The sequence below is a fragment of the Cryptomeria japonica genome, chromosome 6, assembly GCF_030272615.1.
Source record: "Cryptomeria japonica chromosome 6, Sugi_1.0, whole genome shotgun sequence".
Classification (NCBI taxonomy): Eukaryota; Viridiplantae; Streptophyta; class Pinopsida; order Cupressales; family Cupressaceae; genus Cryptomeria; species Cryptomeria japonica.
The window spans coordinates 518,610,517-518,754,695 of record NC_081410.1 but is presented as its reverse complement, the minus strand read 5'-3'; the positions used below and the strand labels follow the sequence as shown (position 1 = coordinate 518,754,695).

Below are 144,179 nucleotides of genomic sequence, written 5' to 3'. Positions count from 1 at the left end.
ATAACCAGTGATATAATGTCTAAATTTGTTTATACCATACACAATAGCTAAAAATTCCTTCTCCATTGTTGTATAATTCCTCTCAATTGGACTCAATTTTTACTGATATTGTAAATGGCATGCATTGATCCATTTTCATCCTTCTGTCCTAAAACTACTCCAATGGCGAAATTGGATGCATCGGTATGTATATGAAATGGTTCTCCCCATATAGGTCCCTTGATTATTGGAGAGATAGTCAAAGCATGTTTTATAGTTTCAAATGACTTTTGACAGTCATTTGTCCATAAAAATTTTGAGTCCTTTAGTAAACTGAAAAATGGTTTGGTAATTTTACCAAATCCTTCTATGAATCTTTTGTAATAACCTGGATGACCAAGGAAGCTTCTAACATCAATCTGAATTCTGGGAGCTTCTATTTGTTGGATGACTTCAACTTTCTCTGGATCAACCTTAATGGCTTCCTTAGAGATATGATGTCTTAAAACAATTCCTCCTGTCATCATGAGTGAGCATTTCTCATGGTTGAGTGACAATCTATGATCTTTGTAACACTTTGTCCAAACTTTCTAATGCTTCTTCATATGTTTTTCCATGAACCGAAAAATCATCCATATAAACTTCTACACATGAAGTAGTTAAATCGGCAAAAATGGCCAAAACAACTCTTTGAAAAGTGGCAGGCGCATTACAGAGTCCAAATGGTAAAACTCTATATGCAAAAGTTCCCCAAGGACATGTGAATGTTGTTTTATCCTGATCTTCAGGGACTACTTGTATTTGATTATAACCACTAAACCCATCTAGGAAAGAGAAGTAGTTACTACCAGCTAAATTATCGAGAACTTGATCAATGAAGAGTAATGGAAAATAATCCTTCTTAGTGGCCTTGTTCAATTCCTTGTAGTCAACACAAACACGCCACTTCCCATTCTTTTTAGGCACAATGACTAAAGGTGACACCCACTGACTATCAAAGATTGGTTAAATAAATCCCACTTTCAATAGCTTCTCTATTTCAGTTTTATAAAAATCCCTCAAAGCTGGATTGATATGTCTTTGTCCTTGTTTTACTGGTTTTACATCCTCTGTATAAATGTGATGTGTGCAAATTGAAGGGTGAATTCCTCTCATATCTTTATATTCCCAAGCAAATGCCTATGTATTTTTTTTCAGAGTAAGTTTTAACTCCTTTTCTTGTTCAATAGGCAAAGATGAATTAATAAAGAGTGACTTATTTGATGAGAGTAAAATTTACTTTGTATGTTTTTCCCCTTAAACTGGATCTTTGATAAGAGTATTTAAAGGACAAGTATATTGGTCATGATGACTTAAAATTTTCCCCTAGTTCTCATTTTCTTCTTTCTTTTGTGAACAATTTCCTTCAATTTCTTTACTAAGTTTCTCAATGTTATCCTGTTTTTCTCCTTTATCAACATAGTCTTCATACTCTTCAATATGTTCTATTAGTGTGATTATGGCTAATTCAACAACTCCATCCCCTTCTGAGTCTATATCCTCATTAACCCATTGTTGAGTATCTGAATGGATTGTTGGTTTTGCTGGAGGATAAAGTGTTAATTCTTTTTGTTTATGACCATTAGAAATGGTCATACTACCTAATCTGCAATCTATGAGTGTTGCAGCAGTTGCTAACCAAGGCCTCCCTAAAATGATTGGGTATCCTGACACTTTTTTCCTAGCCTTAAGTACCAAAAAATCCACTAGATAATCCCATTTGTTAATAGTTACTATGACATTTTCTATAACACCTTCAAGTTTAGTAGTAGATTGATCTGCTAACTGAAGGACAGTTGTACTTGAGTCATTTTCAACATTTATGTCGTATCTGCAATGATAATGTTTATGGTTGCTCCTATATCGATCAACACATTTGGTATTTCAATTCCTCATATGCTTGAGGTAATCACTAGACTCCCAGGGTCACTGTATTTCTAAGGAAGCAATCTTCCTAACAGAATATCAGTAAGTTTTGTTCCTAACTGTATTGTGGGTGGAAATTTATGCTTCCTACTAGGTGTCTTAACATAGAGTGACTTAATAAGTTGATTTATCTCTGGTATATCCTTGATAGCTTGCAGCAAAGGGATTTCAATGTTAATATTTTTCAACTCCCGGAGAAGTGGTGAATCTACCAAATTTGAAGCAATCGTCAGTGAGGAGGGACCTCAAGGAGATCAGTCCAAACCGGTCAGCAAGAGTAAACACAATGAAAACACACAAATATGATGGAGGCAATGCAGAACAGATAGCTTTATTGCATGAAATTTGATTACATCCAACCAATAACAACTAGGTTACAACATACTAACACACACGTCTGGTAGAATAGGTCACACCAGGACCTTGAATCGAAAGATCTATCTTCTAGGCACAGTCTATCTCTAATTGATCTAATTGATCTTATATTGAATACACTCTAAAGCATGATTACAAATATATATATATATATCCAGTCGACCCAAAAGGGATCAAAACCTGAAGAACAAGACCTAACGTGCAAAACGAACAAGGTTGGCCTCCGCCAAGAGATTCCTCCAAAAAATCCAAAGGATGAAACATAGAAGGTCGGCCACATGCCAAGAAACATTGATATCAATGTCCAAGACTCTGCAAGCTTCAGAATGGGGTCTGGTAGATCGCCAGAATAAGTCTCAAGCAACCGGTAACAAAGGAACAAGAAACTGTCATGAAAACTGGTAGCGATATCGTGTCAGAAAGTGATCCAAAAGAGATATGATTTGAAAGAAAGAAAGATGATCAAGTCTTCAAGTAGAATCCAACTCCACAGGATCCAGTGAGCCAAAACTGAGACACACAGAAAGGAAAATTGAAACTGCAAATAGAAAAGAAAATGTTTTTGGTTGATGCAAGATTGTTGTGAACCGGGGAAGCTCCTGCATCAAACATCCGAAGTTAATAAAAAAGTGAGCCTCTCACTTTGCTAGGGTCAAAGGGAAACCAAGGAAGTCTAACTCTACCTGAGAAATTCAAGTTGAATCTTCAACTGGTCTTCTCTTCCACTTCACAAGATATTGTTTGTACTAACTGTTCTAGGTAATACGCCCAATCCTACTGTCCAAAATTTCTTCAATCTGATCTGGTTCATGTTGGAAATTGACACTCAATTGGTTGGTTTCACTATGTTTTCATTCATGGAAACATGGTATGGTATTTCGGCTTCATGTTCTGGTTCAGTTGTGTACGGGCAGGCACTTCACAGACACTATACCGACACTGGCAGGACAAAAGGATTTCTTTGGTTACCAACAATGCAGGCCGACATGGTTTAGAATATGGTTATCAGTATTAGAGGCCGACATCTTTTGGATCTGGCATCAGCAATTGTTTTTTATGCATTTATGTTATCTAGCCGACATGTAATTTGATATTGTATATATCTTTATAAGCTGACATAAGGCATGATAAATTGTATAGGGTATATAGGTCAATTCTGAGATCATTTTAATTTAAGAGAATATCATCAATCAACATGCAAATATGTAATTAGAAGGAGATGCGAAATATATCAGAGAGATTGTGTATGTGAGGATATTTATGTAAGGGTTATTCCGGTAAAGGGTTCAAGGTTTGAGACTGGAACAGACAGAGCTTAAATCGGAACTGTATTCTGGCATAAAAGATGCTATCTTAGCAGTTCAAGACTTCTCCGGATTGTAGTCTAGATTTTTATGTAGTTAGTGAGGCTCATTTTGTGATTGAGCAGTGTGCTCTAGGCTGTAAGCCTTCCTGGAAGTGCAAGCCCCCTCATATTTTGGAATATCTTTTCATATGGCCAGTGGATTGATATTGTGGGTCACAAATCTCACCATGGTTTTTTCTCTTCGAGGTTTTCCACGTATAATTATGTGTGTTATGATTCTCATTTATGTGAGTGGCTTATTGGTTGCTTTACTTCTTTCAATTATGTATGTACTGGTATACCGGTTGGTATATGCATGTTTTAATAAGGATTAAATTGATCATTCTGGTATAACATTGATTCACCTCCCTCCCCTCTCAGTGTTATTGGATTCCAACAATTGGTATCAGAGCCTTGTGCCTCAGAGGGAGTTTAACAGATTGAGGAAGATCCTGAATCCGGAAACCATGGATATGGCTTTGGAGAAGCAACTTGAGATGGCACTTGAAGATTATGATGTTGAAAGGTTGAAGAACTTAAAGCTACAAGATGAATTCAATTTTGCTAAGGAATTCATTCTTGTCCTACAAGAGAGGTTATCATCTGTTCAAGCTAGGAGGAAGGAACTTTTGCAAAGTGGGGATTATGAAGAGAAAGATGCACTTAAGGAACAATGTCAGAAATTGAGTCGGGAGTACATGGTTATGAAAAATGAAATGCAAGTTATAACTATGAGGGTGTCTAAGGAGATTGAGGATTGAAAGAAAAAGGAAGAAAATCTTATTGTATCCCTGAAGAACAAATTTGAAGAATGTGGTAGGTTGGTTCGTGAGAATGATATGTTGAGAACTGATTTAGTACAATCCTAGAGTAATGAACAAGAGCTTGAGAGACAAATGATCATTCTAAAAGAAGATTTAACTACTGCAAGTGAGTGCAAAGAAAAATTCAAGATTAGCTCAGCACAGCTAGATGAGTTATTGAAGAGACAAAGGCAAATTGGAGATTCCAGTGGACTTGGATTTGAGCAAGGACAAAGTTCTGGTACTACTAATGAAGATCAAAATCATAAGGCACCGGTAAGGCAATTTAATACTTATAAATTTAATAGTAGATGTTTTGTTTGCAATAGATTTGGTCATATGGCTAAACAATGTAGAAATAGAGCAAATTAGAACCCTGTTTCTGCTCCTGGTAAATGTTCTAAATGCAATAAGTATGGCCATAAGACAACAGATTGTAGAATGAATGTTAAATGTTATGCATGTGGAAAGTTTGGACATATGGCTAATCAGTGCAGATCAAGCAATTTCATCGGTTTTAGAAAAACAATTAAAAGGAACAATGTTACATGTTATGCATGTAATGACGTTGGACATATTGCTAAATTCTGTAGAAGAAGAAATCCACCGGTTGGTAATGGAGGATCAAATGAGAAAGGGAAAGAGAAGGTTAGTGAAATCTAGAAAGATCATACTCAAAGATGGGTTAGGAAGACTGAAGAACAATCATCAGATGGAAATGCACCACTTACTTATCTGGCAGATGAGGTTGCTCCTACACCGGCAGGTAGCTCATTCGATAACTGAGGCAGATGCCTTAGGGGTAGGCAAAATTCATGAAGATGCTGCATATGCCCTGAGAAGATATTCTAGAAGATGTTCCAGACATTGGAGATGATTATATGTTCTGTTCAAGATCCGGTATCTTCACTGACACTCATTTATGTCAATGAAAGATTAGAGTTTTTCTCGGAGGTTAAAAGGTTGAATTCACTTCATTATTGATCACCTTGCATTCAGAGCGATTTCAGAGCGACTAAGAGTGATCAAGGCATTTTAGAGCAATCAAATTTCTTCTTGAGCGACTTCACCGGCGATTGGAAGAATTTGTTAAGGGTTTTCACCGAGAGCAATCAAAAGGTATTTATCTTTAAACATGGAAGCGGGATCATCATCTATTCTTATCTTTGTTGCAAACCTAATAGTAGTAGAGGTCAAGGACCACCCCAGGCCAATTTTCAAGCGATATCCACATGTGGCTACCCTAGAAGATTCAGTTGCAACATTTTCTCGTGTTCCAGAGGGAGTTGTCTATGTTGAAGATGTTAGAACATACATACACTGTCACATTGAGGACTTGGGAACATCAGAAATAAAGGGCTTGTATATGAGCGAGTTGATGGGAGAATCTGGAAAGATCAAACCAGCATACAAGCACATTGAAGACTTAGGGTTTACCGACATTCTAGACATTCCGGAATTCGAAGATGAGATAATTAGGTATGTTTTGAGCAGAGTACATGGGGATTTTATATGGTTAGATAGACCCTACAAGATCACCAAGGAAGTCATCTGGGAAATCACTGGTTTACCATCGGTTGGGCGACATCCAGATAAGAAGGTTTCGAATGATTTCATGAACAAAATCACAGGTGTGACATTTGATGGGAGATCTATGAGAATAAGCACTATTACTGACACGGACATCAGATTTGGTAGCATGATCATTGGGTATAAGGTAACTCAGTCAAACTGACTGAATTTTGTTTCTAGTTCCTGCATTTTAGTTGCATACAAAATGATGAGAGAGAATGTGAAATTGGATCTATGTGGTTGGATGTTAGATGAGTTATTAATAAACTTAGGAAAGATTAAGGGAGAAAAGAAGGGAACCTTTTGGTATGGCAACTTGATAGTCTTCTTAATGTTATTTTTCATGAATGATACACCCAGTTTTGGTAAAAGGCAATGGGCATTTGACATCCTGGTAGGGAGACAATTGAAACAGTCAATTGTTGCTTTAGGAAGTCAGAGAGATGATAAGGTATGGGGATATTTCAAAGCATTCCAAAAATATATGAAGCCTAGGGAAAGGGTTCCTAAGCATATTGTAGAAATATATTCAACTGACATATGCTTCATGGTGAAGAAGGATGAAACATTTATGGAAGTGGTTAAGCCCCGGAAGACTTGGATTAAGGAAATGGGCTATGAAGTGGATGCGCATATCCTTGATGCTTATGCAAAAATGTTAATTGATGCACCTATTGATGAGGCAGAGAAGCCCTGTGGTACTGCACAACATAAAACACATGAGGTTGAAACAGAGTTCAATCGGAAGAAGAGAGAGAAGCAGGAAGGAAAGGCTAGCAAATTTGTTGAGAAGGTCTCACAGAACATCAAAGCATTAATTGATGTTGTCCCAGAGAAAGGAAGAAAGAGGAAGAATCCAGAAGTACACATTGAACCTATTACAACAGAGTCTGAATATGAGGATGACACGCCATTGGCATTCAAGAGGGTTGTAAGGAAGAAAACAGAGGAAACAAAGGTTGAAGCTAAAAAGCAATCGGTTAGGAAGGTTACATTCAAAATACCGGCACAGAAGCAAGCACCAAAAGTAACCACTTCAGTTGCATCTAGTACTGCAAAGAGGAAGAAGAAGAGTGACATCAATTTGGCAATTCAATTTGGTAATGTGACTATCATTCCACCTAAAAATTGTGCAGAGTTAGTAGATGAAATCACTAAGCATGGCATGTTAAAGAATGCACAGTTCTATTATGAACACTTAGAGGCTGATGAACAAAGAGAGGTAGAGGAAGCAGTCTTACTATATTTGGATATTTATAAGAAAGCCTTAATAGAAATTGAAAATCAAATATCGGTAGAATTGTATACTATGTTAGATGCTAGAAGATTGTCAGCTGTAGACATCTAAAAATGGTCAACGCTTGCGGAGTCATACTTTAACATCTGCGCATTGCCTTATTTTAGGGTTTTTTTGCATTGCATTAACATTTCATCTATGTTGCGCACTTGGTCTTTATCATTTGCGAGCATCAAGTCCTTCTGCATTCCTCATTTTTTATCGCTTTCGAATTAGGTCTTGTCGATAACAATCTTCAATCATGATTTTGGTTGATCTTATCTTGTCGCATCATGGTGCGTGCTCATTTATCATCATTTTGGACATCGTCAATCCTAATCGATGATAGAATTAGGGTTTTGTCCTCTTGTCATTTTTGTCATTTTACGATTGATTCATCATCGATCCTCGTTCTTGTCAATCTTGTCATTTTGCGATCGATTCATCATCGATCCTCATTCTTGTCAATCTTGTCATTTTGCGATCGATTCGTCATCCATCCTCGTTCTTGTCAATCTTGTCATTTTGCGATCGATTCGTCATCCATCCTCGTTCTTGTCAATCTTGTCATTTTGCAATCGATTCGTCATCGATCCTCGTTCTTGTCAATCTTTTCATTTTGCAATCGATTCGTCATCGATCCTCGTTCTTATCAATCTTGTCATTTTGCGATCGATTCATCATCGATCTTTGTCCTTGTCAATCTTGTCATTTTGCGATCGATTCGTCATCGATCCTTGTCCTCTTGTCAATCTTGTCATTTTGCGATCGATTTGTCATCGATCCTCGAATTATGTCAATCTCGTCATTTTGCAATCGATTCGTCATTGATCCTCGTCCTTGTCAATCTCATCATTTTGCGATCGATTCGTCATCGATCCTTGTCCTGATCAATCTTGTCATTTTTGCGATCGATTTGTCATTGATCATTGTCCTTTTCAATCATGTCAATTTGGATCAATTAGTCATTGTTCCTCGTCAATTGGTGCCTATCAATTTGATCTCTTTATCAATCTTGGTCAATTTGTCAATCAATCTCAATCATTTATCAACATTGGTCCTTTTGCCAATCAGAATCATGATCGAATCAACATTAATTTCTTATTGTCTTGACCTAATTCCTTGTCCTCTTATTTCTAGGGTTTTATGATTTGATCATTAAATCCTTTTCTTCTTCTTGGTGGGTTAAATAAATCTATTTATTTAGTCCTAGGTCTTTTCATGAATTAATTAATGGATGAAAACCTATTAATTAATTCACCTAATTTCTATTTCATATTTTTCCTCAATTTTTTAATTTACTAATTTCTCCTAATCCCTTATTTCTATTTCTCCTATTTTTCCCCTAATTTTCTCCTATGTTTATGCTTCCATTTGTTGCAATCATGGAGGCTATTTTCTCTCTTCCCTTTTGTCATGGGAATGACATTTTAATCTTGTCATAATTTGTCATAATTTTGTCAATCAATCAATCTTGCATAGAAAATGTCAATTTTGTCATAATTTGTCATATTTGTCATTCTTGATTTGAAATTTCCTTTCAAATCTCTTCATGCTAATCTTGTCATCTCTCCAATTTGTCTATAAATTGGATGATTTTCAAACAATTCAAGAGAGAAAACCACGCTTCTAGTATCCTTACGCTGCCATTTCATCTTGTCAATCTTGCTTTCATACTATACTTTTGCACTTGTAGGTGAGATCCACAAACAAAGTAATTTGAAGGAGAAAGAAGGACAATGGAGAATTATGGAGGAGATATTCACATTTGTAAAGGTTTGCATTTGGTTTGATTATCTTGTCTTCATATCTCTATTGAGTGTAATTAGGATTTCTTATCATTGCAATCTAGTTTTTGTGGTTGAGCTAGTCTAATATTTATTGCTTTGATGAATTCCATGTTCCTATCTACATCAGCTATGCAAGAAGATAAGCATATTAAAATTCAAGAGTTATTATCTATTTGTGTTACTATTGCTCCAGAGGAAATGGAAAGGACACTTGAGGTGGCAGATAAAAAAGTCTCTAATAGCAAACATAGAATAACCAATCTGATGCTAGGAAGGTTAAATGAAATAATAAAAGAAACTCAAAATGGATGGTTTAAATTCTATGGAGAGAACAGAGGTTTATTTACTTCACCGGAATCCAAGATAGATGCTTTTGACACCCCGGTTAAAGGAAAAGGAAAGGGGATTATGCGTACTTCACCCTCAGTTTTGAAAAATATTAAGATAGTGGAAATTAAGCCCCCGGTTCATACAAATGTATAGACAAATATTGAGATATCAGTTCATACAGAAAGTGAACAAGTTAATGATGAGGATAACAGTCCTATGGATGCAAATGTACAAATTAAGGTTACCGTTCCTTCAGACGAACTGACAGTTACAGAGACTACACCAAGTGGCGAAGCCACCAGTGCAAGTGAGGAAGTCATAAAGGATAAATCATCAGAGGAGAAGAAAGGGGAATCCAACAGGGAACCAGTAGTTGGTCAATCATTGTTGTCAATTGACACCTCACAGGTTGAAAATAAGAACATAACAAAGATGAGTCCTACTGAACTCATGGTGATGGAAGCACAAAAACTAATGAAGGAGGGATCTATAGATAAAGGGATTATTGATCAGGCAATCACTATTTTACACAGACTAGTCCCGGAGTGCAAGATTGAACATGAAGCGAGCCCATCCGGCAAGATTAAGATAATTATTGAGCATATTTCATAGGATTTTCAATCCTTAAAGCAGATTTCAAATTAAGAACTAGAGAGGTTCACTTAGGCTAAGAGAGTTGCATTTGATCAAGTGATTGAATCAGAGAAGAAAAAGATTGATGAGAAGCTTAAACTGATAGATAATTCTTTGAAGCAATGTACAAATATTTATAGGGTATGTTGTAACACTGATATACTTATAGCTAATGTGGATAAGAAGATAAAAGAACTTCAAGAGAAAATTGCAAATATAGCTAATTCTTTTGATGGATTGACTTCATTGACTATCTCCATTGATGGTCAAATTTTGATTTTGGAAAACCAAATTTATGTTCTTGAGAAGGAAAGAGACAAAATTATAAGAAGAGCCAAAAGTCTGAGAGGCTTGGTGAGTCCCCGGTTGGATTCACTCAGTGTACATAAGAAAGAATGTATGGATATGGTGGGAAAGCCCACACCGACAGAGGTAAATGAGAAAGAACCATTTGCACATATATTAAATGGACTTGTATCCATTTCCAACACTTTCAAAACTAGTTGGGATACTTATCTTGAGCTATTGGAGAAGGCTTATCTGGAAATTTTGAATTTTGTTAAGCTCCAGTAAGATATTTTTGGGATATTCATTGTACGGTTTTTTTTGGATCTTTGACAATCTTCTTAGAATTTTTTATGGCATTGATATCAAAGGGGGAGTGATATAGATGTGAAAAAGAATAGAAGGAGTTGTATACATTAGGGGGAGTCAAAGATATGGAGATATGGGATTGTGAAGTATTTGAATATTTAGCTCAGGGGGAGCAGTCAGGATGAAATCGACAAATGAAACCTTGACCATTTTTCACATGAGTGTTGCCATCAATGCCAAAGAGGGAGATTGATGGCAATTGGCACTCAATTGGTTGGTTTCACTATGTTGTCATTGATGGAAACATGGTATGGTATCATGGCTTCATGTTTTGGTTCAGTTGTGTACCGACAAGCAGTTCACATACACTATACCGGCATCGGCAGGACAAAAGGATTTCTTTGGTTACTGGAAATGCAGGCCAACATGGTTTAGAATATGGTTATTGGTATTGGAGGCGGACATCTTTTGGATCCGGCATCAACAATTGTTTTTTATGTATTTATGTTATCTAGATGACATGTAATTTGATATTGTATATATCTTTGTAAGCCGACATAAGGCAAGATAAATTGTATAGGGTATATAGGTCAATTTTGATAGATCATTTTGATATAAAAGAATATCATCGATCATCATGTGAATATATAATTGGAAGGAGATGTGAAATATATCAAAGAGATTATGTATGTGAGGATATTTATGTAAGGGTTATTCCATTAAAGGGTTTAGGGTTTGAGACCGGAACAGACAGAGCTTAAATCAGAACTGTATTCTGGCATAAAAGATGATATCTTAGCAGTTCAACACTTCTCTGGATTGTAGTCTGGATTTTTATGTAGTCAGCAAGGCTCCTTTTATGATTGAGCAGTGTGCTCTAGGTTATAAGTCTTCCTGCAAGTGCAGTCCCCCTCATATTTTGGAATATCTCTTCATATGGCCTGTGGATTGATATTGTGGGTCACAAATCCCATCGTGGTTTTTCCTCATTGAGGTTTTCCATGTATAATTTTGTGTGTTATGATTCTCATTTATGTGATTGGATTATTGGTTGCTTTACTTCTTTCAATTCTGTATGTACTGATATACCGGTTGGTGTATGAATGTTTAAATAAGGATAAAATTGATCATTCTGGTATAACACTGATTCACCCCTCCCCCCTCTCAGTGTTATTGGATTCCATCAGTTCCTTCTTGGGCAATTGTTTTTCAAGGTCTGCAACACTATCCTCATTGAATTCTAGTTCATGTTACTCATGAAGATCTGCAATGTTGAATATAGGTGAAATACTTAGACTATCTGGTAGCCCTACATCATATGCATTTCCAGAACTGAACTTCCTCAAAATATTATAGGTTCCAAACTTCTTCATCTGCAACTTATTATAAGTTCCAACCGGGAATCTCTCTTTTCTCAAATATATCATCACTTCATCGCCAACTTCAAATTCCTTATGTCTCCTCTTCTCATCTGCCTTCTCCTTATATTTGCTATTCATGTCTTTCAAATGTTGTTTAACCTAAATATGCAATGTTGCTATGTGATCTGCAAAATCTTATGCTTTTGAACTCTTTCAGCTTCACTGCTAATGTCTCTCAATTCTTCTATTCCTCTAGGATGTACTCCGATAACAATCTCAAAAGGTGTTTTTCAGGTACTTCTATTCACTGAATTGTTATAGGCAAACTCTGCTTGTGCAAGGATCAAATCCCAACTTCCAGTTTTATCTCCCACTAAACATCTCAACAAGTTTCCCAAACTTCGGCTAACTACTTCGGTCTGTCCATCAGTCTGTGGATGAAAAGTAGAACTGAACTTCAAATTTGTCTTCATGTTCTTCCAAAGTGTTCTCCAAAAATATCCAACAAACTTAGTATCTATGTCTGAAACTATTCTCTTAGGTAATCCATGCAATCACACCACTTCCTTGAAAAATAGGTCTGCTACATGCAATGCATCTGATGTCTTCTTACAAGGTATGAAATGAGTCATCTTTGAAAATTTGTCCACTACAATAAATATAGAATCATTCCCTCTTGGTGTCTTAGGCAATCCAAGTACAAAATCCATGCTTATATCCTCCCAAGGTCTTACCGGTACTATCAAAGGTTTATACAATCCCACATTCTGACTACTACCTTTTGCAACTTGACAAACTCTACAACTTTGCACATATCTCTTAACATCCTTATGAATCTGGGGCCAAAAGTACTTCTCACTCACCAATACAACTATTTTATGAATGCCAAAATGTCCAGCTAAACCTCCACTATGCTTCTCTTTTATCAGGTTCTCTCTTATGCAAATCTTAGGTATGCATAACTGAACTCCCTTGAATAACATCCCATCCTGAATTAAATAATCCAACCATTTGCTTCTATCAACCATAACCAGTTCTCTACATGCTTTCCAAGGTTCTGCAAAATCCGGGTCTTCATCATGAAAGGTCTTCAAATCTTCAAAACCTAATAATATCACTCTCATCTCTGCCACCAAATCCTTATCCTACTCAATGCATCAGCAACTTTGTTAGATTTCCCAATTCTATGTTTCAACACAAAGGTGTAACTCTGCAAGAATTCTACTCATCTCACATGTCTTTGATTCAACTTACTCTAACTATTCAAATATTAAAAAGCTTGATGATCTGTATACAACACAAACTCCTTAGGCAACAAGTAATGTCTCCATTTCTTCAAGGCTTGAATTATGGCATAAAATTCTTGATCATACACTGAATATATCTTCCGAGCATCATTCAATTTCTCATTGAAATATGCTACTGCTCTCCCTTCTTGACTCAAAACTGCTCCTATTGTTGTTCAACTTGCATCACAATCCACTTGAAATATCTTATTGAAATCGGGTAAAGCCAACATAGACTACTCAGTCACTTTCTACTTCAACAATTCAAAACTTTTGTTGGCTCTAGTGGTCCACTTGAGTTCCTTCTGATCTCCTCTCATGGTCTCAAACATAGGGTTACAAACCGAACTGAAATTTCTAATAAACTTCTGGTAAAAACTAGCCAATCCATGAAATGATCTTACCTCTCCAATGTTTTCCGGTGTAGGCCACTCAACAATGGCTTTCACTTTCTCAGGGTCCATCTTCAAACCATCCTTCATGAAAGTACACTTCTTGATATTGATCAGCAACTTCTCTTCTCTCAACCTCTACAAAACTTGTCTTAACTACAACAAATGTTCCTCTTTTATCTTACGGAAAAATACAATGTCATCCAAATACACATTAACAAACTTACCCAATATTTTCTTCACTACCTCTTTCATCAACCTCACGAAAGTACTCAGTGCATTAGTCAATCCAAAAGGCATCACCAACCATTCATATAGTCCTTCATTTGTCTTAAATGTTGTCTTCCACTCATCACCTTCTCTAATCCTAATCTGATGATATCCACTCTTTAAATCTATGTTTGTAAAGTATTTTGCTCCACTCAAACAGTCCATTATGTCATCCATCATAGGCAAAGGAAACTGGTATTTCATTGTGATCTTGTTTATTGCTCTTGAATCGGTACACATCCTCCATTCTCCATTCTTCTTATGTGCTAATATTACTAGTACTGCACAAGGGCTCAAATTGTCCCTGATCAAACCTTTCTTCAATAGCTCCTACACTTGTCTATTCAGTTCTTCATTCTATGTCAATGTCAATAGGTTTGCAACTTTGTTAGGCAAACTAGCTCTAGGAACCAAGTCTATGCAAGGACTAATACTTCTAACAGGTGGCAATCCATCAGGTACATTATTTGAAATGATGTCATCATATTTTGTCAGCAAATCTCTTATCTATGTTGGTGTTCTCCTTCTGGTTCCGATCTCTCAGTCTTCTTAGGAATTAAGGCAAAACACGCATTCTCATGTCACAGACCTTCCATGAATTTCCTTCCATCTACCAAACAAATTTTGGTATTTGTACAAACTTCACTCTTCAAAGGTTCCTCCAAAGGTAACAAGGTTTGCTTCATCCCATTGGCCACAATAGTGTATGTATTATTCCTCTCATCATGTATTTCCTATCTATCAGACTACCAAGGTCTTCCCAACAAAAGATGACAAATATCAATAGGCATAATATCACACAAAACTTCATCATGATAATTCCCAATTTTCAATTTTACTAAACACTATTCACTTACTAACAACTTATGTTCATCCTGAATCCATGCTATCTGATAAGGCTTAGGGTGTTTCAATCTCTCCAATTTCAACTTATTCACCATCTCTTCTGAAACAAGGTTATCTGAACTACCACTATCAATAACAACTTTACAACACTTACTGGATACCTTACATCTGGTCTTGAACAGATTCTTCCTCTGCAAGGGTTCTTCATCTCCTCCGGTATGACACAAAGCTCTCCTCATCATCAATAGTTCTCCATCTTCTGGTTTATTGTCTGATCTGGTGGGGTTTTCTTCCACCACTGCTGCTCTTCCGGTAGCCTCTATCTTCTTACATTCAAATGCACGGTGTCCTTCTCCTCCACATTTAAAGTAGGTTCCTCTAAATGTTCTCTTGTTTTGTCTTCCAAAGTTCTCATTCTGGTAACCATCTTGTTCTCTCCTCCGATAGAAATTTCTATCATCCTTTCGGTATGAATTACCTTCTTTTCTCACTTCCTTATCCTTGTTCTAATCTATACTTGTTCCTCTTCCTCTTATATATCCTCTTCCTCCTTGAAATCTTCCTCCCGTAAACCCTCCATCTCTACCTCTCTGCCTCTGCTCATGTCTTTTGTTCAATTTCTCTTCAGCCTTTAGTGCATACTGGTAAGCCTCTTCAACACTCTCCAATTTGATCATACTGAGTTCATATTGTATAGACATCCGCAATCCGTTCAAATATCTTGCAATTTGTTCAGCTTCATCATCAACATGTCCGGATCTGATGTTCAACTTGTAAAATGCTTCAGTGTACTCCTTCACACTAGATTCTTTCTGTCTCAAATTCTACAACTTCCGAAACAAATCCACTTGATAATTTGTCGAGACAAACTTTTATTTCAACTTAGAAATCATCTTATCCTATGTCTTAATCTTTTCTTTACCTCTTCTTTGCCTATCAACTTGCAAGTGCTCCCACCAAAGAGATGCATGACCTTTCAACCGGGTACAGACATACTTCACCTTCCTCTCTTTTGTAGTGTTTTCAAAATCATAATACTTCTCCATCTCCGAGACCAAATCCATCAATTCATCTAAATCTAACTTCTCATCATATTTTGGTGGGGTAAAATGAGGTTTAGTGTTCGCCCTACTCAAAACCCTTAAAAACCTTTCTTCATTCAGATCAACTGCCAGTAGGTTCACTTGTTATGTCGAGGCTTCTTCTCCTTCATCTTCGCTCACATCCTCAATATGTCGGCCTCTTCTCTAGGCTGTCTCCACGGCTTCTAACCAGGTTGATATTCCTTGCGACATCTCCATCACAATAGGGTCTACATTCCCATGTGCTCCACCATTCCTTGTTCCTCTTCACATCATTGATTCACGCTAGTCCTCTGCAATTGCAAGCTGGATGCGCAATCCACCACCCTACAACAAAAATTCAAGACATGCAACCTCCGGAACGAAACTTCACTCTGATACCACTTGAAGCAATCGCTGGTAAGGAGGGACCTCAAGGAGATCAGTCCAAACCGGTTAGCAAGAGTAAACACAACCGAAACACACAGATATGATGGAGGAAATGCAGAACAGATAGTTTTATTGCATGAAATTTGATTACATCCAACCGGTAACAACCGGGTTACAACATACCAGCACACAAGCCTAGTAGAATAGGTCACATCGGGACCTTGAATCGAAAAATCTATCTTCTAGGCACAGTCTATCTCTGATTGATCTAACTGATCTTCTATTGAATACATTCTAAAGCATGATTACAAATATATATATCGATCCAAAGGATCCAGTTGGCCCAAAAGGGATCAAAACCCGAAGAACAAGACCTAATGTGCAAAATGAACAAGGTTGTCCTCTGCCAAGAGATTCATCCAGAAAATCCAATGGATGAAACGTAGAAAGTCGGCCACATGCCAAGAAACATCGAGATCAACGTCCAAGACTCCACAAGCTTTAGAATGGGTTCTGGTAGATCACCAAAATAGGTCACAAGCAACCGGTAACAAAGGAACAACTGGTAACAAGAAACTTTCATGGAAACCGGTAGCGATATCTTGTCGAAAAGTGATCCAAAAGAGATGTGGTTTGAAAGAAAGAAATATGATCAAGCCTTCAAGTAGAATCCAACTCCACAGGATCCAGTGAGCCAAAACCGGGACACACAGAAAGGAAAACTGAAACTACAAACAAAAAACAAAACAGAAAAGAAAATGTTTTTGGTTGATGCAAGATTGTTGTGAACCAGGGATGCTCCTACATCAAAATTGGTATGGTCTAGTCGGGAGGAATCAGGAGCTTTATGTGGTATATCCAATCATTCTGGATATGGAGCTTTATTAGTTGCTTCTTTTTCTTTGTCTGAAACATGTTCCTCTTCCTTCATTTCCTTAGCATCTCCTTTCTCCTTGGTATTATTTTTAAAAGGAATATTGCAATTCCTTAATTGAATATCATTTACTTCAATTACATCTAAACCAGGAGGATTGATGTCAGTGTTAAATTCTTGTTAAGGATATTCGGGACTGGTTGTGCTGGAATTTGCGGTTAGTTGATCTATTCATTGGCAGTATTTGGACCAGTGATAAGAGGTGGAGGTTGTCCCCAAGGTCGCTTTGGGCCTTGATTTTGCCATGTTTGAAACTGAGGTTGGTTTTGTTGCCATGGTTGCTAATTTTGTTGCCACTGGGGATTCCACTATGGTTGATTCCATTGATTCTATTGTGGACTAACCCACTCAAGAGTTCCCCAAGATGTAGGAGGTGGTTTCTGGTAACAGATTGCAAGAACTAGTAACATGAATTTTCTCCTAAATCTCACAAAGATCTACTCGGTTCATTAGACACTCCCTTAAGAGATGTTTCCCCCTACACTTCGAACAATAGATGGCTAGAGGCTCAGTATTTTTCTTATCTACCTGAGTATAGAGATGGAGGAGTATATCAGTTTTTGAATTTTCCAACTTTTCCATAACTTGAGATACATCTGGTCCTAAAGCTTTGTTTGTCTTGGATCCCCTAGTTCCAATTCTTGTCCTGGAGTAGTTTCTATAGATGTCAATAATCTCCTCCAAAGGAATCTTATTAATGTCTCCCTTTCCCATTAAGTTTAAAGCCTCTTTTGATTCATCATCAACTCCCCATAGGAAAATTGTTCAACTAATGTCATCGTTTAGACCTTCAGCATATCTTTTATACACAAACATGAATCTATCAGCGTAATCCTTTAAGCTCTCTTCTTCCAATTAAATCATTCGAAACAATTCCTCTTTCCTATCTTTTACTCGACAATAATCCTGATATTTATCCAGGAAAACCATTTCCATTTCTGGCCAAGTAGAGATTGAACCAGCTCGTAAATCCATAAACCATCTTAATGTCGATTCCTTCAAAGTAGAGGGAAATAACTTCAACTTCTGATTATCAAATGTATAGTCATATGTCTGACACAAGACTTTGAATTAAAAAAGAAACTGATCAGGATCTTCAAAAGTTTTTCCTCTAAAAGTTGGTAATATCGACGGTGAAATGTTTTTTTATAGGAGGTTCATTATCTCTTATATTCAAATTAATAGGATATGAAAATGTCCTATTTGGTGCAGAACCTTCAACTTCCACTCTATCACCCATTTCGTTATGTTGTTGTTGTTGTTCAAATTGTTCAACTTGTTCTTCTAACTCATTTTGTTGTTCTTCTTGCAATTGTTTGAGGTTATAATGCCTTGGAAGGAATCTTCCAAATCGATCTCTAGATCTTCTCATCAACTGCTTGAATCTTCCTTATCAACACCAAGATTCTAACTTAAATAGCTAGATCTTTTTAGTTCCCTGGCAACGACACCAAAAATGGTGGGCAAGGTTGTTGATGTCACAACTTGCACCATTTAAATTTGTACCATTATTGACTCGGGGTGTGTCTGAAAGTTGTCTACGATAAGGATAATCTCAATTAGGGTTTTTTGCACCAAAAAACAATGACTGGGGTTGGATCATGCTCCGTCAAGAGCTATCAAGATCTATTCGGAACCACTCCTATGGTTGTTGTTTAAGACTAAGGAGAAGACACTTTTCTATTTTAAATCACGAACATCGACTATTTTAAAAAGAATTCAAATCTGATACCAAGAATATGAACATAACAAAGTTTAAGATATAAATCATGGAATTGACTAATCACAAATTTAAACAACTTTTATCTTCCTATGAAATGAAATCTATCATTAAATGCTGAAAATGAACCTATTTTATGCTTGCTAGAAGTGAAATCTGATTTAAGTTTGCAAGAAATAAATCTAAATTATAATTGCAAAAATGAAATCTACTTAAATTGGAAAACAACTAAATTCCATGAGTTAACCCAACAATGCTTTTGTTCTTTTCTCAGTCCCAAATTCTTCATCTTACTAAAATGAAAAACTAAACTTCATTTACTGTAATGGAACTAAATGACAACGGAAAACTAAAACTTCTTAACATGCATTCATTGAAGCAATATCTAACAGAGATTAAACGACTACATCTTTTAAAATTTAACACCTAATCTAGTCAATCATGCATTAACAAAGAATTTGAACAATGTGAGATAAACTTCAATGCAAATAACTAAACATGAAAAAGAAATAGCACAAGGATCACCTCCCTTTGGTTGATCGGGCCCTTCTCTTCCGCTGGATGTATCCTAAGTACAAGAATTCTTAGATCAACTTTTGGTTTTCATTGAAATGAATTTCCAACAAGAAGTAAAAACAGACTTGTTGATTACAAATTATGGAGCTCTATTGTTGGCTAACTTACTCACTAATTTTCCTATTACATTCTACAGATCTTAACAAGATATTTATAGATATCCATCTTTATTCAAATTCAAACTATTGTTACCTGCTTAGAGAAGAGTAACGACTACAACCAAACTGGAGAAAACTTAATATAAACTCTGGAAGGAAGTTAAAGTTTCAAGACAACCAATGAAATGGACACAGAGAAGATCAATATTATCTTCAATCTAGAATACTTCAGGATCTGTCATCATACAGGTGGCCACTGAACTGGAGTTCTCTGCCTAAATTTGCTTGCTCTCGTTAAAATATATTTAAAAAAATATTTATGAAGATCAAACAGAACAAAGCAACATATTTCTGGTTATAATGGCATTCATACATTCAAATTAATCAAAGAAGTAAAACATTTAACCATAAGATATCATTACTAATATTACTTCCAATATGCAGAATATAGTAGCAAAAATGAATAAACATGCAAGTTATAAAGATGTAGCTAGGCTTATTGTTCATAGATAATTAAAAATTATAAACCATAAAGTGTAATTAATAGTGCAAAGATGAGCCCCTCGTCATTCAAGAATTCTAACATGGTATCAAAGCTCCAGATCTGAAGCTTCTTGTTCACTTTTTTGGAAATTATTTGTATTTTGAAGCGGTCATCAGTGAGGAGGGACCTCAAAGAGATCAATCAGGACAGGTTAGCAAGAGTAACACAATGGAAACACACATATATGATAGAGGCAATGCAGAATAGATAGTTTTATTACATGAAACCTTATTACATCCAATCGGTCACAACTGGGTTACAACATACTGGCTCACAGGCCTAGTAGAATAAGTCACAACTGGGACCTTGAATCGAAAGATCTATCTTCTATGCACGGTCTAGCTACTTGATTCTCTTCTTCATTACATTCTAAAGCATAATTACAAATATATGCATCGATCCAAAGGATCCAGTCGGCCCAAAAGAGATCAAAACACGAAGAACAAGACCTAACATGAAAATAACAAGGTCGGCCTCCACCAATAAATTCCTCTGGAAAATCCAAAGGATGAAATGTAGATCGCGGGAAAAGGTCGGTCACATGCCAAGGAACATCGAAATCAATGCCCAAGGCTCTTCAAGCTTTGGAATGGGCTCTAGAAGATCACCAGAATAGGTCTCGGTAACCGGTAACAAAGAACTGTCAATCTGGTAACAAAATACTATCATGGAAACCGGTAGCGATATCTTGTCCGAAAGTAATCCAAATACGATGCGGTCTGAAAGCAAGAAAGATGATCAAGTCTTCAATTAGAATCCAACTCCAAAGGATTCGGTGAACCAAAACCGGGACACACAGAAAGGAAAATTGAAACTTCAAACATAAAACAAAACAGAAAGGAAAATGTTTTTTTAGTTGATGCAAGATTGTTGTGAACCGGGGATGATCCTGCATCAAACATCTAGGGTTAATGAAAAAGTGAGCCTCACACTTTTTTGGGGTCAGAGGGAAACCAAGGCGGTCTATCTCTCCCTAAGAAATCCAAGATGAATCTTCAACTAGTTTGTACTTCCACTTCACAAGATACTCCTTATACTCATTGTTTTGGGTACTACGCCCAATCCTACTATCCAAAATCTCTTCAATCTAATCTGGGGAAATTGTTTCTCCAAGTATGCAACACTATCCTCACTGAATTCTGGTTCATGGTACTCATGAAGATCTGCAATGTTGAATATAGGTGAAATACTTAGACTATCCGGTAATTCCACTTCATATGCATTTCCAGAACTAAACTTCCTCAAAATCCTACAAGGTCCAAACTTCTTCATGTGCAACTTATTATAAGTTCCAACCGAGAATCTCTATTTTCTCAAATATACCATCACTTCAACACCAACTTCAAATTCCTTATGTCTCCTCTTCTCATTTGTCTTCTCCTTATACTTGATGCTCATGTCTTCCAAATGTTGCTTAACTTGAATATGCAATGTTGCCATGTGATCTGCAAAGTCTTTTGCTTTTGAACTCCTCCAATCTCCACTGCTAATGTCTCTCAATTATGATATTCATCTAGGATGCACTCCGGTAACAATCTCAAAAGGTTTTTTTCTAGTACTTCTATTCACCAAATTGTTGTAGGCAAACTCTGCTTGTGCAAGGATCAAATCCCAACTTCCAGTTTTATCTCCCACTAAACATCTCAACAAATTTCCCAAACTTTGGTTAACAACTTTTGTCTGTCCATTAGTCTGTGGATGAAAAGTAGAACTAAACTTCAAATCTGTCTTCATCTTCTTCCAAAGTGTTCTCCAAAACTACCCAACAAACTTAGTGTCTTTGTCTGAAACTATGCTCTTAGGTAATCCATGCAATCTCATAACTTTCTTGAAAAATAGGTCTGCTACATGCAATTCATCTGATGTCTTCTTACAAGATATGAAATGAGTCATCTTAAAGAATCTATCCACTACCACAAATATAGAATCATTCCCTCTCGGTGTCTTAGGCAATCCAAGTACAAAATTCATGCTTATATCCTCCCAAGGTCTTACCAGTACTGTCAAAGGTTTATACAATCCCACATTCTGACTACTAGCTTTTGCAACTTGACAAACTCTACAACTCTACACATATCTCTTAACATCCTTATGAATTTGGGGCCAAAAGTACTGCTCACTCACCAATGCAATTGTTTTGTCAATGTCAAAATGTTCGGCTAAACCTCCATTGTGTTTCTCTTTTATCAACTTCTCTCTCATGGAACTCTTAGGTATGCACAACTGAACTCCCCTGTATAACATCTCATCCTGAATGAAATAATCCAACCATTTGCTCCTATCAACCATAACTGGTTCTCTACATGCTTTCCAAGGTTCTACAAAATCCGGATCTTCATCCTACAAGGTCTTCAAATCTTCAAATCCTAATACTGTCACACTCATCTCTGTCAGCAAATTCCTTCTCCTACTCAATGCATCAACAACTTTGTTAGATTTTCCACTTATATTCTTTAACACAAAGGTGTAACTCTGCAAGAATTCTACCCATCTCATATGTCTTTGATTCAACTTACTTTGACTGTTCAAATACTGCAAAGCTTGATGATCGGTATACAACACAAACTTCTTAGGCAACAAGTAGTGTCTCTATTTCTTCAAGGCTTGAACTATGGCATAAAATTCTTGATCATACACTGGATATCTCTTCCAAGCATCATTCAATGTCTCACTGAAATAGGCTACTGCTCTCCCTTCTTGACTCAAGACTGCTCCTATTGTTGTTTCACTTGCATCACAATCCACTTGAAATACTTTATTGAAATCCGGTAAAGTTAACACAGGCTGCTCAGTCACTTTCTACTTCAACAATTCAAAACTTTTGTTTGCAACGATGGTCCACTTGAATTCCTTTCGATCTCCTCTCATGATCTCAGTCATAGGGTTACAAACTGAACTTAAATTTATGATAAACTTCCAGTAAAAACTAGCAATTCCATGAAATGATCTTACCTCCCCAATGCTTTCTAGTGTAGGCCACTCAACAATAGCTTTCACTTTCTCAGGGTCCATCTTCAAACCATCCTCAGATATCACAAATCCTAAATAGACTAACTCATCCTTCATGAAAGTACACTTCTTGATATTGATCAACAACTTTTCTTCTCTCAACCTCTGCAAAACTTGTCTTAAATGCAACAAATGCTCCTCTTTTGTCTTACTAAAAATCAGAATGTCATCCAAATACACAATAACAAACTTACCCGAGATTTTCTTCAATACCTCATTCATCAACCTCATTAAGTACTCGTTGCATTAGTCAATCCAAAAGGCATCACCAACCATTCATATAGTCCTTCATTTGTCTTAAATGTTGTCTTCCACTCATCACCTTCTCTGATCCTGATCTGATGATATCCACTCTTCAAATCTATGTTTGTAAAGTATTTTGCTCCACTCAAATAGTCCATTATGTCATCCATCCTAGGCAAAGGAAACCAGTATTTCACAATGATCTTGTTTATTGCTCTTGAATCGGTACACATCCTCCATTCTCCATTTTTCTTAGGTGCTAATACTATTGGTACTTCACACGGGCTCAGACTCTCCCTGATCAAACCTTTCTTCAATAGCTCCTACACTTGTCTATTCAGTTCTTCATTCTCTGTCGGTGTCAACCAGTGTGCAACTTTGTTAGGCAAACTAGCTCCGGGAACCAAGTCCATGCAATGACTAATACTTCTTACAGGTGGCAATCCATCAGGTACATTATCTGAAATGATGTCCTCATATTCTATCAGCAAATATTTTATCTCTTTCGAGTGTTCTCCTTCTGGTTCCGGTCTCTCAGTCTTCTTAGGAATTAAGGCAAAACACACATTCTCATGTCTCAGTCCATCCATGAATTTCCTTCTATCTACTGAACAGATTCTGGCATTCGTACATACTTCATTCTTCAAAGGTTCCTCTAAAGGTAACAAGGTTTGCTTCATCCCATTGGCCACAATAGTGTATGTATTCTTCCTCCCATCATGTATTGCCTGTCTATCAAACTGCCAAGGTCTACCCAACAAGATGACAAATATCCATAGGCATAATATCACACAGAACTTCATCGTGATAATTCCCAATTTTCAATTTCACCAAACATTGTTCACTTACTAACAACTTATGTTCATCCTGAATCCATGCTATCTGATAAGGCTTAGGGTGTTTCAATCTCAGCAATTTCAACTTATTCACGATCTCTTCTGAAACAAGATTATTTGAACTACCACTATCAATAACCACTTTACAACACTTACTCGATACGTTAGATCTAGTCTTGAATAGATTCTCCCTCTGCAAGGGGTCTTCATCTCCTCCGATATGACACAAAGCTATCCTCATCATCAATAGTTCTCCATCTTCTGATTTATTGTCTGATCCGATGGGGTTTTCTTCCACAACTCTTGTCCTTTCGGTAGCCTCTGTCTTCTTACAATCGAATGCATGGTGTCCTTCTCCTCCACACTCAAAGCAAGTTCCTCTAAATGTCCTCTTGTCATGTCTTCCAAAGTTAACATTCTGCTAACCATCTGGTTCTCTCCTCCGATAGAAATTTCTATCATCCTTTCTATATGAATTACCTTCTATTCTCACTTCCTCGTCCTTGCTCTGATCTATATTGGTTCCTCTTCCTCCGGTATATCCTCTTCCTCCTTGAAATCTTCCTCCGGTAAACCTTCCACCTCTACCTCTCTGTCTTTGCTCATGTCTTTTGTTCAATTTCTCTTCAGCCTTTAGGGCATATTGGTAAGCCTCTTCAACACTGTCCAATTTGATCATACTGAGTTCATCTTGTATAGACATCTACAATCCATTCAAATATATTGCAACTTGTTCAACTTCATCATCAACATGTCTGGATCTGATGTTCAACTTGTAAAATGCTTCGTTGTACTCCTTCACACTAGATTCCTTCTGCCTCAAATTCTACAACTTCCGGAATAGATCCACTTGATAATTCGTCGGCACAAACTTCGATTTCAACTTAGCAATCATCTGATCCCATGTCTAAATGTTTTATTTACCTCTTCTTTGTCTATCAACTTGCAAATGCTCCCACCAAAGAGATGCATGACCTTTCAACCGGGTACAGGCATATTTCACCTTCCTCTCTTCTGTAGTGTTTTCAAAATCGAAATACTTCTCCATCTCCAAGATCCAATCTGTCAATTCATTTGAATCTAGATTCCCATCATATTCTAGTGGGGTAAAATGAGGTTTAGTATTTGCCCTACTCAAAACCCTCAAAAACCTTTCCTCGTCTGGATCAACCGCTAGTAGGTTTACTTGTTTTGTCAGTGCTTCTTCTCCTTCATCTTCAATGTGTCGGCCTCTTCTCTGTGTTGTCTCCACGGCTTCTAACCGGGGTGCTATTCCTCACAACATCTCCATTACAGCAGGGTCTGCATTCTCACGCGCTCCACCATTCCTAGTTCCTCTTCGTGCCATCGTTCACGCTAGTCTGCAGTTGCAAGTCAGATCTGCAATCCGCCACCCTACAACAAAATCTCAGGTTGCGAAGTTTAGTTTCGCAACCTCCAGAACTAAACTTCGCTCTGATACCACTTGAATCAGTCACCTGTGAGGAGGGACCTCAAGGAGATCAATTCGGACTGGTCAGCAAGAGTAACACAGCGGAAGCACACAGAAATGATGGAGGCAATGTTGAACATGTAGTTTTATTGCATGAAATCTGATTACATCCAACCAGTCACAACCAGGTTACAACATACCGGCTCGCAGGCTTGGTAGAATAGGTCACAACCAGGACCTCGAATCGAAAGATCTATCTTCTATGCACAGTCTAGCTACTTGATTCTCGTCTTCGTTACATTCTAAAGCATAATTACAAATATATATATCGATCCAAAGGATCCAGTCATCCCAAAAGTGATCAAAACCCGAAGAACAAGACCTAACATGAAAATAACAAGGTCGGCCTCCGCCAAGAGATTCCTCCAAAAAATCCAAAGGATGAAATGTAGATCGTGGTAAAAGGTTGGCCACACGCCAAGGAACATTGAAATCAATGCCCAAGGCTCTGCAAGCTTTGGAATGGGTTCTGGAAGATCACCAAAATAGGTCCAAGCAATCGGTAACAAAGAACTGTCAATCCGGTAACAAGAAATTGTCATGGAAACCGGTAGTGATGTCTTGTTGGAAAGTGATCCAAATGCAGTGTGGTATGAAAACAAGAAAGATGATCAAGTCTTAAAGTAGAATCCAACCCCACAGGATCTCGTGAGCCAAAACCGGGACACAAAGAAAGGAAAATTGAAACTGCAAATAGAAAACAAAACAAAAAGGAAAATGTTTTTTTGGTTGAAGCAAGATTGTTGTGAATCGGGGATGCTCCTGCATCACATTTACACAACAAATTGTTCATAATGGGTTAATTTGGAGCTCACCATCAATTCTAGAAGACTCGAGAAAGTCAGGATCGCCTTTTGTTTTGCTGAAATCGTATACACGACGTCCATTTTGCAAGGGTTTGAAGTTCGAGGGTTTTTCTCTGATCCAAAGGGCACCTAAAAATTCGGAGCTTTTTGGGACCAAAAGGACCTCACAGTTGGATTCTGAAGTCCGATTCCATGAATTTTTATATATAATTCAACCTATTTGGACATCAGGGGCATCTGGGGCACAAATTTTGTCTCTTCCAGGTCGTACAGGTACAAAATCTTTTAAAATTTCGTCAATTTTTTTTTTTTAGAAATAATCTTTTTGGCGTTTAAACGCCAACGATTATCAACTATCGGCGGTCTCTTCACCACCACCAGAGGCGGTCTGTAAACTACTCGGTAGTGGCCTTCAAAACCGCCAACAACTTTCTAGCCGTCGACCCGTAGAGGTCAACCACAAACCTCTAGTGGCCAGCGGCAAACCGCTAGCGGCGTCCAATGGAAACCACTGCCCGCCAACTCCACTCCACCGCATCACGTCGCTCGTGCTCCATCGTGCCACCACCATCCTCCACCGTTCTGTCGCCTCCGCTCAGCCAGGGAGCCACCAAGGGGTGGCAAATTTTATTTCTCTAAGGCTTTTTAACAAGGGTATGGTTTTTTCACTCTAACTTGAGCAAACAGAGGCGATTTTTGACAAACCATATATCGTCGGAAAGCTCTTTCTGAGATGGATTCATTTATACAGGTATTTTTTTCTTATTTTTTCATTTATCAGGCTTTCTTGCCAGTTGAAGTCAAAAGTTGTTGTTTGCACTCCCAAGGGCATATCTTGTGCATCCCGACTCCATTTTTCGCAAACGAAATATCGTCGGAAAGCTAATTCAGAGCTCTATCCAAATCTCAGGTTCTAATTTGCAGGTTTTTTACCAGATTTTTGTCTCTTCTTTCTGAAGTCAACAATGCATGTTTTGGTCCTATTCTGCCTACCTGTGATTCGAGCTTCACCAATTCTTGTTCTCAAAGGTTTTTTGTTCAGATTTTTGGGCTCTATTACTGCATTTTTCTTGTATCATTTATGTAATTTTTCTAGCATCATGGATAAAATCAACGTGCCTCTTCTTACCACTTCCAATTTTCTCGAGTGGAAGTCTCAACTGAGATCACTCTTGAGAATTTGGGGTTGTATCGAGTCACCAAGGGTACAAAACTCGAACCTACATGTGTTGTAGAAAAGAGGAAATGGTTCAATAGATGTGATGAGGCTTTTGGCACTCTTTGCATGATTATCTCTCCTGGTCTCTTGTTTCATGTTGAGTCTTGCAATACACCGCAGGAAGTTTGGGCACAACTTGAGCTTCTATTTGGTAAGCAAGACACACTTCAGAGTTATCAATTAGAGAATGAGTTAATATGTCATAATCCTTCAGATTTTGACACGATCCAAGACCTCTTCACAAAGCTTAAGTCCTTGAAGCTTTAGCTAAAGTAGTCAGGTATTGAGAAGAAAGATGATCAGTTGATCCTTTCTATTCTTGCAAAGCTTGGTCCGAATTATTTTGTCTGTGTTTTTGCCTTCTATGCTAGAAAGGATGTTATGGGCTCCAAGTACACTATGCCTTCTCTTGATGAGTTTTTCATTCAACTCATGCAAGAACAGTCCAAGTTGATTCAAATGGGTACATTGAAGCCTTCAAAAGCTTCAACACTTCTTAGAACACCTCAGACGAACACGAAGGATTCATCTAGCAAAGGAAAGAAAGAGAATCCAAAGACCACAGGGCAAGGAAAGGATTTCAGTTCACAGAACACCTCTGGTTCACCTTCTCCTAAGGGAGAATCATCAAAGAGAGAAAGAGCCATTTGTACTTATTTTAAAATGCAAGGGCATAATGAGTCATATTGTCATCAGAAGAAGTTTGATGGATATGAGAAACATATTTCAGATTTGGCAACTCTTCTTGCAAAGAGCAATATTCCTTCTTCTTCTTCTAATAGGTCTTCTTCTCCTTCATTCCAGATAGATGGACAGTCCAATGGAAAGGGTCATGCATTATGTGCAACCACTAGTTCACCCTATTCTCGATGGCTACTGGATTCAGGTGCTTCACACCATATGTCATCTTCTCAGGATATTTTCTCATCTTTTCAGGCTTCTCCTACACCACACATCTTGATGGGCAACAACACCGTTATGACAGTATGTGGGAAGGGTTCTATCGACATTGATGATGGTACTTTCAATGATGTACTTTGTGTACCATCTTTGTCTTCTATCCTTCTCTCTATTTACTAGATTGCTCACAGTGGGACAAGGAAGACAATTGAGTTCACATGAGATTCAGTGCACATCAAAGATAGCGAGACTGGAGACATTGTTGCCACAGGGACAGTTGATCATTCTTACCGCTTGTACTCCTTTTCTCATTTTGGTCCACCTTCTCCATTGTCTGAGAATCACTCTCTTTTTTCAAGAGAGCATGTTGAGGTGAAGTCAAGTCACTTGAACTTATGTGTTGTTCCTGAGACCAGTGTTATGACTTCTACACCTCCACCTCCTATTGAGTTAGCATCTGTTCAACAAGATTCCTCTTCAACACCATCCTACATTGTAGATCCATGCATTGAGCCCAATATTGTTGTTGTTGAGGACATATCAGAGGATGTTCATTCCCTCTCAGATGACAGATCCAGCACATCTGTTATCTCACCATCATTGGAGCTTCCTTTTCAGTATCATCATGCATTCTCCTTTAATCAACATCCAGGCCTTTCAGTTTTGCCTTACATACAAGTTTTTCCTCTTCTTTGTTCGTTGACTTTGTTTCCTCCACATTGGAGCCACATCAGTTTGATCATCAGCACAGGGGTTCTATCATTTTGGAGGGGCTTTGGAGCCTCGATCCTCTCTCATGGGGGGGTTGGTTGTACATATGTTCTTGAGAGAGTCTCTTGAGACATTGGTTTTGTACTTTCTTTTTTGTTTCTCTTTTGGAGAGGAGCTTTGTTCCCACTGGGTTTTCTCCTTTGCTCTGTTTTTGAGAAACTTGCATGTTTGTTCATGGGTACCTCATCAGGCTTTATGTCGGGACCCATCTTGCATTCATCTTTGCATATTTTTTTCCTACATCTTTTTTGCCTCTCCCCAATTGTGCATTCAAGGGGGTGTTGGAATAAATAATTTATATATTAATTATTCATTTAATTGCATTAATTCACTAAATAGTTTATTATTTAGTTAATTAATTAATTAATATTTATCTCCATGCACAATGCAAACTAGGAAAAAACTTTGTTTAGATTTCAAGAGTTTCATGCATTAATTAGTCTATTATGATTTTTGTGCATACATGATTGATTCATGCATTGTGTTTCAAACTCTCAGTCTATCTTGTAGACTCCACCATTTAGGGTTTCTATCTTTAGAGATAGATTTCTTTATGAGGATGTCATATCCTTTATTGTAACTCAAGCAATACAAGCAATTCAATCAATTGCATTGTTATTGTCCTCAATTATTTTGTTGTTCAATTCTCTCTTTATGTGTGACAAGTATTCTTGCAGAAGATTACTGGGCTTGTGGGATTTGCATTTCATGAATTCTAACATTTGCATTTTATAGAGTATTTTTTCAATGATTTTTTTTTTTTTTTTCGACTAGGTGAAGTATATGCGCATGTTACATGTAACATAATACAATTTATTTGGCAGCAACATCCACTTATTTAGTTAGGCTTCTGTAATAATCTAGAGAAGTTTATTATGAGGGGTTGTAATGTAATTAGGGGAAGCATACTAGTAGCCATTATAGCTTACTTCGCGTGCCCATAGATTCTAAATGGTACATCGGATTTTGATGATTTTTTTTTGTCTCCGAATGCAACTTAATTGCGTATAGCTATTGAGAAGTAATGATGCACAATGTGGGATCAATTATGCGCGCAAGGGTCAAAAAGTACACATTTCAAAGTGTCGCTCGATACCTCCTTAAAGATGCCCCAATAAATGTGCACTTAATATCTTCATTGCTTATGCACAAATGCCCCAATAGTTTTGCACTATGCGTTCCATTAAAGGTGCACAAATGGGCCAATTATGGTCCAAAAAAGCTAAAAAATAAGCAACTATTGGTACATTTGAAATTTATTAATGGGCTTTTAATTATTGGTTTTTTGTTTCTTTTTAAAATTAGTAATTGGAGGGTTGGGTGTGCAAGGAGTGAATAGTTTTTGGAACATGAACGATAATTGGTGCTCTTCCCCTACTTCAATTCTCATAATATGCTTTGCTTTAGACGAGTGGTGGTCGCTCCTTACAAAACGAAATACATGTGAGAATTAACGAATCTATAATTGGCATATGATTTAGTTTCTTCTCTTTACATGAGATAACATTTAAGAGGTTGAGCATTCCATGGTGGTTCAAAAATTTCGGTGTAAGGAATATAACGATAGTTGGAATTAGAAAGTTAATTTAAACGAAAAAAAATCCTATAATTTTGTCTAGAAAAGTGTTTTATCATGGTGGATCATATTTAAAAAGTAAAAAATGTCTCTCTATATATATTATAAAAAAAATTATTTTATAATAAAATAGAAAAAATACTAGATTGTAATTGATTTAAATAAAAAATTTTAATAAATAAGTAAATATGAACATGAAAATTTATTACTAGAATGGCAAAATATTAATAACAATTTAACAAAAAAAAAAAAAAATGATTCCAAAATGTTGACATTGCAACGTCTTATTGTTTCATATGTAATTGGTTGGATGTGATCTTGTGGTGCATTATGGTGGTTACTGCAGTTGGGATTAGGCAATAAATAGTTTTTTTCAGTTTGTTCCAATTCTGAGCACGGTTCGTTATTCAATTTCACGTTTCCCATTTTTTGGTTTAATTTTTCATCTAGTTATTGGAATTTTAGTTGAATATTTTATTCTATCATGTCCTATCAGAAACCTCAACATTTTTTTCTCGATTTTTTTTTAAATGTCTTTTGTAATCTCTACGAGTTTATGATGGCAATTATGTTTGAATCAAGCTGGTCGCGCATGGTTTTTTAACATAAGCTTAAAAGCCCTGTTCCTGAGTTTTATGCTGACTTGCGCCTGGTGGTGCTGCTTTTTGACTTAAAAAGTTAAGAAACTTTGTGGCACAGGCAAACTCTCTTGGAAAATTCCCCTCATGTCGCCAAAATTTAACTTTGCGGCACAATAGTTTCCTTCTCACGGTACTGACTCAATTTCAACCACCTCTTGCAGAGCACACGGTGATTCAGATAAGAAAAAATGAGCCCCATGAGGTAAATGTTATGCTTTACATAGGGCATTGTGAACAAATTGAATATGATGAATTACTTTTCAGAAAGAGTCTCTTTTCAGTAATTCAAAAGGAACGTTATGTTGATTTTGATTGAAAAGGATAAAATTCAATTACTATCACCTAGGTATTAATTAAATTACTCTCAAAGTCCAAAGAATACATTGAAACAATTGGTGACGAAATTGTGGGAAACAGCCGCTTAAGGAGACTATTAATGGTGCATGAAATCCCACAACATGAACCTGCCTTCTTGTGAATAACTTGAAAAATATTTAACATTACATGGATAAAAACCATAAGCTAGAACGCACCTAAAAGGCTTAGCGATGAAACTGCGAAAGGTACTGGTACGGAAGAGAATGTGAACGCTATTTAGCAATCTGTTAAAACTGCAACCTTAGTGGGTTGTCTAGCAGCTAAGGCAGCCTGACTGCTGAACCAAAGCAGGACCCACATTTCAAATATGTTTGTAAAAAAGGAAAAACACAAATTTAATTTGTAAAATGTCTAATTCAAACAACAATAGAACATTATTAGTTGAGATGCTAAAAAGTTCTACTTCGTGAAATAATTTAAAACACTGGTACTTCGAATCATTATTTGTTTTTTAAACGGACTATAAGTTCACATTTTTTTATGATTTGAAGAATGCTTCCAGTATTCTAAATTAGAATACTGAATACAAGGAGAAAGGCTTCAAGCCAAACACTTATGCGCTTTGCCATGGCAGCAGATGACCCAGAAGGGGATTGTACCTGACTTGGGGATGGACTTGGCTGTGAGACATTAGAGGGTCCACTAGAGAGGCTCTCTTTCTTGCATACATAATTACAATCACTAGGATGTACCACTCTGTAAACCCCATTGCTGGCTAGCACATATACATCCTTCCTGTTGTCCTCTCCAAATGAAAATATGTAGTTCAAAGTGGGATATTTAGTTTGAGCTGCATAGAGACATGGAATTGGGGATTTAGCAGAGCAGTTGAAGTTTACTGCTGTACTACTAAAGTTGCCACTGCCAATGGGATTTTCTATACCAGCCCACATATTTGCAGCATAGAGATCAGCATACAAATACCTGCAATTCCATAAAATTGAAAATGAACAAATGATTTTACTATTATCATTTAAGAAAGTGCAACCACCAGAGGAAAGAACACCGATATCCACAATGGAAGAATTTATTATTGTTCCCTATAAATTGGCTTCTTCAGAATAACATTATAAGGTGTTAGTTTTCTGGATTCTTTGGCATGACAGTATTTAGTTCCAATTTTTAAATTGAGAGCATTCACCTTCACCCATTATCAGAGAGAAAATTGATCTGTTAAGTCAACTACCAAGAGTATACATGTTTATTAAGATGTGAAAAGTTTAAAACAAATAGTGTGATATCTTTTTGAAGCATATTGATTGTAAAATGCTACATAGTTGCATACCTTCCATATAAGCATGCATCTTGGTTGGATCTAGAAAGATAGCCACCGGTTATAGAGGCAGATCCTTCCTGCCGATTGACACTATTGTGATCATAACCCAATACAGGCAAAATAGGCTGTATAGAATTTGCACTTGTGTTTCCTCCTGGGGATGAAGGAGGAATGTAGAGATTAAATCCTTCATAGACACGCCAACCATAGTTCCCACCTTTTGTTACCAAATCCACCTCCTCATAGACTTCCTGCAAATTAATGTCACGCTTGATGTTAGAATCAAAGATATTAAGGTCCTAAGATTACAAAACCTCTCAGTAACGAACATATTATTTATTAACATCCATTCACTCATCCTAAAAGAAATATGTAATTAACCAATGCATACGCACAAGTTTGCCAATCTAAATTTTCATTGAACTTTTATGAGTGTTTTGAATAATTTCTATACAGTTTTAGAACAATCTTATTGAGGCATTCGTCAAATTCATTACACATCCCCTAAAGCTTATTATTTAAGACTTCAGTTATCCTCTGATCCTCTCTTTGCTGTAATTTCTTAATATATAATTTATGCATGGCAAAATATGATCAAGCAACGAATGTTATGGCATTCACACTATACATATGGCAGGCTGTGTTTCTCCATAAATGTCCAGGAATTTCTCCATGGTATAGAGACAAGTTACTATTCCCAAAAACCATACCACACTATGAAAAACTTGCCCACAACATAACTAGGCTATGAAATTCTTGCCCATAACATTCCCCAGAATTTGAAAATTTGGATCACAACCAGCTAGCAGGTCTACTTTCTGGCTTCATTTTTTTCCCAAATAAACATTAAACCAAGTTTTCTCCCACACTTCCCCATTTACCCACTTCCCATAGATGTTTTCTCATTTGTAGCCTGAAATGTAAATATATATGGTCCCATTTCATGGGTTTTCTTGTATCCAATGTTTGGTTCAAGTTTTCAATTATGTATCCTTCTTATAGTAAGCTTACACAATTAGTTTTTTCTTCTGCTCACTCACAATTCCATATGAAATGAGAATCAAAAAACATTTTGCTCCTACAATTTTATATGATGCAATTTTGCTTGTGTGACAAGTAGGGCAATGATAGCGTCCTGAGACAGAATCTTGGAATTTCTTTAACAGAGTTTGAAATGCATTTGAAAACATCATATGGCAATTAGGTTTATGAAACCCTGAGAGTACTGTCTGCATTTATGGCACCCAGATTTTATTCAATCAAGGCACTGAACAATATTCTAGGAACAGCATGATGCTCTTATATCTGTCTCTTGCACATTACTCTTTTAGTGTTTCACGGTGACATTGCTTTGTGCCATTTTCATTTGCCCGGTATGAACAATTCAATTTTGCATTCTGGAGCTGGTTACTTATATTTTTCCACACTATAGACCTAGCTTTTTATGCATTATTTACATGAATGTCTCGGATAGCATACAGTTGAGTGGTTGCATTTAATTTTATCCACAGGAAATATTGTAAACCTCTTGAGTTGAGACAACAAGCATGCACTGATTGAAAATGTTCATTACCTGCCAACGGTGTCTGAAAGGTAAAGTCATTTATTTTAAATCAACAAACCAATTCTTCACAGTAACAAAAGCTGTCAAATAAATATTCAAGAGAATTTTCATTATAGATTGTTTCCAGTAGACTCCTATATTTTCCTTGAATTGGAATTATTAAACACATAGGTACAAATCATAACAATTACAAAAGGCAAAGATAAGTTTACAGCACCTGACCAACGTCTGCGCAGAAAAAATAGGTTGGATTCAATAAATCAAAGCTGCAACGCCAAGGATTTCTCAAACCTAAGGCCCAAATCTCTGGCTGCCAGTTATCATCTTGAACATATGGGTTGTCAGAAGGGATAGAATAATTCCCCCAAAGGTTAGTTGCGCGTATTTTTTCTGCACCTTTAAGTTCAAAGGATCAATAGCAAAATAGATGAAATTAGGTACACACATGCATCAGAGACTTGAAAAGAAAAATGTTCACTCACATATTCCACATGGAGATCAAGCTCTCTTTTTCCTAGCAATTTCATTTTTAGTTTCATAGCCTTGAACAAGACAAATAATGTTAAATTTTTCAATTGAAAATATTCTCCACATCTCAAACTTTTTCAATTTCTGAGCAATATTTTTTTTTGAGAAGCAATTTTAGGGCCAGCATGCACTAGTTACGAACTTAGAGACGAGACTGCAAATCAAGCAGAACAATTTATGATATGCGTATGTAAGCACTTACACATTTCACATACACCCATGCATAAGGTGCAACAGTTTCAAATAAATGAACACAGAAATCCTTAATAGAAGTTGCTATAAAAGGTAAAAATGCCTTTTCAAAATTTACTCAGTTTGACATATTCAAAAGTTAAAACCATTACCAACGGATAAAGTGGTGCTTATGAGGAGGTATAATTTTTTTGTCAACTATCTATCATGGATACTGAGGTTCCAAACAACAATTCATTTTATATATGGTATCCTATAACCAAAAAGGAGACTAATCTCTAATCTATTGAAGTCACCAATTGCATCACCGATAATGACATTTATGCATTGGCGTGGCCTAACAAAGAATTTTCAACTACTATTCACATGTTATGTTGTCTCTATTTCTTTATTATTAGGCACTAGCAAAGAATATAAATTAAAACTAGCAAAGTATTGCCTTCAGTAACATAGATGCAAGTAAACCTTTTCATAGAGATTTGATGTTTTCATTTCAGTATAGAAGGATGAGGTTTATTTGCAACAAAGAATCTCCACATTAATAAGGTCCAGCTCCTGGTAGAATTTCTTAAACTTAAAACACAGCTACAAAATCCTGGAACTCAGACAAGGCAATAAACAAGAATTCATAAGCAGGAAATAATATTAGTACTTGAAGAAATGTTGGAAATACAAGGTTGACTTTATAATTAATTTAACATACAAAAAGAATAAAAATAAAGTTTAAAACATAAAAGAGTATAATTAGATATAATTAAAATAAATGAATGGTCAAAAGGCATGAAAATGATAAGTTGTGACTCCCCCAAATATGAGTTATAAAAGGGAGAAGAGAATTCATTTGAAGGGGAGATAATTTGGTAATCAGAAGTGCTGAAAGGTTGTGTCCCTTTCATAGGGGCAGAAACAATGAAGAGTTGCACTCTTTCAAGGGTGCTAATGGTGGAAGGGTGTGTCTCTTGCCAAAGGGCAAACATGATGAAGAGGTGTGACCTCTCCCTCACATTGAGAGATATAAAGGAAAGGAATCAAAATCATCCAATGGGAACAGCATCAATCATATCAGATCAGAACTGTTAGTAAGTTATAGGCAGTAACATCCTTGTTAGCGGCAGCCTCCAACTGGGAATTCGAACATAATCCAGGAGGAAAACAATCAGACCAAGGCAAGTAATTGCTGGAACATAAATCCAAGAACAGAATGAACAGATCAAGGAAACACACAATAGAAATATCAAATAATCTTGGAAAAGGGGAAATTCTGGAAAAGAGAAGAATAAGAACACTGAAAACAGTTCGAACCACTAAAAGATCTCAGTTCCGATCATAGCAGAAAGCAGAAAGCAATCTACAGCAGATCGAAGGCATCACTTATGCCAGCAACCAAGCATCAGCACAAATCGTATCAGTCAAGTCTGCGGAAGCAATGACTAAGGTGCGAACTGACCTCATGTTACAAGGCTTTCAATACAAATCTGCAAATAAATATATAACTGGATATGCTTGTAAACACAGTAGCAATATTTATATAAGAGTATTCCATGCAAGATATATGCACTTGAAGAAGTGATCCAATCTGTTTGTTGCATCTTGTGGGAAGAGGGTAGAGGTGTAATCCGGTGGTGGTGAGGGGCTCACAAGTGGTCATAAGAACTCTTGGAGTCAAGGAACCAGATACACTCTCTATGCCAGACTCACAAGATAATGTGTGTATAGGTAATAAGCTTGGAGGGATGGCAACATGGGCCGCCAAGTCTAGCAAGGAGATTAGAAGCAACCATTCCTTGGGTTTGGTAGACAATGGACCCAAGCATCCCTTTCATGTGTGTGTATAGGCAATGGGCTTGGAGGGACAGCAACATGGGCCGCCAAGTCTAGCAAGGAGATTAGAAGCAACCATTCCTTGGACTTGGTAGACAACGGACCCAAGCAACCCTTTCATGTCTCGTATACCCACTCTTCCTATTGTTACCTTGGAATAGATTATGACTGATTAAGAATGGATATGCTTGTAGGTGTTTGCCTTTCCTTGTGGGTGCAAGTTATCTTTATAAGTCTCCACTCCTCTAATACAAGGTAAGTCTCAAGCCCTATTTCTGATTTATAAATTTATGAATTCTTGATTGCAGTAGGATATTAGGTTGAAGGATAATTACATTGAGTACTTTGATAAATATCTGTTTCAGATATACTGTTAGCAAGTTAAGAATGGAAATTGTCTCCTAATCAAGAAAATTAATTTAAGTCATAAGTGTACTGAAATCAGGTAATTGTTGTTAAAAAGGCCTATATCAAGTAGGGGACATTACACTTCAGTAACATAGATGCAAGTAAACCTTTTCATAGAGATTTGATGTTTTCATTTCAGTATAGAAGGATGAGGTTTATTTGCAACAAAGAATCTCCACATTCATAAGGTCCAGCTCCTGGTAGAATTTCTTAACTTAAAACACAGCTACAAAATCCTGGAACTCAGACAAGGGAAGAAACAAGAATTTATAAGCAGGAAAGAATATTAGTACTTGAAGAAATGTTGGAAATACAAGGTTGACTTTATAAATTAGATTTTGAAGTTTAAGAAATGCAATACTGCACAACCTGCCATTTCAATATAGAAACTGTTTACAAGGTGAAGGTGCAAGAGTCCTCAAATGTGGCAAAGTTTATAGTGGGAATTGTAAAACATGCATTTAATGTAACAAAGAAGACTGATAATTTCATCTTTGTACATGGATATTTGGTTAGCCAAGTTCATGGTAATAGAAATGAATCAGCATTCAAAACCAAGGCTGCATGGGTACTCGTACCCAGCCCCTGGGTACTCGTACCGGAGACTCGGACGCGTATCCCGCACCGGAAACTTGGTTGGAAACGTCTCCATAGAGAGGAGACTTCCCACTAACGTATCCGCCCGTCTCCCACCATCTCCAAGCCAAACAAAAAAAAATGAAACCTTAAAATGTTAAAAAACAAACAAACACAGGCAACAAAATAATCAAAATGTAGTACAAACGGAAGAAAAACAATGCTCAAAACAAATGCAGGTCACAAGGATTTCTTAAAACGTTGCAACAACCATTACTAAATTATTATATTATATTTAATGTTCAATGTCATTATATTTTTAGAATTTCTATAAATTATTAAATTATATTTAAAAGAAATTGGCGTCTCCAAGTACCCACGTCTCCTATTTTGAAAAAATAGCCGTACCAGTACCAACACCAGTCTCCAAAGTCTCCAAGTACCCCCGTACCCGTGCAACCTCGAGAAACTGTTTACAAGGTGAAGGTGCAAGAGTCTTCAAATGTGGCAAAGTTTATAGTGGGAATTGTAAAACATTTTAATGTAACAAAGAAGACTGATAATTTCATCTTTGTACATGGATATTTGGTTAGCCAAGTTCATGGTAATAGAAATGAATCAGCATTCAAAAGTTAAAACCTTGAATGAAGCTTGAATGCTTCCTTAACAAACAAGAAGAAATCAGATGCTGTTGCAGGATGCTCAATAAATGGTTTTCCAAAATGATATTATTGATTAGAGTAGTTGAGGGTTCTCTTTCTAGTTGAATGGTATAGCATATGATCCTATCCATTCACAAAGATTCATTCCACAAGGCTGCCCATTAGATCCCTTTCTCTTTGGTACAGAGGAATTCATTCCTGAATGTCCATTTTGCAGATGATTCAGCATTAACATCTGAACCTACTTAACAATATATGTAGGAGAAACTTATTTGTCTGGACACATTTTCTTATAATGCAGGGGCAGCAAGTAAGGAAAAGAAATAAATTCAAGTTCAATGAAAATGGGTGCTCATTGAACCTTTAAAGACCATCCATTATTTGGGTATTTCCTGTTGGAATTCAAATTTTTATAACAGATCAAAGGCAGCATATACTATCTGATCAATGGGAGCATTTATTATCTGCAAATTTGTCTGCAGAGGCATCTTTCAAGCACAAAGTTTAGGAGTTTTTGGTGATTCTTCGAGGATTAGCTGAGAGAGCAAATCTGAGCAAGATGATCATTATAGACTCTTCTTGCAGATTATGTGGGAGAGAGGAGACAAACACATATTTTGGAGTTGATTTGTGAACAGGTCTTTTGGAGGTCTCTTTTTCTACAGTTTTTTACATTTTTTTAGAATCCCATTTTTTCAAAAAATCTTATACTTTTGGTTGCCGTTTTTTCTCCCAAACAATTTTTGCTGCTATGCTTTGGAGTTCTCCCGAGCACACCCAGAGGCTTATGAAGTTATGAGAAAACTCAAAAACTGGCAAAAATGCTAATGAAACAAAATTGCATAAAAATGGGGACATTACTCATAGTGACGTATCTTTCTTTGAAGGGATTCTTTGATTGTCTTCATGCTTTGTGTGGATCGACTTTCCCAAACACACACCTACATTCTTTTCATTTCAGCCATTCTTGAGGACCTATTCAAAATACCTTGTAGTATCACCTCCTTCCCATCCTTCTTGAATTTGAATTATATTTTTTGGTAGTTTGGGGTAACTTCCTCAAATTGAGTGCAACCTTTGCGCGCCTAAGACTACATTCGTATCACCCAAACCCACAACATTTTAAATCGATGCCTTCCCAAAGTTAAGTTGGGTCCTTGTATTCTCCCCCTATAGGGAATAATATGGCCGTCTGTAAGCATAACCTTGAACCCCTCAATCTTCTCTACACCCAAACCTTTCCTACAAACCAGCTCTTGTATTCTCCCCCTATAGGGAATAATATGGCCGTCTGTAAGCATAACCTTGAACCCCTCAATCTTCTCTGCATCCAAACCTTTCCTACAAACCAGATCTGCATCTATAACATTGTGAGTGGCCCCACTATCAATCGACAATGTTAATTTGTGACCTTGCAAAACCTCCAGTACTTTCAAAGCATGGTAATTGGCTGCAGCGGAAAGAGTAGCATAAGTGCCTCCTAGGGTCTCTTCTTTGCTCTTAGACTCTATCATCACCTTAGGCTCGACATCTTTTGTCTCAATCCTCCTCGAGAAGAACCTCTATATAGTGTATTTGTCCCTTTCCCAAGCATCTACATCCCAACACCCATGGCGCTCTACATGAAAAGAACAACTTTTTCTTTCAAAGTTCATTGTTTCTTTCTTCAATCTTGCTTGATTTTGGTGGTAATGCCATTGATCCTAAGCTAAGTTGTCAGTTCAAGTTCAGGTTCAGGTTCGAGGATCCATTTCACTGGTTCGGCTATATTTTTTGGGGGGTTTAGGTTCATTAGTGCAAAAAACATATAAAAATCACACACACACACATATATATATGCAACTAGTATGTTTATTTGCTCTAATAAATGCTGATCAATGTGAATTATAAATTTGTTATACCAAGGCCAGATATATGAACAAATCTAAACTAACAAAATCATTCATCTGCAGCCATAAATAGATGTTATTTACTTTCATTATGATGTATGTCTATTGCTTGCTGTTTGATGCCTAAATTTCACTCATAGTTCATTTTAGTCTAGCCATGACATTTTTTTAAAGTTTTAAGTCATCTTTCTCAAGCCTGTCGGAGTTTTAAGTCGGTTCTAAAAGTCATGTAGGAGTCAGAAAAGCTAACTGGAACTAAATCTGTGTCATTCTTTCTTTGAGAATCTTTAAGTTAGCTGGTCTAGGGCCAAGTTGAACTTCCAGTGTTGCTTCCCGACATTGTCTTTGGAATTTTGTTAAGTCTTTGTTCTACTTTTTTATTCTTGTCAGCTTTGTGAAAGAGATCCATCTCAAGCGTCGCACTCCGACAATCCATTCAGAACTAACTGTTTAGTGTTTCCTTTGTCGGTCTTTTGAGTCCGAAGTTGAACTTGGTATTTTGTTTTATTTTCCAATGTTCAAAGATGTTGTTCCAAATCATTTTGCGGGCCTCGACACTAGTTCTTGAATTGTTGCCAAAGTTCAATCTCTCAAGTGGCACTTCAGGCAAAGAAAAAGAAGGTTCAAGCTTTTTGAAGAGCTAAGTTCTAAAGTTCGAGAGGAAACCCGACAACTTTGAAGAAGGCGTTTTATGAAGTGTGTGGGGCCAAATTTTGAGTTCAAGAACCAAGGGCGGACTTCAATGTAGTAAAATGAACTTTCATTTATGAAGCTCAAAACAAAGATAGGAGAAGAAAGTGATGGTGCCAAGAAGAGCTTGTTCTAGAACTAAAGTCAGAGACCGATATCATCAAGTGAACTTGTCAACCAAAGGATTAAAACAAGAGAAAAAAGGCAAAAGCGCTAGATGAAGTTTGTTCCTAAACCAAGAGCGGAACCTAACAAAGGAACTTGAAGCAATTCAAAAAAAGGGTATTCCAACAACATTATGGGCGGAGCTTGAGCATTAATTGCAGAGATAAAGGGGTAGTTGCAGATTTTCAAAAAAAAAATCTTATAAGTATTGTTAGAAGAAATTATTTGCATCCTAAAGTGAAAGGAAAAGAAGAAGAGCTATGGCATAGGATTTCTTCGCAGAATTAGCTCCATTATTTTGTAGAGGTAAGCCCCAAGTTACCTATTATCTTATATGGTAAATTGCATTTTTCTTAGAAGTTAGGAGAATTGTTTGAGGCTAGTGATTACCGTGGTCTGTGGTAAATTGTGAAGAATTGTTCTAGAGAAATTGGGGGAAAATGAAATTCAAATACACTAGGTATGATTACTCGAATGGTCTAGAGTGTACTTTGTTGGAGGTTGGTGACACGAAGTTGGGTCATATAAATTTAGAGGATTTCCTAAATAATAGAAAATCCCAATCGCCATCCCATTACTCAAAAGCTAGTAGAGAGTAGTCTTGTTATGACCTTTTCACACATCACCCCATTGCAAATGGGGACCCCCTCTTTTTGCTAGTAGTGTTAGGTCTTAGGTAGTCTGGCAGCAATCAAGCCTTTCTTTAGGTCAAAGCGGAATCATTATAGCTCTCAATGCTTAAGTAAGAGATTGGTAATGACGATCATTGAATGATGCTCCACAGTGCAACCTTCAAGTCAGGTCAAGGTATGAGTTTTAGGTGTGATGAACAATCAAGCAAGCAGGTGGACACCCTTAGGTTAGAATGTAAAAGCAAAAAAAATCAAGAAGTGATCATCAATTGAGATGAAGTGCTTGATGAGGATGATTAAAGGACTAAGTGATGGTGAAGAGAAAGAAAACACCAAGTCAACTCTATGAAGAAATCACTTTACACTTGGTGAAATCAATGAGTGATGAGGTCGAAGTGAGTTGTCTGTGACTTACCAAAATCCACTACTAGGCAAAATCCACAACCTTGAAGACCTTGGTGATAATGCTAAATGAAAGTGGCAATGATTGAGTTTACCCTTGAATCCTCCAAGTTTGCAAGCAAAGGCATTAAAATGATCAACTTCGACAAATGATGAGGCAATCAACCTAAAGTGCAAGTCATTGAGTTTATCCTTGAGTCACCAAAATCCATGACCTGTGGAAATCCACGACATAAGGAAATCTACGACTTAGGGGGTCATGGAAGGCAGTGACAAAGGTAAGTTGCAAGGTCCCAATGTATTGATGGGTGATAATGAAAATGCCTTAGAGTGAGTTGAATGAAGAAATCTTGATGTTGAGGACGAGTAATGATCAATCCATGACTTGAGCACATCCATGACTTTGCTAAAATCCATGCCTCAAGGATGAAGATGGCAAGGTTGATCCATGAAGTGAAGAAGAAACGATGAACTAACTCAATCCTTGACTTGGAGAATGAAGATCAACAACATGATGAAGGCGAAATATTGACTAAGTGTTGGAGTTGGCAAGCTTGAATGATGGTGATGACTATCTTCCACTTGCAAGAATCCACAACCCTCCAAAATCCACGATCAATCAAAATCTACTATTGTCCAAAATCCATGACCAAGGGTTAGGTGGCAACTCGCTTGAGAGGTAGCGCTAATGCAAGCACAAGTCGCCCTTTGATGATGATGTTTTAATTCAAATTTGAAAAGGAAACATGTCGGCCTTACTGTTGTGAGGTATGCACACATCACCCCATTGCAAATGGGGACCCCCACATTTTGCTTTCTAGGGTTAGCTCTTTTAGTTTTGTTGTTGTTCGTTTTAGTGTCTTAGCCTTTGCATTGAAGAGTTTGAGTTTCTCAAAGGTCATCAAGTCAGGTGGATCTCTTGAAGGTGGAGTGGAAATCAAGTCAGTTGGGGGATCATTCCTAGGGTTTTGTGTACTATCTGGTCAGGCTTCAAGTTGCTACATCAAACCTTGGTTGAATGCATGGTGTCCTCCTAGGTCCTGTCCTTTACATCAAGGTCAAAGCAAACTCGCTTTAGAAGTGTGGAATGTCATCCTGATCCTGAAATGCCCTGAAATTTGACTGTCTAGAAATTTGAAGGATCTTCCAAAAACTAGATTTTGCATTACAACTCCTGGAGGTCCAAAACCACTCTCAAACATCCTGACAATATATATGGAATATAACTTAAAGTATAAGAAAGAGAAAAGATATAAGGAAATGTCACTTATACTCCATATATGAATCCTGACGGAAAGACTAACTTGTCAAACAACTTCCTACCTTGACCTTGTCCTCAGAGAAGTCTTAGAGCAAATTTTTTCTTTAGGTCCCGTACCTTACCAAGGGTCAAGAGCGAATTTTGTCTTTAGGTCCCGTCCTCCTGAAGGACACAGAGTGAAAATTCCATTTTAGGGCCCGTCCTTGGAGAGGACACAGAGCAAAAATTCCTTTTTAGGGCCTATCCTTGGAGAGGACACAGAGCAAAAATTCCATGTTAGGTCCTGTCCTTGGAGAGGACATAAAGCGAAATGCATTTTAGGGCCTGTCCTTAGGCCGGTCAGAGAGTGAATTACTTGTTTCAGACCTTGATCGATCAAATCAAATGATGCAATTTAATTTTGATCTTGTCCTTAGCAAGGACGAAGAGCGAATTTTCATTATAGGTCCTATCCTTCCTAAGGACGAAGAGCGAATTTTCATTATAGGTCTTGTCCCTCCTAAGGACGAAGAGCGAATTTTCATTATAGGTCCTGTCCTTCCTAAGTACGAAGAGCGAATTTTCATTATAGGTCTTGTCCTTCCTAAGGACGAAGAGCGAATTTTCATTATAGATCCTGTCCTTCTTAAGGACGAAGAGCGAATTTTCATTATAGGTCTTGTCCTTCCTAAGGACGAAGAGTGAATTTTCATTATAGGTCCTGTCCTTGCTAAGGACGAAGAACGAATTTTCATTATAGGTCATGTCCTTCATAAGGATGAAGAGCGAATTTTCATTATAGGTCCTGTCCTCCCAAAGGACATGAAGCGAAATTTTACTTGGACCTTGTCCTTCCAAAGGATAGAGAGCGAAATTCTCAAAGTCATGTCCTTTTCAAAAGGCCTAGAGCGAATTTTTTGAAATCATGCATTATACAAATTCCTCAAATCCAAGAGGTGAAGTCGGTCAGCATGGGAAAGATGGTTTGTTATTTTAAAGTGAGTTGGCCTTATACTCAAAAGACATGACCTTTACCCTAAGCGCCTATAAAAGAGAAGTTAGAACATTCATTCTAACCATCAACTCAAACATTCTCTTCTCTTCAAATGCGAATATGGGAGCATAATTAGCGAACTTCAGCAGAACATTAGTGAATTCCATTAGCATAAGGTCGAATTTCATCATTGGAGATGCAGGTCTAGTCTTTTGGAGCAGGCGAGATTCATCATTTGAGCACCAAAGAGAAGCGAATTTGCTTAGCCAGCAAGCTTATCAGCCAACGAATTCACCTTAAGACAGCCCAGATTTTCTCTAGGACATTAAGTTTGCCTTCCACATAGCGAATTCACTGATTACTGTCAGTCCTTTGATTAGATTTAGAAAGAAATCATAAAAAAATCAAAGATTAGATCAAGTTGTATATCATGTGTGTTTAATGTGCAATTGTTCATTTTGCAGGAGGTAAGGAAAGAGATCAAATGAGCCAGGTTGAAGGAGGATCAGAACAAGGATCTCAAGGAGAGAATTTCAGCATCAAGGTCAAGATACAAGGAAGAGGCCTTCAAGAGGTTTCATCAACATCAAGAACACCTCAAATGTATGAAGAAGTCTTAAAGTGCTACTAGGTTAAAAAACTTCAAATATTTAGCAGCTACAAGTAGTAGAGTGGGATATCTTCAAGGTTCTCATTCTATCATATTGACATGGAGAGATTATAAGATGGCAAAGGAGAGATCATACAATCACTCCAAGGCAAGCAAGCAAGGATGGAAGGAGGACTTAGCTATATCAATAATTCCCATCACCGCTACTTTGAGCAAGCTAGATAATGTTGAGGATCAAGAGATATCTCTTGATATCTCTTCATGATGATGAATCTATCCAATCTACAAAGGTGCAAGTTGAAGTGGCATCCTAGATGGCATCTTGTTGATGTGTTTTTCATGCACATGCGAACACAGAATAAAATACCAAGGTATCTTATCCTCTCTTGAACAAAGTTTCCCCAAATGTTGAAGATTTCACCTAAGGATCAATCAAGGCAACTCCAAGGTTCAAATATGTAGGTTCTCTATGTGTGGATAAGCTCAATTTGGCTGATGTGATTATGCTGGAATCACAAGGGGACTTACATTCGACTGCTTGAGCATCTGATTTGCTGGAACTCAAGTCCTATCTACTGGCTGGAAGATAAAGAAACATCAAAAGACACAGGGCTCAGAAAGTCTACTCTAAGACCTAGAATGCGAGAAGATGGATGAATGACTAGGTGGAGTCCTACTGGGCTGGGTCTCACCATCAGATTGAACAATCCGACACCAACTCAGTGCGATCTTCTAAGGGATGCTTCAAATATATTCAAATGATCACTGTCAAACACTGATCACCATTCAAGCTAATGCATGACCAATAGATGCATAACGACTCGAGATTAAGCTCATTCTATGCCAGTTGACCATGCAAGGCGCACTTACAGTCAGCAAGAGGCTAGTGGTTTGGACTAGGCGGATTCCACGCGAGTGCATTCAATAACTTCATTCAATCTAATTAACCATCATCTAAATGAAGATTCAACATGAGACCATGCATATTGCAAAGAAACAACACCCTTCACCATAACTTCAATGAAAATGGAATTCATTTACAATCAAGGCAACAATTTCTTGCCTTCTCTTCCTAGTCTACTCTAATTGCTATTCTATTTATTATTCTAGCTACTAATTCTTGGCTATTAACTGATCTCTAACTATTAACCTTTGCAAATGAAGAGCCAGAGCTTTATATAGAGAGCTCTTTACATCTCAATGGCTCAGATTGATTTACAATCAATGGCTAAGATTACAAGATAAAAACCCTAATTAGGGTTTGTTACAACAAACTCCTTTAGCCAATAAGAAAATTACATTCCATGAGTGTGGACCAATAGATGTCAAGGGTAGGTGCCTCGAAGTTTGTGCCATCACTGGTGAGTCAGGTACATTGAATTTGGACATGCTGAGGTGGAGCTATCTGACTGGAGGAACAATGACTGGGATGCCACCTTGTCTTGCGTTTGCCCTTGCATTGACCTTGATTGATCTTCCTTCATCCTTGAGGTACTTAGTGAATGATGTAACCCCTTGACTCTCATAGGTTTGATGAGGCCTCCTTATGGTCAGATCACTCCTCGTCTGGTAGCTCACCTCGTCTTGAAGTGTTTGTAAGTTCTTTCTTCTGATATCTTGTAGTTTCTTTGTGTGGTAGAATGAAGATCTTGAGGATAGCTTGGTCTATTACGTACAACTCTTTGAACACTTGAGGTCTTCCAACTTTGAAACACATTGAATTCTCCATGCATTTGGGCATCCTTAATGATGATGTAACTGGAATAGGTTTTCCTTGCCCCGGCCTGGTCCTGCTGATCTGCAAAACAAACCAAAAGATGATTAAGGATACATAATATATTTATCCTAACATGGCATTTCTTACCTTAAATCATCAACTAGAAGGCATTAGAATGAAATTCGCTCAAGATCCTCTCCAGGGACAGGCCCTATAAGAATTTCACTCTGGACCCTTTGGAAGGGTCAGGAGTGAAATTGTTAAATGCACAAATCTTGACCATTTCCTTCAACCTTACTTCTAAGCTTGACTTTTATGTCTTCTTCCCATCTCAATCTTGCTTAATTACCCTCAAAGTGATGTCAATTTCAAAGTGTTTTGGCAAGAAATTAGGCTACCTTAGGATTTTGCTATGGACCCTTTGGAAGGGTCAGGAGCGATTTTATCATTTTGCTCAATTTACCTCACATTTTCATCATTTCACAATCTTGAATTTAACCTCTCAAACCTCCTCCCATCATGATCACACAATTAGCCTCTTGCCTAGCTCAAACAAGGAGGAAAAAAAGGGAGTTCAAAGGATTTCGCTTTGAACCCTTTGGAAGGGCCAAGAGCAATTTTCATGATTAAGACTCAATTCCATCACTTCCTTGCTCCAAATTGCTTTCAAGACAAGTATATATTAATCTTCTCTCCACCAATGCTTTAGGAAACCAAATCCAAATTTCAAATATGAGCAAATTAGATGTTTTTAAGAATTTCGCTCTGGACCCTTTGGAAGGGTCAGGAGCGAAATTCATGCTTTGCTTGTTTTTCCCTCACTAAGCTCCATTCTTCATCCTTTAATCATTAAAACAAGTCTTTTGCCTTCAAAATTGCGTGGGAATGAGTTAACTTGTAGGTTGGAGCAAGGTATAGTGCTTCATGAAGAAATTCGCTCCGGACCCTTTGGAAGGGTCAGGAGCGAAATTCTTCCTTTAGATTGAATTCCTCCTTCTTACTTCGTTTTACCTTGATTCTCACCTTTCGATCTCTTTCTCATGAAGGCAACATTTGTTTGACCCCCAGGAAGGCCTAAAAGGAGGATTTCGCTCTAGGCCTTGGCCAAGGACAGGACCTATAAGGAATTTCGCTCTGGACCCTTTGGAAGGGTCAGGAGCGAAATTCACACTTTAGCTCAAAATCTTCACATTTTGTGATCACAATTCACATTTTTGGGCTCAAATTGACTCCATCTCCACCCTTTCCTTATCAAAACAAGTGCTTTTCTCTCAAAAATGCATGGGACAAGGATTAGTTCATAGGTTTGGGCAAGGTAGAATGCCTCATGAAGGAATTTGCTCTGGACCCTTTGGAAGGGTCAGGAGCGAAATTTATCTTCTAGGCTCAATTCACCTTCTATTCCACTTGGCTTTGCCTTAGGCTTGATTCTTGATCCATTTCCTTCAATAGTCTTGCAAATTTACCCAACCATTCAATGACTTAGGTGAAGACTTAGGTCCTTTGGGAAATTTCGCTCTGGACCCTTTGGAAGGGTCAGGAGCGAAATTTGTGAATTTGCCTTAGATACCACTCAAACATCCAAACTTCTACCTCAATCACATTTCTCTTACCTCTAACAAACCACCTTGAGGAGTTCCTGGCTCAAAAAAATGGATTACAAGGACATTTTAACCATTTCGCCCAAGTACCCCTGGAAGGATAGGACCTATCCTAGAATTTCGCTCTGGACCCTTTGGAAGGGTCAGGAGCGAAATTGGTGAATTGGGCTAAATTTTCTCATTTTCCTCTCAACTTTGCCCTTTGACTTGTTTGTTAGATCTTTCCTTCATCCTAATCAGGTCCATTCGCCTTCACAGTGATATCAATTCAATGCTTTTGATGACAAATTAGGTCTTTTCCAAGGATTTCGCTCTGGACCCTTTGGAAGGGTTAGGAGCGAAATTGGCATTTTAGGTTCAAATCTTGACCTTTTCATCAAACTCTCCAAGTCTAGGCTTGCCCAAGGCATCCCCAAAGGATAAATAGGTCAGCTTCACATCAATCCATGGCTAGGACTTCATCATTCATCAATTTGACCAAACTCAAACCCTCAAAGATGATATTCACTCACAAAGCTTCATTGACTTCCTCAAACTCAGACAAGACATAACTTGGCAACAAGGGCAAAACTTGACCTAAGGAAGGCTTTCAAAGAGACCCTGACTTGAACCACCTATTGACCCACCTTAACTCAAGCAGATCCTGTTATCTTAATGATCCCTCTGACAACTCTCCAAATGCAAAGGCTAATAGACAAGAACCTAAAAGACCAAGAAAATAAACCCTAGAAAGCAAAAAGTAGGGATCCCCATTTGCAATGAGGCGATGTGTGAATATGTCACAACACATCCCAATCGCCATTCACCAATAAGAAGGGTTCCACATCAACATGTCTAGATGCAATGTACCTGACTCACCAGTAATGGCACAAACTCCGAGGCACCTACTGCTATCTATTGGTCATACCAATGTGTTGTAATTATCTAATTGGCCAAATTGAGTTTGTTGTAACAAACCCTAATTAGGGTTTTCATTGTAAAATCTTGGCCATTGATCTCAAATTGATCTGAGCCGTTGAATTGTATTGAGAGCACTATAAAAGGCTCAAGCTCTTCATTTGTAAAGGTTAATAGTTAATAGCTAATAGTAAGTAGAATAGAATAGCAATTAGAATAGAAGCTAGAGTAGGAGAAGGCAAAGATTGTTGCCAAACATGGTTGTAAAGAACAATTGATTTCATTGAAGTTATGGTGAATTTGATTTGTTACTTCAACAACTCGCATGGTCTTTGCTTCTCAATTTGCTTTCATGTAATTAGATTGACTGGAGGAATTTGTTGAATGTATTTATGTGGAATCTGCCTAATCCATACCATTAGCCTCTTGCTGCTTGTAAGAGTGCCTTATGTGGTCAATTGGAATGTTATGAGCTTAACTTTGAATCGTTCTACACTCATTGCTTATGCATTGACTTGAATGGTGATCAATGTTTGATGGTATTGATTCGAACATCTTAGAAACGTCCTTAGAAGATTGCACTGAGCTTGTGTCAAATTGTTCATTTTGATGGTGAGACCTTGCTTAGTAGGATTCCATCTAATCATTCACTCATCTTCCTACATTCTTAGGATTAAAATAGATCCTCTCAACCCTTCGTCCTTTACCATTTTTTCAATTCAAGTTAGTCTAGGACAAAGAGCATTGCCCAATTGAAATATCAGATGATCAAGTTCCATCAAATCAAGCATTCGGGCATTCGAATGTAAGTCCCCTTGTGATTCCAGCATAATCACATCAAACCAACTAAGGTTATCCACACGTAGTGACCCTACATTCATGAACCTTGGAGTCTTTCTTGGATGAACCTTAAGCAAATCTTCAACATCCAAGAGATTTTGTTCAAGAGAGGATAAGATACCTTGGTATTTTTTTTGGTGTTTGCATGTGCATAAAAAACACATCAACACTTACATTGGAAGTTGAAACATTGCAAAACATTGAATATCAAGAGTCAGCCTCCCAGGGAGATGAACAACCAAGGGTCACGTCTATTGGATGAAACACCTATATATGACGGATTGAGCATTTCATTTGCTCAACCATCCAAGCGATTTCCTTCATCAATCAATGCAATTTTCCCCTCATTAAGCAGCGATTTCCTTCATCAACTCAAGCAATTTTCCTTCTCCAAGCAAAACGAATCCTTCAATCAGCAATCAGCAAGCTTGAAGTAGTAAGGAGAGGGCGAATTCCATATTTTAGCAGTGACTTTGATAAGCATCAAGGAGGCTTTTAAAACGATGATTTCCAGCAGTTCCAGCAAATTCCATCTTGATATTCAATATCCAAGCAGTGATTTCCTTCACCAAGCAGCGATTTTACTCAATCAAGCTATGAATTTTGTGTTGTCACAGCAATCTTTGATCAGCATCACAAAGAGGAGTTCAGTGAATTCAATCTCAGCATTCAACATCCAAACACATTCCACGAGTATTGAAGACGATTTTCAGAGCATCAACATCATTTGATTATCAATTCAAGCTCATATCAGGTCTGATTTTTGAGATTTTTGAGATTTTTGAAGTCATTTATTGAGAATCAGGCCTGATTGTAGGTAGGCGCAGGTTCAAATCAGAGTTATAAAGAGTTTTAGATTGTTAAATTCCTTCATGAATATTCATTTTTATGCCCTTAATAACTGAATTCTGCTCTTAATTGAGTACCTGTTATCACAAAAGCTTGCCCCCTTGTTGAGCTATCAACTCAACAACCTTGTGAAACATGGAAACAACCCCGAAGTGTGGGACCTTGCGCAAGGGGGTTGAATCTCCGGAGAAGGCCCACTTCCTTGACAATCCAGGTGTAGGTGTTGAACCAACTCAACACTTCAAAACTTACTCCTAAGCTTATCCTAACAACTTGCAAAGGAAAAGACAAGAGAGAAAAGCTTAAAATAGAAGGAGGCGATGCACCAAGAAGAGATTGTTTCTCTCCCTACCCGAAATGACAAAAAGAATCAACTGAAGTACCCAGGAGATGCACAAATTTCAGTTGTATGAGTGACCCCAATGCATGTATGGAGGTTAGAATTCGCTGAATTTCAAGAGGGGAGAAGGTTTCCCACAAGTCAGACTCAGAAAATAAATTAACACAGCATATATGAGAGAAGAGCCACAAAACATACACCTATGATGAAGGTAAGGAAACATACACAGCATACATAAGTTGAAGGAAGGCAAGAATGGTGATTTCAATTCATTATAAGGCCAATGGCCAAACTTACAGTTGCAAAAATGTAAGATAAATACAAAAGAAGTGAAAGAGCGTAGAATAGCTCAAGCCAGCAGGGAGAGAACCCTTTACAATGAGGCTTAACAGCCTTTATATAGAAAATTGGTTACAAGAGTGATCATGACCCTTGTGTGTGCAGGGAAATGTCAGCCTGAGAGTGCAGGGAAGTGCGTGCACCTGACTTCTGTACATGCAAGCAACCTAGCTATACCCTGAAAATGCAACCCTGAGAAGGGTGGATTGACTGACCTTCCAAAGTCAGAGAATGTAGACATGACATCAGTTACCACAACAAGCATGGCCATGTACCTCTCTTGATGGAAATCCTGCCAAAAACATTAAATGTACCCCTGTGGCTCCACAAAAGAAGGTGCACAAGTCACAAAAGTCGTCGAAGTATTTAAAGCTTTGAGTGTTGATCACGCCATTCGGAAGTGTTGCCAACCGGAAAGAAGTCCGAGGACTTTGGAAACTCGGGTTCCCGAAGTGGGGAAGACAAGGAAAGAACCTCAAAACCTCGGGGTTCCAAAGTTCCGAGGAACTGAAAAAAGGGCTAAGGAAGGAACTTCGGAACCTCAGGGTTCCGGAGTTCCGGGAAAGAAGAAGGGAAGCAAAGGAAGAGAACTTTGGAGCCTCGGGGTTTCGGAGTTCCGGAGAAAGAAAGGAAGAAAGGCTAGGAGGGAACTTTGGGACCTTAGAGTTCCGGAGTTCCAGAGAAGGCAAGGGAAAGGAACTTCGGAACCTCGAGGTTCCGGAGCTCTGGGGAATTGAGAAGGAGGCAAGGAAAAGGCAAGACTTAGCAAAGGAACTTCGAAACCTTGAGATTCCAGAGTTCCGGGGAAGGGAAGAAGAAGAGAAAGGAACTTCGGAACCTCGGGGTTCCAGAGTTCCAGGGAAGGAAGAAAAGGTGAAAGGAACATCGGAACCTCGGGGATCAAGAGTTCCGGGGAATAGAAGAGGAGGGGAAAGAAAGGGAGGAACTTCAGAACCTTGAGGTTCTGGAGTTCCGAGAAAAGAAAGGAGAGGCAGCAAAGGGAAGGAACTTCGGAACCTTGAGGTTCCGGAGTTTCGGGGAAGGAAGAAAAGGCTAAGGGAGGAACTTCCTCCAGGCAAGGCAACATCTCACACTTCACAATTGTTCTGCTTTTCTCCTTGATCAACTGGGGCAGCGTTGGTCCATGGATTGTATTTCTGATCGGTTCTTACTGATGGACCAAGGGTGTCATAAAATGACAACATTTTTTGCGATTTCTGCGGGATGCTTGCCTGCTAAGCATGAAGTCCAGAAGCCTTGAGCATCCATTGGGCACTGAGTCATTGATAAGACCCAAAACATGTGTGTGCCATCACTTGGAGGAAAACTGGAAACTAGAGCGCACACCCTCTTAAGGAGAATGCAGCAGATGCACAAGCACTTATGAAAGCAAAAAACAACTTCTAGTCTAATATTTACATAGTCATCAACACCCTCTTCAGAAGCAGGGCTTGAGATGAATCCCATTCACTAGGATTGGAAGAACTTCGCCATCAAGCCTGGAGAGATGAAATGCATTAGCCTCCTTGCAACTAGTGATGACATATGGACCACTCCAGATAGCATCAAATTTGGAGTGTCGCCCAGCTTTGGCTCTGTCTGCATCCCACTTGAGAACTAGATCTCCCTCTTTGAAGACCCTATTAGTCGTCTTTTTGTCAAAAACATTCTTGACCTACTCTTGATGTCTCTCAAGTGTATGCATAGCCTGACTTCTAACCTCCTCCAGCTCCATCAGCTCAGCTAGCCTTACTACCATGGAATCATTCTCTATCAATTTCAGCTGATGTGCTAGTTCAAGAGAGGGTAACTCTAGGGAAGTTGGGAGTCTTACTTCCTTCCCATATACTAGCATGAAAGGGGAGTTACTGATCGCTCTCTTGGGTGTGATCCTGTCAGCCCATAAGGCTGTCCTCAACTTAGTATGCCATGCTCTCTGATTGTCTTCAATCGTCCTTTTAATTATCCTGATGAGGTTCTTGTTGGAAGATTCAGCTAAGCTATTACCTTAAGGGTAATAATTGGATGACGTCTTCAAATATACACCATACTTAAATGCCCAAGAACTAATTTGGGTTCCAACGAATGCCCTGGCATTGTCTGGTATGATGGTGGACGGGACACCAAATCTTGTCACAATTCCATCAAGGAATTCTAACACTGAGGCATCAGTGGCATTCCTCAATGCAACTGCCTCTGTCCACCTAGTGAAGTAATCTGTTGCGGCCAAGATCCACTTATGGCCTGCACTAGAAGGTGGATTTATCATGCCAATGAAGTCTAAACCCCATTGTGCGAATGATCTGCTTGGATGGGGTGAAGAGGTAGGGCAGCTAGTCTTTGCTTTCTAGAGAAGAGAGCACATTTCTTGCAATTCTTCACCCATCTATGTGAGTCACTAAATAAGGATGGCTAGTAATAACCAACCCTCATTATTTTGATAGTCGTAGTCCTTGCAGAGAAGTGACCCCCTGAAGAGCCATCATGAAATTCCTCTAACAATCTGTTGACTTGGTTTTGCTCGATACATCTTAGTAAGACTCCATTAGAGTCTCTTCGAAAAAGAGTGCCATTCACTAAGACATAGGGAATGGACTGCAACTTGAAATGCATTCCTTTGGTTCTGTTACTTACCCAATTGAATTGAGTGTCGTTGCTAGTTGGTTAATCCTCTTGTAACACAAGTGCGACCTCTGAAGTAGTCTCAAAAGATGAGACGAGCTGTTCACATAGGCCCCTGCCTCTTACAAGCTTGGTGATCTTGATGTTGATGTCGTACTCCATGACCTTGGTTATCCACCCAGCCCTCTTCTCATTGATGTCCTTGTTTAGAAGGAAATCCTTGACACTTACATGTGGAACTAAGAGTTGGATCCTGTTGTTGGACAACATGTATCTAAACTTTTTTAATGCCCTTAGAACAGTGAGGACCTACTTCTCTACATAGCTATACTTAAGCTCATAGTCCTTTAGCCCCTCACTAAAGAAAGCAATAGGTTGCTCCAAATTATGATCGTTCAGCTGTGTTAGGACTGACGATATGATGAATCAATAAGGATCCAGACAACTACTGAGAGGGGGTGAATCAGTAGATAGAAAACTGACTAATCTTTCACCAAACTCAAAACCCAACTCACAAATCAATCACTGAACTAACTGGTTCAAACACTGAATAATAAACTGCAACTACACTGTCAGGTTTACCAATTGACTGGCATGACAAAATAACAGTGTAACAAATCTGAAACTCTCAAACCATTTGACCAAAACATCAAAACACTTTACTAACATTAGTAAAAGCACTTTTCAAATCACATCCAATCATCTTAACATATCTAAGTGGATTTATCAGTTAAGCAAATTAACCATATCAAAACATAATCACAAAAACCATTCATCACTTGACACAATGATTTTTGATGTGGAAACCCAAATGGGAAAAACCACGGTGGGGATGAATACCCACAAGTATTCTAAACTCTTCTGAAGTTCGCCTTGTTAGGAGCCAAGCCTTGTTAGAAGCTTTACAGAAATGTCCTGTTAAGAACAAATCCGGTTAAGGACTGCCTAGTTAAGGGATTGACTACAATGCCCTATTAAAAGCAATACCCTGTTAGGAGTAACCACGATAGAGGATTTAAAATCCAAGCTAATGGATCACCTGGTAGAAGGATTTAGAGAACACTAAGCTTGTTAAAGTTTACCCGGTTAAGGGATTTAATTGTTGTAATTGTTAGAAAACAACAGGGTTTTGTTGATCTGGTAAATAGCACTACTTTGCTTGATCAGATCCTTTTCATGCTCCTATCTGCCTTCAAATATTCTGCAGATACTCCTTTTGGTTCGGCAATCAATCACACTGACACTTAACCAAAATTGCCAACACTATTACAAAACAACTCATCGACCTTATAAGCAAAACAATAGGTCGGTAACACATCACAAACCTAAGATCTCATAGAGATTACAAACAAATTGGTTTAAGCATGACCATTAGATCACATAGCAATCATCAGCACATTGTACAAGACAACCTCGATCGCTCCTTGATCACCGCTCATCGAATCATGTAACTCATCATGCGGTTTCCACTTCATGCAATGTACTCACTCATTTCCAAGATAAAACCGTTATCTCTACATGCCAAAAACCACTTGAAACTCATCACGTGCACCATGCATACGTGGCATCATCATCTCCGAACACCATTTGATCATAGATCAACACAACCGATTAACCAAGCTCCATCGGTTAGGGTTTGGCATATCAACAAGTAGGGTTACCGGTTGATCTCACTGCTTCAATAGCAATACCGGTTTCCATCACTTACTCAACTATCAGTTGCAAGACAACTCTATTATCGGTTACAATTGACATCAATGACAACACTTAAACTTCATTAATGCAATCTTCATGCAAATGCCAACAAGGACAACTGAGATGTCGGATTCTCCTCCGAAGGTATAGAGGATAAAATCCCTTTCATAATTAGGATTGACAAGGGTAAGAGCCTAAGCAATTGCTTGTTTGATTTCTTCGAAACCGGCCCTTCCCTCCTTGGTCCAACTGAAAACCAAGTTTTTCTTCAACATGGAAGTGAGGGGTTTTACCATGGTGGCAAGGTTGGGAATGAACCTCCTCACAAAGTTGATCCTACCAAGGAAACTTTGCAATCCTTTCTTCTGACTGGGGAGAGGAAGAGAAATAATAGCCTCCACTCGCTCTGGATCAATGGTCAAGCCCTCCTTGGATAGAATGTGTCCTAGAAATCTTCCTTGATCCGTAGCAAATACACACTTGCTAGGGTTCAGGGACACACCATACTCCTTGCATTTCATGAACACTTGCTCAAGATGACCAAGATGTTTAGCTGCATGCTTCGAATAAACAGTTATGTCATCAAGGTATACAAGCACAAACTTTGCTAATACCCCCTTGAAAGCCATGTCCATTGCTCTTTGAAATGTGGCACCTGCATTGGTTAGCCCAAAGGGCATTTTGCAATAAGCATAGGTACCCCACTTAGTAGTAAACGCAATCTTGTATTGGTCTTGTAAATGCAGTGGGTACCAAGATCGGATTGTAGCTTGAATACCCATCCAAGAATGAAAATCTTTCCGAGCCACTGATCTTTTGGAGAATCTGCTCCATAGAGGGAAGGGGATAGTGATCCTTGAGGGAGGCTCTATTGAGATCCCTGAAGTCAACACATAGTCTGATTTCCCCATTCTTCTTCCTTACAGGGACGAGGTTGGCCACCCAGGAGGAGTGCTTGATAGGGAAGATGACATTGGCTTCTATGAGCTTGGTCAACTCCTTCCTCATTAGTGGCTCAATCTTGGGGTTTATTGGTCTTTGTTTTTGTCTAACTAGCTTTGCATCTAGGTTTAGCTCTATAGTATGTTGGGCTAAGCTAGGGTCAAAACCCTTCAAATCTTCATAGGTCCAAGCAACTATGTCATCATATTTTTGACGAAGCTCAACAAAGGCCTCTTGTTCGGTTGAGGAACACACCTTGCCCAAGTTTAGGGACCTACCCTCGGCAACAACAACTGGTTTGTAATCCCCCCTCTTTGCAGCCAAGTTCATCTTCTTCTTCAACTGATCATCCGAGTTGAAAATGCCTTCCAAGGTAACTAGACCTTTAGGCAACTTATTGGAGTTGAGCTGCATGATTTGATCTCCATAACTTAGACTGATTTTTAGCAGAAAATTCTGCTTCATTTTGCAAGAAGTTGACGATCTGCTGATCGCTTTCGAACACTTGCCAATTTACTAGATTGTTTGGGACAGCAGGCCTCACAACAAGCCTGATGTGTTGTTCCTTCTCACTTGCAACATGCATTGGTATGTCGAATTGAGCACCAACCGCTGCAAACCTATAAGCATGCTTGTTCTGACCTCTAGGAATGCTCTGGATATTGAAGGCCTCGAATCCTTCAATCAAATCCCAAACCCTGTGTTTGTATGATTTGAGTAGGTTGTTCTTTGTTATACTTTGAGCTCGGATGTGGTTAACAACCAACTCACTATCTCCAAATACTTGCAAAGATCTAATATTTCTGCTTTGTGCAAGTTGGAGACCTTGGATTAAGGCTTCATACTCAGTGACATTATTGGTGCAACCAAACTGAAGCCTAAAAGAGAAGAAATATTTATCTTGCTCAGGAGAAACAAGCATCACACCAGCACTTGCACTGTTCTTGTTTTTTGAACCATCAAAAAACATGCTTCATAACCCCTTCGAATCTCCTTGTGTCTTGACGAGGTTAGGGATAGGAGTATCCTCTTCATGGATACAATAGGTGCCAAGCCCAGTCTCTACAGTCTCAGCTAACAGATCAAACTGAAAAGCATTGGCCCATTTGTCCAGCAAGCAATCAAGGACCTCTTGCAAAAGAGTAGCAGGCTCACGAACAATACACTCCTCCCCCTCTTTGTGCAAAGTGCAATTCATGTTTATAGGGTTGGGGGTGTAGGGCTCAATGTGGTTTTGGGCAATGGGCTCTGCCCTTATGGTAACCTTGGTACCATACCTTGTTCGAAATAGCATGTGGGACCAATCAGAAGACAGGTACACACCTATCTTGGCGGTGAAGTCTCTAGACAGGCAGATGGCAAAGAAGGCAGGGAGGTCAATGATTGATATGTCTTGCAAGACAGTGCAACTAGGGCATGCAGGCAAGGTTAACTTCAAATTTTTAACAACCCCAATTGTCTTAACAGAAGTGCCATCCAATTGGACCACCCCTTTAGTCACAGGTTCATATTCTATGCCAAGAAGATCAGCTACCTTCTTCGGCATGACTGAGCTACTAGCTCCTGAATCTATCATGCAGATGTGAACCAAGTTGTCTCCTATGATTAAGGAGAGATAGAAAGGGGGAGGCACAATAATTGAAGTTAAGCTTGCATATCAAGGGACACACAAAAATTGAAGTTAAGCTTGCATAAATTTCCAATTGACCATGCAAGGCGCACTTACCAACGGCAAGGGGCTAGTGGTATGGATTAAGGATTCCACACAAATATACTCAACAAATCTTCCACTCAATCTAACAAACATGAAAATAAATTCTAATCTAACTTGGAGGAATTGAGAACCTTGAATGCAAAACAACACTTGAAAGACGAAATCACCATCAAGTCGAACAATGATTTATATTCAAATAGCTGCAGCATATACCAACAATTCTACAAAAACTCTCACTTGCAAATGAGAGGCAATGGGGTATATATAGAACCTCAAAAGAAATGAATGGCTCAAATTGATTCAAGATCAACGACCAAGATTACAAGATAAAACCCTAATTAGGGTTTGTACAACCACCATTACATTGGCCAATAAGAAATGAGGGTAGGTAAGATAAATAATATTTGATGTAGCGCCATGTGTCACCTATTCCCTCCTTGAATGAATGTTGACTTGGTACCCTTTGATTGAATGAATGGTAACTAGGATGCCACCTCATCTTGCCTTATACACTTAATCAATTTGCCTTGTATGTTCCTCTTCTTCATAATGTTTGGAATCCCTTATGATACTTTGCATTCCATCCTTATGTTAAAAAATTCCATGAACTATTCCCTCATGTTTGGAAAATTTTCCCGATCTTGGAATCTTGAAATATTTCCTTCCTTGATGTAGTTCTGGATTTCTTGATGTGAAATCCCTTGTGCTCATGTCTTGAACTTTCTTTCCTTCGTAGGGTGAAGTCTTCTTCATGATTGATCTAGTCCTCATCTTCACCTTTTGGAATCTCTGTCCGGAAATCCCCATCCAATCTTTGAAGTATTGATCTTCCTCATCTGCAGTTGTGTGCATCCTCCTTCACCTCAAGCCTTGATCATCATGCTTCCTTTCCTCGTAACAATCCTGCAAAACAAACAAGCATTGAATCAAACACCCATGTGATAAACTTGATTTCAATCTTGGTGGGAAATCCATCCGCATACAAACGGATCAGTCCTCAAAACCATCCACATCATCCATGTTCATTTCTTCACTTGGTGGAAATTTGATGCCTATCTAGATAACTTCCTTCCTTTGTAATTCCGCCCTTCAGTGGAAATCCGACTCCCATCCAGACTCATTGTCCTTGAACATCTTGTATTGATTTGATCATCATTCGATGGAGTGGGATTCTGCACACCATCAGGACTTTGTTCCTGACATTTGTCCCAACATGTGATAGGTATTCTTAGAAAATTGTAACACCAATTCTGGAAAATATGAAGGTCGGATTGAAATCTGGAAAATTCTCCCCAAGAAAACCCGATTTTCAGACTTAGGATAAGTCTGATCACAATTGCTATGTCTGAAGAAACCCATGTAAACTCAGAAAATCAAGTATTTGGAGCCCAACAATGAATGTCCAGGTTTGGAAATATCACTTGAAAGTCTGAAAACACTCAGAAAGTGACTGATTTTTTATATCAAAGTTGTAATAAAAGTTTGATTTTCTGAAAACAAAGTCTAAATACGCCCTTCAATGCCTGAAAATACTCAGAAAATGGTGTATTGAAGTCTGATTTTCTGATTCTTAAGTCTGAATACACCCTCTGAAAGTCTGAAAATGGTTCCAAATAGTCTAAAGACACTGAAAATGATGAATATCAATGGCTGGAAGTGGTCACAACCATGTCACATGCTGCATTTGAATCATTTTGACCTTCAAAACTCAGAAATGGTCACATCTAGGCACAACTGTGGCTGGAAATGAAGTTTCAGTCTTAAGACAACCTGGTATACTATGGAAAATATCAAAAATGGAGTCCGGAAGTATACCACAATGCTTGGAAAAGGGTGTGGAAAAGTCTGATTTTTAGTTCTTAAAATCTGTAAACACCCTTTCAAGGTCCAACAAAGGCTGCCCAATGTTTGAAGACAACCTGCAACTTCAATAAATCAATCATTTAAACTTGTCGCAGTCATAGGAAACACTTGTATTTGATGGATTTCACCTTCCCAAAGTGAAGTTTGTCAAATTTGGGCACAAACAAAGGGCTGGTAAAAAATATCTAAGTCTGAAGACAAATCTGAAAGTGAAGTTTCAGACTTAGATCAGCAATGGAGTACTTGGAAATTGCTCCCAAAATGATGCACAATGAAAATTGCCCAAGTGTGGAGGTAGCTGGAAATGAAAATTAGTCTGAAGACACCCGCAACTATGGAGTTTCAGACTGTAACAACAATAACAGCCCTTGAAAATGCACTAAAAAATCTTCCAAACAGCCCTTAACCAAAATTGCCTTAGTGTGGATGAGCTAGGCAATGAAGAATATTTCTGAAAATGTGTTCCCAGCCAACAATGGAGGTCAAATCACTCTCAGCAATGGCACCCAACAAGGTCTGAAAATAATGGCAGCCCCTTAACACTAAAAAATATCACCAAAATTCATCAAGATATGGAGGAATTCAGCCTCCCAAATAAAATCGCCCAACTTCAACCATGGCGCCACTTCATAACAATCGCCCAAGACATGAAAATCGTCCTCCAAGCTTGCTGTAATGGTCTCCAAACATGGCGCCCAGGTCTGATTGGACAAACAAATACTTCAAATCTGCAACTTCAACTCCAACAATGGTGTCAACTTGACACTTGGGCAAAAATCGCCCAGCTGGGATCTCCAATCTGCCTTCAATCAGCCACCTAACTGTCACATCAGCAACTTATAATGTTATTTTATTGTTGGGCAAGCATACTTAAACACATTTTCACCTTGAAACTTCACCACACAAGCAATGTGGGATAAAACTTTGATACTTATACTTGCCTAGGGAAAATCAATTTGCTTCTAGAAGTATCTAATCATTAAATGTTTATTGCAAACCATTTATTAATTGTTTTTTGATTTTTTAAATAATCATTAGCACTTGATCAAAAACAATTAAATCAGGCTCACTTATTAAAATATTTTAAAATTTAGATCAAAATTGACCCTTGGGGGGAAAATCGCCCCATGTTGGGATAAAAATCCCAATGATAACTTATTAAAAATCATTAAAATGGTCTTTGGGGGAAAATCAACCCCAGTCTGGATAGCAATCTGGATTCAAAAATCTTCAATTTGCACTTGTCCGTACTAAAATCCACAAAAAACCGTCATGAAAAGCTCTAGTGGAAAATCGATAGTCACCAAGAATCCTCACCTAAGTCATCTGCAACTTCATCCACACTCCCTAGGGGAAATTCGAAGGTAGTCAAGAAAATTCCCAACACTTAGACAAAATTTAATCATCCTGGTGGAAAATCGACCCTAGTATGGATTCTTAATGGTGGAAAAATGGGGCATGTCTGGATTCCAAGGGAAATCCATGTCCAGACTGGATTTTGAGTGGGGGAAAATCATGGGTAGTCAAGAATATGAGGGGAAAAGCACCTCTAGTGTGGAATTTTGACTTTTTGACCCTTAGAATATGGATTTTCATCCGGGATATGATGATTTTTCCACTCAAAACCACTAGGAAACTTCAAAACTCAATAAAACTCATCTGGACTTGGGCAAATTTACCAAAAATTTGAGCGAAAACAAGGAAATCTATCGGGATAAAGTGCAAAATCAACTTGAATAACTTCCTAGGAGTAAGAAAATAACTCCTAAAGGTCTTGAAACACCTTGGTACTCAAAAATCACCGACATGGATGTTCAAAAACACGCTAACGCGCAAATGTCAACACAACACTTAGCAAGAATAAATCAAAACCCTAAGGCAAAACTTAGGATCACTATAACATTTTGACATTTTAAACACGCGATCCTATTCAAAGTTCAAAAACCCTCTCATTGGCAAAGGCAAACAATAGGAAATTAGGCAAAACCTCTACTCTAAAAAGCGATAAGTGGGGGTCCCCGTTTGCAATGGGGTGTGAAGATGTCACAACAGGTCCTAGCATGCCTATTAGAGGCTGCCATTAGTGAAGCATTCAACATACCTAATCACAAGAGCATGATATACAAGAATAAGAAAGGAGCACAAATGATCTATGATGACGACCCTGAGAAATGTTTGGGCATCATCAACAAATATTGGATATCAAAGGCTAGGTCTCATCCCTCCAAGACGCCTAATAAGCTCCACCGAGTAGGCTTCAAGGAGGAATATGGTGACCTGATCACATTGCCAAAGCGGATCATGGGAAGTCCTCAAGCCTCTTATCTCGAGACTTGGATGTTTTACTATGTGGAGGCATTCACAGCAAATGAAGAGATGGTCAACTGGGCAAGGGTCATAAGCAATAATATTGATTAGTAGTTGAGGAGGCTAGAGCGCACCAAGCAATTCTATATGAGTTCCTATATAGTCTACTCACTTGCAAGGGCTTATGGATATAAAGGATTAACATGCAGAGGTCTAGTTGGAAGCAGAGAAGGAGAAAGAAGGGTGTGTGAGTGCTATCCCCAACTGACTTCCACAACAAGGCACACTTCAGGAGAGTGAATGATGCCTTCTCCATGCACATAGTCAGGGCATTGCAAGGTGGCATCCATCAGAGGCTATCCCCGCAAGCGAAGGAATTAGTGAATATGGAGCCCGGTTCATCCAATATCCCAAGTTCACCTACATAAGAGTTCAAGGATACTCATTACCACCATATAAGCTTCCAAGGTATCCTACGGATAAGATGTATTGTTGGAACTCTTGAGGCAATTGGTCACTTATGATAAAATTCAAAAGAATAGACATAAAGCTAGAATTTCCTTTCCCATCTCAATTGGATAGTTAGTGGAGGTATGCTCGTCAATACAAGTTATCGAGAAATTAGAGGAAGAGATGAAGTTCTATCCCCTTGTCATCTATCCTCCACAAAACAACTTTGATCCATATGATAACATAAGGAGGATCAATGGAAGCAAGAATAAGCACAAGCCACACCTTGAGGACTATTGGATGAATGCCAGGGATGACTTTGAGGTCAGAAGGAAGATGTTTTCCAAGCTACCTAGTGAGATCATAAGGACTTATAGAGTGTTCACTATCCCTGATCAAGTACAGGATGATGGAAGGTGCCTCTAGTGTGCCTATGAGCAAGAAAAGGATAAGGATATACAAGTTGATTGGAATGACATTGAGATCACAGAATTAGAAGAGCTAATGAGACTTATCATGACAAACACACAAAAGTGGATATATTCTCAAACTAACAAATTAAAGAATCAGAATGCATAGTTAATATATGATATGATGGGAGATTCAGATTCATCTGATGAAGAGACGAAGAGCATAAGCATGAGTGATAATGCAGCCCAGACATCTCAACCTAGGGGTTCCAAGAGGAAGGAGAGTCACAAAGAAGGATCAAGACAAAAGAGGTAGAGGACGAGCTCCACTCATCCTTCCACCAACACCTCATCCATACAAGAAGTCACAATGAACCGAGTATCCATCAATACAGGTCAATCACTCAAGAGAGGCGTAGATCAAGGCATGAATGAGTCTTTGGAATCTACTATACAAGATAATATAGGTGAAAGAGTAGATAAGGAAAAGCAACCTCAAACATAGGATCCTCCAGCAGTGCAAGAGCAAGTTGTAGATAACATAGCCGCAAGGGATGAATATGTTGAGATCATGGATGAATATGGCCATGAGGAAAGAATCTCTCCACCCAAGGAAGATCACCAATCCAAGGAATTGGAAGTGGAGGAGCAATTCACTATCCCAACATGGCTTAAGGAAAGAGTGACTAGGGAAGTGATAGTGGCAGAAGAAGACACAAAAGATGACCTAGATAGCTTCTTAGAGAGAATTGGTAAGATGCCTCAAAAGAAGAAAGTTACTAAGCTCTCCAAGATCACAAAAGATAATACAAGGTCTCGAACTATACAAATAGCTACTCTGAGAGTGGACAAGCCAGAAGATTAGATCACTGTTGATGACTATGATTTAACGACTATTGAGCTAGGTCCTGCTACAGCTGAACAAGAGATGGAAGATCTGAATGTTCAGTGAAGACTGTCCAAGATAGATTAAAGATGGTGCAAGAAGACAAGAGAAAGATGGAAAAGGGATTGAATGTCTAGCAACTCAAGAATCCAATAAGACAAGCTGATCTTTCGTGTATTCCTCCATCATTGCTTCCACCTGATTCAATTGAGGACTTGGAAGAAATGAGGACTACTTCTCACGTGGTGAAGAGTTGGATTTATAATGCCTTCACCAAGGCAATTGAGTTCGTAGGAGAGTTAGCACACATATTTGAGAGAGTTTCAGCTATCCTTGACAGGATCCAAGCACTCACTGCTTCCTATGATGTATTTAGTCACACTAAGCAGTTAACCATTCTGAGGCTACAAGTATTGATGGATATCTCCACACAAACTTTGGTGAATGCTAGATTGGTGAAGTATGGACAGACATGTGATTTCTACATATGGTATTGCACACTTAGGATGAGGAGAGACATGTTTGAAGGTATCAGCAGTGGTTGCACTCGAGGTGAGGAGATGATCAAGGTGATAATTGATAGAATTGTAGCAGCAGTTGAAACAATACTTGGAAAAGAGATGAAGGAAGAGGTAGATGTAGCTGTTGACAAATTGACAGAAAGAATTTCTTCTTCAGGACAGCTAGTTCACTTTCAAAGAAGCAACTCGAGGATATTCAGTCATTCATGATACTTGTGAGCAACATCCGAGACTTAGGGTCTGAGTGGGAGAGGATTTTCATTTCATCCTTAGCCGAGTTAGCCTGCATGAAGAATCAATTGAAGATCATGCCAAGTGTCCCAATGGATGAGCTTGATTGGATCATGTCCAAATTCATTGAATTTGCTTGTAAAGAAAGAGATAAGGGGAACAAACTTCTAGAAGATAGTTTGTTATGATCCTATGTGGCATTGAATTTTCTAATTGGAGGATTTATCCTCGTAGTTTGTGCCAAGAAAGTTGTTCCTTTTTCATTGGCTGATATTTAAGGAAATGCAATAATTGATCTTGGCCATTCATCCATATTGAGAGCTCTATATAAGCTCAACTCATTTCATTTGTAACTAATGAGAGATTTTGATGAATTGTTGCTCTGATGTTGCTAGAGATAATAAAATCATTGAAGTGTTGGTGACTTATTGTGTTTGGAGTATTTGCATGTTTCTTCATCCTTTCAAAGATAGAATAGATTTGCTTCAAGTATTTTAGATGAATGAAAGATCATTGTGGATGATTAATGGTGAAATTCACATGTTCATACTACTGGTATTTTGTTGATTGTTAAATACTTTGAGTAGTCGACTGAACTCTTTACATAGGTTTAACTTCGATTGCTACTCACCCATTGATATGAATCACATTGATGGTGTCTATGTTGTTGGCGGTAATTTGAATATCATTTGCTTGTGTGGCATAGTTCTTTGCATGTCAAAGCAAACCCTAGTAGAATCTCACTAAGTCATTCACTATATCTTGCATTCATAGGTTCAGTTTAGCATCTCTCAAACCTTTAATACTTTTGCACTTTTTTATCAAACAATTATTAGTAGTAGTAATCAAAGAGCCTCATTGCATATCATTTGAAAGTATAAATTAGACTCATTGGGCATTCCTTGCTTTGAGTGATTATCTCCTAGAACAATTGTGTAGGTCCCCTTGGATTACCAACAATCACATCAACCATTGAGACTGTCCACATGTCAAGACCTGACAATTTAAACCTTGGAGTCATCTCAAGTGATCACATAGTTCAGCATTTGAGAAGATTTTGTTCAAGAGAGAACAGAGTATTCAATACTTTATTCTATGTTCAAAGTGTCATAAAAAAACACATCAAGTCTTCTGCAAGCCACCACATTTCTAGTCTCTATGCAATGTTTTGATTTAGTAATGGAGTGCATTAATCGGTATGATACAAATACCAGAGAAATTAAGACTGAGAATAATTAAGTGTTGATTACTCTGGATTGTGCCACCATCCAAAATTTCTTCCGACTCTTGAATAGAGCGGAGTATTCACATTGGGATTTCACATTTTCACAATGTCAATTCAACGAGAAGAAGAAAGTATACAAGAATGAAATTGCCCAGAAGTGGTTTGACAGACCCAAGAGCAAAGAATCTAAGTTGCCGAAGAATATTCACAAATCTTTCCTCAAGGGTGAAATTGCAGACATGATTATCTTGTTGCATCGACTCAAGGGTGATGCGGAAGCACTCAACCTTGAAGAATGGATGTTCTTTTTCGTCCATGTAATCTGTGCAAGTACATCTTACATAGATTGGGCCAACATGATTAGTAATCATTTGCGTTCTGAGATACTGTCTTTTGGTTGGAACAAATACTTTTATCTGACTTCATACCTAGTTTATGCCCAAGCTTGCACAAGAAATTGCTCGGGATTAGAGTCAATTGAGGAGTTTGATGAAAATGTTCAAATATATGACTATTATCCGAGTTTAGAATTACAGAAGAGCTACGCCAATTTTTGGAGAGTTCATGATGTGTTCCCAATTTAGTTATTTCAAGAAATGCAAAGGCATCTAGAGAGAAGAATTTCCCTTGAGGTAGCAGATTTGATTAAGGTGTATGGAAGTTATTTTCTGCAATTTCCCACTTTCACCTATATTAGAATCAGGGGTTTTGATGATTTACCCCTAAAGCTACCTAGGTATGCAGATGAAAATTCATCATGATTGAGTTGTGCCACCAGATTTGCAAAGTGAATAAAAGGTGCGGTGAGAAGAGGAAGATAGGTATATAGTTTCCTATCGGTTTAGTTGTTTACAGCCGTAAGTCTCAATCAAATGCATTGAACATCATAAGGGTCGCATAAAAGTTTACATTATAGTCGTATGATGTTATCAGATTGCATTTCGATGCAAAGAATTTTGTAAGGGATAATCTTCATCTTGGCCCTCCATATTGCCATATACCCCAACTAGAAGGTTATTGGGCTGATTGTGCAGATGATTTTGAAGTGAGAAAAAGAGATTGGTTAATGTTGATGTGTTTTTTACGCACATGCGAACACAAAATAAAATACCCAAGAGTATCTTATCCTCTCTTGAACAAAATCTCTCAAATGCTGAAGATTAGCTTAAGGATCACTTGAGAAGACTCCAAGGTTCATGAATGTAGGGTCACTACGTGTGGATAAGCTCATTGGTTTGATGTGATTATGCTGGAATCACAAGGGGACTTACATTTGGATGCTTGAATGCTTGATTTGTTGGAACTTAGATCATCTGATGTCACAATATGGTGATGCTTTTGATCCTAAACTAGCTAGAATTTGAAATAAATGGCAAAAGATGAGGGGTTGAGAGTCTATTCTAATCCTAAGAATGTAGGAAGATGAGTGAATGATTAGATGGAATCCTACTGAGCAAGGTCTCACCATCAGCTTGAACAATTTGACACAAGCTCAATGCAATCTTCTAAAGATATTTCAAAGATATTTGAATCAATACCGTCAAACATCGATTACCATTCAAGTTAATGCATAAGCAATGAATATAGAACGATTCGAAGTTAAGCTCATATCATTCTAGTTGAGAAAATACAACACCATAGGAGCCCAAATGATCTCTGCAAGCTGAAAAACCTGTTACAAGGAGAAGCAAGAAAGCAAATCATAGAAGAAAGAAATACACAGAAAATATGCTAAAAAAGAGAGAGCTCAATATTCACAAAATGTGTAATGTAAAAAACCTTCTTCTTCATACAATGAAAAGAATGAACTCAACCTTTAATAGGTCAAGAAACCCTAAAAGGGAAAACCTAGGTTTGCACATAATAATTAATAAAAGAATTAATTATTATGCAACTAAAGTTAGCTTAAGTGTAAAAGAGATAAAGGGAACTTAAATAATTAAACAAATATTGTTTAATTAATCAAGTAAATACCCGAATACTCTAACATATTGAAAACCCTAATTAGGGTTTGTTACAACAAACTCAATTTGGCCAATGAGAAAATTACATTCAGTAAGTGTGGACCAATAGATATCAGGAGTAGGTGCCTCGGAGTTTGTGCCATCATTGGTGAGTCAGGTTCATTGAATCAAGACATGCTGAAGTGGACCTTTCTGACTGGAGGAATAATGACTGGGATGCGACCTCCAACTTGCACTTTGTGGACTTGATTTGATTCATCATTTGATTCATCATCATGAAGGGATATTTCTTGAAACTAAACATTATCCAGCTTGCTCAAAGGGATGATGATGATGAGAAGCAAACTTTGATTAACTCTTCTAAAACTATCTGCTTCTTCAATCATGGTCGATGTAGGTCTTGTGATGACTTTGGTTGATCTTTCTTCGTTTCGACATGCTTGTGAGTGATGCAACTAGTTAAATGTAGCTCTTCATCGTACTGACTTCCAAAACTATAAATTTTTCGAAAAACGGAGTTCGGATGCTCATTCTACGTCCCCTAGAGTGCAAAAAAGAGACCGCAATTTGACTGAAAAAAAACACAGTCAAACAACAAAATTGGAAAAAATTACCAACATGACGAGGTCCAGCTCAGAACCAGCTTTCCGACGCCTATTCGTTTTCGAAAAAACAACTCCGTATGCCCAAGATATGACCAAAAAACCAAACCCCCCTTCAAAACAAGAGGAAGGGGTAGTCTGGTGGCTATTCAGGCGGAGGTGGCCAATGAGCGGCGCTCCGGTGGCGGCTGGGTGGAGTTCCAGTGGCCAGGGGGCGGAGCTAGGGAGGCCGCGCGGCGGCTGCGCGCGGGAGGCAGGCCAGGGTGCTTCGGATGGCACAGACCGGGGAGCTGCGACTGCGGTGGGAGAAGCCAACGACAGGCGGTGGGGTCCGGGGAGCTGCGGCAGCGGCGGCGGCAGGGAGCTGGGGAGACGCGGTGGCTGGCGGTGCAGCGGCGGTGGCGGGGGCTGCAGGGAGGCCGGAGGCCGGGGCCAGCAGGCCGGAAGGACGCCGACAAGGCCCGAGAAGGTGGGGTTGGTGGCGGCTGAGCCCGGTCTGACAAGGCCGGCAGGGGCCGGACTATCAAAACGACAGCGATATGAAACCTGCCCCTAATCCAAAACCCCCAAAAAAAACTTTTTGCAAAATTTTTTGAAACAACTATTGCCTTTTTCACCAATTTTTTTTATTTTTTTATTTTTTTATTTTTTCAAAAAATCAAAATTCGGCCTGCATGCCGTAAAAATAAAATAAAAATTCTCGATTTGTGTGCCAGGGCCGTATGGCCTGGATCTGAGAAAAAAATACTCCCAAAGGCTCAGGAACCAAAATAGGCCAAATTTTATATGACTATAGGGGTTTTTGGGCCTTCTGAGCATGATGGTGAGGTCCGTTTAGGCCCAAAGTGCTTAGAAAAAAGGCCTAACCCTAAGCACACAAAAACTTGCCTAAAACCCCAAATTTGCTTCAAATGCAGAAAATCTCAAAACAAAAACAAATAGCTGCAGATCTGAAGCTCTGATACCATGTTGGAGTTGAGAAAATACAACACCACAGGAGCCCAAATGATCTCTGCAAGCTGAAAAACCTGTTACAAGGAGAAGCAAGGAAGCAAATCATAGAAGAAAGAAATACATAGAAAATATGCTCAAAAAGAGAGAGCTCAATATTCACAAAATGTGTAATGTAAAAAACCTTCTTCTTCATACAATGAAAAGAATGAACTCAACCTTTAATAGGTCAAGAAACCCTAAAAGGGAAAACCTAGGTTTGCACATAATAATTAATAAAAGAATTAATTATTATGCACCTAAAGTTAGCTTAAGTGTAAAAGAGATAAAGGGAACTTAAATAATTAAACAAATATTGTTTAATTAATCAAGTAAATACCCGAATACTCTAACATATTGAAAACCCTAATTAGGGTTTGTTACAACAAACTCAATTTGGCCAATGAGAAAATTACATTCAATAAGTGTGGACCAATAGATATCAGGAGTAGGTGCCTCGGAGTTTGTGCCATCATTGGTGAGTCAGGTTCATTGAATCAAGACATGCTGAGGTGGACCTTTCTGACTGGAGGAATAATGACTGGGATGCGAACTCCAACTTGCACTTTGTGGACTTGATTTGATTCATCATCATGAAGGGATATTTCTTGAAACTCAACATTATCCAGCTTGCTCAAAGGGATGATGATGATGAGAAGCAAACTTTGATTAACTCTTCTGAAACTATCTGCTTCTTCAATCATGCTTGATGTAGGTCTTGTGATGACTTTGGTTGATCGTTCTTTGTTTCGACATGCTTGTGAGTGATGCAACTAGTTAAATGTAGCTCTTCATCGTACTGACTTCGATTCTTGCATTCCCGAAGGGAATTCAAGATTGTAAAACATCCTTCCATCATGTAGGTTATCCTTCTTTGATGCTCATGTTTGTTGATGAAGCTTCTTGAAGAGGTTCTCCTTTGTATCTTGCTTCGTTTCCTGCAAAACAAACAAGCAAGTATCAAATACACTTGATATATAGGTTTAATAAGAGCATATAAAGAGAATTTGGCCTCATGGAGGAGCACTTTGAAGTTGCTTTTCGCTTGTGGTGAGGAGCTCTTGAAGTTTACTCCTAAGCCCTAGCTTATTCATAAAGTTCACTCTTGTTTCTCATGAAATGATCTTTGAATTTTCATCCTTGAAATTCACTTTTGCAGATCAGAACATGAAGTTCGCTTCCCTCTGTCCATTCATGAAGTTCACTCTTGCATGTTGAGTTTGTGAAGTTCAATATGAAATTGGCTCATACATGCTAATTCATGAAGTTGAGATTTGTTCATGTAGGTTTGAACATGAAGATTGCTCTATATGGTGTGTACGTGAAACTTGTTTCAATCACCTTGCTTATTCATGAAATTCTTTCCCATCTTCTAAGTCATGAAGTTCACCTTTGTAAAAATTCACTCCAAATGTCCCAAACATGAAATTAGCTCCAAGATGGCAACTGATGAAGTTGCAAAATCCGCTTCAAAGTGGCAACCCATGAAGTTGCAAAATGCGCTCCAAAGTGGTAACTCATGAAGTTGTCTTAAATGTGAAATCCGCTCCAAAACTCTCCAACTTGAAGTTCACTCCATCACTCCAAGTCATGAAGTTGCTTCAAACAAGAAATCCGCTCCAAAAGTCTCAAACCTGAAATTCACTCCAAACTGTGAGATCATGAAGTAAGGATTTCGCTCGAACTTAGCAACTCATGAAGTAAGGATTTTCGCTCCACTCTTGCAACTCATGAAGTAAGGATTTTGCTCCAAACTAGAAACTCATGGAGTTCGCTCCAAAACACAAAGTCATGAAGTGAGTGATTCCAAATTTCTTTCATCCCCTTGCTTCCTTTTTGCTTGTGAAGCCTTGAAGGTGAAATTCGCTCCAATACCCCAACTCATGAAGTTCGCTTGAGATCATCAACTCATGAAGTTAGGAATTCGCTCCAAAAGGTGAAGTCATGAAGTGTGAATTTCGCTCCACTTGCTCAAGTCATGAAGTATAAATTTTGCTTCTCTACATGAAGTCATGCAGTATGAATTTCGCTCCACTTGCTCAAGTCATGAAGTAGGAATTTTGATTCAAATGGTGAACTCATGAAGCTTTCTCTTGAGTGTTTGATCATGAAGTAGGCAATTTCCTTCATTCCTTCACTTCCAACATGAAGAAGCTCGTTCCAAATCTCCCAAGCATGAAATTCACTCCAAAAGTCTCACTCGTGAAGTTCGCTTCAAGTCAGCAAGTCATGAAGTTCGTTTTATGTAAAATTTGCTCCAATCGTCTCAAGCATGAAGTTCGCTCCAAGCCCTGAGTTCATGAAATTTTGGAGGTGATTTTCACTCCTGAGGCTTTGAAGATGAAGTTCGCTTCTGATTGTACTTTTGCCATCTAGACCTTACAAACTCACTTACTTCACTCATGCAAGACTATCTACCTGACTCCTTAGCCATTCTTGACGACTCACACCCTTCGAATGCAAAGTCTAATAGCAAAAGATCCAAATACTACCTAGAAAGCAGAAAAAAGTGGGGGTCCTGTTGATGTGTCTTTTATGCACATGCGAACACAGAATAAAATACCAAGGTATCTTATCCTCTCTTGAACAAAGTTTTTCAACTGGTGAAGATCTTGTCGAAGGATCAATCGGAGTAACTCCAAGGTTGTAGTATGTAGGGTCTCTACGTGTGGATAGGCTCTTGCGGTATGATGTGATTTTGCTGGAATCACAAGGGGACTTACATTCGATGACCTGAGCGTCTGATTTGCTTTGGATATCACTGGAACGTGGGTCTTTACTAATCCTTATTTTAAAAAAGGGAAAAGGATAAGGGTTGGAGAAGGATCTAATTCTAACACTAAGAATGTAGGAGCAATGGATGACCTTTGATGAAACTTTAACTAAGTCTTCCTTTGACATGCTAGGATCATCTCCACAAGGTTAGTGCGATCTTCTAAGGAAAGCTTTATGATGTTCAGATCACCGCTACAAGCATAGACACCGTCAGGTTGATGCATATCAATGAAGAAGCGATAATTGAAGTTAAGCTTAAGCTGAATGATTCCAGTTGACTACGGAAGGCAAGTTTGCAATCAACAAACCGCTAGTAGTATGGATATGCAAATTTATTCCATTCATCTAATAACATGAAATTAAATTTGAGAAGTATAGAGACCATGCAAATTGTAGAATCGACACATAGAATTCACCATTCCTTCAATGAAGTTTACATGTCTTTTGCAACAATGTCTTGGCAACAATCTTTGCCTTTTCTTTCTACTCTACTCTAAACTGCTATCTCTATCTCTTTTTGCTAATTCCTAACTATTAACTAATCTCTGACTATTAACTACTAACCTTTACAAATGAGGAGCCAGGGCCTTATATAGAGAGCCCTTTACAGATTGATGGCTCTGATTGACTTAGAATCAATGGCTAGGATTACAAGATAGAAACCCTAATTAGGGTTTGTTATAACAAACTTCCCTAGCCAATGAGAAAATTACATTCAATATTTGAGAACCAATAGGAAACAGGGGTAGGTGCCTTGAAGTTTGTGTCATCCTCGATGAGTCGGGTACATTGAATCTGGACATGCTGAGGTGGACCATCCGACTGGAGGAGCAGTGACTGGGATGCCACCTTGTCTGACATTTGTGCCTTGGTTGATCTGCCTTCGTCCTTGATGTACTTTGATGAAAAGCGTACCCCCTTTACTCCCATATGCTTGATGAGGCCTCCTTACTGTCAAGTCTTTCCTTCTTCTCTGATAATTCATATTGCTTTGAAGTGCTTGCAAAGCCTTTCTTTGTCATCTTATGGTTCCTTTGTGTGGCAAAGTGAAGGTTTTGGAGATAGCTAGCAACTCCTTGAACACATGTAGTTTTCCAAGGCTTCAAAACACCTTGAGTCCTCCTCCATGCCTTTGAAGTGTCCTTGATAATGATGGGACTGGAATAGGTCGCCCTTATCCTGGCCTGATCCTCTCCATCTGCAAAACAAACCAAAAGGTGATTAAGGACACATAATAAATTCATTCAACATAGCATTCTTTATCTTAAATCATCAACAAGAAGGCATTAGAGTGAAGTTTTCTCAAGATCCTCTCCAGGGACAGGCCCTATTAGAATTTCGCTCTGGACCCTTTGGAAGGGTCAAGAGCGAAATTTGCAATTTAGCTCAAATTTCATCATCTCTTTGCCTTGAACTTCTGTTGACCTTTGAATCGCTTTCTCTTGAAGACATCATTGATTTGACCCCCAAAAAGACCAAAAAAAGGATTTCACTCTGGACCTAGGCCAAGGACAGGACCTATAGGGAATTTTGCTCTGGACCCTTTGGAAGGGTCAAGTGCGAAATTTGCATTCTAGGACAAAATCTCCACATTTTGTGATCACAACCTAATCAAATGCATGCCTAAAGATGCCTCTAATCTCAATCAATACTAGGTTTGATGCAAAATTGGAAAAAAAAATAGAGGTTTTAAGGATTTCGCTCTGGACCCTTTGGAAGGGTTAGGAGCGAAATTCCTAATTAGGCTCAAGTTCTATCATTTCTCCACTCCAAAATGCCTCCCAAGGCAAGCATACACTAGTCTTAGCTCTTTCAAAGCCTAGGGATTCATTTTTTAGCATCCATCATGAGTGAATTGGGTGATCTTGAGAATTTCGCTCTCGACCCTTTGGAAGGGTCAGGAGCGAAATTCATCTCTTAGCTCAAAATACTTACTTCTTGAACTCATAACCTATTCAAATGCATGCTTATGGCAATCTTTAAGTCCAATTCACCTTGATCAACGTTTTGGCTTAACACAAGGAGAAAATAGGTGGTTTGAGGAATTTCGCTTTGGACCTTTTGGAAGGGTCAGGAGCGAAATTCTTCCTTTGCTTGTTTCCTCTAACTTAGCTCCATTCTTCTCACTTTGTTCTTCCTTGATTCTCACCTTTGGATCCATCTCTTAACATGACAACACTTGCTTGACCCCAAAAAGGACTAAAAGGGGAAATTTGCTAAAAATCATGGCCAGGGACAGGACCTATTTAGGATTTCGCCTTGGACCCTTTGGAAGGGTCAGGAGCGAAATCCTTGTCCTAGCTAAAATCTTCTTTTTTGGTGGCCATAATCCATTCAAGGGCAATCCTAGGGGCCTCTCCAAACTTATTTCACCTTGATCAAGGTTTGTCTTGACACAAAAGTTGGAAGAAAGAATAGGTTTTAGTATTTTCGCTCTGGACCCTTTGGAAGGGTCAGGAGCGAAATCCATGTTCTTGAGCTTATTTCTTCATTCTTCCACTTCAATTCACCTTAAAGGTCAAGGACACATCGCTCCATTCCTATCTAGGCCATAAAAACCAAGAATTTGACTTGTTTTGAAGGGGAAATAGGTATTCTTAAGAATTTCGCTCTGGACCCTTTGGAAGGGTCAAGAGCGAAATTCTCCTTCTAGACCAAAATCTTTCACGTTTGTTGATTACTAGCAACTCAAAGTCATGCCTAAGGACATCTCCAATCCTAATTCACTCGGACCCACACTTGGCTTGGCACAAAATTGAGAGAAAAGGGAAGTTTTGGGGAATTTCGCTCTGGACCCTTTGAAAGGGTTAGGAGCAAAATTCTAGTTTTGAGCACATTTCTTCATTCTTTCAACTCCAAACCACCTCAAAAGGCAAGGACGCGTTACCCCACACTTATCTATGCCATAAAAACCAAAGATTTGACCATCTCCAAGGGAAAATAGGTATCCTTCAAGAATTTCGCTCTAGACCCTTTGGAACGCATCCTTGCCTTTTGAGGTGGTTTGGAGTTGAAAGAATGAAGAAATGTGCTCAAAAAAGGAGCGAAATTCTAGTTTTAGCTCAATTCCTTCACGTTTGGTGATCATAAGCAACTCAAAACCATGCCTAAGGACCTCTTCAATCTTGATCCACACTTGGCTAGACACAAAATTGAGAGGAAAAGATAGATTTTAGGAATTTCGCTCTAGACCCTTTGGAAGGGTCAAGAGCGAAATTCTAGTTTTAGGCCAAAATCCTTCACTTCTTCACATTCTATCACTTCAAAAGGAAAAGACATGTCATTTCCCTTCCAAATACGCCCAAGGAACAAGGTTGGTAGTCTAAACAAGGAAGCAAATAAGGCTTATGAAGAATTTCGCTCTGGACCCTTTGGAAGGGTCAGGAGCGAAATTCACAATCTTGGACAAGATCCTCACTTTTCAACACTTTCAATCACTTCCTAAGGCAAGAACATATCAACCTACCCCCACCATGCCCAAAGAACAAGACTTTCAATGCAAACAAGGAAGAAAAAGGTGTCTTCTAAGAATTTCGCTCTAGACCCTTTGGAAGGGTCAGGAGCGAAATTCACATTCTTGATCGATTTCTCACCTCTTTCATCCAATCCATCTTCAAAATTGATCAAACTCACCCTCCTCTCACCATATTCAAGTCCACTTTCCATCCACTTGGCTCAAAAATCTTCATTTTCAATGCCTTAGGCCAAAATTGAGGGTCAAATGAGGATTTTGCTTTGGACCCTTTGGAAGGATCAGGAGCGAAATTCTCATTTTGAGCTAATTTCTTACTTCCTTTCTCCTTTTCATGCCTTGGACACACTTTGTTAGGTTTCCTTCCATCATGACCATGCAAATTTGCTCTTTAAGTTGACACATACCTCAAGATTTTGTGAAAAATAGGTTTTATATGAATTTCGCTCTGGACCCTTTGGAAGGGTCAGGAGCGAAATTCCTCCTTGGGCTCAAATCCTGACTTCATCTTTCACATTTCTTCATTCCAAATAGGTGTTTTGCCTTCACTCAAGTCTGGGAATGAGCTAGTTGATGACTTTGGGCAATGTAGAGTGTCTTATAGAGGAATTCGCTCTGGACACTTTGGAAGGGTCAAGAGCGAAATTCCTATTCTATCCTCAATTCACCTTCAAACTGACTTGACTTTGTCTTAGACTTGATCCTAGATCCATTTCCTTCCATATTCTTGCAAATTTGCTCAACCATTCAATGATTTAGGTGAAGAATTTAGGTCCTTTGTGAAATTTTGCTCTGGACCCTTTGAAAGGGTCAGGAGCGAAATTTGACATTTTAGCCTCTTCGTCAGGATTCATTTATGGAATATAGCATTTAAGTTATATTCCATATAAATTGTCAGGATGTTTGAGAGTGGTTTCGGACCTCCAGGGGTTATAATGCAAAATCTAGTTTTTGGAGGATTCTTCAATTTTCCAAACTTAATCAAATTTCAGGATCAGGATGACATTCCAGACAGCCAAATTTCAGGACATTTGAATATCAGGATGACATTCCAGACTTCATCACTCACCAATTTGACTTAACTCAGACCTTCAAAGATGATATTCACTCACCAAGCTTCATTGACCTCCTCAAACTCAAACAAGACACAATTAGCAACAAGAGCAAAACTTTGTCCTAAGGAAGACTTTCAAAGATGACCCTAACCCGGAGCATCCACTGACTCACCTTTAGCTAAAACAGAGCCTACTATCTTAGTGATCCCTCTGGCAACACTCAACATGCAAAGGCTAATAGACAAAACCCTAAAAGACCTAGAAAAACAAACCCCAGAAAGCAAAAAGTAGGGGTCCCCATTTACAATGGGGCGATGTGTGAATACGTCACAACAGGTCCCCATTTGCAATGGGGCGATGTGTGAATACCTCACAACAGTTAAGAATGACCATTCAACAAGTGGTAGACTACCGAGTTCCATTGGATGTTACCCGAGTTATTGAAGACAAGTCTGATTAAGTAGATCCCATTTTTGCTGCTCAAATATAGTCACAACCTCTTGATCAAATTGACTAGAATCAACCGGAAGAGGATGATATTGATAGAAGAATAGAAGGAGAACGAGGATGTGGCTTGCCAAGAAGAGAGGCAATAATTCAAAATTTGCCCCTACAACAAAGGAGATTTCTTCAGAGAAATCAATGAGTCCTGGAGGGGGAGACGATGAACCTCCGAAGAAAGACCAAGAGCCCAAAAGGACATGTGGCAGAGGGTCAATACGAAATACAGGGGTAGAAGAATATGAGAAAAATAAAGAAGCAAGGAAGGATGCTAATGAAAGTATAGAACAAGCACAAGATGACAAGGAAAGAAACCTGTAGGAGACATAGAAAATAGTCAAACAGTGAGTAATACTTTTAAGTTTCCTTTTCCTTTCTTAGTGCAAACATAGAAAAAGGAAAATAGAAGAAATCGGGCAACCAACCATGGTACTTGGGTGCCCCGATCAACAAATCCACGACACGAGATTATAATCTTGAATTCTGAGATAAACAAATTCTTATAGTTTTTGATGTTGTTGAGTCCTTGAAAGAGGAGAATTTGTAATGGTAATGTAGGGGATGTCCTGTTGTAGTTTCGAGGCATGCTCCTTCAAAACCCTCACTTTTGTAGATAAACCTTTGATCTATAACTTCTTGTTGATTATGAGTGACCCTTCCTAATAATAGTTGCTTTGACAAACCCTAAGTATGGGCGTAAGGAGGCTTATTGTTGCATTAGCTCACTATTAGTAAATAGTTTGTCCCCTTGCCTAGAAATGGGTTGAAGTTGGACAACACCTAGGGTTTTTTAGCTTCTTAACAGATCTAATTCTTTATTTCTACAAGTCCTAGCTCCTCAATCTATCCTTGAGAGTTGACCAACTGGAACTCCTATGACTAAGCTCACTCCCCAAGATAACGATCTGTGTGCAAGGTCTATATTGGACACTAAACTGCCTAGCCAAAGTTGGTGGTCCAAATCTATGCTCCTAACCCTACAAATCTACCCACCAGTGCTACAGGCATGCAGTGAACTCGGAACAGCGCACTTAAATCAAAATTGCTGCTCACTTTGCACTCAACCATCCTTACACAAATCAAAGTTTTTGTCTTGAGAGTGTAATCAGCTGTGTGACCATGATTTGAATGCAATAGCCTGATACAATGAGATATTCACCAATGACTGCAACCTACATCTTCTATATGAAGATGTCAAATGAGGAAGGGATTTCCATCCAATACCTTGCTAAAGTAGTCAAAGGGTTTTATCCCTGAATCCTTGCTCAATTTGCAAATTCATAGAAATCTTAGATTTCTAATCATATGCTATAGTGGAGATTTCCTTCATTTATATCTAACCAAAAAATAAATAGTATAGCAGGTCAGCCACCAAAATGGATTGGCACCCAAAGAGAATCAAAATTCAACCAACATAAGAATTATTATTAAAAATAAAATAATTAATATTAATGTATATTATATTATTATTTGTTATAAAAACACTTTTATAATTAAAGAGTGAAGGAGGTCAGCCCTATGGGTTGAGGGACATGATAGATTCTTCTCTTCTTACAAAGTATAAGTTGACTCTTTGCCAATCAGGGTACAAGTCGAAGTGCTTTCTCTGCTTACTTTTGCAGATAGAGATTCTCATGGACTCTTTTGCTCAATTTTTGTAAGCTGTGTTCATTTTCATCATAAAAGATGAATAGGATTTCCATATTGGACCATGCATGCTAAGCCATTATTGAGCATTAGAGTGCAGGACCCGATTCCTATTGTAGCTAGTTTAGCAGGATTCCCAGCCAGACATGCCTCTTGTTCCAGTTGACCATGAGAGACCTATTTTGCCTGAAAAGGGCCCTATATTTGGGCTAGGTGTTGAAGACATAGATGTTTCAAAGGAGCCTGAACATTTTAGGTGATCGTTGTTTTAATGCTGGTTTTCTCATTCTACCCTAAAAACACCTTGATGGGTTCTTCTAACTCTTTTTAGCTTCTTGATGATCTCCTTGCATGAAGCTCATGCAATTGACTTAGATTTGTGTTGATTTTCGGCTATCTCTTGATAGGTGGGTCCTATTGGTGTGTGTTTTATCATTCACCAAACTCAGAATAAAATGTCCAAAGACACTCTATCCTCTCTTGAAAAATCACCAGTTATGCTAAGATTGCGAGAAGATCATATGGTGATTCCAAGGTTTCTTTTATCAGGTCTTGATGTGTGGATAAGCTCAATGGGCGTTGTGATATGCTGGTAATACACAAAGGGACTTATGCTTGGATTGTTCACAATCTTAGGACTTAGACAAATTTAACAATTGATGCTCCTCTCTTTTTTTTTTTCGATTTTCGGACAGACTTTAAAAAAAAGGTAAAAAGGATAAGGGTTTAGAAGGTCTATTCTACTTCTAAGAATTCAAGAGACGGTATTGACTAGGTGAACTCAGTAATCACGCTTTACTTCGCCATGCTTAGGACAACCACACAAAGCGGATGCAATCTTCAAGGGATGTGCCTATGATCGGAAGTTAAGCATACACAAAGGAAAGCTCAAACTAACTTTACACAATGAACATAAATCATCTGCTCATCAAAAGTATGAGCGAAGATACACTACGAATCAATACTTATCAAATCTTGCATTCATTTAACAACATAAAGTAAATTCTAATCTATTGTGTTGAAGAAAATGAAAACCTTGCCAATCATTCAGATAATAGAGATTACAAAGCCTAGAAGCACACAAGCAATATATTATCCAAAAATGACCTCTCGCAACAATATTTCAAAAACCTCACACTCTCCAAATGAGAGGAGGAAACCTTATATAGGCACAGAAAAGTTTTGAACAACCGAGATCAAATAGTGATCAAGGGCCCAGATTGAAAGATCAAATCCCTAATTAGGGTTTCCTAAAACTCTATTAGTTTAAACAAAAGAGATCATGACAAGTGGCACAATTGCCATTCGTCCAGTTTCCGTTTTGTAAGCTACAAATTCAATGTATCTAGACACGAGCGGCTGAACTTCCTCCATGGTGACATGTGGCAAGCTGCCAATTTGGTAATCAATCATGTCCACGTTTTCAGTACATGTGGCGAGAGTGTTCTCCCAGTTAGTTGCCTATGCTAGGAAGTTCTCATCAATGAGCAAGAATCTCGAAATCTTGGTGAGTTCATCCTTGAGAATCGGCCCTGAAACTTTGAAGAAGTTCCCTTGAATCTTGGCCCTCAGATTCTCTACACATAAATGTTGCTCTCGCACTTCATCTTGCTACAATATCTCGGCTGCTACAAGGAAGACCTTGTCCTGAATACCTCTGATAGTCTTTTCTATCTCCAAACACTTAGCCTCTAGCTTCTTTAGAGATTCCACTCCGGTTGTCAAAGCAAAGTATCAAGTGCTGAAGTCATATATGTCACCAGGTTGAATAACCTTTCCATCTACTAGGTCCTGCTGGGAAAGCCCTCTGATGGTCTTCAAGCATGGGATTATTCTATTCTATATATCTTCAATATCTTCCCAAGCTTCAGCTATGTCTTGGATTCTGCTCAATAAGGAAGAGGTGGAGTCATATGTCGATACTAGGTTCTCAACAAGTATGTCAGCACGCTCCGAGGCATCAGAAGTCCATCCCTTGACTTCTCTGAAAGTGGCCTTCATGTCTTCATAATCTTTCATTGATTCTTGTGGAAGAGGCATGGGTGGATTAACTGGTACCTCCTCCCGATCGATAGGGTTTGTTAGGTGTTGGACATATTTCTTCCATTGCTCACTCTCAACCTCTAACTTCTTCCTTTTCTTGACTTCTTTGTTTAACCTCCCCTTCATGGTATTGCAGGAATCATCAAATTCCTGAACCTCTTGCATCTTAGTGGTTTTACCCAAATTTATGGTAGTGACCTCATATTCCTCAGGAGTGATATCATCCTGAGTTTTACCTGTTTTCGGTATTGCTACCTGAACTGACCTGAATCTTGCACTGTCCCTTTGGATCAAAGAGAACTTCTTGGCTGGCTTAGATGGTCTCTTTTCACTTGGTTTATTCAATTCAACCAAGAGTGTTGTTGTCTTATCTTCCTGGTGAACTTTCTCAGGAACCTTATCTTTGATCCTCTCCTTCAACCAATCAGGGATGGTTGACTGTTCCATACCACTTTCATCAAAATTATCTTCAATCCCATTAGGCATAGGGTTTATGCCATCTAGGAATTTTGTCTCAAGTTCGGGGTTCTCAACTTCTACAACCTTAGTGAAAATGGGCTCCTAAGTTGGTTCTTAAATTGGTTTCTCAATTATGGGAGAAGGAACCCTCATCTCGTTGCCTCCCATTTCACTATCTAACTCTTGCTCATCAATCAAAATTTTAATTGGAGCAGTGGATGAAGCACTTATAGTTGAATGACCTTCATTTGACTTCTATCGTCTGCTCACATCTACTTCTCTAGTAATCTTCTTTCCTTTTGCCCTTATTGAGTTCTCAGTGGGCTCCTTCCTCTTCCTTGATCCAACACTTTCTGGATTCCTTGGACCGCTGGACATCACACAGTGATTCGAAGACGTGGACTCATCAGTCCCCATGAGATCATAAGTGAGGGTGATATTCTTTCCTTTGAGCTCTTTTGTTCTCTGAGCTACCCACCACTTAGAGTATTCGATCACAGGCCTCATTAGATCTCCCGGGTTAGGTCTTTCAGAATCTGTCCAATCAACTAGAGCAAGGGGCTCATTTTCCAGGTTGGCATAATGTGGCTACTCATATTCATTTTCTTCCTCAAGTTGGTCTGCCACTCGGAAGACTTCAAATGCACTGATCAAATTTAATGGGATTCTAAACCAGAATCTCTTCCTTATGTCAAAGTTGTTAGCAGCGTTGGCCCAAAAATCTTCAAGGTCTGGCCTATGCTTAAACTTCTCTCCATTAACCATTCCCATCCGATGAAAAGGATCAAAATGACTCTTTGCTTGTTACTACAGAAATGGGTACCATTGAATCTCCTTGTTAGCATGTGTGGCAGCTTGGGCTGATGGACAAGTCTAGGAAAAGACGCTCTTGTCTTTTGTTTTCCTCTTTGCACAATGATAAAGTTTTCCAACTGTCTTACTACCTCAAGTAGTACAATTCTATTTGTAGGAAACATGGGCAATTTGTAAGGGGGTCTAAAGAATCCTTGGATCCTCAAGTAGGTGAACCTGGGATATTGGATATACCAATGCCCAAACCTGTTGATCAAATCTTTTGACTCTTGAGATAGTCGTTGATGAAGACCTCCCTAAAGAGTTCTCGTGATATGCATAAGGAATGCATCATTGACCCTTTTTAAATGAAACTTCTCGTCCAAGTGTAGTTGTGGATAACAATCATAGACAACGAACTGGTTCTCTTTATTTCCAACAGCTCCTCTACACACAAGGCCTCTATATCTGTATGTTCTGGCTAGATCAAATAGGAACTTATATAAAACGTTTCATTCTTCTCTACGTTTCTTAACTGATCATCTAAATTATCACTTATGATCTTTGCCCAATTTATCATCTTACCACCAGTAGTCACCTCATGGATAAAATAGTACATCCATGGTTTGAAAGGAGCACCTTGCTGGCTGCCCATAACTCTGTTTAATAAGACAATGAGGTCTCTATAGTCCCCTTTGAAATAAGGCCCGAGAAGGGTCTTAGGCATCTTTGAAACACTTCTTCTAGGCTTCTCCAACCATGAATGGTTGATGTTAGCCTCATACTCCTCTGTATTATCCTTGTATAGTTGGGTTGCTTCATCCCTAGTCATATAGACCATGTTGCAGTATTCAGGGATGCGGAAGGCCTCTCTGATTGCTACTTCATCAATATTTGCAAGCACTCTACCATTAGGAGCAACTATTTCGCTATTCTCTAGGTTATAATGTTTGAAGCATTCTGCAATCAATTCAGTACACTGAACTGTTGGAAGGAAACCAACAGCCTGCACTATCCCATTTTGCATCATTTTCCGTGCAATTGGAGTGGGTAACTGTGTATCTGTGTTGTGCATCCTCTTCTTGAATTCCCGAAGATTGATGTGCCCAAGGTTGGTATCTCCAACCTGCTTCCATTTGGAGTTCATCTTCGATTACGGAGGGGAATCCTTATCAACTTGGAACATCATCTAGACTTTGCATGATGGTCCAACTCCCGAGGTCATCCAAATCTGCAAGGATTAAACAAAATTAAATTAGAATCTATATTTTAAATGGGGATTTGGAGTTTTAGCAACTAAGTGTATTCTGATTTTTACTCTCTTTTTTCAACACTTAGCATTTCGAAGGGGTTTTCAACACTCAAATACTCGTGAAAAATCTTAGGAAAACCTAAAAATGTGATCCTTGGGTCTGATTTTGATCAAAATCAAACTTGAGAACGAAAAACGAAGTCCAAATTTCAACTAAGTATGCATCAAAACCTAGTTCAAAGGACAGAAAATAAGAAAGAACGAAAGGAAAATGCAGTTGATTAGTTCTTTCTCTTGAAAAACTTTGAAAAAATCAGGTTGGGAAACCTGATAATCTGCCCTTGAAACAAAATTTCACCTTCAAAAAGAATAAGAAAGAAGGGAAAAATTATGTTTGTGATGAAAAATCAGAGGTTGCACTTCGAAACATTGTGAAAATGTTCTTCAAAACTGTTGAAATCCTCTTCAAAACTGTGTCTAAACCTTCGAAATCTTGTTGAAAACCTTCAAAATTTTGTTGAAAAACTTCAAAACCTGCACAAAAACTCTTCAAGAACTACTCAACTTTCTCTCTCAAGTTCGAACTCTTATGAAAGAATGAGGGAATGAATTGGTATTTGTATAAAATCCTCATGAAGTTCGAATTTCCAGATTAGAAACATAAAAATTCTTCTTTGATTTGTTTCTAATTACACTTTAGTCTTTCAAGTTGCAAAAGAAAGTTTCTATTTTGATTTTAGTCGAGTTGTTATCTTTTTGGCAAGTTCAAATTGTGAATTTCAATCCAAGAGGAAGTTTCTATTTTGATTCCAAGTTGATGAATCGAACTCAATCTGCAATCTTTCAATTTTAAAAACTTTCTAAAATTGATTCTTAGTTCGAACTTAGAAAGTATCTTGTTGACAGCCATGAAGATTCCATGAGAATATTCTTTTACTTCCAATTTAGCAAGTTTCTCAAGTACATGAAGGCAGACTTGAAGAGGCTCTTTCTCTTGTAACTTAGGTGAATTTCCTTAATTTCTTTCCTATTTTGCAAGTGATATTGGGAGGACTTTACTTGTTCTCTTCCCTTATAGGAGGGTGGACTTCTTTGACTTCTTGCACTTCCACTTGTAGGAGGGTGGACTTGGTTTGTTTCTTTCCCTCCTTTCATGCTTCAAAGCGAACTTTATCACATCTTTGCACTTGCTATATGGCGGACTTGAGGGGAATTGTGCACCTCTGTTGCTAGCATGGCGGACTTCATTAGACTTGTTCCCCTTTACATGGGCGGACTTCTTTCTCTTTGTGACCATGCTAAGTCCCTTCCAAGGCAGACTTCATCATTCTATGACCAAGTGGACTTGATCAATCTTGATACCTTGATTCCAAGAGAACTTCATTACAACTATGCACCAAGGTGAGGGCGGACTTTATGAGATGTCTTCAACTTTGCAAACTAGTCCTAGGCGGACTTGAAGACACATGCACCATGTGAACATTGAGATCATCCTTGCTGGGCGGACTTGGAGAGAGTTGATCTCCAAATAACTTATGCATTTTAATTCGGATCATCTTGAAATTTGGAAATCATACACCATTTATCCTCCGAACTCATCAGGATCCCTAAAATATAGGAACTTAGCTTTTTCAGACAAAACTTGAATTTTGAGTGGAATTCTTGATCATTTTCAATGTAACTTAGAGCAAACAGTGCAAACCTGTTGATGTGTCTTTTGTACACGACCAAACACAGAATAAAATACCTAAAGGTACCTTATCCTCTCTTGAGCAAAGTTTCTTGACTACTGAAGATCTCACCGAAGGATCAGTCGAGGCAACTCCAAGGTTCTTGTATGTAGGTTCTCTACTCGTGGATAAGCTCTTTGTGGTATGATGTGATTTTGCTAGAATCGCGAGGGGACTTACACTCGATGACTTGAATGTCTGATTCGCTTTGAATATTATTGGAACATAGGATTTCACTAGTCTAGAATTTGAAAAAAAAGGAAAAGGATGAGGGCGAGGAAAGGATCTAATTCTGACGCTAAGAATGTAGGAGCAATGAATAACCTTTGATGAAATTCTAACTAAGTCTTGTTTTGACATCCCAGGACCATCTCCACAAGGTTAGTGCGATCTTCGGAGGAAAACTTTATGATGTTCAGATCATCGCTACAAACATAGACACCATCAGGCTGATGCATATCAGTGAAGAAGCAACAATTGAAGTTAAGCTTAAACTGAATGATTCCAGTTGACTACACAAGGCAAGTCTGCAATCAACAAACTGCTAATAGTATGGATATACGAATTTCACCATCAATCAAACACATTTCTTCCACTCATCTAATAACATGAAATCAAATCTGAGAAGTATAGAGACCATGCAAATTGTTGAATCGACCCATAGATTTCACCATTTCTTCAATGAAGTTTTACAAGTCTTTTACAACAACATCTTGGCAACAATCTTTGCCTTCTCTTTCTATTCTACTCTAATTGTTATCCTATCAACTGACTATTCACCTTCTAACTACTGACTAACTATTATTCGCCTTTACAAATGAGGAGCCAGGGCTTATATAGCACCCTTAATACAATTCGATGGCTTAGATCAATTTGAGATCAACGACTGAGATTTTACAATGAAAACCCTAATTAGGGTTTGTTACAACAAACTCAATTATGGCCAATGAAATAATTGCATTATTTGGACACATGTCTTCTCTGGAATATTCGACCAATGGATAACCGGGGTAGGTACATCGAAGTTTGTGTCGTCTTTGATGAGTCAGGTACATTGAATCTGGACATGCTGAGGTAGACCAATCCAACTGGAGGAATGATGACTGAGACGCCACCTTGTTTGACACTTGCAACTTGGTTGATGTTCAATTTGATGATGCTGAGAAGCTAACTTTAATTAACTCTTCAGAGACTATATGCTTCTCCAATGGACCCTTGCTTTAACTTCCTTTGTCTTTGATGTGCAGGATGGATGGTGTACCTTTCCTTCAAATGCTGGACTGGAAGAGGTCGTCCTTGATGATGTTGGACTGGAGGAGGCCGTCCTTGCCCTGGCCTGGTCTTCTTTCACCTGCAAGACAAACTATAAAATGATTAAGGACACATAATATATTTATTCTAAGATAGCATTTTACACCTTAAATCATCAACAAGAAGCCATCAAAATGAAGTTTGCTCAAGGTTCTCCCCAGGGACAGGCTCCATAAGAATTTTGCCCTGGACCCTCTGGAAGGGTCAGGAGCGAATTTTGCATTCCCGGCCAATTTAGACCTCTTTTCAACATTACCTCACAATTAGCTCCTCGCCTGGCCCAAACAAGGTGAAAAATAGCAATTTCAAAGGATTTCGCCCTGGACCCTCTCGAAGGGTCAGGAGCGAATTTTGCATCTTTGGACAAATTCCATCATGTCTCTACTCCAAAATGCCTTCCAAGGCAAGCATACGCTATCCTTCTCCTCACCAAAGGCTGGGAATCCACAACTTGACCTTCGTCATGGGCAAACTAGGTGATTTTGGGAATTTCGCTCTGGACCCTCTGGAAGGGTCAGGAGCGAAATTCCTTCTTTAGGCTTCATTTTACACTTCCTTCACCTCAATTCATCTTGCAAGGCTTAAATAACCTCCCTCCAGTCTTTTCATGCCTTAGGAATCAAAATCTTGTCTTGACACAAAGGGGAAATAGTGATTTTGAAGAATTTCGCTCTAGACCCTCTAGAAGGGTCAAGAGCGAAATTCACCTCCTTGGCTAAAATCCTACATTTTTCAATGCTTTCAAACATTTCCAAAAGCCAAACACGTCCATTCTTCCTTTCAAGATACCTTGCAAATCAAAATTTGGTCAAACAGGGAAGGGAATGAGGTCTAAGAAGATTTTCACTCTGGACCCTTTGGAAGGGTCAAGAGCGAAAATCTTGATTTAGGCTAATTTCCATCATTTTGTAGTCTTAAACCTCCTCTCCAAGGCAAACATGCATCCAAACCTTCTCAACTATGCCTCAAAAATCCAAAACTTGGCCATATGAAAGAGCAAAATAGAAGAAAAGGTGAATTTCGCTCTGGACCCTTTGGAAGGGTGTTGACGTGTATTTTGTACACAATCATACACAGAATAAAATACCCAAAGGCATCTTATCCTCTCTTGAATAAAGTCGCTAACTGCTGAAGATTTCGCAAGAAGGATCAGTTAGGATGACTCCAATGTTCTTTTTAGTAGGGTCTCTACGTGTGGATAAGCACCAGTGGTCGTTGTGATTGCTGTGTCATCAAGGGGCCTTACGTTGCCGAAGATTTTGCTAAACTAAAGAAGCTTTTCAAAAAAAATATCAAAAGGATAAGGTTTGCAAGAGGTCTAATCTAGTCTAACCCTAAGAATGACTTGATGTGGACTAGACTTGGTGAGATTCAACCAACTTCAATATTGCCATAAATTAACAACTCAATTGAAATTGATGCGATCTTCTAAGGTAACAAATGATTTTTCAATACATCAAAGATCAGGAACACTACCACGAAGGTACATATCCAAGACACAACAATGATTGAAGGTTTGAGTGATTCCAATATCTCCAGTCGACCACGCAAGGCGTTCTTACAATCAGCAAGAAGCTAGTGGTTTGGAAAGCGAATCCTACCAAAGATCAAGTCCAACACTTTGTCCTTCAAATTAACACACTACTTTGATTGAGAGTGATTCAAGAAAATGTACAACCATGAAGATAACCAAGAGAATTGCAACAAAACACCATAACTTCAATATTTTATTGATCTCAAAGCCATCATGTACAACAATTGTTTGAATTCCTTTCTCCAAGCTCAATCTTGCTACAAAAGTAAATTGCTTCTAAACTCTAATCTCTCTAATACATCAAGAATTTCCAGCTCTCTCTGATTTCTAATCTCTAAAATGAAATGAAATGAGGGTATAAATAGCATCCCCAATTACTATGAACGGTCCAGATCAAAAAGCAGATCAACGGTCAAGATCATGACACCTAAACCCTAATTAGGGTTTGTTACAAATAGCCTCCTTTTTACTGAACAATATTAAATGCATAGCCAAATATTAAATTTGGCACAAAAACCTAGGAGACATAGACCAATGACAATTAAGATGCCATGTCATCTATAACAACCTTTCATCTAGAATCTTATTCCCTTTCCAATGCTCCTTTTTAGCATATGCAATGAATCTTGATACGATTCCTTCGATCTCAGCAATTGGAATCTCGGGAAGATTCTTCATTCTTTCTTCCAAGTGGATGACCTGATCAAATGCCTCGAGAAGAGCAGCGTCCCATCCAGGTTCAAGTTCCTTAGTCTTTTCAATCAAGAGCATGGTAGCAAACATCTGGTCCTGTTGCTCATCTGTGATATTAGCGTCCTTGCAAAAGATGACCTTGATTCTATCTTCTAATTCCTGCAAATCCACATCTGTCTCAACTTCGATCCTCCTGCCAAGAATGGTACGAAGTACCTCAAATACTCTGTCCTGGATCGGGTTGATCACCTCCTCAACATGGCTACATCTAGTACTGATGTCCTCAAAGAGAACTTCCTTCATCTGGAGTAAGGTTGACCACTGAAGTAAACTGTGAGGTCCTCCATCCATGATCTTTTCCTGGGCTAAGACCTTCCTTGATGTTTGTCTGATTACTCGCAAGACAGGGATGATAACATCTTTGGTATGAGCAAAAGCGGCCACTGTTATCATCAAGTTGTGGATGATCTCAAGAACCTGAATAGCTCGGTGAATGGTCTGCATCATCCTTGTTGCAAATTCCGTAGCGACTATATGAGATTTATCCATCCAAGTGCTCATACGCTGGACCATACTCCTGAATCTCTCTGCCTCACCAATTGATTGAAGGGGAAGTGCCTGTATGGGTGATCTTGCTGGATCCTGACGTCCTAAAGGCTGATTGAGATGACTGAAATATGTTCTCCATGCACCAACTTCTCTCTCAAGCTTTCTATTTTTCTCCATTTCTTCCCTAAGCTTATCTTTCAACGCCTCAAACGAATCGGTGGCATCATCTAGTGTCTGCTCGGCTGTGGATGGACCTAGCTCAAATGTCTCTATATCATATTCCTCTGCTAGGATCTCACCTTCGTACTTGTCCACGGCCGGTGTAGCTATCTGTAATTTTCTGGATCCAGTCTCATCTCTAATCATCTTGGACATCTTGGTAGCCTTCCTCTTCTCTGTCACTTCCTGGGAATGTCCAACAAGGCTCTCTAAATCAATCACATTGTCTTCGTCCTCGATCACAATCACCTTCGTTAATCTTTCCTTCAACCAATCCGGGATGGCCGATCTGGTTTCTTTAACCTGTATCTCCTTATGCAATGCTTCTTCTTCTCTAGGAGGAGATGTTACCTCGTCATTGCTCTTGTCTTCATGTAACTCATAATCTTGGAGAGATCCACTTGGTGACCCTTGAGGTGCCTGTCCTTCTTTATCATTCTGTACCATTGACTCCATGGACTCCTCTATCTCAGATGTCCTCTTCTCCTGTCGAGAAGATGTGCCGGATGAACGATCTCGGTTGGCCTCTTGCTTCCTCTTGGAGGATTCCCTTTTCTCAGGTCTCTCTTTCCTCTTTGAGCCTCTTGGAGGGGGATTGCCCTCACTTACACTTCGAAGGTTGCCTTCGCTTGCATTTCTGGGATTAGGATTACCCTCACTTACACTTGCTCCTCCTTCAATTGGTCTCTCTTCCAAAGTGAAAGTCATAGCTATGCCCTGTTCTCTCAACTTCTGATGCTGCACATCAACCCATCTGCGAGTACAAGACAAGACTGGAGCCATCAAAGCATCTAGATCCACAACCTCGGGCTCATTCCAATCTAACCTTACTGATTTGCTTTCTCGATCATAGGATGACTGGAGATGTCTGCCACTGTCCTGAGCTTGGTCGGCCACTCTGTAAATCTTGCATTTCCTGATGAAATCCAAAGGCAATCTAGAATGCATCTTTCTTTTTACTTCAAGATCGTCTAAGAGATTCATCATAAAATCTTCTATTTGAAACTCATGCTTAAACTTCCTACCGACTGTCTCCTCTATATATCCATGTGGATCAAAGTTCTCCCTCAAGGCAAAGAATGAAAAAGAATACAAAGCTAACTCCTTCTCTGCGTCATCCATGGCTAAAGCATTAGGACATACCTCAACTGAATTGCCCAATATGATAGGTACCGGAACTCCATTCCCATGCCTGTGTCTGAACGCCTTCGCATAAGCTGCCAACTGTCTTGTTACCTCAAGTAACACTATTCTGTCTGTCAGATATCTCGGCAACATGTATGGAGGTGAAGGACATCCATGAAGTCTGATATAAGTAAACTTCGGAAATTGGATAAACCAAGCACCGTACCTCTTTACTAGTTCCTGCGCATCCTGAGATAATCTATTGTGGATCCCGCCTTGCAACGTCCTTGTGATGTTCATTGTGAAGGTATCATTAACTAACTTGTAGTTGCTTCCTGGCGGATGATGCAAATGAACATAGGAATCACAAACTCTGACCTCGTCGGGTCCTCTTCCAATCACTCCTCTGTGAGGTAGTCCTGCGTACTCGAAGCTCCTGATCAAGGCATAGATGACGTATGAACTCATGTGGAAGGACTTGGTAGCCTTGAGTCTCCTCAACTGTACGTCCAAGCAATGGCTAATCATTCTAGCCCAATGTATTGTTCCTTTTCCCTGAACTATCACCTGGATAAAGTAGAACATCCATTTTTCAAAGTAAAAAGCTTGAGGTGCACCTGTGACTCGGTTGAGCATTGTAATCAAATCTCTGTACTCCTCCTGGAAATCAATCCTGTGTGGTGTGTTCAGGATCTTACTCAGACGAGGACGACTCTTGAGTAACTAGTTCTTGTTGATGATGCTTAGGCAAGCATCTGGATCATCTTCGTACATGGACCTGGCTCCTTCTATGCTCTTGTAGACCATATCTCTGTGCTCTGGAAGATGGAAAGCCTCACTTATAGCTTCCTCTGAAAGATAAGCTAAAGTGTTTCCTTCCTTGGACACGATCGTTCTGGATTGAGGATCATAATGACGAGCACACTCGATCATCAACTCATGGCACTGTACTGCTGGAGGGAAGCCGGCCGCCTTCATGATGCCACTTTCAATTATCCTCCGGGCGACAGGTGATGGCTTGCCAATGTAAGGGACCTCTCGAAACTTCTTCGTACTGAAGTTGCCCAAGTTGGTATCTCCAATGTTGCTCCACTTAGACACGATCTTGGTCTCCACTTCTTCGGTCTTTTGATCTTCCTTCATGAGAGCTGGACGACTGGTGGATACTCCCGCCTTCGGGGTTGCCATACCTACACAACATTTCATAATAAGAACTAGATTTTGCAATGTATGATATAGATTAGATTAATTTTAGGAAACTTCATGATAAGTCCTTGAGTTATCATTTCCTAAAAAAAAACGATTGAGCCACTGAAATTCAAAATTTCGAAATTCAAAAAATTAAGGCAATGACGATCAAAAATTTAAAACAAAACAAGACTTTGCCATACCTCACTTAAGAGCTTAACTCTAAAATGTAAAATAAAGAGAATCGCCTAGGCAAAATTAATGCTTGAAGCTTTTCCACGTGATCCTTCTTCAAACGAACGTCCACCTAACAATTCGCCACCTTTGGGGGGGGTCTTTAACGTGATCTTTGACAAGTTCGCTCAACTTTAATCAAACTCGCACTCCTTTGGATGATGTTCGCACCACTTCCTTTGCTAAATTCGCACACTCCTTTGTCTTCTCCAAATCGCAGTAAAGGATGTTGAATGATGGTTTAAAAATGAAATAAACCACTCCCCTTTATAGGCGCTCACCCTCTTCATTAACTCTAGGCCGACTTGGTAATTAAAAAACAAATTTAAAATAAATTTAAAGGCCGACTTTTGTAAAAACAAAGAGATTCAAGCGCTCCAAAATTAATTATTATTTAAATTAATAATTAATTAATTAAATGCCTTCGTTTTTAATTAATAAATTCGATTTTTTCTTAAAAGGCAAAAATTAATTAATAAATGCTTTGCACTATTTTTAAATGCTATCTTTAATTAAATTTATCGATTTTTAGCATTTAATAAAATTCAAAATGTTTTAGCGCCAAAACTTGGAGAGGTGGAAAGATACAAACCACATCGCTCTGGTCCCTGACTGAGGGACAGGAGCGAACTTGCATTTTAGCCTTGATTCTTTTACCTTTTACGTTCAAATCTCCGTCTTTACGTTGAAACTGGCATGTTTACTAGGAATCTCGAGCTTGATCGACTTGATTTTGTGGATGAATGCCTTCTAGAGTTGATATCGCCCTGGTCCCTTGGTGAGGGACAGGAGCGAACCTTGTATTTTCTCCTTGACCTTTGTTTCTTCGATCACCAATCTTCATCATGAGGCAAGTAACAACGTCATCCCTCCATTCCACGCTTACTTTATTCGTCCTTAACAAGGCATTTTGATGTTTGAATGGTTTTCGCCCTGGTCCCTTGGTGAGGGACAGGAGCGAACTTTATGCTCTAGCCTAAATTTGTCGTTTTTACGCCTTGGCTTCTTGTTCATCGCCTTCCAAATGACGTTTTCAACCTTATATAATCTCGCTTTGACATGATTTTTGAAGGAAAATAGGTGATTTAATGAAAATCGCCCTGGTCCTTGCCTGAAGGACAGGAGCGATTTAGCTTCTTGGCTTAATTTGATCACCTTTTGACGTTTAACTTCCTCGCATATCATCTTCTTAAGAACACTTTGACCCTTTGCAACCTTGCACAATCGTAGTTTGACGTAGTTTTCGAAAGAAATGGCCAATATAGTGAATATCGCCCTGGTCCTTGCCTGAAGGACAGGAGCGATTTTTGGTATCTTGGGCTCATCTTTGTTTCCATCAATTTGCAATCGCCTTCACAATGTAGAATGAGGTCCTTTGATCCTTCTCGAACGTATGAAATGTGATTATCATTCAAAACTTAAGCCTCCATGAAGATTTCGCTCTGGTCCCTGACTGAGGGACAGGAGCGAATTTGGCCATTTGGTGCAAATCGTTCATCATATTAACTTGTAATTGTCTTCAAAGTGCAAAACGATGTTCTTTACTCCCTTTCAAACATTTAAAATGTGAATGGCAACTTAAATTTGGCCTCATTTGAACATTTCGCTCTGGTCCCTGACTGAGGGACAGGAGCGAACTTAAGCATATAGTGCAATTCCTTCATCTTTGGCGGTCCTTGCAACTTCGTTCTTCGTCGATACACCTCAAAATGTCGTTGCCAGCTTGTATCCTGACTTAGAGTGGTTTAAACTTGGGAGGAAGGCAAGATAAATACTATTTCGCCTTGGTCCCTGGCTGAGGGACAGGAGCGAATTTGATGCTCTAGGCTCCATCACACTTTGCTAACTCCCAAAATTATCTTCAATGGACTCGATGTGGACCCTTTCACCTATTCTTGGCATAAAATTCGTTCTAACTTGGTGAAAAATTGACCTAAGGCAAAAATCGCTCTGGTCCCTGGGAGAGGGACAGGAGCGCCTAGGCCAATATGGGCCTCACTTTGGTGTCTTGTAATCTTCAATTTGTCTTCAACGAGTTCGTTACGCCACCTTTACTTGCCTCAAAATTAATGTTCACTTGATCTTTGCTCAAATTTTGCCTTATGAGGAATTTCGCTCTGGTCCCTGGGAGAGGGACGGGAGCTACCACTGATTTTCGCCCTGGTCCCTGACTGAGGGACAGGAGCGATTTAGCTTCAAAGTCATGTTTTCCTCATGTTTGCGCTTCCAAATTATATTCAACTGATGAAACATATCTCCTTTGATCTCCTCAAATCGTCAAATTGTTCAAATCCTGCAAGGACAAGGCAATGTTTGATTTCGAGCTCCGGTCCTTCACTGAGGGACGGGAGCGATTTTTGCTCCTGGCACATTTCCATGCTTATGAAATTCTTCAAATTATATTCAACGGAAAGATCATGCCTCCCTTTATCACTTCCAATTCGAAATTCATCTTGATCCTGCAGAGATAGTAAGATTTTGAAAAACAAGCTCCGGTCCTTCACTGAGGGACAGGAGCGATTTTGCTCCTACAGGCCAAAATATCAAGATTTTGGGAGTTTAATCACTTCACAAGGCAAAAACAAGTCATTTCCAATGCCCGGGATCAATTATCAAAATTTTCAAAATTTGGTCAAAATTACTCAATCGGACAAAAAATCAAAATCCCATCATTCACACTTAGACAAATTTGGACTCTGCATTCAAAATTCCAATTGAAACTAGACCAACTTACTCAGCCTCTGGCGAATTTACTTTATTCAGAATTGCATTCCACGAGAGGAAGCTCAAAGCTCAAAATTGGACTGGACTCTGGCCTGAAAACACAGTAACAGAAACCCTAAGGTTTGACCCTAGTCCAGACAACTGGCATACTAAACCAAAACCCTAAAAAGCAGAGAGAAAGGCGAGCAAAAACGAGCAAAAAGAGGGGGTCCCCATTTAAATGGGGCGATGTGTGAAATGGTCACAACAAAGGGTCAGGAGCGAAATTCTCAATTTGAGCTAATTTTTCACTTGCTTCCTCCTTTTCATGCCTTGGACGCACTTTGCTAGGCCTCCTTCCATCTTGATCCTGCAAATCTACCCTTTAGGTCGGCATTAAGCCCAAGAATTTAGTGAAAAATAGGGTTTTACAAGAATTTCGCCTTGGACCCTTTGGAAGGGTCGGGAGCAAAAATCATGTTCTAGGATTGATTCTCCTTCAAACTTATTTGACCTTGCCTTGGACATGATCCTAGACATATTTCCTTCCATGTCTTAGCCAAACTTGCTCAACCATTCTCTGACTTCCTCGAACTCAAATGGGACCCCACTAGCAAAACTAAGCCTAAGGAAGATCTTGAAGGAAACCCTAACCCGGAGCATCCACTGACTCACCCTAGCTCAAGCAGGGCCTGCTATCCAGCGACCCCCCTGACAGCACTCAAAATGCAAAGGCTAACAGACAAAACCCTAGAAACCCAAAAAACAAACTCTGGAAAGCAAAAAAGCAGGGGTCCCCATTTGCAATGGGGCGAAGTGTGAATACGTCACAACAAAACCCTAGATCCAATTTCCAAAAATAGAAAAAGCAAGCATCCCTAAAAAAAGGAAAAACTTTCTAAAAATAGCCATTTCAGGGAATCAGGGATCATGCTTAAAGTGCCAAAAACGGAGCTTCCTAAAAAATAGGAAAAAGAAAAAAAGAAAAACTTTCCAAAAATAGAAAGTTGTCAAAATTCACTCAAATCAATTGCAATCTTCGTCCTTCGGACTTTCCAAGCACCTTGATGGTGTCTAGACTCTGTTCTGACCATGGCTCGCACAAACTGACTTATGACTTTCAAAACCCAGACCATTCAAAACTGACAAAATTGGTGCCGAGAGGTCACAAGGCTCTAACAAAAACCCTAGAAAGCAAGAAACAAGGAAGGTCCCCATTCTCAATGGGGTGATGTGTGAAAAGGTCACAACAGGTCATTTGCATGGGATCTTTATTTGTCTTGAGATCACTCTAGTATCATGGATTTGATGTAGCCTTCTATTTAAAAGTACGTAATCAGTTGATAATAGATATGGAGTTCTTAATTTGCAGTATCCATTTAAATGCAAACCTGTTTTCCAGATGGTAGTAAATTACAACTACAAGTTCAGTGTACTAAATGTACAAGGGCTCTCAATTTTATTTGGTATGTTTAGTGTGCATAAAAGTTTAAAACTGTAATAGAAGGCAAAGTTTTTTTAAAATAGTAATAAATGGTCATTACAAGAAATAACGACTGCAAACTTTGTAAAAAAGTTTTTTCCTTTTGAACTCTCATGTAGGAATTTGGTTTGGAAGACTTACTAGGTATATTATCAACATCCAATCTCATAATCTTCCCGAGTAAAGATTTTTGCTTCTGTGCAAAATTATAAGGATCGCCAATACTGCCTCCATCTCCCATCATAAAATATAGATAATTATCAGTGGGTCCAAACAGAATTTGACCTCCATGATGGGATGCATACGGAAGACCCATGGTAAATATCCTTCTAATTTCTGTCGGTTGTGCAAATGTAGCCTGTAAAAACAATTTTTGTTACTTTTCAAATACTTTAATATCTCCAACTACTCAAGTTTGGAAAAATAAAAGATGTCAAGTAAATGCCAGAATAATAATGGTCAATTAGGTTTTACTGTTTTCGACATAGGCATTAATAAAGTCATTTTGACTGTAGGTTATGTTGTGCTTTATTTCTCTTTAGTGTGCTTCTCGGTCTATCCCACATTTATAAAGTTGATTGACTCAGTAGAATGTAACCTTACAAAAGAAAGCTTTCCTTCTCTTTCTTTTAGTGCAATGTAGAGAACTCTCCCAAGTTATCTTGGTTTTCTTTATGTGTCTGATTTTCTCTATCATGATAAAAGAGACATCCAAATGAAATATTACCTGAGAAGGTGAAGTAGAAGTGCCATTTGCGGAGTATTCTGCAATTACACTGTGGTACTGGCAAGGCAATGCTCCATCGTCTGTACCCAATTGTGAAGGATCACATCCCACATCAGAATTGCAAGCACATCTTCCTGCACAAATTGAACTCTTTGTCTTATCACAATTAAATGAAACAAAGAATCGGCCATTCTTCTCAAAATTTGGATGGAAAGCTAACCCCATCAATCCAAATGCTGCACCAGAAGCCATTTGGTCACTTAAATCTATAAATGGATTTGATTTGTTTAAGATCAACTGCTTCCCAGAGCCACTGTCTGGTAATGTAGCCAGCCAAACTTGACCTGCCTGACTTGATAAGAATACACGATTGGACCCATCAGGGTGAGGAACCAAGTTGAGATAGGCTTCATCTCCAATCCTTTCTAAGCAAACACCTTCAATAGTAGATTCATTTTGAGTGACATTGGGCACAAAAACATTGACATTAAAACATGAGACGCCATCAATTATTGTGCCTCCAAAAGCTGCACAAAAATCATTCTTTGACTGCCAAAGTTCGATAAGCTTGGCATGTGTCATATTCGTCGGCGATCCTAATGCCCCTCCTTTCAATAAAGGTGCAAATGGAGAATTTACTATAGACACATTTTGACATGCATTCCAGAGATTGGAACAATAGTTTTGTTCAATGGTGTCATTTGTTGAGGAATGTGTTCCTATAGTTGAATTGCACAATACAGGAATGACACGCTGTTCTTGAATTTGACTTTGAATTAGATCTGCTGCATATTGGTCACATTCCTACAAGTATGCAAAACGAAATACAGTGAAATGGAAGTAATGAATGACAAAAGAAAATAACAGTGGAAAAATTCAAACTGAGCAAAATAGATCAAAAAAGTTTATGTAGAGGGCTATCGAATTTTCAAAGGTAATTTCATCGAATAATAATCCAGATTGAAAGGTTAGAAACATCGGATTTATTCTGTTTATTATAAGCATGCCCACTGAATTCATAGAACTTAATTATTTTACAATTAATTGCATCGGATAAGCAATAGACTATGTGTACTGAGAAAAGTAAATATGAAAGCACTGTCTTTGATAGCCAGACTAAGAAAACAAATAATTATCTGAAGAAAAAGTTTGCAGCATAAAAGACATTGTAGTAAACGAAAATTACTCAGTACTTTCCTACAACGAAATGGAGGATGAAGATGAAAGATGTATAGTTAATACTTCTGTATATTATTAATATGAACTCAAGATTCAAGTATAATCTTAAAACTTATGAGCTATCATTTTTCTAATTGATTAAAAGTCGACCAATTTCTCTTTAATAAGAAAAAATTCTACTGAAACTTGCCATTTATCTCAAGTTCCTTGAAAATCTAACCATAGTATAAAATCTATACATGAACAGATAAGTATAATTTACCATTAAAACTATTATCTTCATTTAAAGACTGCAAAGAATGCACATATATGAAGACAACAAATATACATGCAACAAAGAAATAAAATCTTGGAGCTTTATGGACTTGAAATAAGGATCTTTACAATTAAGTCCTTAATTCTATGTAAGATGAAGAGAAATAATACTATATCAATACATGAGAAACAATGCTAACAGAATCTTGAATGCAATAGAAAGAAAATTAAGGTACATTCACAGAATAATACAATTATTAACAGTTCTTTATATTCTTCATTAGATCACACTTTATTCTTACTACATAAACCTGCTTTAATAATTATAACACACTAAACACGTGGCTTCAAGATAATACTTTATAACTAGCTACATATAATAATATTTATTCTATTTGCTCTAAAGATACCCATCTTGACAACTATAAAGCATCTTTTGCTTAATCATCTTTTCAAGATTTGGAAAGAGACATCTCATCACACCATATTTTTGCTAGCACAGATCTTTAAAATGTATTCCAATAATTAGAACAAGAAAGATCCAGTAATTTATTTGCAGCAGATATAAGTCAGTCTCCCAAATCATCAGATAAGTTTTTTCTTCTGGAAAAAAAGTCTAGCTGAAGATAAAAACATAGTTTGTTTGGTTGTCTAATTAAACTTTAGTCATACAAGTTCCTTCATAAGAAACTTGGTCATATGGAAAAGAAGTTCTGCAACTGGTGCTTGGAAAATTCAAAAGTGATTTTTATGGCTTAGAAGATTGTAAGAAATTATCATCCTTCTCTAGATGCATTAGAATGAGCTCTGATTCAACATAACGGTGTTTTCTCTTATAGCTAGAGATGTCACTCTTATTATGAGTTGCTGAAATATGAAGTATATTCTTCAGCTTGACAAACATTTGCTCTTGAACTCTAATTCCTTCCAAAGTTTGGTTTCTGTAACTATGTAATCTTAGCAGAGTTACTTGCATTTTGCACAAGGGTAAGATTCAAGATACCAAATTGTAGGAAACTCCCCTATCAGACGCCAACCCCCATGATTGGGTCTTTTATGCAGGTTCTTTTATATCATTCCTGATCAGCTTTTGTCTGTCTTATCTCCTCCTCATTGTTGTCTTTTCTTTTTCTCGGGTAACACTAAGACAGCTCGACAGAAATTATGCACTAAAGAAGCAATAGACCATGATGGATTTCAGATGAAGCTTCTCAAATATGGTGTAAACTCACTTACCTTATCCTTGACAGAGCTATTTAATGAGATTTTTGGCTCAGGCTATCTGCTTTCTGTCTTATTATATCATCCATCTCATTCATAAGTTGGGGTATTGTTCAGCTCCCAAAAATTCCACAAGTATACTGTCCACGCTGTTGGACATGACACTTTAATTTTTAAGCATCTGGAACATGGTTATCCCAAAGCATGAGGATTGGAAGATACCGAGAGAGACATCCAGAGCATTGATCACATTTTTAATGTTGGGGCTGAGGAGGCTACTTAGAAATAAATACCAAGAGAGACATCCAGAGCATTGATCACATTTTTAATGTTGGGGCTGAGGAGGCTACTTAGAAATAATTATTTTACTATTTTGTAGATATTGTTGAGGTTAATACTTTTACCCAGACATCTAGAACAGGTTGTGTGCTGCTTGGGACCCAAGTTCTTCATTACTGCCAACACATGGTTCTATGATACAATTGCCGTTCAATTTTGGACTGCTAAAAACTACTCAATTTTTTTGAAGGTACTAGAACAGGTTGTGCGCTGCTTGTGACCCAAAGTTCTTCATTACTGCCAACACATGGTTCTATGATACAATTGCTGTTCAATTTTGGACTGCTAAAAACTACTCAATTTTTTTGAAGGTACTAGGTCAAAAAGGGGTGCCCTTTCTTAGATTTGTTAGGAATAGAGTCGCAAAGTAATATACAATAAAATGAATGAAAAATTAAAACATAATAATAGAAAAAAACATAGAGACACAGATATACATGGTTCGCCCAATATGAGCTACACCCATGGAGAAATAATCAATCCTTCCTGTTTGGTTTACCCCTCCAGCACGCCTACGACAACCTACAACACATCTGCTGCAACTTCCTCTTCTCTCTATCATAGTCTTTACACACAATACACAACACAGCTGTAATACGATGCGCTCATAAAAGAGTGTTGCCTTCTAGGGCAAGAGAAGCCAACATCCCTTTGGACCTCGCAGGGTGGGTACCCCCCTGCACCCCTTGGGAATGAAATGGGCTCCAAAACCAACAATTTCAGGTCCATAACCAACAGGATTTATATGTATAAGCACTTGAAAACAACCTTTGGTGTCATACTCAAGTTGATGATTATTGTAATATTGTATACTAATGTTTTCATCGCTATTCTACTTTATTTTGTTGATGCAGACTTCCTCTGTCCACTCTCCAAATGGTTTAAAAGGACTAACAAATACCCTTCCTATTCTACTAAGTTTATGATTTCAATATCTCCATGGGCACTCTGTCCAGACTTCTATTCTTCTATTAAGGATGGCATGCAGATCAGGACACTGCTTACATGGAATTCAGATTACTCAACCATCTCTGAATCTACTGGTCTCTCAATATTTGTTTGAAAGGGTTATGCTCTGTTCTTTTTATTTAGTGTCAGTGCTTTCAGATACACGTCTATGATATTCCTTACGTGCATCTTCAATGCAATTATTGACACTCATTATTTATGGGTTAGATGTTTCGGGGCCTGGTTTATTGGGTACATATTAAGAGTGTGTTGTGACCATTTCACACATCGCCCCATTGCAAATGGGGACCCCCTCTTTTTGCTCGTTTTTCGCTCGCTTTTCACTTCGCTTTTAGGATTTTGTTAGTCAGTCAGTTGTCTGGATTTAGGGTTAACCCTTAGGGTTTTAATTAACGTCTTTTCAAGCCAGAATCCAGTCAGTTTTGAGAGCTTTTTGGGCTTCCTTTTCTAGGATGCAAATTTTGAATGCAATAAATTCGCCAAATTGGTCTATTTTCAATTGGAATTTTGAATGCAGAACTCAAATTTGTCTAAGTGTTGATTATGAAATGTGAATTTTTGTCCAATTGACTAATTTTGACCAAATTTTGACTTTTTTGATTTTTGATCCCGGGCATTGAGAATGATTTGTTTTCGCCTTGTGAATTGATAAAATGTGTAAAATCATGATATTTTGGCCTGTAGGAGCAAAATCGCTCCTGTCCCTCAGTGAAGGATGGGAGCTCGTTTTCAAATATCTTACTATTCCTGCAGGGTCAAAATGAGTTACGAATTGGAAGTGATCAAGGAAGGCGAGAGCTTTCCATTGAATATAAATTGAAGATTTTCATGAACACAGAAATGCCTCCAGGAGCAAAATCGCTCCTGTCCCTCAGTGAAGGACCGGAGCTACAAATCAAATTTTGCTTTGTCCTTGCAAGATTTTGATGACTTGACGATTCGAAGAGGTCTAAAGGAAGGTGTTTTATCAGATGAATATAATTTGAAGTGCAAATATGAAGGAAAATGGTCCAGAATGCCAAAATCGCTCCTGTCCCTCTCCAAGGGACCAGGGCGAAGTACATTATAGCTCCTGTCCCTCTCCAAGGGACCAGAGCGATTTTCTTCATAGGACAAAATTCGGGCAAAGTTCAAGGCAAGTTTGTGTTTGATGGCAAGGAAGACGATGAAATGAACTCATTGAAGACAAATTGAAGATTTTGAAACGTCAGCAAGGGTCCCAAAATGCCTAGTTCGCTCCTGTCCCTCAGGAAGGGACCAGAGCGATTTTTGTTATAGATGATTTTCTTGTCCAGTTTCAATCAATCCCAAGGCATGGATGAATGGAAGGGCGCATTACGAACCCGTTGAATATAACTTTGAAGGTGATAAAGTGAAATGAAGACCACAAGAGCTAGAATCGCTCCTGTCCCTCTCCAAGGGACCAGGGCGATATGATGGTGATATTGCTTCTTATTCAAGTGTAAAACCGTTCCTCCAAGATCAAGACCTTCCAAGATGAGGAACAGGGAGGCAAGGACGTTTCAAGGCATTTCGATCAAGCACAAGGTTACAAAGGTCGCCACGTTGAAGGAATTTGCACTCTAAGACCCAGTTCGCTCCTGTCCCTCAGGAAGGGACCAGAGCGATATTTCCATAAAGGCATGAATTTCAAAAGACAAGCAAGTGTCAAGTTACCAAGAGAATCGAAAGGACGTCATTTCACGCATTGAAGATGATTGCAAGTTGAAGAAAACAAGAACAAGCTCGCAATGTTGAACTTCGCTCCTGTCCCTCAGGAAGGGACCAGAGCGATATTGGGTATATTGGCCAGCTCATGCAAGAATCACGTAAGGTCAAGGTTTTGCAAGATCGTAGAGGGTCCATGGTATGATTAGAAGGTGATACACAAAGATTTCGAACGTAAAATGATCATCAAATTGAACATAGAGACCATATCGCTCCTGTCCTTTGGACAAGGACCAAGGCGATTTCATTAAAAACACTCATACTCTTTCAAAGTCAAGGCAAGGCGAGGATGGACGAGGTAAAGGACGCTATTTCGAAGGCAATAAACGATGAACCAAGGTTAAATGTTACCAACTTGAGCTCAAAATGGAGAAAAGACATGGATCGCTCCTGTCCCTCTCCAAGGGACAAGGGCGATGACCCTTATAACATCCAAACACCTCATGAAAGCAAGTGGGACGTGCGTGGAATGGACAAGCAATGATGTTATTCGCCTTACAATGGAAGTTCGAAGATCAAAGATGCGAGATCAACGTGAAAACATGGAGATCGCTCCTGTCCCTCTCCAAGGCACCAGGGCGATGTTAGCCAAAACACATGATATCCTTTGAAAATCACGTTAAGATGAAGACGCACAAGGTTTTAAATGGCATTTGGAAGATGATACAAGGAAAAGTTCATATCAAGATGGAGAATTTCAAGCGAAAACCTTAGGATCGCTCCTGTCCCTCTCCAAGGGACAAGGGCGATGATACATCCAAAGCCACTTATACGCACATGCAAGGCGATCTAACTTGAAGGACCCGACAAAATGGGTGATTTGAACGTGGAAATGAAGAAGTTGAACGTGGAAATTGCTAGGATCACGACAAAAATGGTGAATCGCTCCTGTCCCTCTCCAAGGGACCAGGGCGATGAGGTGCGTCTACTTCATTTTCAAAATTTGGCGCTCAAATGAACATTTTAAATTTACCTTAAATGCTAAGATCGATGAGTTTGAAAATCCTATTTAATTAGCATTTAATATTGCGTTTGGCATTTATTAATTATTTTGCCTTGGTTTAAAAATCGAAATTTATTAACTAAAATAAAAGGCATTTAATTAATAATTAATTAATTAATCAAAAAAATCGAATGGAGCGCTTTGACATGGAGGTCGGCCTTCATTATTTAATTAAAAATCGTTTAAAAATTGTTTTATATCACCAAGTCGGCCTTGATAAATGGAGAGGTGCAAGCGCTTATAAAGGGAGAGTGAAATCTTCATTTTCACATCATCATTTTACCTATCTCATATGCGATCAAAGGGAGAAGTGCGAATTTGTATCCAAGGAAGTGCGAAATTGTGTTTGAAGAAGTGCGAATATCATCCAAAGGTGGCGCTAATACTTCCAAGGTGGTGCGATATTTGAAGATCTATATTGAGCGAATTTGCCAAGATTTGAAGGTCACGTTAAAGGCGATATTTGAAGATCACGTCAAGGACAAAGGTGGCGAAATTGATTTCTTGAGGAGATCACGTTGAAGATCATTTATAACTCAATTTTGCCTAGGCGATTTTGTCCTTTTTGCATTCTAGAGTTAGCTCTCTATTGAGGTATGGCGATTTGATTTTTATTGTTTTATTTATTCATCGTCATATTTTAAATTTTGAATTATTTTGAATTTTGAATTTCTAGCTCAATCGTTTTATTTTAGGAAATGATAACTCAAAGACTTATCATGAAGTTTCCTAAAATTTATCCTCTAATCTATGTTATTTATTGCAAAATCTAGCTTCTCATTATGAAATGTTGTGTAGGTATGGCGACCCCGAAGGCGGGAGCATCCACCAGTCGCTCAGCTCTCATGAAAGAAGATCAGAAGACCGAAGAAGTGGAGACCAAGATCGTGTCAAAGTGGAACAACATTGGAGATACAAACTTGGGGAACTTCAGCACGAAGAAGTTTCGAGAGGTCCCTTACATTGGCAAGCCATCACCTGTCGCCCGGAGAATAATCGAGAGTGGTATCATTAAGGCGGCCGGCTTTCCTCCAGCTGTTCAGTGCCACGAGTTGATGATCGAGTGTGCTCGTCACTATGATCCACAGTCCAGGACGATCGTGTCCAAAGAGGGAATCACTTTGGCGTATCTTTCAGAGGAAGCTATAAGTGAAGCTTTCCATCTTCCAGAGCACAGGGACATGATATACAAGAGCATAGAGGGAGCCAGATCAATGTACAAAGATGATCCAGATGCTTGTCTAAGCATTATCAATAAGAACTGGCTACTCAAAAGCCGTCCCCGTCTGAGCAAGGTCCCGAACACACAGCACAGGATTGATTTCCAGGAGGAGTACAAAGATTTAATTACCATGCTCAACCGAGTTACAGGAGCCCCTCATGCCTTCTATTTTGAGAAGTGGATGTTTTACTTTATCCAAGTGATTGTTCAAGGGAAAGGTACGATACATTGGGCTAGGATGATTAGCCATTGCTTGGACGTACAGTTGAGGAGACTCAAGGCTACTAAGTCCTTCCACATGAGTTCATATGTCATTTATGCCTTGATCAGGAGTGTTGAATACGCAGGACTACCTCACAGAGGAGTGATTGGAAGAGGACCCGGCGAGGTCAGAGCTTGTGATTCTTACGCCTACTTGCATCATCCGCCAGGGAGCAACTATAAGTTGGTTAACGATACTTTCACGATGAACATCACCAGGACGTTGCAAGGTGGAATCCACAACAGATTATCTCAGGATGCCCAGGAATTCATAAAGAGGTACGGTGCTTGGTTCATTCAGTTTCCCAAGTTCACTTATATTAGAGTGCATGGATGTCCTTTACCTCCATACATGTTGCCGAGATATCCGACAGACAGAATTGTGTTACTTGAAGTAACAAGACAGTTAGCAGCATATGTGAAGGCGTTCAGACACAGACATCAGAATGGAGTTCCAATACCTATCATTTTGGGTAATTCAGTTGAGGTATGTCCTAATGCTTTAGCTATGGATGACACAGAGAAGGAGTTAGCCTTGTATTCTTTTTCATCTTTTGCTTTGAGAGAAAGCTTTGATCCACATGGACATTTAGAGGAGACAGTCGGCAGGAAGTTTAGACATGAGTACCAGATTGAAGATTTTATGATGAATCTCTTAGATGATCTTGAAGTGAAACGGAAAATGCATTCTAGATTGCCTTTGGATTTCATCAGGAAATGCAGGATTTACAGAGTGGCCGACCAAGCTCAGGACAGTGGCAAACATATCCAGTCTTCCTATGATCGAGAAAGCAAATCAATAAGGTTGGATTGGAATGAGCCCGAGGTCGTGGATTTAGATACTTTGATGGCACCAGTCTTGTCTTGTACTCGCAGATGGGTTGACGTTCAGCATCAGAAGTTGAGAGAACAAGGCATAGCTATGTCTTTCACTTTGGAAGAAAAACCAGCCGAAGGTGGAGCTAGTGTGAGTGAAGGCAATCCTAATCCTAGGAATTCAGGTGAAGGTAACCTTCGATGTGCCAGTGAGGGCAATCCCCATTCAAGAGGTTCGAAAAGAAAAGAGAGACCTGGAAAGAGAGAGTCTTCCAAGAAGAAACAAGAGGCTAACAGAGATCGATCATCCGGTACTTCTTCTAGACCTGAGAAGAGAACAATTCAAGTTGAAGAATCCATGGAGTCGATGGTACAGAACGATAGGCAGGAGGAAGGACAGGCACAGCATGGTTCACCAGATGGATCTCTCCAAGACTATGAGTTAGATGAAGACAAAGAAGACAATGAAATAACATCTCCTCCCAGACAAGAAGAAATAGTGCATAAAGAGATTCAAGTTCAAGAAACCAGATCGATTATCCCAGATTGGTTGAAGGAAAGATTAACCAAGGTGATCGTAGTAGAGGACGAGGACAATGCAATTGATTTAGAGAGCCTTGTTGGACGCTCACATGAAGTAACAGAAAAGAAGAAGGCTACCAAGATGTCCAAGATGATTCGAGATGAGACTGGATCCAGAAAACTGCAGATAGCTACACCGGCAGCAGACAAATATGAAGGTGAGATCCTAGCAGAGGAATATGATATACAGACTTTTGAGTTAGGACCATCCACAGCAGAGCAGACTTTAGATGATGCTACCAATTCATTTGAAGCATTGAAAGACAAGCTTAGAGAAGAAATGGAGAAGAATAGAAAGCTTGAGAGAGAGGTCGGTGCATGGAGGACATATTTCAGTCACATCAATGAACCTTTGGGACGTCAGGATCCAGTTAGATCACCAGTGCAAGCATTGCCGCTTCAATCAATCAATGAAGCAGAAAGATTCAGGAACATGGTCCAACGTACAAGTAATTGGATGGATAGATCTCATACAGTGGCTATTGAGTTTGTAACAAGGATGATGAAGATTATTCATCAAGCTATCCAGGTTCTTGAGATGATCCACAATTTGATGATAACAGTAGCTGCATTCGCCCATACCAAGGACGTTATCATTCCTGTCTTGAAAGTTATTAGACACACATCAAGGAAGATCTTAGCACAAGAGAAGATCTTGGATGGAGAACCTCACAGTTTATTCCATTGGTCAACCTTACTCCATATGAAGAGTGTTTTCTTCGAAGACACCAGTACTAGATGTGGCCAAGTTGAGGAGGTGATCAATCCGATCCAGGACAGAGTATTTGAGGTACTTCGTACCATTCTTGGCAGAAGGATCGAGGTCGAGACAGATGTGGATATGCAGGAACTAGAGGATAGAATCAAGATCATCTTTTGCAAGGACGCAAATGTTACAGATGAGCAGTATGATCAGATGTTTGCCACCATGCTCCTGATTGAAAGAACGAAGGAACTTGAACCTTCATGGGACGCAGCTCTTCTAGATGCATTCGATCAGGTCATCCACTTAGAGGAGAGTATGAAGAATCTTCCCGAGATTCCAATCGCAGAAATCGAAGGAATCGTTTCAAGATTCATTGCATATGCTAAGAAAGAGAATTGGAAAGGGAATAGGATTCTAGATGAAAGGTTGTTACAGATGACATGACATCTTATTTCTCATTGGTTTATGTCTCCCAGGTTTTTGTGCCAAATTTAATATTTGGCTATGCATTTAAATATTGTTCAGTAAAAAGGAGGCCATTTGTAACAAACCCTAATTAGGGTTTAGGTGTCATGATCTTGACCGTTGATCTACTTTCGATCTGGACCTTTCATTGTAACTGGGGATGCTATTTATACCCCCATTTTTCATTTCATTTGGTAATAGTTAATAGTGTAATAGTCAAGAGTTGATGTAATAGAGAAGAGAGATTAGAGTTAGAAGCAATTTTATTTTGTAGCAAGATTGAGTTTGAAGAGAGAAATTCAAGCAATTGTTGTATATGATGACTTGGAAATCAATAAAATATTGAAGTTATGGTGTTTTGTTGCAACTTTCTTAAGTTATCTTCATGGTTGTTTAACTTACTTGAATCATGCTCAATCAAAGTAGCTTGTTAATTTGAAGGACATAGTGTGAGACTTGATCTTTGGTAGGATTCGTAATCCAAACCACTAGCTTCTTGCTGATTGTAGGAACGCCTTGCGTGGTCGACTGGAAAACACTTTGAATCCCCTAATCTTCAATCATTATTGTGTCTTGGATATGTACCTTCGTGGTAGTGCCCATGACCTTTGATGCATTGAATATCATTTTATTACCTTAGAAGATCGCACTAATTTCAATTGAGTTGTTATCTTATGGCAAAATTGAAGTTGGTTGAATCTTGCCAAGTCTTGTCCATACTAAGTCATTCATAGGGTTAGATTAGATTAGACCTCTTCCAAACCCTACTCTTTTGTTATATTTTGAAAAGTTTCTTTAGTTTAGTAAAATCTTGAACTTTTGGAATACGTAAGGCCCCTTGGAGGAAACAGCAAATCACATCATACTGCTAAAAGCTTGTCCACACGTAGAGACCCTACTAAAAGAACCTTGGAGTCTACCTAACTGATCCTTTATGCAGATCTTCAGCAGTTAGAGACTATTTTCTCAAGAGAGGATAAGATGCCTATTGGTATTTTATTCTGTGTATGATTGTGTATAAAATACACGTCAACAGAGTGTAAAAACTATTATGCTTTAGTGCTACATGTCGCTATCAAAAAGGTTAGATTTAATAATCAATATAAATCAACCCATTTTAAAGCTTACCGAGAAAAATTAACATAAAAGCATATGAGAGACATAAACAAATCAATGAACCATACTTCCCTCATGACGCTCCATGTGTCACGTACTTCCTTGTCCACCTCATCTTCACGAATCTTGTTGCTCCAAGATTGACGAATGAAGAGTGGGAGATTTATGGAGTTAAATGTGGAATGCTCTCACATTAGCATAAAAATAGTGTGGATGAGTGGATGTTGATATGGATTTGGATGCAAACTAAAAGCATAAGCTTGCTAATGGAGTGGATTTGGAATCAAAAGGACATTACAAGAGTGCAACGAAAAGTGGATAGGCAACCAAAAGGGCAGCATAAGCATATGATGAAAGTGGATGATTTGAGATGATTGAAAACTTCAATTTATAGACTTTGGAGATACGAAATGGACGGTCAAGATTGGATGGACAAGGCACATAACCTTTTGACATGTGGACCAAGTATCAATCCTTGGGAAGAACACTTGGCATGGGGAAGAGGGCAAGGTGTGCTCACACATGTGTGAGCACATCTTGGGAATAACACTTGTCATGGGGAAGAGGGTAAGATGTGCTCACACATGTGTAAGCAAATCTTGGAAAGACCATGAGACTGACAAGTGGAAACACTTGTGGCAAAGTGTAAGGGCTATAGAAAGGGGGGTTATGACATGTAGACTAAAAGGGAAAGGTGTAGGGTGGCTCCATGGGGAAGAGAATTCTCACACGTGTGAGCACCCCTTGGTCAAAGGTGAGGTGGAGAAGTGAAATGACTTGTGCATGCAAGTCATTTATAAGGGCGGTCACATGTGGAGTCACATGTGGACTTGGGAAGGTGTGTAACATTTAAAAATAAGATAAATGTTAATAAGGATTAAGCAAGGCCAGAGGCTTTCTCTTCTCCGCTCTTTCCTACCGGCGCCCACATTGAGCGGAGAATGTAATCTGTTTATAATTTAATAAAATATTGTGGCTCCGGCCTTTTACCGATCAAAAAAATAATAATAATAATTAAGCTCAGGTTAATTAGCTTAATGAAGGGGGTTAAAAGGTGGGTTTGTAGGAATCACAAAATTAGTTTAATTAATTATGAATTAATTTAACTGATTGGGATTAACATGGAGATTGGAATATTCCCTAAGGTTGAGTTTGATTTATTGAAATAAATCAAACTTTGGAGGACATGAGACATATATTAATTAATTAATAAATTAATTATATGGATGGAAGGGGATAATTAATTAAATATAATTATTCTAGGCCTAGAAAAGGGCTGACATGATTAACTTAATTAATTATGCGACATGAGATAATTATTATTAATTAATTTTATGTGTCTACACTATGATCCATTTTGAAGAGATGGTTCCCCACTGCATTGTCCAACACAAGTTTGTTCCTTGGCCCCTTCATCTTGAGAATGTCTTTGGGCTCAAATCTTGGTTAATTGACTGAATGATGTTTTCAAAAACAGATGCACAAGTTAGGTGGCCTTGCAAATGCCTGAATATACATTGCAAGATGATAGATTAGACTCAACTGATGTTGCATGGGAAATATTGGCATCACAGACTTTAGACAAATAGGGCCATTAGAGATGCCATTATCCATATTACATTTTAGTAGGAAGACACTTATAAAAGAATGATCCATGTGCATAAAGAATAAGTTATTCTAGAATGGCAAGCTAAGAGTAAAGCAGAATTCTATTCTAGAGCACTAGGATAAGAGCAGAGCATAAGCATATTCTAGGAAAATGTAGTGAGAACGCAGACATGCTTTAGGAGGATGAAGCAGGGAAGGGATTATGTTTGGAGGAAGCCTATAATTGTAAATTTGTAAGTGTATTTAAATACAAGATAGGTCTTTAAATTTGTCCATAATTATGACCAATTATTAAGGCAAGGATAACGTGATTAAGTTGGCCCAGAACTCCATACAATTGGGAGTGTTTCGCATGAAAGCTTTGATGGTTTTGTATATGAAGTATGTGCCTGATGGTTTTGAGCTATCTTAATCTGTATAGAAGTTTTATTTTAATTGGTCTCACGAACTTTTAATTCATAAACAGTTACACAGTTAATATTTTCATTGAAAATAGTTTGTTGGTTTATCTATTTGTCTTTGCAATTCATTTCTGTAATATCGAGATTGTGATTTTGATAATCTTTGAAGCTATAACATCATTGCTATAATGGACATGGGGCAAGAATGAGCTCATAGAGCAGTGATTTGAGATGAATCAAACAAACCATGCAACAACTACTGCTGAACATGCATAATAGACTTTATTCTTCTTATCACTCTTCACATAGATCTGAATCAATACATAGTCATTGGAGTTGACGCAAAAGAGAGCCTTCCCCTGAGCTACAAGTCTCCTCATAAGAGATAGAGGAATGCAAGAACAGACACAGAATTTTAAGGAAGATCCAATAAAAAAGTTACAAAAGGCTTTTAGCAACAATTGATGTTAACGTCAAATTGAATTATACTTAAACTCATCAGATTTCCAGTCCATAACAATTATTGTATGTTATTTCTGGATTTAACTGTGTAAAAATATTTTGCTCGGATCAAACCCCGTGATCCATCATCACACTTAGAATTTCACTTTCAAAGCATCCTGTGACGTAAGACAAGATAGTGGACATGTGCTGCAACAAATAGATAACTGCTCCACAACTTTATTCTGATCTCAGATGCCAAAGAAATGATATTCCTAGATTTAATGGATCAGAGAAATTGAGCCACATGTAATGATTCATAAACTTGATGCCTATCTTTATTATGAATCCACTGACCGATTTGGAAAAACTTCAGTTTGCATCACTATTCTTGGAGGGATCTTATAAAACTTCGCTAGGAGACCATCAGGACCCGGAGACTTGTCATTCTTCATATCTTTAGTAGCTTTTCTCTACCTCTTCTACTCTTAGTATAGATAGGAAAAGCCTCTCGTAGCATTCCCCTTTCCAAAGGATAATTCGTCTTGCTTGGAACTTTCCAGTGGTCCTAAAGCTGGAAAATGAAAACTTTACCATGGGTTCCAACGTATGGGTGGAAAACAAATCCAGCCGCTGAACAATTCAACTGTAGATTTCAGACCTGATGACACTGTGTGCGGTTTCATGTTATGAGATCTCACTGGATAAGACAACACTTACAGTAAATAGTGGGTCCTCTTTTGGTTCCATGTAAATTCGTATAGAATTCGGGGAATCCCACAAAAAACAGGATTCCATTCTTATTCAGAAAGCTCGAAAGTTGTTTGTAGTTTTTCTCTTTAAAGCTTTTCTTTTCTCTTTGTTTCAATTCTATATCTCCACAGTGGATGTAAAAGACACCCCCGCTGCTATGCAATTTTATGACTGCTTGTTTTCTTCATTTCCATTATTTACTGTTGGGCAATAGTGGACATCAACACCTAATTTAGATTTACAAGATTAAAAAAATTGTCTATCTTTTGCCTGACAGATTTCTTGTAAGCATTCTACTTTGTTGAACCACAGTACCAAACTTACCACAAAGATTCTTACGTTGCATATATTGTGTTTCTCCTACATAGTTCTCTACAATTATTAGATTAATAGTAAACTTCATTATTGAGCAATATTCAACTCTTGACTGATGCAATTAGATTAAAAACTACTGTTGATCATATCCCATAAATCAAAAATTTCACTTCCACTCCCAACCATAGCCAAACGGCACAAAATTACTTGAAAATTAGACCGCGCAGACATAGAAACATTAAAAGACTTAACTTACAAAAAACACCATTAAAATGGTAACTTACAGCACAGAGTATTTGCTTTATAAATCCAGCACACCCTTTATCGGACACATTCATAGATTCAAACTTGTTCAACAAATTCGTATCCTCTTGTTTGCTGCAGCACCCTTTTTGTTTATACCCATAGTCGGAGCAGAAACTTAGAGAAGCTGAAAGCTGAGGAGCTCCTGACACGCATAAATCAAATTAGGCATGCCTATTCCAACAACAAATATTGATAATGTGCAAACACAACATACAATGGGTCAAAACAAAAATCCACTAACTTGAATCAATACACATGGGAAGAGCTGCACAGGCATTGATAAATAGAAGGATTACAAATCCTGAATTCACCACATTCTTTTTACAGGTTATGGCTCTGCCCATCATGAATCGTGAATGATCTTTAGACAGGTCTGAACATGTAAATCCTCTCTAGTCAAAACCAAGTTGCAAATAAGCACTGGTTTGAAGTCGTGCTTCAATAAATTAAAGGATAGCGTTCGCTATCGACATCACAGAGAAGTTGGTAAGCATATAAAGGCGTACACATAGATCACTAGCAGTAGAATGAGGAAAGAGGTACACCAAATCAAGAGAAAGCTACATTGTGTGTCCCCAGAATTCAAATAGACAGTTGACTGGATTGATTGCGCAGATATTTAAAGCCTATTGGAATGCAAGTTGGAAACCGCACTCGTCCATATCTCACTGAATTTTAAGATTATAGATTTTAAAGTGTGGCTATTCATTAAAAAAAGGTGTGACCCACCAAGTTGACTCTTGAGGGACAAAAGACGAGGCAAAGAAGATGAAGCAGTTATGTTTCATTAATGGCTGTAGTAAAATACAATAAAAACTTAGTCAAAATTTTGAGAATGCTGCATTTCGTAAGAGATTTTGGGTAGATGATGAAACATTATCAAGGATTATAGTTATTAAATATATCTAGTTTATAATATTTTTATTCTATGTTTTAGTATTTAGAGATAGATATCAAAAATAACTAGTCTATTTATATTTAAAAAATATATGTAAAATATGTAAAGAGATATCTTATAATAGAAGAGAATCATCTATAAAATAAATGTTCTTCTAAAATACTAAACATCAAGAATACAAATCCATTAAAGTCTTACATGATGTGAATCTAGCTGGAGACAAGTGGCAAGGGTTCTATTTTATTTGGAGTTATAAAATAACACCTCCACAAACGTTGAAACATGGCATATTTCATGCATTTGCCCATCATTTGCATGTCAAATTATTTCAAAAATGGACTTTTGTTTACAAACATTTTGATGTCATTGTAGATGCCTCTCGGCATAACTCACCATAATTATTTGAATTTAAGGTTGATCATAAAATTAACTTTGGATAAGATAGAAATCTAATCTTGAGATCATATTCTAAAAAGCTTAAGGTGAAGTCTTAATAGAAAAATAAATAAAAAACACAATGCAATCAAATCTCTATATAATAAAAGACTGAATCAATTGATAGAGGTGACAATTCACAATTAGTGAGCTTCTACCAACCCTTTGGGAGATTCTAGCTATCAAGAGTTGTCTCTCACCTTGTGATAGCTCCTTTGTTTTGTTCCTTGTTACGTTGTGTTTTATTCCTTCTAGGAGAGTTAGATTTTGTGTATATTGCAATGTAACTCTATTGTAAACTTCTAAACATCCCAATCATAAGCCTAGAATCTACAAGCAAATCAATAACACTAATAGAGCTCTAAATCAAGGGCATGCAAATGAAATAAACGAAGTATACCTTCACACACATGATAAGCTTGACTCTATTGTTCTCTAAATCCTTTAAGACCTTGTGGATAATAGTATTTGTTTTTAGAAATAAGCACTAGCACAAGATGACATAAAAGAATGAGGTGTGGTTGATTGATGATGCAAGCATGATGCATATATGATAAAGAAAACAAAGATGGATATTATGAGGCCCTAAGCAAGTACTCTATGTGCATACTATGTATATACTAGGTAGCTAAAAAAATAGAAGAAAAAGCCTCTTTTGTAGAAATCTCCAAGAGAATCAAAGGCTTAGATTAAGAAGTAAAAAAATGAATGGTCACGATTAAGTGGTGAAAGGAGAATGAATGAGATTAAGAGGTTAAAATGGATGGATAAATGAGATTGAGAGGTGGAGAGAGAATGAATAGGATTAAGAGGTTAATTTGATAGAAGGGATGAGGTTAAGGTGTGGGTTAACTTTTTTATTTAGAAAAAGTGTTTAGATTAAATGAATGAGTGATAACTCTTGAGCTAGACACGTGAAGGGGAGACATTTGTCGCATGACTATGGATTTAGTTATGATCCATGTGAACAAGTTGGAGCGCTAGGATTAGACATAAGGGGATAATGAATTAATTAAAAATAAATAAGAGTATCATTTTAATTAATAGCTGTAAAAGGTGGGATTAGAATTATTAAATAAATAATAAATATTTATTTAACTATAGGAAAGAAATGGCTAATGAATTAATTAAATAAATAATTTAAATGTTTATTAAATTAAGTTAGGACATTTTTAGGTGTCTATAGATTCAAATGGGGGACCTTGCTACCATCTAGCTAACAAGAGGTGCCCTTGTCATGTGACCAAGTAGTAACAAAAAAGGCACACATGTTTATTAGCATCATCCACATCCTTTAGGCTAAGGAAACCATGTGAGCCATGACAATTACCTTTTGGTATGATCCCTATAACTAGGGCCACATCTATACCCTCAGAGAGGAGACAAGACCTTGTGAAAAGAGGAAGGTGGCACACATGCAACAAAATTGTTGCACATATGTTGTCATTGATGTCAAATGATGTTGTCACTAAGAGAGAATTATCAGTAGAGCATCCCACAAGCTTCTTACTTTTGTGGCATTTAGAAGGTTGAAGAAAGTATATTATTGTCTTGTCATGTTAGAGCATTTTGAGTTGTGACAGCACCATTGATTGATATGATTGTGGAAACAATTGGAATATTCATAATATCACAATGCATCTACTCATGTTGGTGGAAGTGTTCCAAAAGTCTTATTCAAAGTAATTAAGGTGTGGTACCCAAACAGTGAGCTTGGTTTGGTAACATGTTGTGATTTGCATTTTGTCATGCTTAGGAGTTATATCCTACGGTTTTAAAGGAGAGTATATCCTAGAGTTGTGGTGTAGCAGGACATAATATTTGTTTCGTCAATTTGGTTACTATGTTATTGGTTGACCTAGTTCATGTTCTAAAATGAAGTAGTGGTAGTTTGATGTGTGTATTGTCAGAGATTTAGACTAGATGTCCTTTGGGACTAGATAGATCCTCACTAGGATCCACAAGACGTGTTCTCTTATGTGGAACCATATATGAGCTTTTTAAGACCTATTACATGTTTGATAAGGGTGACTTGTAGATGAGTTGTAGCTTGTATGTCTGTCGGAGATTGTGTGTGGACAACCTTTAGGACCAAATTAAGATACCTTGTGGAGCATGTGGCATGTTCCTTTGTTTTGAGTAGCATGTGAGCTAATTGGACATGGTCTATTGCACATTTGGTAAAGAAGGTTTGGTATGGTCGACCTCAAATTGGTTAATTATGTATTGGGTCAACTTATGATTGTAAATATAATTGTAACACACATATTTAGGTGTCTCATATTCATTTATAAGTATACTTATGAGGTTACAAGTTCATATCATGTGAATTTGAGAATGTTGCAGAATATGGTGTCTTGATTCATGTGTGTCACTATCATAATATCATATGTTGCATAAGAAAGTGTTTGAAGATTGATCATATTAGATGCAAGCTATCTGTTGAAGTTGAAGGTCTTGAATTCATATCATTATTATTGTTCAAATTGAAGTCCTAGTTGCCAAGTTGATGCTTGGATCTGAAAAATAGGGGATTGGTGTCTCCAGTGGGTTGATGTCATAAATGCATCAAGGAATTGGTGTCTCTAGTGGGTTGATGCTTACTCAATTATTTTAAGTGACTCATTATTTTATGAGACTACAATTGGGCAATAGATCAAGCAACTACTCTCACCATGGTTTTTCTCATCTTAGGTTTCCACATATATATTTGGTATTTATTGTGTGAATGTGTGTTTATGTTGTTTAATTGTTGCATTATTAAGGAATTTGAATTAAGTTGATCTAGTAATTTATGATCGTTGCTTAGAGAAGTTATTAATGGTTATTAGTGGTAATTAATGTTCAATTTGAGTGAAAATTGGATATATTGATTCACCCCCCTCTCAGTATATTGTGTGCCCTTCAATTGGTATTAGAGCAAAGGTTCCTCGGATAAATAGACTAAGATGGCACACTTTGTTTCTTAGGAAGGATTCTCCTTAAACCATGCTCCATTATTTGATAGATCTAATTAAGTGCACCAAGATGGTGAACAAAAAGGGGGGTATAAGTGGCCAATTTTTTATTTTGAAATCAACTAAACTTAAACTTGGAGGAGAGACTCGTGCACTGAAATTTTGAAGATACCAAGAGAACAAGAATTTTCGTACTCTAAATCTAGTTTCTAAACCACTAAAACTTTAAAAAATGGATAAAATTAAGGGGGGTCAAATATTTCACGCACACAAAAGTGTTTCTATTTTTTCAGCAAAACATAATACAATGTCCGATGTGCGTGTCAAAAAATTTATAGTTGCATTTAGTATTTTGAAACCCTTTCATAGAAAAATAGTTAAGAATGAGTACTAGAAGCATATTTTTTTGTAATATTTTGTTAAGTATTTTTTTTAATGATTTTTCATAGTGAACGCATCTTGAAAATCAGATACCTATTCATGCACATTACATAACTTGCACCAAAATATTCAAAAAATCAAAAATATTTTTTTTTTATAAAGAATGAACTGTAGAATAATAATATTTAATTTATTTAAAATTTGGACAAGTAGCTCAAAAGTTATTAAAAAAATGGTACACATATGTCTTTGAGAACTATGGAGACATTGGTAAAAGAAATTAAAATTTTGTCATAACCCTCTTTTTAGATCTTGATAAGACTTATTATTTTTTTTATTTTTTTTTATAAAAGTGGATAAAACCACTGAATTATATTAATAAAATTGTTTCTTACACGTGTCTGGTTCAAAGAGCACTGAAGGGAAAGAACCAGTAAGAAAACCCTTCAGTATTGCTCAGATAACATAAGCCTATATACCCATTACAAAAATCCCATGGGCCCAATCCACCCAAAAATCCTTCCCAATTACATAACAAGCCTCATTAGATATAAAGGAAGCTGCCAAAAGAGGCATACAATAGAAAACTGTGAGAATGGAACACCAGGCAGAAGTGCACCCACCCAAAACCCAGAAGAAGCATCAAAGCTAGGCCACCCCTATCTAAGAAGCACAACTCTCCAAACCACTGATTAGTATGAAACCAATAACCAGAAGAGAACTTATTATAAGAGAACCTGCCAAAACAAATATTGTGAGCAAACATAATATAATCCAGATAAGGAGAAGGGAAGGATGCTAAAGAACCTGAGGAAACAGAATAAGAACAAGCCACAAGATAGCCCACAACATCAACCAAAAAAAGAGCAGAAGGATGAGAGACCATCTCAAATACCAGCCCATCTGCATTTTCCAATTTTTCAAGGACAACCACCATCCTCCTGTAGACGTATAAAAATGACCATATTCCTAAATGAATATTTAATGTTCATTTTATTCTCATTCCTCTATTTAGTTAAATCTAATTTAATTAAATCATCCACATTCTTCTATTTAACTAAATAAATTATTCAATTTATTTATTTAAATTCACTTAAGTCCTTTATATCATTTAATTGAATAAATCATTTTATTTAATTAAATCCCTTCTCTCTACTTTTTAATTAAATTTACATTTAATTAAATAGTTCACCCCAATTAAATAAATCTAATTTATATTTATTTAAATCCTCAATTTGCAACCAAATTGAAATAAATCAATTTATTTTAATTAAATCCTATTATCCCTCATCAACTTACATTTTCCTACATCTCCCACTTGCATCCTAACCATCTTCCTAAATTCTTCTAGAACCTATCTAATCCTAATCAATTAACCTAAACCCATCAATTATCCCCTTTCCCTAAATTTGAGGAGGTCACTTCTCAAATTTGGAGTAAAGTCTTCCAAAGGCATTAAAGCCTTTATGCCTTCAACAAGATAACTTGTTGAATACCCCCAAATTTGGAAGGAATCTTACAAATTTGTCCCCAAAGTCTTCAAACCATTAATGGTTAACTAACCCTTAGTGGCATGGTTAGAGACTTTTTGCCTAACTCAACCCTCTTCTAACCCAGGAATCTCATCAAGCATTCATTTCTTTGACCATGGTTATCCCTTTAACCTTTGCACAAGATTTTATCCTTTGGGTAAAAGCTTTATCCATTAGATAACCCTAACCTAACCTTAACCCTTACCTTCTAAGGTAACCATGAGGTCTTCTCAAGTATTTAATGCTTCTTACCTCTCCTCTCAAGCAGTCTTATATTGACAATTGTCACCATTTCATTGGTGGAAATTGTAAACATGGATTGATAACTTTCAATCCTGACCCTTGATTGGATCCATCAATCCTGACCATCCATTGCCTCATTTCTTCTATAAATAGAGCTCTCATTCCTCCATTTCAAGGACCCAAGCTTTTAGTATCACACTTATACTCAATTTTAGCATGCATCTAGCCTCTCTTTGTAATAGGAATTAATCTAATAAGCATTTTAGAGCATTTCTATTATCATTAGCTTAAATCATATAACTAGTATATCATGTTAGAATAGTATTGTTACTAACCTTGTCATCTTATAATCTAGTTTAAATTCATTTGTAGAATCATGCATAAATAGGATGCATTCATGTTAAAATTAATCTAAAGAATCCCTCGTTCTTGAATTCGTCATCCCTAAGTCACTTTGCTCAGTGATTTGAGAGCAAAGGCATTGACTTGAGGGACCTTGTGAGATAGAGAGCCATGGAACCCACCTTGGGAAGTTGAGTCATTCCTCATGACTCCATAACTTACACCAAGAGTCCCATGGGTGTGTGGACAAGTCCTTTGAAATATTTTCACATATAGAGTTTCATTGAATCGCTTTTCCTGCATACATTTCTGGCGCCCACCGTGGGGCCTAACCCCATAAATCAAATCGGTTTTTGAATCTAACCATCTTTGCAGGTACACGGGAAAGGAGAATTAGCACATGGGGAACATCCCTTAGCGCATCTGGTTAACATTCTAGCGCATCTGGTACATTGTTCAACGCGTGAGACTCATTTCCTAGCGCATATCCCTTAGTGCATAGGATTTTAAATTTGTTTTCCTGTAGAGCTCGGCGCAAAAACTTAGCAGAACAACGCATCGGGCTAACAGTTCAGCGCTTCGGGTTCTTTTGATAGCGCATCGCAAGTTTTCTGTAGTGCACACAGTATTTTCAATAGTGCATCACAGACAAAGAACAAAAATTAATTTGTAACCGAAATTAGATTTAAACTTGTAGAAATCCACAAAGCCAGTGTTTTTGCAAACTGCTTTACTTTTTGTTTTTGCAGGATTTTTGACAGTTTCTTGGAGGTTTTGGGAGCCCATTTTTATTTCTTAAGTTAGGATTTAAAATAGTTTGAATTTTTTTACTAACTTAACTAAGTTAGTTAAAAGTTTGAAGTCTTTTAATTCTTGTTGAAAGGATAAAATTGAACTCACATCTCATTTGGGTACCTAAAAAAAACCACAATCAAAAATCTTTCTTTCTTTCATAGGAGAAAAACTTTCCTTTTGGGTTATTAAAAAGAACAAGGCAAACTTTCTATTTTTGCAAAAAGAGATTTAAAAAGAACCTCACCATCCTTTGGTGCATAAAAGGATCAACTTCAATTTTTTCAAAGTAAAAGAATCACACTTGTCCCATTTTATTCAAGTTAAAGAGGGAAGTTCTTCCCCTTTTGTCGATTTTCTTTTGTTGACCAAACATTGAAGTTTTGCTTTGTTGACCACGTTCTTTTCCTAGATCAGATAATCATTGATTTGAAAAAGTAAAATAAACACCATGTTTTTGTGAAGCAGTATCTCCATATAGATTTTACCAAATCATTGCAATAAAAGGTTAAAAAGAACACTTGTTTGTTTTGCTGCGAAAATGGAAGGAATATGCTCTCCCCTTAATTGGGTGATCAAAAAACTAGACCACTCTTATGCTTTCAGTGTTTATTGCATTAAATCTTTTAGCAGGTCTGCCCTCCCAAGGAGTTGAACAACTCTTAAAGTCATTCTTTGGCCGGTGTGAGGGGAACGACCTAAGTGGGGAATGACTTTGATGCTAAGTGTTCCAACCCACTATAATCAAAAGTGGAAAGTGACGAAAGTCCTTTTCAATGGTTACACGCAGTGATTAGTCTTCCCCCAGTATCCTTGAAATACGTAAAGTCTTTGTTCTAAAGGTTGGAAAGCCTCCTAAGGGAGTTTATCACTGACGGCTGAACGGGAAGCCTGATTACGAACTTTAGCATTAGAAACTTTGAACCGAGTCAGTATCCAAACATTTGTAATATCATAGTGCAAGGGTGGGGAAGAATCCACCCCCAAGATCGCTCACCATATATCTCCCAAGATAACTACTCAATTGTGAAGCAATTCACTTTGGGTTAATTTCTGGCAAAAGGCAAAAAAACAGGCGCTCCCTAGGGGGTGACAAGGTTGTTTAAGCTGACGGAGCATCGAGACTAGTGGGCTATGGTATTACTTATGACCCTTGAATAAAGAGTCTGACTGAATTGTATCTTGGTGTATCTGAAACTTGTTAAAACATTGGGGATTTGAACACATCCTCGCAGAACATACACTCATTGTTTAGACTAAGCAAAATGGTTACCTCTTTTGTGTCGTGCTTTCATTTATTACTTCAGAAAATCATCCATCATCATTAAAAATAAAGTTCAAAATTGCAGAAAATTATCAAGTCAAACTATCAGGATAGTTTAGTGCGTAAGAACAGCATCTTAGTGCTTAGAAACCATATTTTAGCGCTTAAAAGCTTCAACTTAGCGCATTTATTTTGAACTTTAGCGCATAATCCGTCCAAAATCAGCAATTCAAAAACTTAGCGCTTTCTGAAAACAGTCTATTGCGTTGAAGCAACAACATAGTGCTTAGAGATTGAGAATTAGCGCGTTGAGACCTTAAGTTAGCGCATTAGCAGACCATATTAGCGCATAACATTTCAGACCAAAACAAATTTAAACCATCTAGTTAGCGTGTCACAAGAGGCAGCTTAGCGCGTGGAGTTTGTTCTCTAGCGCGTTGAGGAAATTCAGTAGCACATTTGGTTTCTATCTTAGTGCATAGCAGAAATTGAGAAAACAGGGGGCAAAACAGAAGCTATTTTCGAAAAATCTGAAAACAGTTTAGGAAGCCTTCTTTCGTCATCTTGAACTTTCTCAAACGGAGAATCAAATCAAAGTATCAAAACTACTCCAAAAGCAAGTTTTCCGTAAAACAAAGTTGTCTGAATCTAAAAACTAGTCAAGAGATAAAACACATCTCTCCTATCAAAATCAGGAAACATCATCACACATATCAAAAGGTCCTTCAATCAAACGGATTTTTATCCAAAAACCTACTTATTTTAAACTCCAAGTTGTCAAATCGAGTTTCCATATCGGGAAAGCTCTTATTCCATATCATTTGACACACTTTGTCGTGAGGGGGCATCTAAACCTTCATTTGATAAAGTAAAACTTAAGTTTCCAAACAAGATAACCAAATCCAAAACAAATCAAAGGAAACCATTGATAACTTGTGCATGACTAATCCTCATATTCTGAGAAGAAATAGTATTTATCATAACACTAAGTTAAGGAAACACCAACCCAATTCTCTGAAACTTGCTAAACGGAATAGATTTTTATACATCAATCACCAACTCTTCAAATCTCATCAAACATTCCTCCATCATATGTGTTTGTATCTTCAAGACAAAACAAATGAATTTGACAAGGAACCATTGAGGAGTAGAGCATTCTGTCAAAAATTAGCATTCAGTCAACGCCTAAATCAAGGAGGAAAAATCAATCCAGCTTTCTTCCCTAAAGTGTGCATCACTTACAATATACCTCAATTTGAACCACCAACCCTTGAACAAAACATCGAAGAGGATTTCGTTCCCTTTGTCACAGAAAGTTTCTACTAGATGCTCATTGTTACTCGCTCTCAACGAAACAAACAAAGCGAAACACAAACAGAGTCCAGCATGGATCAAAGATTGTGTAATGCCCTGCTAGGAACCCTAAAGGAAACAACACAACTAGGCAACTAAAGGGTGAAATAATTTTTTTCTTAAAAGACTAAGTGTGCTAACTATAACCATTGCATGTTTAATATCACAGCGGAAGTCTAACATATGATTTCCTAAGGGTTAATGAACATTAATTCGTAGATTATATTAACACCATAGTTAATCCAATTGTCCATTTAACTAGATAAATTAAATGCTTAAGTTAAAAACTACACATACATCTAAATTCCATAATGAAGAAATGAAAGTATTCCAATGTATCCAACTTCCATAAAACATTTTAACATAAGATCAAAGCAAACGAAATAACATACATTCCACTGACATACTATTACAATATCCACAAATACATGGCTTCCAATAATGCCACAAATTTACAAAGTTACAATATCCAGATTACATAAAAGTCTGATACAATGACCACAAGGTCTCAACTGAACAATGATCTCGAACAAGAGTTGGTACATGAACCACGAACCAAGAAACACCAGCGAAGCATTTCCTCGCTTGAAGATACAATCCAGAACATCCGATGGGAAGTGGCACTACCACCCGACCATGTGATCCCGAAATGGAACCACCCCACCATGCTAGGAGATAGTAGAAAACCCTCAAGCAAGCAAAGTAAGACAAGTACGAAAGGACTACAAGACTCTGCAAACATCCATGTAACTCAACTCACAAAACACAAGTGACTCTAAGGAGTGAGTGTCATCACATGTCTTACGGTGGATACCATGGTACAACCTCCATAGGTCCCAACCCCCATCCTGGGTTTCTCCTGGTAACCTCTCCCGAGCCTCCGGTTCCAACTAAGTCTCATGCGGACCCTACCAATCCTTTCGTGAGGACAAGGTGGTAAGTTTGCCATTCCAGACCTTCTCGTAACATTATGAGCCCTGTACAAGCACTCACCTATGCACGAGGTACATTATCTTAATTAATATTTATGTCACTCCCCCCAATATATTATTAGGTTATCACTTTTTAACTGACTTTCGACGGGTTATCCTATCATCCACTTTGGGCACGACCCTCGCTCGAAAGCCACTCTCTCTCATAGGACACTAACAGGAAATGTCTCTCTCTACGAGAACTCTATGGCGAAACAGACTACCATAAACAATCCTGAGAAAGCACATGTGAAGGATACATAAACACTAACCCAAGATTGACCATTTGGACAAACACACACAATGGCTCACATCAATAAGGTTATACAACAACACCTGACCAAGGAGAAATAATAACATAGGACACAACGACAATTCAACCAGAATTGCAATGAAATTAAGCTTGACCGCAAACACCATTTACACAAGATCCTAATATAGACAATCTTTTCTTAAAACAGCCAAAATCATAAATCATTTGCAAATAAAGATTTTCCAAATAATAAGAAAATACAACTATATTAATAAAAATAAATCCATCTTGTCATTTGTCCAATAAAGTTAAATAAATTCACATATGAATTAATCTCCTAATGTATTTCCAACATGAATATCGAATCTAAAATTATAAGCTTTTCCTAAAATAACTAAATTCTAAATTCATTATTCATATAAAAAAAAATCTTTAATTATCAATTTCTCACATTTATATTTTACCAAGAACTCATTTTAAATCCCAACCATAAAGAAATTTCTTAAATTAAAGATAAGTTAAAGTAAAAACAACTCTATATATATATATATATATATATATATATATTACAACATTATTATTATTTTTTGAAAATCTAAATAATAATAATAAAAAATAATAATAATAAATAAAATTAAAATTTAATTTAAACTTTTTTTAATGCTACCCTAAGGTAGCGGTGCTACCATATGGCAGCCAACGCTACCAATGGTAGTGCTGCGTGGGTAGAGGCAAAGCCTCCCCACAACAATTTTTTTTTAAATTTTTTTTTTTAAACATAAAACAATAAATTCCAGTTTTATTAAAAACCCTCCGACAGAATAAAATCCCCAAATTCTATAAAATTCATTCACAGAATTTTATTTCAAATATATATATATATATATATTAAAAATTAAATAATCCGATAAATTTAATTCATGATTAAATTTATTTCTGAAGTAACCAACAAATTTCACAGAGATGCCATTATTTCAAGGACTATCAAAACAATCAACAAGAGAGAATAATTTATCTTAGAAAATAATGTTTTTTCATAATATTTTTCCTAATTTTCTTAAAATCAAATTACTCCCATAAACTAGAAATTAACATCAGGCAAGAACTTTTTAAATCAAAACCTGAATTAACCAGAAGAGGGTTTTGGAATTGACAATAATTTACACACACATCATTCAGAGAAAAATAGAAATATTTTCTAATAACCCAAAATCAAAGAAGTCTTCCAACCTGGTATAGCATTCCTGGAAGAAATATGTAGAAGAGCCCTAATCTTTCCAATAAGCTTCCAATAAATTTCTTCACCTAAATTTCCTGATCTGTTTCCTGTGTAACTATAATAAAGACCTATTCCCCTATTTAAACTAAAATTCTAGGTTCAATAGTTTTTTCTCAAAAAACCTAAATTTAGAATAAAAGTAATTTTATTTTATTTTCTAATTTTATAACAAAAGATAAGCTAACATGTAATAATTAAAAATCATTATTCTTTCTTTTCTTTTCTCATGAAAATTAATTAATTTTCTAAATAAAGAATTAAAACAATACTTAAATTTTAATTAATTCTTTTATTTATTTATTCTTTTTAAAATACAATTAATTTAATTTATTTTTTCACAAAAACTTTAATAAAAATATATTTCTAATATCATGCAACTTGTAACTTAATTTAAACAAATCTCAAGCAATTACCCATAAAAAGATCAGATGACAAAATACGAAGGCCGAACAAACTAACAAGATGACCAACTGATGACACTCACACGAGTGTAACTGAGTAAAATAGGGTCAACTACTATCTCCTCCACTTCCATCAGAAAATATAAGGCACGCTCAAACCTGTGAAGCCAAGTGGAGATGATACCTCGTACCTACCCAATACTTGTACCTGCAATAATCTACATCACCGAACCACACATGCATATATATACAATATAGAAAACACGGTATACACACCGATGAAGGAGAATCACGACGTTCCTTGTCTCACCGAAATGAGTGAAGGAAAATCCTCCCCTTGCATCCAATACACTCGCAAACACACAACATATAATTACACATTGCATAGATAAAGTAAAATTTCAGTACATAGCAATAATCCATAAAATGCCATAAATCACAAATACTGAAATACTGCAAATAAATTATACATCTCATCTCCAGATAAAGCATAATGTCATACAAATCTAAATAACATATCATGGTAATGTATCCACTGAAAACAAACAATAATAAAATATGAGTCTAATGAGTTCAAACAAGTAGGGGTACTACATTCTCCCCCCAAAACTAGGCTTACTCATGGAAGCCTAAAATAAATAAGTATACAACTCTCTCATCTTCGTTGTATCCTCCCAAGTCGCCGAGGTCTCATCATTTGGGTCCCATAGGACCCTTACTTGGTCGATGGTACGACCCCTGAGGATCAAATCCCAACGCTAAAGAATGCGCACAAGCTCCATGGAAAGTTGTCTGTCCTTGACCTGCAAAGAGTTCCAATCAAGAACATGTGTCACATCCGGATGATAAGGTCGAAGAACTGAAACATGAAAGACATCGTGGATGCGGGATAGACTCGGTGGCAAGGCTAGACAGTAAGAAACAAGTCCTGTCCTCTCAAGGATCTCAAAAGGTCCAACAAACCGAGGCGCCAACTTAGAACCCTTTCCATAATGGATCAGACTCTTCCGCGGACGCACTCTCAAGAACACATGGTCACCAATAGAAAACTAGCGATCTATCCTATGAGCATCTGCATACTTTTTTTGTCTATCCTGTGCCGCTACTAAATGATCACAAATCCTATCTACCTGCTGCTCCATCTCCCGAAGAATATCCGGTCCTATAAGCACCCTATCCTCTAACCGATCCCAACTCAAAGGAGTGCAGCAAGGATGACCATACAATGCCTGAAAGGGGGACATACCTATGGAGCTATGATATCCATTGTTATAAACAAACTCCACTAGATAGATATAATCCTCCCAGTGTGACTGTTGGTCCATAACATACATGCGAAGCATGTCCTGCAAAACCTGATTCACTCTCTCTGTCTGACCATTTGTCTCTGGATGATAAGCTGAACTAAAATTCAACTAAGTCCCCAAAGCATGCTAAAGTGAGGTCCACAATGCTGAGGTAAAGACAGGATCTCTATCAGATATGATCCGCCTTGGAATCCCATGTAATTGCACTACATCTTCCAAGAAGACTTGTGTCACCACTGCTGTTATGTAGGAAGCTCGAATAGGAACAAAATGAGCAACCTTAGTCAATCTGTCAACTATGACCATGATGGCATCATGACGACGTGAAGAGACAGACACACCAACAATGAAATCCATGGAAATGATATCCCATTTCCAATCTGGTACTAGATTAGGCTGTAAAAGCCCTGCTGGGTGTGCTGACACTCTAAACACTTCGACACAAAATCAGCAATGTCACGTTTCATACCCGCCCAATGATAAATCTTTCTAAGATTTGCGTGCATCTTCTTGACACCTGGATGTGCCGAATAAGGTGCACGATGGGCCTCGATCATGATCAAAACACGAAGACCCTCCAAAGGAGGTACATATATCTGTCCATGGTGATGAAGAAGTCCATCTGCCTCAAGGTTATATCCAAAGAATCTACCCTCTAAAGGCCTTCCAGACTCTATCACTACTCTATCATCTTGATACCAAGTATCCTGAGGAAGAACTCCAAGAATCTTCTCTCTCAAGTCTACTCCAAGGGACAACACTGAAACTTCATGCCGCCTATGACTCAAAGCATCCGCCACTACGTTCTCTTTCCCCTGAATATAACAAACCTCAAAATCATATTCGCAAAAGAATTCCATCCATCTCCGCTGTCGAGCATTCAAATTTGGATGTGTGAATATATACTGCAAACTGCGGTGATGACTATGTAGCTCAAACCGACGCCCTAACAGGAAATGCCACCATCTAACCAAAGCATGAACTACAGCTGCCAACTCTAAATCATGAACTGGATAGTTCAACTCGTGGTTCTTGAGTTTGCGAGACTCATAAGCAACCACATGTCCATCTTGCATAAGTACTGCACCTATACCTTCCAAAGAGGCATCCGTGCATACCATAAAATCTCTAGATGGATCAGGAACTGCCAAAATCAGAGCACTGCCAAGGAGTTCCTTCAAGGTTATAAAAGCTACTTCACACTATTCTAACCAAACAAACTTCTTCCCTTTTCTCTAAAGAGAAGTAATCGGGTGTCTTATCCGGGAAAAGCCTTCAACAAAGCGACAGTAATATCCGGCCAAACCCATAAAACTCCTAACTTCTAAAATGTTGGTCGGTGTTGGCCAATCAACAATGGCTTGGATCTTTGAAGGATCCACGGATATACCTTCTCCCGAAACCACATGACCAAGATAGTTCACCTCAGTTTGGAAGAAGTCACACTTTGCCAAATTGGCATAAAGTTGATTCTCCCTCAAGCACTACAAAACCTGATGTAAGTGACCCTCATTCTCCTCCATAGATCTAGAGTAAATTAGAATGTCATCCAAGAATACAATGACGAAACGATCAAGGTAGGTGCGAAAAACCCCATTCATTAAGCTCATGAAAACTAAAGGCATGTTCGACAACCAGAATGGCACCACTGTGAACTCATAGTGACCATAACGAGTATGAAATGTTGTCTTATGAATGTCTGCATCTTGAATGTGCAACTGATGGTATCCAGACTTCAAGTCAATCTTAGAGAACACCTTGGCTCCCTTAACCTGATCAAAAAGGTCATCTATACGAGGCAATGGATATCTATTCCAGATGGTTACCTTGTTCAGCTGTCGATAATCAATACATAATCGAAGAGAACCATCTTTCTTCTTAACGAAGATAACAGGCGCACCCCAAGGGGTAACACTAGGACGAATGAATCCCTTGGCCAATAATTCTTCTATTTGCAACTTCAACTCACCCAGCTCCTGAATAGTCATCCGATATGGAGCTCTTGAAATAGGTTTTGCACCAGGAACCAAATCGACATGAAAGTCTATGTCTTGCTTCGGAGGCATACTAGGAATATCCAATGGAAACATGTCAGCATACTCTCTAAGAATAGGGTGACTATCAAGAGTGATTTCTCACCTCTCTGACTCATCCAATTCCTCAAGAGTAACTGCAAAAAGATGACATCCTCTACGCATGCACTGCTTAAGTTGCATAGTGGAGATCATACGCAGGGATATCGGCCTCTGTACTCCAACAATCTCCACTTCTCTGCCAAGGTCATCTAAACACTCTACTTTCTTCTTGCGACAATCTACACAAGCACTATGAGATGATAGCCAATCCATCCCCAATACAACTCCATAAGAACCCAAAGGAATAACTTGAAGGTCAACTGAAGTAACTATTGTTCCTAGTTTCAACTCACAACAGGGAACAAAGGCATCTACAGAAACACGGACACATGTAGCCAACTCTACTTGCCACCTATCCGCCTGCTTAGCAGACGTAAGTCCGCACTGCTCCATAATGGATGAAGAAATAAAAGAATCGGAAGCACCAAAATCAAAAAGTATAGAGATAGGGGTTCCGTACAACATACCTGCTGCCTCAATGACTGTACCTTGATGATCAGCTTGGCGGTCATCTACCGCTGCAAATACTCTATGGGATCTCCTTGCATCTCCCACTGTAGGTTCAAATGCTGCTAGCCTCTAACTACCTATGTTGTGGAAATTTTGAGGGCACTGCGCAGCTCTGTGACCAAACTGCCCACAAGAGAAGCAAGCTCCTCTATTACCTGTCAGTCCACTAGACTGCTGGAAACTTCCCTGGCTAGGGGCGTGAGATGCACTTTACGAGGTCTGCCCTATAGGGCCTTGTTTGCCCCTCTGCCAGTTCCTGCTCTTCTTATTCTGAGAATTGCCACCTTGTTGGCCCTGGAACTGTTTTGGTTTTGACTTTTGCTGCTACTGTTGCCCACCCTTAGCGGGTGCTTGAGGAGTCCTAAATGGTGCAGCTGACTGGGACTGATTTCCCCGAGCTTTATTTCCACTGGTAGGTGCACTCCCTATCTGCACACCTGTTTGACCACCAAGTGCACGGCTAAGGTTCAGCTCAACCAATTTGGCTTTCGCCACGGCTATCTCTACTGAAGGTGGCTCAAACACCCTCACTCCTCCACTAATATGGTCGTTCAAACCTCTCAAGAAATGTTGGACAAGCATAGCCTCATCATTACCAATTCCGACGTATTCTTTGAGCTCATAGAACTTGTGCTCATACTGGTCTATTGTCATTCCATACTGACGCAAGGCATAAAACTCATCAGCTCAAGTCTGCCTCCACTGGGGTGAGAGAAATCATGCCCTGAATCTCTCCAGAAATAGTTCCCATATAATGGTGTTAATGCATACCCCGATCTTCTCCTCCTCTAATCTCCACCAGATTGAAGCAAATTTATTGAGACGCATAATAGCACATCTCACCTTGGTGTTGCTATTGTATGGAAACATAGTGAAACACCGGTCCAAACCGATGAGCCAGGTCTCTGCCTCAAGACCAAAACCCATACCATCAAAGTAAGGAGGATTGGACCTCATTAAGTCCTTTATGTGACCCAAGGAAGGTGGATCTCAGACAGCTGGAATCTCCTCTCTCCTGGGTGATCTCTCTCTCTCTCTCTCTCTCTCTCTGGAACCTGTTGAAGCGACTCCTCAACCTGAGCATGTATAGGCTGCTCAAACTCAGGCCTTTGGCCTAACCTAGCAAGAACCTCCTGAAACATCAGTCTCAGCTCTTCCCTTTTGGAAACATGTTCTCCTGCATGCTGAGAGTTCTGATGAATAGATTGTTCCTGCTCCTAATGAACTGACTGTTCCGGCTCAACACTCACATGAGTGGGTGGTGGTGAAGGACTGTGATGGTAAGAACCACGGCCCCATCCTCCACCTCTGCCTCCTTTGTGACCACCCATACGACCACCTCCTCTAGCTTTCCTAGCCATGACCTAGTACCATAAAAGAGAAAATGGTTCAGATCTATAGCAAGGATAAGACAAGAGAGATACAAACATTATAACCTAAGCAAGATGGTCAACTGAAAGGCACACTACAAACCCAGAGTACCCAGTGTTGAAACTTGGGCTCTGATACCAAATGTAATGCCCCGACAGGAACCCTAAAGGAAACAACACAACTAGGAAACTAAAGGGTGAAATATTTTTTTTCTTAAAAGACTAAGTGTACTAACTATAACCATTGCACATTTAATATCACAACGAAAGTCTAACATATGATTTCCTAAGGGTTACCAATGAAGATTAATTCATAGATTATATTAACACCATAGTTAATCCAATTGTCCATTTAACTAGATAAATCAAATGCTTAAGTTAAAAACTACACATACATCTAAATTCCATAATGAAGAAATGAAAGCATTCCAATGTATCCAACTTCCATAAAACATTTTAACATAAGATCAAAGCAAATGGAATAACATGCATTCCACTGACATACTATTAAAATATCCACAAATACATGGCTTCCAATAATGCCACAAATTTACAAAGTTACAATATCCAGGTTACATAAAAGTCTGATACAATGACCCCAAGGCCTCAACTGAACAATGATCTCAAACAAGAGCTAGTACATGAACCACGAACCAAGAAACACCGGTGAAGCCTTTCCTCGCCCGAAGATACAATCCAGAACATCCGATGGGAAGTGGCACTACCACCCGACCATGTGATCCCGAAATGGAACCACCCCACTGTGCTAGGAGATAGTAGAAAACCCTCAAGCAAGCAAAGTAAGACAAGTACGAAAGGAATACAAGGCTCCGTAAACATCCATGTAACTCAACTCATAAAACACAAGTGACTCTAAGGAGAGAGTATCATCACATGTCTTACGGTGGATACAATGGTACAACCTCCATAGGTCCCAACCCCCATCCTGGGTTTCTCCTGGTAACCTCTCCCAAGCCTCTGGTTCCAACTAAGTCTCATGCGGACCCTACCAATCCTTTCATGAGGACGAGGTGGTAAGTTTGCCATTCCAGGCCTTCTCGTAACATTATGAGCCCTGTACAAGCACTCACCTATGCACGAGGTACATTATCTTAATTAATATTTATCTCACTCCCCCCCCAATATATTATTAGGTTATCACTTTTTAATTGACTTTCGACGGGTTATCCTGCCATCCACTTCAGGCACGGCCCCTGCTCGAAAGCATCTCTCTCTCATAGGACACTAACAGGAAATGTCTCTCTCTACGAGAACTCTATGGCAAAACAAACAACTATAAACAATCCTGACAAAGCACAGGTGAAGGATACATAAACAGTAACCCAAGATTGACCATTTGGACAAACACACACAATGGCTCACATCAATAAGGTTATACAACAACACCTGACCAAGGAGAAATAATAACATAGGACACAACGACAATTCAACCAGAATTGCAATGAAATTAAGCTTGACTGCAAACACCATTTACACAAGATCCTAATACAGGCAATCTTTTCTTAAAACAACCAAAAGCATAAATCATTTGCAAATAAAGATTTTCCAGATAATAAGAAAATACAACTATATTAATACAAATAAATCCATCTTGTCATTTGTCCAATAAAGTTAAATAAATTCACATATGAATTAATCTCCTAATGTATTTCCAACATGAATATCAAATCTAAAATTATAAGCTTTTCCTAAAATAACTAAATTCTAAATTCATTAGTCATATAAAAAAAATCTTTAATTATCAATTTCTCACATTTATATTTTACCAATAACTCATTTTAAATCCCAACCATAAAGAAATTTCTTATATTAAAGATAAGTTAAAGTAAAAACAACTATATATATATATATATATATATATATATATATATATATATATATATATATATATATATATATATATATATATATATATATATATATATATACATATATATATTACAACATTATTATTATTGTTTTTTTTTGAAAAACTAAATAATAAAAAAATAAAAAAAAATAATAAATAAAATTAAAATTTAATTTAAACTTTTTTTAATGCTATCCTAAGGTAGCGGTGCTACCATATGGCAACCAACGCTACCAATGGTAGTGCTGCTATCACAGGTAGCAGCTGCTACCCTTGGGTAGCGCTGCTGCCCTATGGCAGCAACCGCTACCTCTGCTATGTGGGTAGAGGCAAAGCCTCCCCACAACAATTTTTTTTTAAAACATAAAACAATAAATTCCAGTTTTATTAAAAACCCTCCGATAGAATAAAATCCCCAAATTCTATAAAATTCATTCACATAATTTTATTTCAAATATACCCCTACACACGCCATTCCAACTTAGAAACAATGTGAGGGAAGAACTCTTCCCTCAGCAAACAAATGCGCCTTTGATTGCTCTTACTCAACAAATGCAAGACATGCAACAAGGGACAACAATACAGTATTCCTTGAATGAAATTTGTCCTTATCCTTTTGACAGATGGTTAAAAATGGTACCTTTTCCCCCATACTCAGATATTCCCAAATTTGACAAATATGGTGGGAAAAGCGATCCTCGTGATCATGTTCGGGAATTTTGTACCACGAGTCTTGAATTTGCCCATGATGACACCTATTTGATGAGGTTATTTCCAAGAAGCTTGGGAGGACAAACAATGGAATGGTTATCCAAAATCACACCTCCTGTCAGATAATTTGATGAATTAGTCAACAAATTCATAACTCAATATTCCTACAACATTCAACATGCTGTCACTATGCTAGATGTCTGTAACACCAAGCATAAAAACAATGAAACATTCATGGTATTTCTTCAACATTGGTGACATATGGTTTCAAGATATCCTCGAGATGTGCCTGAAAAGGAAAAGATGGAAATTTTCATCGACAACTTGAATAGTGAGATGAGTTACATACTCAAACTTCAATGCATACCATCTTTTGCCAAATTGATTGAAAATGGCATCCAAGTAGAGGAAGCATGTGTCAAGAAAGGAACATTGAAATTTTTCAAAGAAGGAACAAATTCATCCAACTACAACAACCAAAATAACAACAACTTAGACAAATCCAAATTCTGGACCAGAAACAAAAACACTGGAAATGAAGGAGGAAACGAATCATGATGTAAAATCCAAGCAACCAGTGTTGGCTTTATCAGGAAATCCTCAAGCCACAAATAATCCAAAAGGTGCTAACCAAGGTACCAAAACTTATGTGCCAACTACCAATCAAGATCATCTCAACACAAACAACACAAACAACACCAACAATACCCAAAGCAATAACACCATTTGAGAACTTAATACAAACTCATGAGGTAACACCAACAACTTTCCAAAACGCGCTACACACCACTAGGGAAATCATTGGAGTCAGCATTCAGAGAACTCCTGGCAAACAAAATTATCTCCTTACCATCAATCAATAACTTTGAACCACAAATCAAACCACCCTGGTGGAACGACTCACACTTTTGTGATTTTCATAGAAACAAAGGTCATCAAACAAATGATTGCATGAGACTGAAAAACATTGTTCAAGACATGATTGATAGAGGCAATTTAACAGTCGATGGTCTCAAGACAAATGGTGACCATGGAGCCTTCAAGAATCCTCTTCCAAACTACAACAAGGATGGAGCTTCAACCTCAAACGATACATGTGGAGCTTATATCAATCACATATACAATAACACCATCAATCATATATCAGCTGAGGACAATCGAGTAAACATCATTACAATCAAAGACAAGTGTGAACATGAATCTGTCAATGTAACCACCAGAGCTCAAAAATATGTCTTGAAGGGACATACGTCAACAACAAACACCATGCCCAAAATTCAATATGATCTAGTCAGTCAACTGTGCAAAACTCCTGCTCAAATATCTATACTGGAGTTGTTGAAACTTTCACCAAAAGACAAAGACATCTTGGAACAAGCACTATTGGAAACAAATGTACCTCAAGATCTGGATGCTGACAAATTCCAAGCCATGGTAGCTCACATGACAGGGCCTCATAACCTTACCTTTTCTAAGCATGATAATATCTCATTGAGCCATCCACACAATACTCCACTCCACATTGAAGTCTTGGTCTATAAGGATCGAGTTAAAAGAGTATTAATAGATGGAGGAGCTAGACTCAATATCTGTACCTTGAAACTTATCCATGCATTAGGCTTCTCTGAGCAATCTATTGATCCATGCAAAAAGATCACTATCAAAGCATATGATGATGAAGAAAGATCATCCAAAGGAACAATAATGTTGTCAATTCAAGTAGGACCAATACAAAAAGACACTATGTGCCAAGTCTTAGACATAGACCTCACATACAATATCTTATTGGGTCGACCTTGGATACATGAAATGCAAGCAGTACCTTCTACTTATCACCAGTGTGTTAAGTTCCCCTACAATGGATAGGAGATTTCTATATCAGGAGATCATAACCCTTTTCAACATTGTAATGCTATGGGGGCAGCCCAAGACAACTTGGTTCCACATAATAGAGAAAAACAAAGTTCCTCAGCACCAGATCTTCAGCAAGAAAAGTATAAATCACTGTCTATGGATTTCAAGCAGAAAATGAAAATCAAAGAGCAAGGCATGGGAGAATACTCTTTGGAACCTTTGTGTTTAGCCAACTTACCAGCATCGCCTAAATCTCATGGATTACCTACAACATCAACACATCAAGCAACATAGCCCATCACCAAGTTTGATGGCAAATTTATCCAACTAGGCACTGTAGCACATGAATAAGAGGAAAAGGACATCCTTAGTTGGCTATACAAGGATGAGGAAGAAGACATAGCGACTACTATGGAAGTAGCTATACCAACACACCTTTATGGAAAAGGCTACTTGATCATGCAACAAATGGGATACAATGGTAAAGGACCTATCGGCAAATGTCAAGAAGGCATCACAGAACCATTAGATCCTCCTTCACAATTCTGTAAAAAAAAAACAGGATTGGGCTATGAACACACTCTACCACCAAGGAAGACACCAAACAAATAACAAAAACCTTAGTGGAAGGCAAAGAAGAAATACAAAGAGGACTCATGGCAGGAGGCACTATTTGAATTGATAGAGACAATACACAAGGAACGTGAATATCAAGAAAGAAAGCAACATTAAGAGAAGCCCATCAATCAAAAGAAGGAAGCACCTACTGCTGAAGTGCATCATATTCAAGAACCAATTTCCAACAAAGAAGAATCACTCTCTGATAACATCATTACTCCCTTAGGAGAGACAGTATATGAGCAAATGTAAAGATTGGAAGCAGGATCTGATATAGAATCAGAGAAAACTATCAGGCTCGTATCAATCATCAAAGACTTGTTTTCACCCTACAACATACTAGTCCACAGCACTGCTAGAATCTAGGATAATACCTCTACGACTGATTCAAATGAATATGAATGGGGCAGTTGTTCTAATGTTACTGAAGATATTGCTGACAATGACAGTCATACACCCATTTCTCAAGAAGAATAAGGCACAAAGCCTAGACTACTTGAATTTGGTCCACAGAATATCTATGATGCCAAGGAAAATGAGCAGCGACATTATGAGCAAGTTTACACAGAAGATGATACCATCGAAGACCTCAACAAAATCATTAATTTATTTAATATCCTGACCAACCACGATGATATCTCTATCCTGACACTTACAATAGATGAACTTGATCCACCCAATGACTCTTTACCACTTATCTTTCCTGACCTCATAGACTGGGATGAACCTGAAAATCATGACAAACCCATTTTCCCAAATGATGAATCCATTATCCATTACTTGTTTACCGTCAACCCAGAAATAGACTCTCAGTAAGGGCATCTGCAATCAGGGGAGTGCCAAGTCTCTCATTCGCAAAAATAAACGAAATAAAGGATCTACTGCTGAAAACCAATCAATGGCAGCACTAGATCACAAAAAAGTAAAAATAAAGGATGCATCTGAGGGTGAAAACCTTTTTAAGGCACCTAAATATGGGAGACTTGACACTCTTCCCAAACATTATCAGGACTGATCACCCATATTGATTGAGCCCACTCAATCAATCAACATTGGTACAACAGAAGCAGCCAAAAACATACACCTTGCAGAATCTTTGACAGAGGAAGAAAGATCAGAGTTTGTCCAATTTTTCAAAGAAAAGAAAATCAACTTTGCTTGGTCATATGCAGATATGTCCAGGATTGATCCACGGTTAATCATGCATCACTTGTCCATTGCTCCAAGAGCTAAGCCAGTCAAACAAAAATTGAGAAAGATGAATCCACATATAGCACTCATGGTCAAATTTGAGCTGAAGAAACTATTAGATGTCGGATTTAGTCGACCTATCGACAATGCTGAATGGATTTACAACATCGTGCCAGTTTCAAAACTAGATGGCAGTATCAGGATATGCACCGATTTTAGAGATGTCAACAAAGCCTGTCCAAAGGATGACTTTCCTTTGCCCAGTATCGACATAATTGTAGACCTCACAGCAGGCCATGCAATGCTATCACTAATGGACGATTTTTTGGGATATAATCAAATCAAGATAGCCCCAGAGGATCAAGATTGAACAACATTTACCTATCCTTGGGGAACATACTATTGGAATGTCATACCATTTGGCTTAAAGAATGCAGGGTCAACTTATCAACGGGCAATGACAACAATATTTCATGACATGATGCATACCTTCATGGAGGACTATGTGGATGATTTACTAGCTAAATGATTTACCCGAGCAGAACATCTAAGCATCTTAGAAAAGATTTTTGACAAATTGGAAGAATTTCAAGTTAGGCTCAACCCTAAGAAGTGTGTCTTCGGGGTTACATCAGGCAAATTATTAGGCTACATAGTCTCAGAAAAGGGCATTGAAGTGGATCCAGCAAAGGTACAAACCATAATGGAGATGCCACCACCAAAGAACATTAGCCAACCCAGATCTCTACAAGGATGGCTACAATCAATCGGCCGATTCATTGCCCAACTAGTAGATAAAAGTCTTCCATTCAACCATTTGCTACATAAAAATGTACCATTCAGATGGGAAGACAAATGTGGAGAATCATTCTATCAAATCAAGAAATATCTAATGAACCCACCAGTTCTAGTACCACCAATAGCAGGGAAGCCACTCATTCTCTACATATCAACAACAGATATATCACTGGGGGCATTATTAGCACAAGAAGATCAACAAGGCAAGGAACGAGCTATCTATTACATCAGCAGGACATTAAATGGATATGAACTCAACTATACATTCATTAAGAAGGCTTGTCTAACAATGGTATTTTCTTCTCAAAAGTTTTGGCATTACATGCTAACTCACACAATTAAGCTAGTCGCAAAAATTGATCCTCTCAAATATTTGCTCAGCAAAGCAGCTCTTACAGGCAGATTAGCTAAATGGGTCATGATTCTCAGTGAATTTGATATCCACTACATAGAGCAACGAGCTATCAAAGGACAAGTAATTGCAGATCAACTAGCCGAAGCACCGCTACCTGGAAAACAACCAATGGAGATCGAATTTCCGGACAAGGATGTTCTTTCTATTTCCACCAAACAATGGACCCTATACTTTGATGGATCCAGCAAAGGTACTCAACATGGCTCAGGTGCTGGCATTCTGTTCATCACTCCTGACGGGAACACCATACCAAGATCATATAAACTAATGTTTCCATGCACAAATAACATTACTAAATATGAGGCATTGGTTACCAGCATCAAAATGGCCATAGAATAGAGAATCACAGATTTAAAAGTCTACGGAGATTCACAACTAGTCATCAATCAGATCAACAATGACTATCAGACGAAAGATGACAAATTGCTACCATACAAACGAATGGTAGATGATTTCAAACAATATTTTGTACACATCACCTTCGAGAAAATACCAAGGTTGGACAATAGAGCAGCCGATGCAATGGCTACTATCGCTTCACTACTACAAATTCCAGAGCAATAGAGTCGTTATGAGTTTCTAGTAGAGCAACTGTTCTCCCCAGCCTATGACCATTCTGAATCCCATTTTATCTATGCCTTGACCAGTTCTGACTCTCCGTTATACGGACCGATATACGACTATCTTAAAAACAATATCCTACCCATTGACCTATCTCAAAACCAAAAAATGCAACTTTATCCAGCAAGCCGCCCGTTATACTCTCACTGCTGACACTCTGTACCATCTAGGTCTAGATGGTACTCTTCTTCGTTGTCTTGATCGTAATGAATCTGACTTTGCTTTACAAGAGCTTCACGAAGGTATATGTGGCACACATTCAAATGCTCTTACTCTTGCAAAAAAACTTCTACGAATGGGATATTACTGGCCGATAATGGAAAGGGACTTATTATTTTGCAAAGAAATGTCCTAAATGCCAAATCCATGGCAATCTTATACATGCACCAGCACAGGAACTGCAGCCATTCACAACATCCTGGCCCTTTTGCTAGTGGGGATTGGACTTAGTCGACAAAATACATCCTTCATCTTCAAATGGACACAAGTTCATTATCACTGCAATAAAATATTTTACCAAATGGATTGAAGCGGTCCCCATGACCACAGTGACTGGGAAACAAATTGCCTCTTAATTATCTAATCTGCAGATATGGCATTCCAAGTTCCATCATCACAGATAATGGACAACCTTTCAAGAACCAAGATGTGTGAGAAGTATGTGACAGATTCAAGATCCAACATCGTTTCTCTACACCTTACTACCCATAGGGGAATGGTCAGGCTGAAGCATCCAACAAAACAATATTGAAAATCCTAAAGAAAACAATGAATGATGCAGGAAAAGATTGGCACGTGCAACTCAATCCAGCACTTTGGGCATACAGAACTAGCATCCACACACCTACGAGAGCTATGCCATATTCATTAGTGTATGGATCAAAGGCAATTTTACCCCTGGAGGTAGAGATTCCATCTCTTAGAGTATCTTTGAAAGGCCTCATTCCAGATGAAGAGTATCGAGTAAACCGACTGCAAGAACTAGAACTTCTAGATGAAAAATGCCAACATGCCTATACTCACCTCAAAGCATATCAGCAACGCATGTACAGAAGCTACAACCACAAGGTCATTCCCAGAATTTTTAAAATTGGTTATCTAGTACTCAAGGAAAATCCTAGAAATCAACATGATCGGGAAAAGAAAGGGAAGTTTGAACCTAACTGGTTAGGTCCCTATGTTATCATATCAGCCTATGGATTAGGTGCTTATCATCTAACAACTTCAGAAGGAGATGTGCTCGACGAACCAACTAACAACATCCACCTAAAGAAATACTACACTTGAGCAGTTTGATGCACGGTAAAGTTGAAAAAATAAAAAATATCAAAAAATAAATAAAAAATCAAGAAAAAACAAATAAAAAGGTACAATAAAATCAACTGGTGAAAACCTAGCAACAGGCGCTATTGTGAGAGGACAACTCCTCTAACTATCTTTACTAAAAAGCCTTTATATCCACAGTCAAGCACTATCGACCATCGCTCGACATTTTATCACATTATCCAGGACATACTTAGCGTAGTCACTATCCTGGTTTATCCAAATATCATTTCATCGTATCCCACCATGGCTTGGTAATCACTGTACCTATCCACATTAACAGGAAAACTCAGCTAGGGGCAACATTGATCAAAATTTCATCTTCAATCAAAACTTGCAGCAAACTCAAAACATCATATCCAACAAACAAATCAACAAATCACGCGAGCAAACATCGATCACTTGAAAGGATTCACAACACATGATGGATGATTTTTTGAGGTATCAAATGTTGGCATTTTGCATGAAGTTTTGACTATTTTTGCCCTTGAATTTTTTTGAACTATTGGATCCTCTATATTTTCTCAACAATGCATCAAGCTAGAGAAATTCATGGGGACTCCAATATTTTTTAGTTTTCTGTTTGTGAGGCGATCACTTGTATTGTGCAAATAATTGTCTCAAGAAGTGATTCAAAGCATATCATTGAAGACATGATTCCACTTTGTGCATACAAATGGTTTAATCTTATCTATTTATACACAAGCCACACTCAGGTCGTCCTGGTTCAATTATACCTTGACGCTTGTGCTATCTTGCAAAATAAAAAATCATGTAAATTTTTCTCAGGTCATTATGGTTCAATTATACCATTATGCTTGTATAAATTTTCAACATATCCCAACAAATCAATGCACAATGATGATAACTACAAATAAAGAAAAAATATGTGACTATGCAGGAATGACAAACGAAAGAATGAGGATGCTCAAATTAGTTGCATATCATTTTACAATTAGTTGCATATCATTTTACAATTAGTAGCATATCATATCATACATCTCATTTTCAAGATACATCTCACGACATATCATATCATACATCTCATTTTCAAGATACATCTCACAACATATCATATCATACATCTCATTTTCAAGATACATCTCACAACATCATGCATTAACACATCATGTTCATCACATATCAAATCACATACATCTAAGCATTGCATCATCATCATAGAAACATCAAAATCATACAGAAAGCATCATCCATAACACATCACATGAAGATCAAGGAAAATGGTGTCATATATATATATATCTCAAAAATGATCAAATATATAGAATATGTCATGTCTATGCCAAATACAACAAAATAATCAAAATACAATGGAGACAACGTCTCTCAGGTATGACTATCTCCTAAGGGTGACGGTCTCAGAATAGATATCCCAGCACCAGGATCCCCAAGTGGATCCTGATGAGTAGGCCCTATCACGCCTCTACTCTCTGTCCTCGATCCAGTCTGCCTAGATCGACTAGATCTCGAAGCTGTGAAACTCAGAACTCGGCGCTCCTTGGGCACCACATCCTCATAATGCCTTCGGTAGTACTCCGCCTCCTTGGCTCTCAAATCCAGCTCTCTCAGGGTGTCTCTCATCGAGCCACCCGTCGACGCTCTCTCCAAAGTCTCTGCTAGAGCCTCAGCTCGACCCAACCGCTCCAAAACTGTATCCCGCTTTGTGGTTAGCTGTGTAATCTATCGATGATGCACTAGTAGCTATGTCTATAGATGCTGCACTGATAACTGCAGGGATCTAATCTGAGCGTCCTCCCGGTGAGTTGGAATCCACATCTAGATGGGTACCTGTGAAGTGGTACCCCCTATCCCTCCCCCTATCCTCGATGCTGTTGGGGGTAAAACATCTGACCTCCTCCTCTGGGCCGACTGTCTAAACTCATATGTCCCTCCCACCACTTCTATCACCTCTCCTACCCTCTCCTCACCCCCAGCTCCAATAGCTAAACCTCCCCTCCCTCTATCCACCACAACTTGTCGCACTACTCTCTCCACTCGAATCCCTCTGTCACCACCATCTCCACCCCTATCTCCTCTCCTCCCCTGATCTCCTCTCCCTCTATCCCCTTGCTGACCTCGGCCACCTCCTCCACCATCTCCACCGTCATCACCTCCACCATCCCCACCTCCCTCATCTAGGTCCTCTCCATCCTCTCCCCATCTCCCTAGCCTCTCAGGCTACTCATTCTCATCATCGTCAAAAATGGGAATCATCTCTGCTAGATCTCGTATCCTAGCCACAGCATGCCCCACAAATAGTGTGGCGAACTCATCGGTCATCCCTACATCCACTATCCCATAGGCATAGTCCCATATCTGGCTGGCTAGGTGAAAGAACTCCTCAACTGCTGCCGCACTATCAATAGTGGGTCCCCACTCTGGTACATCCTGTCTCCGTCGAGCATACAAACATGCTCCCTATGGAATCCCCTGCTATCGTCCATACTGCCACAACACTCGGCTGTGCAGGAATCTCTCAATCATAAAGGGC

At 38.3% G+C, this 144,179-nt stretch overlaps 1 protein-coding gene across 3 annotated transcripts; it reads right to left on the bottom strand.

Moving 5' to 3' along the window:
• Positions 1 to 32,423: 32,423 nt before the first annotated feature.
• Positions 32,424 to 114,491, bottom strand: LOC131067947 (HIPL1 protein). 3 transcript variants are annotated; one of them, XM_058003102.2, is made up of 7 exons: positions 114,085 to 114,491; positions 113,822 to 113,985; positions 98,158 to 98,961; positions 97,572 to 97,788; positions 35,069 to 35,241; positions 33,297 to 33,538; positions 32,424 to 32,935 (listed from the first exon to the last, which is right to left on the bottom strand). In XM_058003102.2, the coding sequence occupies exons 1-7, from the start codon at positions 114,188 to 114,190 to the stop codon at positions 32,518 to 32,520; spliced, it is 2,124 nt and encodes a 707-aa protein (XP_057859085.2). In that variant the 5' UTR covers positions 114,191 to 114,491; the 3' UTR covers positions 32,424 to 32,517. The 3 variants fall into 3 exon arrangements, with proteins under 3 accessions (XP_057859085.2, XP_057859084.2, XP_057859086.2); XM_058003101.2 differs by having other exon boundaries at positions 35,069 to 35,247; positions 114,085 to 114,490; XM_058003103.2 differs by having other exon boundaries at positions 35,069 to 35,247; positions 113,822 to 113,974; positions 114,085 to 114,490.
• Between the last annotated feature and the right edge of the window lie 29,688 nt (positions 114,492 to 144,179).

What these genes read in the sequence shown, in the direction of transcription:
- LOC131067947 (XM_058003101.2), bottom strand. Translation starts at nt 114,190, where the DNA reads ATGATGGGCAGAGCCATAACCTGTAAAAAGAATGTGGTGAATTCAGGA. An exon ending in TAAAGCAAATACTCTGTGCT is followed by an intron (nt 98,962 to 113,821) that starts GTAAGTTACCAT and finishes GCATACTTGTAG; the next exon opens with GAATGTGACCAATATGCAGC. An exon ending in GATGCATGCTTATATGGAAG is followed by an intron (nt 32,936 to 33,296) that starts GTATGCAACTAT and finishes ATGGAATTGCAG; the next exon opens with GTATTTGTATGCTGATCTCT.